The sequence below is a fragment of the Urocampus carinirostris genome, chromosome 2 (genome assembly GCF_059441175.1).
Source record: "Urocampus carinirostris isolate Australia breed hairy pipefish chromosome 2, RoL_Ucar_1.0, whole genome shotgun sequence".
NCBI lineage: Eukaryota > Metazoa > Chordata > Actinopteri > Syngnathiformes > Syngnathidae > Urocampus > Urocampus carinirostris.
Genome location: NC_142350.1, coordinates 62,244,707 through 62,388,885, shown reverse-complemented (window position 1 = coordinate 62,388,885; position 144,179 = coordinate 62,244,707). Strand labels below are relative to the sequence as shown.

The 144,179-nt window shown below is 38.7% G+C and overlaps 2 protein-coding genes, 1 long non-coding RNA gene and 1 pseudogene across 6 annotated transcripts in view; 2 read left to right on the top strand and 2 right to left on the bottom strand.

Moving 5' to 3' along the window:
• flad1 (flavin adenine dinucleotide synthetase 1) overlaps positions 1 to 11,831 on the top strand; it is a 14,782-nt gene extending 2,951 nt beyond the window's left edge. For all 3 annotated transcript variants that reach the window (XM_088327437.1, XM_088327439.1, XM_088327438.1), the window contains 8 exons: positions 574 to 951; positions 2,979 to 3,092; positions 3,158 to 3,425; positions 4,962 to 5,109; positions 5,307 to 5,405; positions 7,625 to 7,814; positions 10,096 to 10,169; positions 11,528 to 11,831. In XM_088327437.1, the coding sequence (XP_088183563.1) occupies positions 574 to 951; positions 2,979 to 3,092; positions 3,158 to 3,425; positions 4,962 to 5,109; positions 5,307 to 5,405; positions 7,625 to 7,814; positions 10,096 to 10,169; positions 11,528 to 11,663 (1,407 nt within the window). In that variant the 3' untranslated portion in view covers positions 11,664 to 11,831. The remainder of the gene's footprint in view (positions 1 to 573; positions 952 to 2,978; positions 3,093 to 3,157; positions 3,426 to 4,961; positions 5,110 to 5,306; positions 5,406 to 7,624; positions 7,815 to 10,095; positions 10,170 to 11,527) is intronic.
• A 17,243-nt stretch (positions 11,832 to 29,074) lies between these two features.
• Positions 29,075 to 29,241, bottom strand: LOC148372879 (U2 spliceosomal RNA; annotated as a pseudogene).
• A 5,936-nt stretch (positions 29,242 to 35,177) lies between these two features.
• On the bottom strand, positions 35,178 to 119,122 carry efna4 (ephrin A4). Of its 2 annotated transcripts, XM_088327434.1 has the most exons (5): positions 118,706 to 119,122; positions 73,429 to 73,727; positions 62,901 to 62,969; positions 41,502 to 41,528; positions 35,178 to 38,441 (listed from the first exon to the last, which is right to left on the bottom strand). In XM_088327434.1, exons 1-5 carry the CDS (start codon positions 118,819 to 118,821, stop codon positions 38,344 to 38,346), a joined length of 609 nt encoding a protein of 202 aa, XP_088183560.1. In that variant the 5' UTR covers positions 118,822 to 119,122; the 3' UTR covers positions 35,178 to 38,343. The 2 variants fall into 2 exon arrangements, with proteins under 2 accessions (XP_088183560.1, XP_088183561.1); XM_088327435.1 differs by lacking the exon at positions 41,502 to 41,528.
• Positions 38,126 to 75,260, top strand: LOC148372878 (uncharacterized). The gene is made up of 3 exons (XR_015849574.1): positions 38,126 to 38,205; positions 38,333 to 38,432; positions 74,747 to 75,260. It is a non-coding gene; the product is annotated as an uncharacterized LOC148372878 (long non-coding RNA).
• Positions 119,123 to 144,179: the final 25,057 nt, after the last annotated feature.

The following is a 144,179-nucleotide window of genomic DNA, read 5'->3' as shown; positions in this document are numbered from 1 at the left end:
TGAAGCCATGTCTCAGGTCCAGGTGTTGGTTGGCTGACTAATCCTGATTTTTCCTTTTCCCTCTCTGCACTACCAGCCAGGCAGCAGGAATTGATAGGAAATCAGTAGTTTGAGGTCAAAATCGGTCATAAACTATAGAATAAAAGTGTCTCATAAGTCTAGATTTAAATACTTCCACGGAGGTTGCATCTTATCTCAGGGGGAAGAGCATTCCACAGCATCAGGCCCCAAATAGAAAACACTCTGGGGCCTGCGGATTTCTTCTTGGCTCTTTGAGTCACACTAGACCAACATTTTATGAGCGGAGGTTCCGAGCAGGAACGTAAGGGCACGACTAAATCTGAAAGACAAAAGGGGGCAGGTCCATGCAAACATTTGGATGTTAGAAACAGAACCTTAAAGTTACATCTTCAACGGACAGGGACCCAGTGCAAGTCAGCTAAAATTGGGGTGATAAAATAAAACCTTTTAGTCCTAGATAAAGACAGACCACAAATTGTACTATTACATTACGGTTTAAGCAGATGTGGTCAGGCAACTTCTAAATGTGACGGCTATCTTTCAATTGTTCAGGGCCACACAGTGGACACCAACAGCGCCTTTCTCACACGGGCATTGCGGAAGCTGGGCGTGTCCGTTCAGCGCATCACAGTCCTTCCAGACGTCCAGGAGGTGATCGCCAAAGAAGTGGCTCTCCTCTCTTCTCAGCACACCCACCTCATCACCTCGGGGGGTATCGGCCCGACCCATGATGACGTCACCTTTGAAAGTGTTGCCATGGCCTTCAAGGAGGAGGTTCATCTCCACCCCGAACTCTCGAAGCTGGTCGAAGAGTTCTTCGGGGCAGTGGATGAAAGTAATCCAGCCATGAAGTTAGCTATGGTGCCCAAATCGGCCAAGCTCAACTTCGGAACGGACTCTCAGACGGGAAAACCTCTCCGATATCCACTGGTGGGTGAGCCCAGGATATGTTTTAGCATATATCCTCCTTTTCGTTTAAAAAAACCCCATAAAAAAATAATCACTAATTTAATTGTCATATGAACAACTCTTTTCTTTCTTCACAGAATATTTTCTCCTGGCTTGCAATCACTGCACCAACATACATGTTTTCTACACTGACGGGATTTTGTTGTTACACATTTCAGACAGTTACTTGTACAACACTCACAGCCTCCCTGAAGAGCTCAATTCTAAATTTTCCAACAAATTTTGCAGGACGAACAGTTAGTTCTCTTTAATGTCAGTGTCACTGTGACATTTTCTCTACTTTGTAAAAGCTCTCCCTATGTGTTCCCTGGTATTAGACTTTTTTTAAGCCCAACTATTGACTGTTTAAAAAAAAAAAAAACATATTTTAAATGTCTTCATCTTAGGTGCGGTTAAATCAAGATTATTATTTAGCGTGTTTTATAAAGTGCTTTCCCATTGCTGGCTATCAGGATACCTTTTGCGATGACACCCACAATCTGAAATTGCAAGTTTTAGATATTGGCATTTACAACTGAAACAAGTGCAACTGGTGTAGTGTGCTGTTGGCTTTTGTGTACAAAATTCGTTAGTAACCTATTCTAAGTTTAACATTGAGAAGCATTCCATTGTGAGAACACCACTCTAGTGTTCAGTACAATTTGCAAAAAAAAAAGAAAAACCTACTCTTGAATGTAATCGTCTTTGTCTTTGATACCAACGTTGTCACACATTTGCGATGAGATTAGCTATGACACTCCAGGGAAAATATGTGATCAAAACTTAATTGAGAAAAGGCAGATGAAAGACTGTCAGGACAAATAGGTAAAAATAATTTAAAAAGTGGCAGATAATTTAGTTCATTGTGAATATTCTTTGAAAACTATATTCTTATAGTAACCCTTCCATCCATCCATTATCTGCACCACTTATCCTCAGTAGGGTCGCGGGGGTTCTGGAGCCCATCCCAGCTATCTTCAGGCATTGGGCAGAGGACACCCTGAACTGGTTGCCAACCAGTCGCAGGGCACACAGGGACAGACAATTCACTCGCTCATTCACACCTAGGGACAATTTGGAACGGGCAATTAACCTGACATGCATGTTCTTTGGAATGTGAGACGAAACCGGAGTGCCCGGAGGAAACCCACGCAAGCATGGGGAGAACATGCAAACTCCACACAGGACAGTTCGATCTCATGACCTCAGAACTGTGCTGCACATGCGCTAACCACTGCACCTCCATGCTGCCCACTTATAGTAATATCATGGGAAAAATAAACTAAAGTTACTGAAAATGAGCAAAATGAATTGCCATATATATTTTTCTCATTCAAAATATTATCATTTTTTTAATAAATGATTTAGAAAAAGTTATAGTACATTTTTTAAAGTAGATTAAGAAAAAAAAAATCACTTATGTATTTTTTTTTTAAACAATAAAAGTTAAACTATATTAAAAAAATTCTTATGATAAATTGTCCAATAATGGAAAATAAATACAATTCAAAATTAATTGTTTTTCTCATTTTATGTATTGGTTTTGTATTTTTCTAAAAATAAATAAGGAAAATAATCTAGATCCAAAATAACTACAAATACCTACCAAAGAGAACGAACATATTTGATTGGTTTTAATTTATTCTATCGTGTTTATTTGTTAATATTCCATGCAGACTCTTATTTAAATTTGATGAATCAAACACATGACCAGCTCAGTAGCCTAGATGGTAGTGTGCCCGCTTTGAGACTGGGAGGTCGCTGGTTCGCGCCTCGACCGAGACATACCTAATTGGTATAATGGCGGCGCCCTCTGGCTGCGGCTGCATCGACTCGCTACAACGGGTCAGATGTATCGACATTTCGTTCTGTGTACATTGTTACAAAGAATGACAATACAAAGGAAGTTATTATAAGTTATTAGTTATTATTAGATCACCCTGTTTGGATTTCAGTGTGATTTTTCTGTGAACAGCTAAATCAATTCTGTTTTAATACGTTTTTCACAGGTGAGTGTACATAATGTTTACATCTTCCCGGGAATACCGTCTCTATTGGAAAGAGCATTTAACGGGTTAGAACATATTTTTGCAAGCTCGGGAACCACTTTCCACACTCGTGAGGTAAGACCGATTATATTATTTTGATCCACTAATGTGTATGAACACACGTTGTGATTCATTGTTAGGTATTTGTAGCAGAGGACGAGACCACGATCGCTCCTGTGCTCACTAAACTGCAAGCCTCCTGGGGCCGCAAGGTGTCCCTGGGGTCTTACCCCGACTGGCTGAGCAACTATCACCGGGTCAAGCTGGTCCTGGACTCGGACAGCCCGGAGGAGGTGGACAAAGCTCGGGCGCAGCTGATTGATGAGCTGCCTGAGGGAAGCGTGGTGCCTTTAGTCAAGGACCCGGTGTCCATTGCCACCGCTGAGGTGTACATGCTAGCCAACAGCGGTAAGAGATCAAGTAGAGGGCCTACATTTGTATTGAGCCACGAATGGGATTTGAATACGGAAAAAACAGCATGCCTTTGAAGGGGTAATTTGTTATGTGAACATTAGCCGTCACTGTATTGTGTAGTGCAACCGAAAAGCAGTGCTACAAAGGACAAGGAAGAAAAATACAAATTTATTGAGGTTTTTGGAGGTACTCATAGCAGCAAGATGGCAGATAATCATGTCAGCCCATTCTCGATGAACCTCACGTTATGTAAAATAATAAAAAAAAAATGTTACCTACAAATATTTATTTAAAAAAACTATATTTACATGATGGCCTGGAGAGTGAGAGGCGCCACCAGGCCGTACTTTCTCAAGACACAGCACAGGAACTGGTGCCCCTATGACCCTTGTGGTTAGGGGATCCAAACTAGTCCTACGAGGCTGGACCAAGTTGTAATAATGGTGAAATGAAAAATACTGCATTGTAACAAAAGTGCAATGAAAATCAGTGTAATGGCATCTCATAGCAACAAAAAAATCCAATTAAGTCGCAAGATATATAGTTTTCATAATTTTGAGCAGGGTTGGGTAGGGTTACTTTAACTGGATTACTTTCAATTACTTTTGGATGACTCTAATACCAAATATGCTAATAAAAGACAAAATAAACTAAATATGAATAAAATGATGACTCACAACACGTGGTAAGCTTTCTCTCCTGGCTTTGATCTCTTTGATCTCCGGCAAAACTAACATAAAATGCCACAGAAACAAAATGAAAATAAATCCAAACAGCTTGCCAACATCCTTTTTGCCGTTCCATGTATTCAGTTACTCCCCAAGCCTGCACAAAATTTAGTCATTTTATTCATATTTAGTTTCTTTTGTCTTTTATTAGTATATTTGGTATTGGAGTAATCCAAAAGTAATTGAGAGTAATCAAGTTAAAGTAACCCTACCCAACCCTGGTTTTGAGTACATACTAGGCAGATAATGAAGTACCAGAAATAAATTATTGATCATTTTGAAAAAAAGATTTATAAACTACAATATAGTTTTTTTTTTTTTTTTTTAATCTATCCTCATCGGAATCATTCACACATTTAGTTCCCGAAACGGCCACAAGAGAGCGTTACTTGTATCAGCTGCTGTAGACTGATTCCCTAAATATTACACAAATGTAATTTTATTCAAAGGGCAATGTTTAGACTGCTTTCAATTGGTAATCAACATTGAGTTGCAGTTGCATCTCACCCAAATCCATATTGGAAAATGCACGGACTTTTTCAAATGTATCATTAAAATCAAAATGACAACATTTTTATTCCAAAACAGCAGTCCAAATTTTGCCATTTTACCTCTCACAACTCTGACTTCAGAGAGGACCCCTGACTGGTACCAAAACCTGGTCCTATAATAAAGAATTCATAACTGTCAAAGCAAATGAAAACCTTTGTTAAGATTGAAAGTGAATAGCGGGAATATTGGTATGTACAAAACGCACCGGCATCATTGAATTATCTCTCGCGGCGGGTGCGCTTCCCCGTAGGCACTCCGCTGGGCAAGAAAGTTGCGTCGGCTCTGAAAACGATGGAAGCGGCGCTGGATCAGTATTCAACGGAGGAACTCTGCGTCGGTTTCAATGGCGGCAAAGACTGCACGGCGCTGTTGCATCTCTACTACGCTGTACTGAAGAGGTAGGGGTGAGAAAAAGAAGCGCCCCACACTGTGCTGCACACAAGATAAATGATCCAGGCCTTAAGATGAAATGAGAATTTTTTTTTTTCAAAAGGAAAAACATGACGCCGGACACATTCTGGGAGATAGCCACAAGGAGTCTGTGTCATGTTATTTTTGTTGTTTATTTGTTTGTAAGTTTTGTTTCTGCTTCCAGGCGCTTCCCGGACAGTAAAGACAAGATGAAAGCGCTTTACATTCGCATTGTTTCTCCATTCTCAGAAATGGAGCGCTTCCTTCAGGACACTATAAAAAGGTGAAGTCATCTTTCTACTCTTAAGTGCTTACGCTGTAATGAAAGTGAATACAGTGGTGTGGTTGACCACTATACAGTATTGGTAAATGGTCTGCATTTATAAAGCGCTTTTCAAGTCATTGGGGCAAAGCGCTTTACAATGTGCTTCACACTCATTCATTCACACACACACACACCGATAGCGGCGTCGGTCATGCAAGGCTCCCACCTGCTTATCGGGAGCACCAACAGTGAATAAAATCAAGAACTCCAGATAAAAACATGTTTTTGGGTGCAAATTTTGTCCACATTGTCCGTCATATAAAATACTACAACAGAAATACTACAGAATGTCAGAGTTGCCATGGTGCCCAATTGGCCGCGCCCGTGTGTGTCACGGTTGCCGTGGTGCCCAATTGGCCCTGCCCGTGTGTGTCACGGTTGCCATGGTGCCCATTTGGCCCCGCCCGTGTGGTGCCAGCTGCGGCTTGTTGAGAGATTGATTTTCTGTTTGTATAAAGCTCAGCGCTCTCTTGCTTCGGTGTCAGCCCGTCAAAAGAACTTATGCCCCACAATACGTGGGTTCTGACTCGATCTCGTTTTCCTGTGATATTTCCAGTCCGGTATTGTTCTCGTTTATTTTTGTACTGTTTAATTTCGGGTTCCAGTTTTGTTTTCAGTCTATTTTTGTCCTAGTTTCTCCAGTTTTTGTTCCCATCTAGTTTCTCCTGTTTATTTTCTCTACCCTGATTCGTTATCGATCTCGTCGGTCTCTGGCTTCCTGTCCTTCCACGCCAGACCGGCTTCCTAACGTGCATGACTCACCATTTCCCGTAAAATAAAAGGCTTGTGTGAGAACGTCACGCGACTGGGTCCTGTATCTGTTCTGGTCCTGACACCGAATCCTACAAAATTACAACAAAACAAAATACTAAATTAAGTGTTTTAAAACAAGAACCAAATCCTTTAGCTTTTATTCTGAAAAAATACTATAGAAATACAACAATAAAACTCTTAAAGAAATAATACAATCACTTACTGTACCGTGGTTTACTTATCGCGGTTTTCCTACTTTGCAGATTTTCGTCTTGTATTGTGTTCTGCATTCTGATTAGCTAATCAGTCGCCCTGCCCCTTTTCTGCCAATGTCCCTGTGTGTCAATGACATTGCGGTAGCTTGAAAAAAAACCTACATCCACTTTGGTCCAATATGAAATGAAATGATCTGCATTTATATAGCACTTTTCAAGTCAATGACTTCCCAAAGCGCTTTACAATGTGCTCCACATTTCCCAATAGCGGCCTTGCAGCCATGTAAGGCGCTAACCTGCTTATTGGGGGTGTTAGGGGTTCAGTGTCTTACCCAAGGACACTTCGACATGTAACACGGACGAGCCGGGATTCGAACTGGGATCCCTTGATCCCAAGACGAGCGCTCTACCTCCTTAGCTACTGCCGCCCGTATGGCAATATAGATAGATAGATAGATACTTTATTCATCCCTGAAGGGAAATTCACATTTCCAGCAGCATCCCTGAGCTGAGAACAGTACAATAATAAAGCCAAAAGAATACAATATACAAATACCCAGTGAGACGTGAAAATGCCCACTGTAGCGTGTTATATAAAGTAACTAAATAGTGCTACACAGAATACATATTGCAGTAAGATTCGGTTATATCCAATGTAGGTGGTGTGGTTTAATGTGGGCCTTTACTCTGCCGGGTGGAGTTAAAGAGCCTCATGGCATGAGGAAGAAAAGATCTCTTCAGTCTGTCCGTAGTACAAGACAGTGACAGCAGTCTGTGCATAATATGGCTCTTTCGTCATTTTATTTTGCTGACCCCTGCCTAAGGAAAGTAAATGCAGTTTCCCATAATGTTCACATGATGGCAACAAAGTCTCATGTAAAGTAAAAGTGAAGTGTCCTGAAATTAAAAAATGTATATAATTTGACAGTACAGAAGCTATTTGTAAAAAAAAAAGAAAACAAACAAAAACCATTAAAAAGTACAGTACTTCTATTTGTTAAACAAAAACTTGAGCCTTTAAATTGTGTGTAGTTAGTTTTAATGCATATTTAATAAATATATAAAGGTTTCTACTTGGCAGAACCTTTTTGGAACGCAAAAAACGAGGAATAACTATTATCTAACCTCCTTAAACATCCCCAAAATGTTCGTCAGGATGTTCAGACATGAATTTCCAAGTCTCACTATCTGGCAACGCTCCTCCCTCAGATACGACTTGGATCTGTTCTCCGTGGAGGGCAGCATTCGGCAAGCGCTGAGCGAGGTGCAAGAACGGAAGCCCGAGTTGAAAGCCGTCCTAATGGGGACCAGGAGGAGCGACCCTTACTCTCACACATTGACGCCCATGTGTCCAACTGACCCCGGCTGGCCGTCTTATATGAGAGTCAACCCTTTATTGGTAAGTCACATAAGCAACACAAATATTTAATCGATTTTTATTCATTCTAGTATAGCGCGCAGAAATGTTTAATGCACACTCCTAATTCTCAATTAGGAATGGGTATACTGTACAATTATTTTTCATTTTTTTCAGCTCAAACTAAGCATAGGCAGAGACAAACGTTGAGGCAAGGCATATTCTAAACCTAGCTGCCAGGTATGCAATAGCAGGGATTTAAAGTAACCTGTGATCAAATAGCATACGTCATAGCAAATCCTAAAAATTATGATTGCGCAACTAATTTACAAATACATCTAAGTGTATCACTGAAGCCTTCATTTATAACACGCTCCCAAACTTTGATTTTTTTTCTTTAATACGAAAAAAAAAATCTACATGTAATACTCCAATAAATACAGTACACTTAAACAGGATGTGCCATTTAATATAAAGCAATTCCGGCAGATTAAATTTACCGGAAATTCATTTTTGAATAACAATGTAACTCCATTTACTGTTATAAAAATTGTCAGTGTGGATTTTTTGTTACAATCTTGGTGTAGGTCGTTTAGAACAATAAAGTAGTTGTAATTAAATCTACACTAAACGATTTTTCCATACTAGTTGGTTAGCATATACTGTTTTTTTTAAATAAACAATATACACTAAAATCTTTTTATTTTAATCATTGTTAAGTGAACTCTCATTCATCACAAAGAACCACTGATAGGCGAAATCCGTCAAGTAGAAACCTATTTATTGAAGTAGAGACCTGTTTAACCAATCAGAATGCAGAACACATTGCAAGATGCAAATCAGTGAAGTAGCGAGACCGTTAAAACTCAACCGCATAATAGTGAGGGTTCACCATATCTTAAAACAGAATAGTGCTATTTTAGAAAATATGGATGAATGAGAGAGGCACGGCGGCCACAGCACAGTTCTGTGGCCATGAGATCAAACCTTCCTGTGTGGAGTTTGCATGCTCTCTCCCTGCTTGCGTGGGTTTCCTCCCACATTCCAAAAACATGCATGTCAGGTTAATTGGCTGTTCCAAATTGTCCCTAGGTGTATGAGCTAGCGAATTGTCTGTCCCTGTGTACCCTGCGACTGGCTGGCAACCAGTTCAGGGTGTCCCCTGCCCACTGCCCGAAGATGGCGACGATGGGCTCCAGTACCCCGCGACCCCATTGAGTATAAGTGGTGCAGATAATGGATGTATGTATGGATGAATATGTTATAAGACTTTGTAAACATTTTGTAAAATAATCAGCATTCTTGCCTGAGAGAATCTACCTTTCAAATATTCACTTTAAATACAACTCCAAAAACGGGAGAAATTTTGTCAACAATTTTGAAAGAGTAACAATCAAATAAGTGGCTAAACTATATTTAGTATACATTCATTATCCGCACCACTTTCCTCAGTAGGGTCGCGGCGGTGCTGGAGACCATCCCAGCTATCCTCAGGCAGTGAGTAGGGGACACCCATTAACTGGTTTCCAGCCAGTCGCAGGGCACACGGTGAAAGACAATTCATTCGCCCATTCACACCTAAGCAGAATTTGAACCAGACAATTAACCTGACATACATGTTTTTGGAATATAAGAGGAAACCGGAATGCCTGGGGGAAACCCACGCAAGCATGGGGAGAACATGCAAACTCCGCACAGGAGGATTTGCATTTAGAATATTTTTTTTTTTAAAATATGAAAACCACCAGATTGTGAAAGACATAAGTGAAATATTCTTTATTTAACTCAAAGTTAATGATTATTTTTGAAAGCCGATAAAAACGGCTAATATTTACTGTTAAGGAGCTGGAATTCCTAGGATTCGTAGAATTTCATATCTAAAATAGTTTTCAAACAATTGACCTTGTATGAAATGAGTTCACGTTTAATTTGTGATTCAAATTGTTGCCAGTTAAACTATCAATCCATCCAGATATTAATTTTCTATCAGATGAGTTTTTGGCCAAGGGCTATGTAGAGGAAAATTGAAAAGCCACTTCTTTTTTTCAATTGCATTTTATCAAGAACCACTAAACCTGCGTTCTTTGTTTATTTTTCAACAGATAAAAATTATAGTTCTTTAAGGTTAGTTTTGGAAATTTGCATGAAATAGAAATTTTATTATGTTATTTTTGGGGATCTTTGGACATTTAAAAAAATGTACAGTGGATAAACACATTCTATATGCGCAAGAACTTGAAAATGTTCGTTTGGCCACAGAAGACCCCCAGGCAGTTGTTTGGACACCTCCTAATCCATTTCAATGTGACTTTATTCATCACAGGACTGGACCTACCATGACATTTGGTCCTTCTTGAGGACTTTATATGTTCCCTACTGCATTCTATATGATAAAGGGTAAGAACCTAGTTTTTCTAAATCATGTACTGTGTTTTCCAAACTACGGTATATGTCGCAGGACTTGAACTCCGTTAAATTATCTTTGAAATCTTTAACACATCATTACCAGCTTCATCATTTCACGTGTTATTTTCACACGAAACCACCAGAGGGCGCTCTACGCCTGTGTGGATAATTTCACCCTTGCCGTATTGTGCCGAAAAATGTCCCTTTTTTCTAACTAATCGGGACACGAATGTTCAGAAGATAAGGCGTCATTTCGCCAAATTAAATATTTTCAACCTGCTGGAAATTGATTTCTATACAAGGTGCAAGTACTCTGTGTTTTACTGTTATAATATATGATATTTCCCCCCAAATTTAGATTCAAAGTAATTTTTGTGACGTTTGCGCGAGTGTCGTGTGCTGGGTGTGGGCATTTCACGCTGAGGGACATTTTTCGCCACAACTAAACAAAATGGCACCGAAGAGACAATCATATTCTGCAGGATGCAAGCTGCAAATAGTGAAATATGCAGCTGAAAATCAGTAAGAAAGGTTAGGGTCTTGAAACTTGTAAAAGACTGGTGAAAAGCACAGGTGATGAGGACTCTGACGTAAGCGACGTAAAATCGAAAGGCGGAAGTGGAGGAGTTGTTTACCGGTAAAAGTGACACCTTGGATGAAAATTTTGTTGGATTTTGTGATTTGGAGTGGTAAGCATGATCTGTATGCAACGAGATAAGACTGGGCACTCCAGGGTAGATAGATAGATATATAGATACTTTATTCATCCCCGAAGGCAAATTCACACTTCCAGCAGTATCCTTGTGTTGAAAAAATAGAATAATAAAATAAAGATATAGAATACAAAAATACCCAATATACCGTTTTGCTATAGAATATTTAAATAGTGCTACGGAAAATACACACTGTAATAAAAATAGGGTTAGATGCAAATGTGGGGGTGGGGTTTAATGTGGGCTTTTACTGCCCCGGGTGGAGATAAAGAGCCTCATGGCATGAGGAAGAAATGATAAACACAAAGAAAAATACTTAAGACAAAAATAAAATTCGAGACTTCGTTTCTGATTAACTCTTAATATGTTACGTCGTTACAGACGAGCGTGTCTAAGACATGCACGTACGTGTAATGTTAGTATATCGTGTTCTTTGTTATTTTAATTTCAAATAGCCTTTTAAGGTGACATGTATGTTTTTAGTGTTAGATTTTACAAAATAAATTCCCCCAAAAATGAGGCTTATACTCTGAGTGCTACTTAAATGTTGTTTCCCTCTTAATTATGCCTTTTTATGGCTGGTGCGACTTATACTCCAGTCTTTTAACGGCGTGCATTTCTCCCACTTCGATGCAGGTACACGTCACTAGGCAGTATGGACAACACGTTTAGAAACACGGCGCTGCAGGTGGTCGACAGCAGGGGGATCAAGCGCTACAAGCCAGCATACCAACTTGAAAATGAAGAAGAGGAGCGGAAATCTCGTGTCTGACACTCTCCCGTCCATACAAAAACGTCTGTTTTTTTTTTACTCGTCCATGCAGTAGCAGAAATACTCATAAACAGCAAAGACTGTTGGCTAAAGCGAGAATCAGTTTGTTACTGGTCCATAAGCTTTTTTTGTGCTACTGAATAAAGCATCAAATCTTGTTGTGTTTACCTTTGGTATATTTCAAATTTTATTGATTTAGCATGAGCGTGAATTGAACTGTGTCACTATTCTATCCAATACATTGTTGAGCGAGGCAGCCGTTATTAATTTAGAACAAGTGATGACATTTAGTGGTTTCACATGCGTGCTCTCGGTTTTCTGTAATTGTAGAATGAAACTGGTGAAATTAAGAAAAGGACCGTTTCAAATACAGTCCAAATGCCAACTGAAACCCCCAAAAAGACAAAAAAGCAAGAGTTTTTTTGGAGCGTGTTTAATAAAGTCATGTACTTGCATGCAGAACAAAAGGAGCTTGACAGAGGCTGCAATGATTTCAGCCAGAAGAGGGCGTCAGCAAGTAGAACATTTTGAATTTACTGACATTACCTTTAATAGATTAATTCTTACTACAGGCTATTTGTCCAAAAAGTTTCCGTAGTGCAGTGGTTAGCACATTTGCAGGGTTGGGCAGGGTTACTTTAACTGGATTACTTTCAATTACTTTTGGATTCCTCAAATACCAAATATGCTAATAAAAGACAAAAGAAACTAAATATGAATAAAATGACTGAATTTTGTGCAGGCTTGGGGAGTAACTCAATACATGGAACGGCAAAACTGATGTTTGCAAGCTGGATTTATTTTCATTTTGTTTCTGTCGCATTTTATGTTAGTTTTGCCAGAGATCAAAGAGATCAAAGCCAGGAGAGAAAGCTTACCGCGTGTTGTGAGTCATCATTTTATTCATATTTAGTTTATTTTGTCTTTTATTAGATAGATAGATAGATAGATACTTTATTCATCCCCGGAGGGAAATTCACATATTAGCATATTTGGTATTGGAGTAATCCAAAAGTAATTGAAAGTAATCCAGTTAAAGTAACCCTACCCAACCCTGCACATTTGCCTAACATGCGAAAAGTCCCCGGTTCGAGAGAGATGGGTGCCACCAGGCTCTACTTGCCCAAGACACATCACAGGAAATGCTGTCCCAATAACCCTAGTGGTCAAGGAAAACTTACAACTTAATCCTTAGAAACTGTCCTAAATTGTAATAAAATCTGTCGGTAGTTGGTGCTTACTTGCTTTATATCTAGAGTTATTTAGTCTAGACTATTATATAAATCCTGATTTACGCACGTATGCGTTTGTGCCTTATAGGCTCCGAAACGACTGAACCGATTTTCATGAAATTTTAAACAGTAGTACTTTCGGCCCCCGGGGAGTGTCTTAAGCTATTTTCCATGTCAAGGCACCCCCAATAAATACCATAAAAATAGATAAACATCTGCTTTCATCTACGAGCAGCTCTGGAGCTGCATGCGGTCATATTGCTCTTTGGCACTCCCTAGTGGCTCCTTGGCGTTTATTTCAACAAACTACGGCCTAGACAACCTCGCCCAAGAAGAATGCCCTGCAACACTAAGCCATTATGCTTTTACTAATAATAGGGATTAAGGTTTCACTATATCTTCAAATTTTATATGTTAGATTCTATAGAATGTTAAAAATCAAAGATTTACAGTAGATGTATTAATTTTGTATGAGTATAATACAATAAAGTAGTACTTCCTTTATACCATTTTGTCAAATGTCATGCATTATCATAAGTGTTGTCCCCTGCTATTTGGCAATTTCGCTTTGCGATCGCCACCTCAGAACGGATTAACATCCTATCCCAGGGATGTCCTCTAATTTTTTTGACTAAAGGAAACAATTAAACCCCAGTTTTGATTTTTTTTTTTAAAGCAACCCAAATTATTCCTTAAAGCCCCAATGTGTAATATTTGACCACTAGATGACAGTGTTTTCTGGTACGAGCAAGGGGCGGTGATACACAGCAGTGCATGGCAGCAGGATGACAGACAAACATGGCGCCGACTGAAGTGGGGTTAAAGTAAAACAAATTTCTCGGCTTATGAGTTTTTGTAACTAGCATTGGTATAAAGGATAGTGGGATTTTTGGACGCGTTCTATGGGATGGGCAGGGCACCTGTATGATGCGGCAGGGGTAAATCAGTGAAAGTTTTCGGGCCCTGTTGTTGTGTCACTCTGACCCGAGTGACATGGCCGCTTTCTTGTTTTCCGTTCATCTGGAGGGACAAAAGCATGACCAACTTAGGTGCCGAGGTGCCTAACTTGTTTGGACATTTGGGTTGGCCATGGTCCAAAAATTTTAGTGTGTGTGTTTTTTTTTTTTGCTATTTTTTTTCCCCTTTTTATTTTCTTTGCTATTGTATGTGTTTGTCTTGCTGTCGGTCACCCCTCTTGAGGGATATGACCAAGGTAGATAGATAGGACAGAACATTGGTAATTATAGTTCATGTATTTTGGCCTAGTATTTGAATTAATATTGTTTTTATGAATTTTTACTGGATGAAGGTTTTTTCGTACAATTAGGAGGCTCTAAATATTATACACTGTCCCTTTAACAACTAATTCTTTGCAGTATAGATTGTAGTACAAAAACAGCATTTTATATAGGTTATATAAGTAGCAATATCCATATCTATAAACGGCCATTTTGAGAGTTTGTGATTACATGAAGGACAATTAGAGCTCTGCTAACAACCAATCATGGCTCCTTTTCAGAAAGATGGTGAAGCGTGATTGGTTATCAATGTCATCATTACTTGATACCAACTCTCAAAATGGATGTCCCTGGATAATGGATAAAACAGGTGGGTTTTACATCTAAAATTATATTCTATGAAAACGTTATTCATTTAAACCTTGTCTTAAGACTTGATGCCTCATACACTATGTTACATTATTAGTCAACTTTAAGGGCATTTGTTATATAATATCCACTTGGGTAACGTTCACTTCCGTATCATGAAGGTTGTAAGGTCAATCCCATAAATAGACTCGAAAAACAAACACTGCTTTGTAATTTTATGAAAATATATGCTTTAAATGTTAAATTGCTCCTCATAGTCTTCTGGCCACCACGCACACAAGAACACGCTACCGGCCACTTACTTGTAATTCACTTGGCGGCCCTCACGGGCGCGCTGTCCTCACGTTTTCCATTTAGCGTCAACAATGGCGATGAATTGGCTTGTCTTTTCTCTAGACATGATTGAATCCAGGCGTATCGACCCACTCTTCGTCGCGTGGCAGGTCGGGATCGATAACAGCCTGGGTTAAGGAACACAAAAGAGAGAGTGAGGAAGGAAGGCTAAGTGGGTTGGGGTCCCGATCATTTAAATTCCTCGTCACTTAATTAATTATAACGGTCATTATGTAAATCGATGCTATCAGCTGAAACTGGTGGTATGTATCAAGACAGGATGAAAAAAAGACTAAAAGACATGATAATAGGCGATTTCAGTACAAATACAGCTGGAAAAGTTTTACTTTAGTCAAGTCATGTTTATTTGTATACCACAAAGAGGCTCAAATGGCTGCACAGATCAGAGACTATTGCAAACTACAGACTATTATGACGCCATCCCCTGATCTAAAACCTACATGAGGGCAAATAATACACAGATATTGACAACATAAAATATAGGTTATTCATATGCTATAGAATAGAAGTGTGTTTTAAGCTTAGGTTTTAAGTCAAGTCATTTTTATTTGTATAGCCCTTAATCACAAAGAGTCTCAAAGGGCTGCACAGGTTATTGCACAGACTATTATTTCAGACTATTATTACACCATTCCCTGATCTGGAACCAACATGAGGGCAAGGAAAAACTCAAAAACCTCAACATGAGGAAAATGAAGAAACCTTGAGAAGGGACCACACATGTGGTATCCCCCTTTCATGATTACCAGAAAGCAAAGGATGTTGCAATTACAAATAATACAAAGATATTGTCCACAAAAAGTATAGGTTATTCATATGCTATAGAGTAAAAGTGTGTTTTAAGCTTAGATTTAAACATTTCCACTGAGGTTGCAGATCCAATCTCAGGGGGAAGAGCATTCTACAGCACCCGGGCCCGAATGGAGAACTCTCTCGAACCTGCGGATCTCTTCTTGGCTCTTGGGATCACTAGTAAACCAGCATTTTCAGAAAGAAGGCATCGGACCGGAACATAGCGGGAAATTAAATCTGAAAGATATGAGGGAGCAAGTCCATGCATGATTTTGTATACTACCAACAGAACCTTGAAATCACATCTTCGGCTAACAGGGAGCCAATGCAGGTTGGCTAAACATTCTGTTTACTATAGGGGTTTTATTAAATCATTGTAAACATGCTAAAGAAAGTAGAACAGCACTGAGGAATACATGGCAACCGTTTTTTAAATTAAAAAGTGATGGATTTATTGAGCACTTTATTTTTACACGACAAACACAATCTGTCTCCAGAATATTAACAAACAAACAACATGTAAATGTTCAGCATTTATACAGCGCTTTTCAAGTCAATAAAGACGTCCCAAAGTGCTTTACAATGTGCTTCACACTTTTCCCTTTTACACACACTAACTAACCGATAGCAGTGTCAGCCATGCAAGGCAACTACCGGCTTATCGGGGGCAATAGGGATTCAGTGTCTTGCCCAAGAACACTTCGACATACAACTCGGAATTGAACCTGCGACCACTTGATCCCAAGACGAGCGCTCTACCTTCTGAGCGACTGTGCTTGTTTAAAATCGCAAGTGGCTTTTACCAAAACGAAGACCTAATACGACAGTTGAAGCGGTTTATGTGCGCACAAAGACTTTGTCTCGCCGATGAAGCAGCTGTAGACTAAAATACTAGTCTTTTACTGTTGTTTAAATTTGAAAATAAAATAAGATAATACATTTTTTTTTCTTTCTTTTTTAAGTTGGTAAGCGTTTTTAAAGGAAGAAAAGCAGTAGTCTAACGCATAAAACTAGTCATTTTTATTATTCTATAGCCCTTAATCACAAGGAGTCCCAAAGGGAGACACAGACCACAGATTATTGCAATCGTCAGACTATTATTACACCATCCCCTGATCTAAAACTGAGATGAGGGCAAGGAAAAACTCAATAACCTCAACATGAGGAAAATGAAGACACCTTGAGAAGGAACCACACTTGAGGTACTCCCCCTTCTAGGATGACCAGGTTGCAATGGATGTTGTGATAACAAATAATACACATATATTGTCAACATGAAATGTAGTGTTGGTTAGTATGCTGAGGGCATTAAACTCCTTCACTTACCTACATTTTTGCAAACAGGGAATCTTGTTTTGGCTCCATTATTTTTGGCAAACATTCTTTCCAGGACTGCAAGGCGTTTGTTAAACTCGTCATTTCAATGACTTGATGACACCTTTGGACTCATTGCTCTATTCCTCAAGATACTCACTGGTTTTTTAAAATATAGATGTAATAGTTTTCTTTTTCTCTTTAGCTTCTCACTCTGCCATGTCTCCACTCATATTTTCTTATACAGTGGAACCTCGGTTTTCGAACGCCTCTCAGTTCGAACAAATCGGTTCTCAACCAAAAATTTAGAGAAATTCTTGCTTCGCTTTTCGTTCAGAAAATCGGGGTTCGAACGCCGGTACGCTAGGGGCGATGCTGAGCGGCGTACGAGTGTAGATTGCCCCCACCCCTCGTGAAGAACTGTTGTCAGGTGACCGCGCACTTCTTTTTGCTTTCGTTTTTAATATAGGTGAACGGAGTGTTTTAACCCCTAATTATGCCTCGGAAGAAGGTCGGTGCAAGCAGCAAAGTTGCTACAGGGGAAAAAAGAAGAGTAGTGCGTACAACTATTGCATTTAAGAAAGAAATAATAGCAAAATATGAAGAAGATGTGCGAGTTTCCCTTCTTTCGAGGGAATAGAGCATGGCTTCTGCAGACCACCACAAAGGTAAGAAATCCTATTCATAAATCTTTTCTTTATCCTTTAACCGCTCACCACTTGTTGTGGAGACCCCGGTGCTAAATGACGTCTAAACGACCTGATTTTTTTATTTTTACACATTCATGTTAGCGTAATCTTTCGTGCGGAAGATTACGTTAATGCGAACGTACGATTAGCCTGGGTTAGCTTCATGTTTACGTTCATGGTAAGCCTTCAAGGATTTGGAACTGATTAAAATTATTTTACATTACTTTTAATGGCAAAAACGATTTTCGGTGATCGACCAAATCGGTTTTCGAACAGGGTTCTGGAACGGATTATGGTCGAGAACTGAGGTATCACTATACCACAATGTGAATAAATATTCAGCGCTAGATATAATGGAACCAAACCATCGGAAGTTAAATTTTGCTTACGACCAAAAAAATGAAGTTTAGAGAAATAAAATAAATTTAAGTTAATTTAGGCAAAAAAATATATGATGAATGAAAATCATAATAATTTATGCATATGATTTTATTGAACTTCTTTCACAAAAACATTGTATAAAATACGTTAACAGGTATGAGTTTGACAGACCTGGAGCAGTTATTTAAAGTCATTTTGTGCAGTCAAATGATCAAATCTTTTGTACGTTTATAGGAGCAATGAGGGGTTCAACTATTTCTACATCAGGGAGGTTCCAGAAATCCCCATGTAAGTACATGAAACCATTGCTTTTTACACACTTTACATCTCACTTTGAATTTTGATCATTTTAAATACAACCGTCATGTTTTGGAGGGAATCAAGGTTGACACAGAGTCTGCAGTTACACTTTAGGCCAAAAGTGGCATTCTGGAGTAGACATAGTCACAAACCTCAGCTACATGGCTAGGGTTTTCTTTCAAAAGTCCATCCATCCATTATCGGTACCGCTTATCCTCAGTAGGGTCGCGGGGATGCTAGAGCCCATCCCAACTATCTTCGGGCAGTGGGCAGGGGACACCATGAACTGGTTGCCAGCCAGTTGCAGGGCACACAGGGACAGACAATTCGCTCACTCATTCGCACCTAGGGACAATTTGGACTGGCCAATTAACCTGACATGCATGTTTTTGGAATGTGGGAGGAAACCGGAGTGCGCGGAGGAAACCCACGCAAGCACAGGGAGAACATGCAAACTCCACACAGGAGGTTTGATCTCATGGCCTGATAACTGTGCTGCACACGCCCTAACCAATGCGCCGCCGTGCTGCTCTGTCAAAAGTTAACTGGCCTAATTCTGATTTTATTGACACTTTTAACAGCAAATAAACAATGTGAGGTTTGAACAATTTTTCTCGACACTTTTAACAGCAATTAAACACATTCACAATTTCATTATATCATATTCTAACAATATGAGGTTTTATCGACACTTTTAACAGCAATTAAATACATTCACAATTTCATTATATCATATTCTAACAATATGAGGTTTGAACAGTTTTATCGACACTTTTAACAGCAGTTAACCAATATGTAAAGGGCAATACTATTGTGCAGGGGCACAGCTCTGTCTTCTCAAGTGGCCAAACAGTGCTTTAATCACAAAATAATGTCAATATTTCAACTATGAAAGCTCTAAATAACGAGTGAGTATGTAAATACAAACACTACACATTGTAAAAGGTAGTTTCAATTACTAGTACTCTGTATTTGCAAACCTATATATTGCGATCACAAGCCCCAACCTTTCTTTTTACTGTTCAACATCAATGTAATAGTCATTTGTTCATTTATTTTTTATTTTTTGCAATCACAATTTCTTCCTTTCCTAGTTGTCAAGTACAATAAGTTTGTCCAGCTTTCTCACCTCCTAGGTGGACGGGCCTCATTAGTTCCTATGTACTTTAGCCCCATGCTGCCTTTCGCTTTAAAGTTATGTTAAGAGAGAAGCTAGAAAATTCTTTTTTCTATATATTTGTCCATCATTTATCTCAAAATAGTTTCCGCAGATTTAGTCATGAATGCAATAGCAGTACTAAAAAAATGATTCAATCTCCAATTTTTCCGATTCCCAGTTAGTCTCAATACTAATATTCATGGTAAGATTTGTTTTTAAGATATTTTTGATGAACATGTTAGTTATTCTTTTAAATGAGTGGGGTATTTTTTATCTGAAAGATAAGAAAACAAAACAAAAACAGAACTGAATAGCGTATTTAGCAAACTGCAATCCTTGATTTAATTTCCAAACTTCTTTTCAGGAATAAATATAAAATGAAGTCTAAAACCCATGTTTAATAACCATAAAATAAAGGTAAAGGACATTCTTTATATAATTCAAGACTTATAAAGTGAAAATGTAGTTGCAGTTTTTGCTATCTAAATCACATTTGATATAATTGTTTTTTGTTGTTGTTTTGTAGCAATTAGTACTTAGGTTTTTTTTTATTTGCCCATTATTTGAACTGCTTATCATGTTTGACTTTATTGACCTTGCTGGGAATTTGCACTATTTGATAATTTATGTTTTCGTGTGTGTATTAATGTAGTTGAATTGAAAACTTATTTACCAACGCTGCTTGGAAAAAAACACTTAATATTTCAAAGGCATGTAAATTTGTGGAAAGATTGAAAATGTGAATTAAAATTGTGTCCTTCCCTCAAAGATTTATGTATGTATTTATTTTTCATCCTGTGCGTTTAAATTATGTCATTTAAAGCTTGTATTCGGGTAGTATTTTTCACTAGCCCAAGATGTTGGCAAAGAAAAAAGTATAAAACCATATTGCGGTGTTAAACTTCACTGCTTTAAGCAGAACAGTGCTTAGATATATGCACTCACTTGTTTATTCTCTGCACAATGTTTATGAATCCATACATGCAGTAGCTCAGCAGACTTTTCTAGCTTCTCTCTTAACATATTTTTTCAACAGTGACTAATTTGACTTTATTCTACTTCGATTTTTAGTGACTTCGCCTTTTCTGTCACTTACAAAATTGTCTGTGCAGTAAACAACGGTTTTATGACGTTGACTGATTCAAGCCAGGACAAATTATCGACCTAACATTATTTCCCATGGGGGAACTTTGAATTGATTGTACGTTTTCTTTTTGCCAAATCTTGCTAACAAATGGCAATAAAAAATATTGCAATAATCCTTGTGCTTGGCTGAAGTAATAAGGGAGTCTAAGGAAGGTATTACTTTAACGACATGTGCGTTATTGTAGTGGAGGACTGCACTGCATCATAATGCTGGAGGTTTCCACCCACAGTTAGATAAATGTTATGAATTATATACAATAACTTCATTATAGTGATAAAAGAATAACCTATAGAATATTTTTCATCTCCATAGGACTGGGGAGAAAAACAGTAACTAAGATGAATTAGATCATCATTGAAATTCTTAATAAAGTCTCGGATCTTGAACTTCAAAGAGAAATTGGAAATTGTTTTCAATTCTTCTTAGCTTTGTCATTTTTGAAGTCTTTGTATCGATTTGAGGCTTGGATGAGGATTGCCTTGCTGTTTAAAATCAATGACTGTGTCATCAATAGTTATTTTTATTATTTGCAAATTGGCAAATAAACCGGATTTCGGAGAGGATGGTATTCAAGTTACACTAGTAGAGCGCATATCCCAACGTACATTTATAACTTATGTGGAATGAATGAGTACCAAATTTGTATGTTATGTCCATATCGCACTGCTATATCCTGGTATTAATATTGAAGGGGGCTGACACCAGCGTTGGTTGTTCTTTAGGGTTTTTTTAACAATCAGGAACTAGATTTATTGGAATATTAATTCGCTACTTGTTTCAATTAATTTCAAGAACACGTATGTTTAGATTTTAATGTATTTCTTTAACAATATAAGTTATTTACTTCAGTTTGTACTGACGATTGCTATCAATATGATGTGCATCGCTGCACTGCAAAATATATCATCTTTCTTTATTGTCCGAAGAAAATGTTTAATTTTAGTCACTTTTTTCAAGTTTCAAGCTGTTTTAATCAGATTTTCGGGTAAAATTAGAACATTTATACCTCAATGATCTCAGTCCTCAAAATATTTTATCTCACACTTGGTAAATTGTATTGCTGATTTGATGTACTTTTTTGACTGAGCGCAATAAGCAACGTATTGCTGGATATGACCATTTTAAAATATACTAAAAACTATCTTAAGTTTCAGCGGCCCGGTTAAAAGTGGTATCTGTATTCCTTTTAAAACAACAAAAGATTGCAAAAATATATTTCTACCATTGGCATATATTTTCGCTCATTTTAAGTAAAACTTTTTTCTTTTAGAATATTTACTCTGATTTCTTGACTAAGATAAGTTATTTTTCTTATCTTCTCTACAAGATCTAGATTTTTGGGTTTTCTTCTTGCTTGGTTACATTATAAACATTTCATAAATGCAAAAAAATCCATCTAGTCTAGAAATTCTATCTATCTCTCTATCCCTCTCTCTATCTCTATAAATACAGAATACAGTTATATAATATCTAAATCCCTATTAGGGTGTGTATATGTGTGTGTGTTTAGGTGGCTCATGAGCTCTGAAATGGTTGAACTGATTTTGTGAAGTTTACACAGTTTAGCTTGTTCCATATCAAGGCACCCCCAATAAAAGCTACCAAAATCTATAAAAATCTGCTTTCCTGTACAAGCGGCTATGGAGCTGCATGCGGTCATACTGCTCTTTGGCACTCCCTAGTGGCTCCCTGATGCTTTTTCTACAAACCACGGCCCCAACAACCCCGCTCAAGTAGAATGCCCGGAAACGCCAAGCCCAGCAACACTGGGCCATTATTCTTGTGGATAAAGAAATGAAGATACATACATCTTCTTCACATGAATGCAATTATATGGTGAATGCGTTTGCTCATTTTAAGAAATGTATTTCTCTAGATTGGGTAAAAAAATGAAATGAGGGAAACAAAATACCATATCTACTTGATTTGACAATTTTGCTTAATTAGTCTAAATCGTCTCATTGACCTAAAAACGAAGGTCAAAGATCTTGAAATGAGAAAATTATTTGAAATAAGCAGCATTTTGTGGCAATGGCATTTTGCAGTGCACAAATATACCTCTTTTAAGGCACTAGATGTGTACGTTCATGTATAATAATATTGACAGACCGTAAATCCCATCTACTCTTATGTTGCTCCAAATCCAATATGAACACGATGCCGACAAGTGTGTGATCGTGACTCAGCAAGTCCTCAGATCACACTGAAGCAGGTTTGTTTTGTGTGTGCTTTGGAAACATGTGGCAAGCTTTGATAATGGAGCCAAGTTAGCATATCACACGGTCAAATGCTCTTTTCTCCAAAAAGCGAGACACGTCGCGCGATCAAGCGGCTCGGCAGCTCCCGCAGCGTAAAATGACACTTGAAGGCGCGTGACGCGGCCGTTTGGGCGACGGGTCCTTGACGAGGGGGACGGGAGTCCTTTCAGGCCATGCAAATTGTAGAACCGGCAGGCCGAAACGTGGACAATGGCGGCGCTCGCTATCGGTAGCTCGAAGCTGTGGAAAAGGAGAAGGGGTTTGTCATGAAGGGCCTTGGCATGGCAGTCATGCAAGCTTACGCCATAGACCACATGTGTCAAACTCATGGCCTGCCACATCTTTTTATGTGGCCAAAAGAACTTAAAATGTCAACAGTGTCTAAAAATAAATGGGTCCAAAAAGTGTTTTGGCCAAAAACCACATTTCCCACAATGCCTGTCAATGTCAATACAGTATATGCAAACTGTCACCTCAGTGCCACTACATGCCAGTATATCCCTATCGATGAGTGGAATTGTTGTATTTGTATACAGTGATACCTTTGCATAGGAGAATAGTTTGTTCCCAGATCATGCTGTAGAATTGTTTGCATCCCGAGCAAATTGTTCTGATAAAAATACCTGGAAACCAATTAATATGTTCCTGGCCTCCCCAAAGCATTAAAGTTAACTTTAAATAATTATACAATACATGTCCCTGAGAATTAAAAACACATTCAAACAGTCATTGAACATATAAACACAGTCAAAAGATGACAAAGTGACCCTAAAACCCTGGTCTCTCGTGGTAAGGTCTGGAAATTCTTGCATAATGGATTTTCTCCTGTATGTCAGGCGATTTCAGACAAAATTTGTCTTTATTCGACATAACAGGAGGCTCCCCTAGAGGGAGTTGGTGTGATGATCTGCCATCTTGTTGCTCAAGTTACCCCAAAAATAAAAAAATAAAACATGTGAAATAAAAAAAGAAAAAAGGAAGTAAAATGTCTCTTTGTAATCTTCCTTGTTCTTTGAAACACTCATTTCTAGTTGCAAGACACAATACAGCAACATCTAGTGGTCAAGTATTACGCACTGTCCCTTTAACGGGCAAGCACTATTACCACACTTGGTCTCTGCACCAGGCCAATACCAGAAACTGCTACCCACAACGGCAGCTATATGTTATACTAAAAATTTGAATGATCAAAACTATGCATTTTAGTTCATTCATGCGTTAACAACCGTCTTTAATATGATACTCAAGTCGGGTAGTAATCAACACCCAATACCGAAACCACCTGTACAACCTACCCACAGATTATTTAGACACATGAATAATAGGATTGGTGTCGATACTAATTTCCTGAATTAATTTTGGCACACAAGGATTCAATACATTTTGTTTTAATGGAAAATTATTCATTCACGTCAAGTTCAATAATAGGAGTAAAAAAGGAAATACTCTTAAAATTGATATACAGTAGCCACAATAGCTAGTCAGATGACTTTGTTAAAAATATGGTGCGGCATTTGGAAACATAAGGATGCAATCATTACTGTAAACCAGGAGATGGTGACCCAATGGAAAAACAAGCTTAAAGGCTCATTGGCATTCTTAACACATAGTAGGAGAGACTATTTAACTTAGATTTATTAAGGACACCTCAAACTACGAACTCCACCTTTTAAATATTAAATTAATAATTGTAACTCAATACATGAAAATGAACAAAAATTGAAAACATTCAAAAAGGTCTGAGGACAATAATTAGAAATTTTATTGAAAAGGAAAGTTCAACAAAATAAAAAAAATACTACTCAAAAATTAAAAATAATTGAAATAAAAAAAACATTAAAATAATTGATTGATGATTTTTTTTCAGTTGTAAGTTTACCTGGTCAAATTCAAAGAATGACAATAGGCCACTAGAGCACCTTCTCTTGTACGGTTGGTAGGTATCAGCACCAATACTGATAATCGCCAATCCCTAACTAAAAAAATTGAAATGAGCTTTTTTTTTTTTCGTCTTTAGTCAAAAGTACTATGTGCACGTGGTGTAAATATCCTTAAATGGTAAAACTGATTTCTTGTCTGTCATCTAAAAATCCAACCTAAGATTAAGAGGCAAATAAATTAAAGGCTTCTAAAATGTGAGGAGATACTTTTCAACTTTTGTAGAGCAGCACTGGTTAATTATCCAAGGTTATTCCGCCCAAACGGAGGTTGCATTTAAGCTTAGACCACCAACAGGGATGAAGGAATCTCCCCGTTGGTAGAGGTAATAAACGGCCATTGGGGCATCATCATCGAGTGACTGTTGCCGTGGTAACCAATGCCCTGATGAGCTCACCAGAGTGTCGTTTCCTGTTTTGTCTTGATGCTCCTGGTTCCTCCAGTTGACGTTGGGAAAGCGCTAGCCTGCTGGGTGAAGTCGGCAAGCAGTTGTTTACACACCTTGTTGGCCACCTGATATCTTGCTCACCTGCTCTGTATTGAATGTGAATTGCAGGAAAAACAAATGTATATCTGTAGCGCTGTGTCTTTAAATGTAAATGGTCTGCATTTATATAGCGCTTTTCAAGTCAATGAAGACCTCCCAAAGCACTTTACAATTTGCTTTCACACTTACCCATTCACACACACACACTCACACACCAATAGGGCATTTGAGATTCAGTTAGGGATTAGGGATTCAGTGTCTTGCCCAAGGACACTTCGACATATAAGCCGGGAATCGAACCGGAGACCTCTTGATCCCAAGACGAGCGCTCTACCTCCTGAGCAAATGCCGCCCTAAAATAATCAACTGAATCAACTTTATGCAGAGTTGAGTAGAGTAGCCAAAAAAGGACTCAAGTAAAAGTACGGTTTCTTCTTCTGTGAGGCTACAGATATACACACTGCACATACAGTACAGTAAAAAGAAAACGTTCTGAACCCGGCTCACAAGGGCCACTTGGTGGTTGTCTGGGTCACTGTTCAAATTTAAATGAAGTAAACAAGGACTCTGTCAAAATCAATGCGCCTTAGTAGAGACAGACAAGTATTTAAGTAACGGGTTTAATGTAGCTTAATGTAAAAGTAACTTTCTTTTTCACAAATCTACTCAAGTAAAAAGTACAGCGAATCAAAAATAATCATAGGAGAAACTGAAAAAGAAACAACTTTTTGTGAAAGGATGGATTTCCAGCAGAACTTTCACTTTGGTGATTTTGTTTTGCGTTTGTGATATCTAATAGTCCTTCCCACAATCACAGGGACACTTTTTTTGCAAAGTAACATTTTATTGCAAGAACACTGGATTGCAATCGAGTACTTTCGGGTGACCGCGTGCACAAAACGTCATCCCTCTCTGACCAGACGATGATGTTGAGTTTGTGGCATCTTTTTTTTGAAAGGAATAAGCTCTGTTGAGTCTATTACTATTTCTCCATATCTTGCCACTCTCATCGCACTGCTTCACTATGCCTACTCACCATATGGGCCGTCTACACACTCTCACCCGCTGGATACACGAAGCAACATGAGGAAGTGGGGGCTCCTCAATGTTTGGACAGAAATCTCATCAACGCCAATTATGCCATCTAGCTGTTAACTTTCATACTGAAACCATTCCCAGAGGCTTGATACTTACTGATGAGCTGCACCTAAGACTTTATAATAGTTAAAAGAATAAAATTAAAAATATTACATTTTGGCATTCAGAGACAGTACTTCTGAAAACATATTTATACTGGATGGCACTGAAAGGGTTGACGTGCAACAATTGGTATGTTTCAAGTGGGCAATTTATCCGATTGGAAACAAACTAATCCCAGTATACAGATTATGTAGTGTTAATAAAATAATAAAAATGTGTCACTTTATTTACAGTATAGTAATAAGAGTTTTCCACAGTACCTACTATTTCATTATTTGTATCATTATTTTCATTTAGTTTTAATTGCTGCACCTTATATTTATGTGTATATTTGAATGAAGTATTTACTTCTTGTGTTCACTTGTTGTCTCAATTGTTTGTTAAACACTCTACATTGTTCCAAGTGATCTGGTTTGCTGAGGGGGAAAGCCCGAGTTTTGTCAGAGACCACCTGTAAATTTCCAGCAAAGCCAGTTTGAAGAGGACTTGGGTGAAAGTAAGGTCGTTGGTACTTTCCACTTATCTGAGACTTTTCAAACCACTCACATTACTTATATAAACAAAGGGTTAGCCATTCTGTCAATGTTTTTAAAAACAAATAGCCTCATGTGTATTGTTATTCGGAACAAACGAACATGCTGAGGAAACGGGCATTTCTCAACAGTATTCACGTTTTTCTTTCGGACATATCCAGTTTATTTTTTTCCCCCACATTAAAAATGCCGCAAGTCTATCCATCCATACACAGCATTATGTATGCTACAATTCTATCCATCCGTATACATTGTGAGTCTATGCTTGTGGCAAGCCACATACGAGCACATCTCGTAAACACACGGGACGGCAATGAATCTTACTTTTGGAGCAAAGGAAAACCAGCACAGTACTTTGTAAAATTTGGTGAGGGACATATATGAAATGATCCTTTATTCAATGTCAAAAGTCAAATGCGGAAACAACGTCTACTTGTGTAATAATGTTGCTCCCGCTTCACACTTGTCATCAGAATACTACCAAACGCCAGATTTATTGATATTTGCTTGTTCCTAGACATAAAAACTTTTCATTCAGATTGCTCTAAAAATCGGAGTCTGACTATTCCCAGCATGAAACCCAAGTCACTGTTTATTTTAAAAACAATAATAATCTCCCATATTTAAAGCAGTTTAAATCAGTCTTCTAGTAATATACAGAAGTCGATCCAATCGGAATCCAAGTGCAGTGAAACAGCTCAGAAAAGAAAAAGTTAATCCTGAATTTTGAACAATCCAAAGGCATTTGAATGGTGTCTATGTAGTTCTGAATGCTCACGCCGATTTAGTCTTTTACTCTTGACTGCTTAAAGGGTCACAGCTCACCATGTGTCTCGCTGAAACAAAGCATGCAATATCTGCAAGAAATGTCAAGTGAAGGAAAACTTTCACCGCTTATTGTGTATCACCAGGGCTCCTATTAGTAAATGTAATGTCAAACCGATACCTGACAACACTGCTTTTTTAAATCGTTGATAGTAAACATTTTTGCTAACTCTTGTGCAAAATAAATCGAGAAGGAAAAGAAACAAATTAATTTTGAAAAAGGCATAAAAAGGAAACCAGAAGAAAATGAAATGCAATGAAACCGACAAAAAAATATATATTTGTTCAACTTAATTCTGAGGAAAATGACACAAGAAAGGAAAAGGTCAAAGAATGAGGAAACAAAGGCAAAGAAGGAAAGCAAAATAAAATAAACTAAAATAAAATAAACTAAAATAAAACAAAGAAAAAAAGGTTGTAATTACATTTATTTTGCTAACTTTAGTGCAAAATGGCCAGAAAAGAAAAATTAAAATCGAGATAAAATAGGAAAATAAATCATTAAAGAAAGGCATAAAAGGGAAACCAAAAGAAAATGAAATACAGACAAAAAAATAACATTATTTTAATTCAGTTTTCATTTAAATAAAACAGTTTCATGACCACTATCTATCAGATTAATCTACTGTAGCTTATTACCAAACAGCTAAAGGTGTAACCGTAAGCTTGTGATTGAAATTATTAGCGCCTATACACTGCTACTTATTGAGTTAGCTTGGGATTGAAATTAATTAGCTACTTTAGGTAACCAAAACTAGTTAGCTTGAAACCAAAACGAATTAGCAACTGTTGTTTGGTTGGTTGGTTGGAACCTTTAACCACTTGGTTCGTAGGGGTACCATTTCCTGTGGTCATCCACACCGCTGTTTCTAAACTACAACACAGCACCCCGAGGCCATCCTGTTAATCTTTTAATAAACAACAAGAGGATACTGCTGGAAGTGTGAATTTTTCTACGGGGATGAATGAATGAATGAATGAATGAATCTATCTATACAACAAAATACTTAAAAGAAATATACAAGGGGGGGGGGGGTTTAGGGGTTTTAAGGGTTATTTAGCTTGTTCATAAATCATTATCCATTATCCGTTATCGGTCAGTTCATAATACGCTACAAAGCCTAGGAGCCGGGACACTTACTCTCAGCCAAAAGGCCAAGCTAAGGTCCTAGCCCTAAAGCCTTGCTGCGATCATTGCGAATGCACCGTTCCCGGAGGTACTGCAATACCGGGCCGATGCGTGGAGTGGACAGAGCAAGCTCCTATGCCATCTCCGAGTTGCAAAAATCAAAGATCATAGCTTTGTGACATCATAAGGTAAAGATAAGGTCCTAGCTTTACAGCAAAAGGCAAAGATAAGGTCCTAGCTTTACAGCCTTGCTATATGTACGTTATGTTTGTTTTAACAGACAGCCAAACAACTTGCAAATGCAAAATGGCATAAAAAAAGCTAAAAAAAGGCTAAAACAGATAGCTTAGCTGCAGAGAGAAGTTGATGCTGGTAGATAAATAATAAAACTATATATAACTTATAAAAAAATAGCAAAGACTACGAGGGATAGAAAAAAAACGAGAAATATGTTACCTTGGTTTTAGTTGAAGACACATGAAAGCTTTCCCTGTACAGACAAGATACATTAATGCGGACTGCTGGGATAACCCTTTAACAAAAGAGACAAAATCCTGTTAGAAGATTTTCTAAAGGAGTGTGTAATCCTTTTATTCATAGAAGGTCACTTCCTGCGGCACCTAAATCATGTTCACCTTTTTAAAAAATTCCGTCCGCGATGTAAGTACACACCATGCTCACAAAATCCTCAAATTTCATGGAATAGAAAAATGAACTCACTAATTATAGAACTAAACTTTACAATTACAAAAGTTCAACCGAGACGATGAAATCGACTTGATGGTGATGATACCACGAGTAAAAGTCTTTTTTTTTTCCCCTTTAATAGTCTCTAGTTGTGATTAACAGCAGCAATGTGCGCTGGTATATTCAACGGAGGCCCAATTAAAAGGAAAGCGAGAGGACCCGCTGTGTGGGAATTTAATGCGCTATAATTAGCAAGAAGCCTGCATAAGACTATCTGCCGTAAATCTGAATTGGAGCACAAACTTCTTAACTACTTTTGGATTGTTTTGTTATGTGGAATCATCCACATGGTGAGTTTTACTCTCAGCAAACATTTTATGAAGTAAATCTGTTAGACAATTGGGGTTAAAATTCAACACAGTTCAACCAATGTTAAACTGTTGTGTACTAAACAAAAGTAACACGCGTTTTGTGCACGTCCGTAGGAATGCGGTCACCCGAAAGTACTCAACACTAGCAAAAAATATATAATTAAAAGGGAAAAAACATGTATAAGTCGCATTTCGGGGGAAACTTGATAAAATCTAATACCATAAACATATAAGATTCAGATTCAGATATACTTTGTCATTCGTGTATACGTGTATACAGAACGAAATGTCGATACATCTGACCCGCACAGTTTCCTTGAGCGTCAGCCGGGATAGATAAGATTAACCATGTCTTCGTCAGAATTTTAGCGCAGCAGTTCGTCATCTCGCGGTTCGATGTTACTTCCAGTTGTAAATGGTCCAGTTTATTGTCCAGAGAGCGAACGTTGGATAGGAAAATGGATGGGAGAGGCGTTTTGAAGGGTTTAGCCTTTAGCCTAGCGGTTAGCCCGGCCCGACAACCTCGCTTTCTCCTCCGGTCACACCGCTCTCTTGCCACTCTGCTTCGCTGCTTTGTAGGGCGCTGGGTCTTGTTGACGTAGCAGTCCGTGGCTGAATAAACACTCCCGAGTGGTCGTAGCACCGAGCGATTGATGTCTGGATGATCGCATATCCAGCAAAAAAAACGCGATCGTATATTAATCTGCAGTTTGAGTTGACTTTGTGCACCGTCAAAACTGAGTCGAAGACTGGGTTTTATGGCCGAAGTGTAAAAAACTAGCGAGCCGATGTAGCCGAACAGGGGCGCCGCCATCTGCATTTTCAACTTAAAATAGAGAACACAGTATACTAATGTTACACGTACGTGCATATCTTAGACAGGTCGAATATGCCATTACCGATGTAAAATATTAAAAGTTATTCAGAAAACTAGCATAAGAGAACATGCTTACCAAACTATCAGCTTCACGCCATCCATCCATCCATCCATTACTTATCCTCAGTAGGGTCGCGGGGGTGCTGGAGCCCATCCCAGCTATCATCGGGCAGTGGGCAGGGGACACCCTGAACTGGTTGCCAGCCAGTCGCAGGGTACACAGGGACAGACAATTCGCTTGCTCATTCACACCTAGGGACAATTTGTACAGGCCAATAACATTTTATTGTCGACAGGGGTAGATTTTGAGAGTTGTTACGTAGCCTAGCCACAGTAGGCGGGACCTACGGCGCAGCCATTATCTTCTTTCCTGACGCTGGCTCCATGTCTACCAAGACCAGATAACAATTGACCGAGCACCCGCTGTTGATCACTTTGTACTCGTCTGACTTTCCTCAGAGTCCAATTCAATCGATCAATTTATTTTCAATGAACACACTGATAAAAGCTGGCTATCCCCGTGCTTTGCAGTTTGTTTTGGTGGCCACATTGACTTGTGTGCCCACCTCGCTGTTTGACTGACAGCTTATAACAGTGGCGCACACATGCAGTCACACCGTTCCAACACACACACACAAACAACCTGCCCCAGTAATAGCATTGCAGCTGCAGAACACAATGCGTGATACGTTGATGTCAATGACAATGAAAACAATTCAATTCTATTCAAAATCCCCAAAGCAGTGATACTCAAGATTGAAGTAGTGAGGGGTCTCTGTCCTACTGACGATCACCCGTCATCCTCGTTAGAAGTCTTACCCAAGGTGCTCAACCTTTATATTAATCATTTCTATTTGGTTAACAGGGACAAAAAGCTTGACTTTATTCAATGTGTTTTTCCGCGCAGGTATTATTGAGCATATTACATCTCCTTATGAGCTGAAATGTTTCCTGCCTCTCATTGTGTATTCCAAAAAAGGTGATAAACCCAATATGGGACTGAAGTACAAAATGAAAAAACTGAAGCTTCATAACTACAACTAAATAAATAAAGTTAAATAATTTATATAATAATGATTACATATGGACAGTAACATGCAGTATTTCAGCATTATAACTGTTGTATACCTATTGAGAGAATCCATTCGTAAGGCAAGTTTTTTCTTTCCGACACCAAAATCTCACACAATCAGAAAAAAACATGTATCATGGCCCGCTAAAACCCCGGACATTTTGCTTTGTCCCACAACAATTGATAAGGTATTATCGGAGAAAAACAAGGTCTGCTTTCTTGCCCTTGCACTGAACAAAATATTATATTTAGAACTGCGCCTGGGACGCGCTAACCACTAAGCTGCTGTGCCGCCGCATGTCAAGTCACCTTTGGACATTTCCTGTTGTTGCTAAAACATGTTATGAACTTTTGAGTCAGAAATAAGTTGCTTCTCCCAAACAATCGTAAGGATTATCAGGCACACACATATTAAGAAGTTAGCAAGCGAGCTAGCTTAGCGAAACACCTGAAAACTGATTCTGTAACAACGAGTGACTTAATCAACAACTGATCAATTGTTACGCTACAACCATTCCTACAATCGACTGTGTCCGGGTACATTTTGCTTTAATATCATACTATTGATATTAACTTCAACAGCAAATACTAGTTCTGATTATTGAAACGTACTACAACATTTGCTTACTTTGAAACATAATATGAACAACTTCAGGTTACGTCTCTGGGAGAATTCATTCAAAAGGGTTGCCGTCATCAAAACATACATTAAGAAAAAAATGTGTATATATATATATATATATACAGGCTTGCCGTTGTTTCTTCAGAAGGCCGAGACAGCATGCGGCCTAGACCTGAAAGCAGAAAGTTGGAGTCTTCTGGTCTTCCATCCTTCTCAACAAACACCTTTGGGTTCCTGTGAGGTGAACCAAGAAAATATGTCACAATGGACTGTTTTTGTGTAAGTGCAACTAAAATTTTATTTCGCACATTCTATAAAATTAATTCCCAATCATTTAAATAAGTTGAGTGTTTTAATATCGTTTTTGGATCAATGGGATTATTGCTACCAAATTTCTTTCCCCGTTCCTGTTTTCTAAGAATTTGAAGGCTTGTGTCAATAATGTCCTTTTATTGTTTTGTGTGACTCAATTTTCCTTTGTCGTGTAAGTAAATGTAGTTTGTTAGAATCACACACGTGCATTATTTTTTTGTGTGTCTCTATTAAAAACAAACTATTTACAAATTATTACATTGCACAACTTATCAATGGTACCATTGAAGCGTGTTTTCGAACCACAGTTGGTGTGACACAAAGCTGCATTCTCTGACTTTATTCAACATCTTCCTGCAGAGGAACATTTCTGAAGCTCTGGAGCAACTTGAAGAGTCTGTATTGGGGGACACAACATTACTAACCTCAGTTTTGTTGATGATATTGCCGGATTGGCAGAAGACGAATAGGATCTCAGAGAGCTTTTCAATCCCCTGGACAAAGCATCAACCCAGTATGGGATGGAAATAAGCACAGAAAAATAAACAAAGTAATGACCATCAATCCCCAAGGTATCATCACAAAAATCACCATCAACCATAGAGAGCTAGAACCTGTCACCAAATGTAAATATCTTGGAGCTGTCATATCAGAAGAGGAGTCAGAACCAGAAATCATGGCCAGGATAGCTCAAACCATAGCTGCACTTGCCTCAAACCCATCTGGAGGGACAAGAACATAGTAGTGAAATCAAAGATCAAACTTATGCTAGCGCTGGTTACTTCCTTCTTTCTCTACACTCGCGAGACATGGACTCTCACAGCGAAACATGAAAAGAAAATCCAGGCCATGGAGATGCGATGCGACAGGAAACTTCTAGGTATCAGCTACTGAGCCCATATGACAAAATGGTGCGCAACACCATCAGAGGGCACATTGGACCCTACCAAGTTGTCAACTGTGCGCAGACGAAAACTTCAGTGTTTTAGTCAGAGCACAAGATCATCAGGACTGACCAAGATAATCCTCCAGGGCACAGTCTAAGAGGAGAAGACTGAAAAAGAACTGGGCCGACAACCTTAAGGAATGGACATGCGCAAACTTTGCCATGACCCAAGAACAGGCCAGTGACCATCAACAGTGGAGAAGTCTGTCCAGAGTTGCGTGCCCCAATGTCCTATGCGGTAAGGGATACATCCTACCATTTTTCTTCTGGACTCATAAATTATCCTTGTCAATAAACTAAAAAGTCGCTAATTTAAAGGTAAAATAAAAATATGTTTAGAGTATAGCTTCCCTTTAAGATAAATGCAAGAGACAATATGAGGCTTTGTCGTCTTAATTCAGGTGGAAAACCATTAGTATTACTTGCTGGCCAAATTGGTAGCCATCGAATTAGATTCTGAATAAAATAAATATAATTTAAAGCAATGTATTTTACAAGTAAAAGATTAGTCGTGTTAATTGTGTGAAAATTGTAATTTACTGTAAAAGAGTTCAGAGTGCTATTAACATTTTATTTGAATTTTTAACATATACATTTTTTCCATTACTAAAATATTCTTACGCCAACTTTTAAGCATTAACAGCAAATAAATATTGGCTCCATAAATCAGTTATCGGCGTCCTTAATACTAATAATGTCTATCGACCCCTGAAAAACCCATATCAGTAGATACATAATCCCGTTCACCCGGCTTAAACTCAAATGAAATGACACCCTTCAGTTTCCAATACGAGCTCGTCTCCGACATCAAGTAAAATAAAAACACGTGCTCCGCACATCAAGGTCAAGGATCCGAAGCGACGGCGACAAAATCGTGTCATCACGATCCATCATCAAGCATGAAATAGCAGCATTAGCCCAGTTAGCCGAGAAATTGCATCCCTGGCCCTTACGTCAGGAGTGTCTATATAAATGGAAATGCATTTATAGCTTATTTGGAGACTCGCTTTTATATTTACAACAACATCGCCCGAGTGGAGTCCCGTGATAAATACAGTGACTCGTTTATTGGCAATAAAGTCGGAGGCTCCATTAATAAAGGCCATCTATTGGCTAGCCGGGGCTTATCAGGCCGGGGCCGGCCCGGGGATGAAAGACCCCGGGCTCAATACGCCAGCAGCTTACTCGCATTACAAGAGCTTTTTACACCGCAAGGTCACCTCGGGGCCTCCTTTCCAGGATCTTGGGTGTCCTACTTAGAAGATGCATGTGCCAGACAGGATTAACCACACAAATGTCTCCAGAATTTATTTTGTCGCCACATTTGAAATGAAAAATTGTACAAAAAAAAGGCTCAGGTCGCAGTTGTCTCTTCACAGAAGAAGCTACGGACTTCACTAAAATGTGAACGTGGGAGGGAACATGACACAAAAACTAAAATAATTACAGTCTATGTAACAGGAATTATTACAACAAAATATTCATAGGGATTTACAGTGTTTTTAAACTGAAGTGCCAACAATGTAGTAAAAAAAGACAATATTCCAAATATATACATCAAAAAATACAGTACATGATTTTTTTTCATTTAATTAGAAAAAATTGTATTATTGAATATGATTCAAACCAGAGGTCACCAACCTTTTTTGAAACCAAGAGCTACTCATTTGTTACCCAGTTACAAAACGGCAAATAAAGTTTCTCATTTTTTCTCCAACTTCTAATGAGAAAAACACAATCAAATTAATCTACATTTTAAAACAAGAATTGCATTTTTTTTCCTCCACATTGATGTAATTTAAAGGTACATTGTGTAATATTTCACCATTATATGGAAATGTATTGTTAAATGTGAATGAAAACTAGTGCCAAATGAGCACAGCGCAACAAATATGGCGACAATTACTAGGTAGGGATTGTATGATAATTCATGTATTTTTGCTTGTTATTGAAATCAAAGTTATTTTTTTTACCACCAAGAGTCACTAAGTATTACACACTGTCCCTTAAAAGTCCAAGACCAATCTTCAAAATATTCCCATTTTTTAAATCTTAATGTCACTCAGTTTTATACCATTAGGATGGATCTTAATTTTGTTGTGCATTTCACTTGTTACCATGACAATAAAGTCTATTAAAAAAAAGAACAGGTATAAAACAAAAAATACCTTTCTTGCGCTGTTCAAGGCATCTAGATTTATTCATTCCTGAAATAACTTAATGTTATTAGCAAGTTGTCACTATGTAGTTATTATGTTTTTCCTAGACTGTAATATTTTTGCAGCTAAACTAGTCAACCACTGAAACATTAGTCAAACAATCCATTTTTGATATGCTAATTCCCAAAAATATGTTTACACTTATGTTAATAATTTCTGATACTAATTACAAATCATATGCTACAAATATACAAAACTTTCTCTAAATCGTTTCCATTATATACTGATTATTTCCTAGAAAATCAAAATGAACGGTGAGGTATTTTCTGGACTGGTCCGCAGGGTACCCAGATGTCTTTGGGGGGGTCCCCCTGTGCCCGTGAGCACCGCGTTGGTGACCCCTGATTCAAACAAACGGCACTGAAGCTCAAAAACCCAAAACCAAGTACTTTTCTTTTAGACAATCAAAATGAATCAAAAACAAATCACAAGGCCAATTTGGCTTTAAAACTTACATTGCGGCAGAACACGTTTACTGTATACACAAAAGTAGTAAAAAAAAGACAGTTTAACATACTGTATCTACAATAGAAAACATTAATTGTGCGTTAAACTCCCCCCCGCCAAATATACAAAATACTATACAGTAAAGACATCATTGCGTTGAGTTTTCCCACAATCGTCATCCTTATCATTGTCATCTGGTGTGGTTCCAACCCATTACACACCCTTTGGGTCCCAGTACAGACCAGTTTGATCCCAGTAGGGGGCCAAGCAGCTTTGTCTCATGATTCCTTAATTGCTTTCGTATCCTCATGTAAACATTAATGGTCTTTATTAGTGTGAGGAAGTTCTCGTCATCAAACTCTTGTGTTCGGGGAACAAAAACGCGGTACTGAAAGAAATTTATAGGTTGATTAATTATTATTATTATTCACTTTTGAAAAAAAAAAAAAAAAAGGTTTTTACGTTTTTTTTTTCCCCCAAGGATTGTCTTTTACTTAGTGGGTCTAGAAATTTGTACTACAAAATTTGTTTGATTTTCTCTTAAAGTATTTACAGAAGAAAATGACATTTTGTTCTTGTTAGCGCAAGAAAGAGGCCGTGAACTGGGTGATGATCGAAACGACCCATGAACATTGAATTAATTCATCCCGAAAATATTCAGAAATTATTATGTATTTGTATATTTAACACCCTGCATACAATTGGGGATATTTTATTTTTTAACTTTTTTAGTTCAAGAATGTTCAATGACTGACAAAATAAAGTTGTCTATTAAAGCTAAGAAAAACACATATACATATCTATATTGATTTCAATTTTTTTTTCCAACTAGTAAAAAAGTATTATTTTGGCGAAAAGGGTCCCAAAATTTATTTTCTCTTTGTTGTATCAACTTATTTTGATAGAAAAATAAGAAAATATCTAAATTGAGCCAAATGATAAAATATGGAAAAACATATTTTACAGGTATTTTTTTTTAAAAAAATCTACATTTTAAAGCAAATAATGCATTTTTTCTTTTTACCTTGATATGTTTTGATGTCTGTAACACCAATCATCAAAATTATTTGAAAAATAATAAAAAGAGCAGGCACAAAACTATACTTTTGCTAGGTCTATCGAATGCCTCTATTTTACATGAAAATGACCCTTGATGAAACAGACAGTCAGAGAGGAGTGACAGAGGGTGTGGCCAAGGTGTGTTTTAAAGATTTTCTCGAGAAAACTCCCCTATTTTAGAGTTTCAACATATCAGTAACAATTTCTTAAACACCATCACGTACAGGTTAGTTTTGCACAGTAAGTACAGGGCGTGGCTGTGGTGGCCAGGGATCGGGAAAAAAATATGCTTGCAGTTATAAAGATGCTAAAGCCTGCATTATTTGTTAAGAAAATGATTTGACACATAATCGATTAAACTCCTTTTTTTGATTGAGTCGTGCCCTGTGTTCCTGCTCAGAGCCTCCGCTTGGAAAATGCTGGTCTACTTTTTACTCCAAGAGCCAAGAAGAAATCCAAAGGCTCAAATAATGCTGTGAGCGCCCTCTTGCTTAATAGCATATTTTTGTTCTCCTATATTGGCTGTGATATATCAACTGGAAGTGTAACATACCAGGGGATATTTAATGCTCTGAGTCCCTGAGGGTGCGTATGTGTGTGTTTGAATGTTGCACTTGTACAATTGTGCGTGCACAATGACAAACTTGGCACCCGCGGTCCTTTTCGCATGGCCGACGAGAGTGACCGAGTGTCCCTGTTTCCGTGGCAACAGGTGCCAGGAGGTCAGGTGGGCAGCAGGCCGAGGAAGAGGATGAAAAGGATGAAGAGGAGCCCGAGCGAAGGAGCTCTCGACGGACGACCTCCACTCAAAGGTGATGTCGCTGGGGGACACACACACACAATCCATCAAATGTCAAGAGTTGGAGAAGTTGCACTTCCTTTGTGAAACTCTTTCAGAAAATGAAATAAACATTGAAAAATAAAAACATTTATTTTTCAAACTAGATTCCAACAAGTTTTACAAAAGACATTCGGTGAAATGTACGTGATAGACTTAAATACATACGGTTTGTAATTGAAACCAAATTTAGATAGATACTTTATATTCATCCCTTTAGGGAAATTCACACTTAGTATAAAATTGGAAGACTAAACTATTCATGTTAAACCTGGGGGGGTCAAACTTAGAAAAAACGTTTTTATGGGGACCGGACTGGTACTTTATCGACATAAAAACTGTGCCTTAGCTACAGGGAAGGGGTTCTTTTCGGAGGCTCACAATTTAATTATGAAACGATTTGATTTTTTTTTTCCCCCAATATTTTTTCCTTCACTAAAATTAAACTTTTTGTAGTGTTTATCAACTGTGCATTCGTAGGTTTTTTTTTTTATTTAACTAAAGGAAACAGACTGGAAAGTGACAAAAAACACTTACAAACACTATAATAAATGATTTAAAATTATTTCAAATTCGTTTTTCTTTTTAATAAAAGTGTTTACTGGGAAATGGGAACTTTGTTGTTAGATTTAATATATATCATAGAAAGGAGCTAAAGCCTCTTTAAACTTCTGCAAAAACAGCCAGGTGCATTAAAAAAACATTGTATTTTATGTACTGCATTACTGTGACTGCTATTTTAAGTAAAACAACATTGGGGTTTCTTCAATGTTCTCTGGTTGATTAATGGCAGTCAAAAAAACAGCTACAGTGGGTGCTTTGCAAGTGGTGCCAGTGGACATGTACTCCCCCCTCTTGTGCTTCTTTCAGCATTGTCTCACGGGCCACATATGATGTGGTGGGCCGGATTTGGCTTGCAGGCCATGAGGTTGACACATGCGAGCATCAAAATAATCACACAGATTATATATTGCATTTTTTTGGTGAAAATGAGTTAGTCGGAAAAAAAGTTGGAAAAGTAAAGGAATATTATAATTTAAGGACACTTCAAGGGAAAAGTTAAAAAAGTCACTAAAAAGGGGAGAAAAAGCCTTATTTTAGCATTAATATTTTGAAAATTCAAAATGGAAGAAAATGAAATAGCTTAGTATTTGACCCATTGCAAACAATATTGTAATATTGACTAATACTGTAAAATTCTAACAGTATTTTTATTAAGAGATATTTTGTTTGCAGCATCAGAGGTATATTCTAATTTGGTTATTATGGTAAAGTATTATATTATTTTTATTGATGTAATCCAGGGATTCTATCTCGCATTTTTTTTGACCATGTTTTTACATTAGCTGTTAGAACTTTACTCTTAATTGTACAAATATTCTCACGTCAGTCTTTTTTTTTCAAACATTACTATGATATTACGTTTTCTTTTTTATTAAAACACCCAAAAGTTTCTGAACCAGGGGGTTGGGCAAACCACTGCCCGGAGGCCAGGCTCTTCAATCCAGCTGCCTGAAGTTGAAAACACAAAATAGTACTACTAATAAAAATGGTGTGTGTTTTGATGGGGCTCTGGTTTCCAGCGTCCGTTTGTGGCCGCCCTCTGACATGAAAACATATTTTTCAATACAAATTGTATATTGCATTGTGTACATTCAAATAATGTTAACATCATTCTTAATATCATATTTTAAGGATGCATTTTTTATGGATTCGCATTTTTTAATCATATTTTTTACTTTATCAATATAGTTATCAAAAGCCATGTGAAAGAAAACACAAGTTCTTAAAGTGGATATTATAGAATTTAGTGCTTAAACAGGACCTAATTTATTTTCTGATAGTTCTTAGTGTTACAAACCCAATTTCTCTTAACAATCATAAAATGCATTATAACATGTACTGTGTACTCTGCATGTATATTTATACATAAATACAAATTACAAAAATAGGATCTCTTCTTCTCCTCATGCATTGTATCGAGTCTGTATCAGCAGATATAAAGAAATCAAATCATTTTTTTCTTACTCAATCCGGCCTGCGATGCAAAACGTTTTTCCATCCTGTTCTAAATGATTTGAATACCTCAGGTTTCTGACTTAAATTCCTCTCTGATTTTTGTTTATGCACTAAAAAAATGAGTGCGATTTTTGTTGAAAATGTATCCACAGTGTCGTATTTTCTGGACTATAAAAGATCACCTTAAAAAACAAAAAGTCACCGGGAATTTGGAAGTGCACTTGACAATATGGTGGGCCTTTTAGACCCAAAATACGGGAAACTAAATAGAAAATTGCCTAATTGCAAAAAATGCTTCTACACACAGTGACCGATTGAGAAAATCATTTTCAGTTGAAAAATGAGATTTGCTAATGTTAATGTTAAACGATTTATTTATTTTTCTTTCTACATTTTCTGACCTTTTTTAAAGAAGAAAACCTTCCTTTTCTGTAGTTTTAATTTCATGCGCCTAACAGTCTGGTGTTTCTCATATATGAATACTCTTTCACAGGGGATTATTTCTGGACGTGCGCCTTATAGTCCAGAAAATCCGGAATAGTCATGCCTCCTTTATCACGGGGGTTACATTCCAAAAAGAACCTGCAAAATGCATCATTGCAAACATTACATAAAGTAACCATTATATTAATCTTATCCAACCAGATTTCTTAATATTTCTGAATGTTTATTTTTTGAACCTTGCTCTTGATTTAGATTTTATGCGCTTTTTAATCAGGTGCGCCTTATATATGAAAACATCTTTAACAGGGATTACTTTTTGGTGTTGCGCCTTATAATCATGTGCACATTATAGCTGAAAATACAGTGTATATGTCTTATTTCCTTCTAATGTAAGGAGTATTTTTCTCTAAAATGAGTTTATGTATTTTTTGAAACACTGGCACTTTAAAAAATAAAATAATTATTATAAGTGTATAACTGCAATCCTCCCCCAAATGAATAGTGAAAAATAATCATTCAGTCCAGTTTTTTTCCATTTTCTTACAAATCTATAAATGCTTAAAGAGGTGAATAATCTCACCTTGAGTTTGTTTGGAGCCCTTGGATGCTGCCAGTGCAGGAAAGAGAAAAAAGACAAAAAAAACAACTTTAGAAATAAGTTGCTGAGTCATCACTTTTTCTACCCTTGGAAAGAAAAGACAACTAGGAGTAAAAACTGCAAATAGCAGACAAATGAGAACAGGGAAACATTTATCTTTTGTTAAAACCTGAAACCATTCTCAGCACATTTCCCTTTAAAGGTCGTGAAGAAGGAAACTGGGAACAACAGGGAAAGGAGAAGTCTTATGGAAATTAGGAAGCATTACAGTGACGGGGGATTAAACTCTCACACACAGAGGATACAGGGGGAAAGGCAGGCCAAAATTCTAAACGACAGAGCGAAACCAAAAAGTGGACGCCGCTTGACGGCACAAGAAAAACTGTGAGGAAGGTCAGACGGAGAAAAAAAACGCAACCTTGGAAGGAGAGCGGGAAGGAATCCGGCGGACATTTTGCCAGCGGGGGTGCGCTGAAAGGAAATTATGGAAGGATGCGCTCGGGTGAAAGGAGGAGACGTTTAAAACAATTTTTATGTCGGCCTGAGAGGGCAAGCAGAGGCGGGAGATTAGCGCTTTCAAAGAGGGGCCCCACAATGCTTGTTCACAAAAAAAAAAAAAAAAAAACCTTTTTTCCGGACTATGAGGCACACCTAAAAACCCAAATTGTACAGAAATTTGAAAGAGAGCTCTATAATCCCCTGCGCCTTATATAAAGGATATACGGTTGATACAATTGGAAATGCATAGTTACAATTTAATGATACAGCACATGGCAACTGTTCTGCCTTTACGAAACAAAGTGGTCTTCTTGTGCCCTCTGTGCCTAACATGGTAATTGTTTGTTGCTGAAAAAGAAATAAAAGAGAAGTGCAGAACTCTACTGCAGCTCAGAGGCAAACCTTCAAATGCTCATTGCAAATCCTCTTTTGTTTTTGCTTTGGACAATAATTGTCCATAATTATGATACGTATTGTGATTACTTAAATCAAATCTTTTGTTGTATGGTACAAAATTAGGGCAGGACGGCGGCGCAGTGGGTAGCGCGTGTGCGGCACAATTCTGAGGTCATCAGATCGAACCTCCTGTGTGGAGTTTGCATGTTCTCCCCGTGCTTGTGTGGGTTTCCTCCGGGCACTCCGGTTTCTTCCCACTTTCCAAAAACATGCATGTCAGGTTAATTGGCCGGTCCAAATTGTTTCTACGTGTGAATAAGCGAGTGAGTTGTCTGTCTCTGTGTGCCCTGCGATTGGCTGGCAACCGGTTCAGGGTGTCCACTGCCCGAAGATAGCTGGGATGGGCTCCAACTCCCCCGCGACCCTACTGAGGATAAGCGGTGCAGACAATGGATGGATGGTACAAAATTAAGTGCCGTGTTTTCACGACCATAGGGATCACCGAGTTAAAAGGCGCAGTCTCTGTAGCTGGTTCTATTTCTGTATTTAACACATACACAGGGTGCACAGCTCGATAGGGCGTGGGTGCCCTCTGCTGCGGCTGCCTTACAACAACACAGGCGAGCAAACATGTGCAAATCTAAAAAAACACAGCGGGGGAAAAACTGACTTTGGTTGTGGTTTATTCAAGTATTGATTACAAAGTAAAACTTTACAGAGTTTTTTCTTCTGTCAGCTTCCTCCACTTGCAAACTTTCGATTCATTAAGCTTCATTCTCACGCGTCTGCTCAATTTCCATTTTCTTCCGCGTAGTGGAAAAATCAACACACAATGGCGAATGAAAACACGGAAAGCATTCTATGGGGGAAAGTGTTGGATTCAGTTAATATTCAGGAGGACGACTCCTATAGCACAAAAACTTAAAAATGGCTAGATAAGCTACGGCATTAGAATCCATGAGTACTTTCGCAAACAATAGAGGATTGCGTGTGACGGCGCATGTCCTCTTCTGTGCAAGTGAGACCTGGTAGCGTTCACCCAGGAGATACATAGAAGTCACAGGAGATCGCCTACAAGTTGCATTTAGTTGGAAATGTGAGTGAGCTCACAAAAACATCGCATTTCCCCCCAAAATCTAAATTGAGCATTAAGCTGTCGTGTGAGCCTAGCTTTATATACACGATCACACCTCACCATGCTTCATACGGTGACTGTTCTGCCTTTGAGAAACATGTAGAGTGGTCTTTGAGTGCCTTCTGGTATTAAACATGATACATGTTTGTTGCTAAAATGAATTTTAGTTATTAAACCAGATGTAATTATGTTAATCTATATTCTATTCAAGAAATTATCTTGATTTAAATGTCTTTTTAATGCAATCTGAACTTTTACTGTAGTACCGTGGTTTAAATTCCATGTACCTAATAGTCCGGTGCGCCTTGTATAAGTTAATACACAAGATGGCGGCTGCGCATGGATACATGCTCGCGGCTAGCTCTCCAGCTAATCTTCTATTTATTGCCGTTCTCTTGTCTTTTTTGCTTTCACTTTTGGACACATGTGTGGCCAAAAACACTTACAGTAGGGACGAACTTATTCGGTTGGGTGGGCGTCTAAATTTCGATTTTTCGGGCACTTTTTATACCGCCCATGATATACCGAGCGAACTTCAAAGAGACCCGGCATCCTTGTGGACAACTATTCCTCTTAATAAACGTCGCCGACGGCGCCGTAAAGAAAGGACAAAGAAGCGTGGTTGCCGTGCAGGTAGATGTGTGAAACGTGTGAAGTCCAAGCAGCAAGATGGACGCGAGGATGGACGCGAGGATGTAACTAATTCCACCATTTATTCCTCGCCGGACAACCGACGCTTTAAACTCAGCGCTCACGAACGGCCACAACGCCGGGAGCTTTTGAAGATCTCGACAAAGACTACAAAGAGTTCAGCTAAGTCAAATGATTCAGCAAAGCTGAAATTTGGTCTGTTAAATATTAGATCGCTTGCTCCAAAAGCTTTACTTGTTGATAACATTATTCGTGATTATAAACTTAACTGTATGGGTCTTTGTGAAACGTGGTTACGCCCGGATGAGCACTTAGCTCTAAATTATGCCTCTCCCCCAGACTACGAGAGTAGTCATATAGCACTCACGCTGAAAAGAGGTGGTGGTGTTGCGCTAATCTCTGAAAAATCGCTCAAATTTAATACACGTACCTCTAATAATTACAAAACGTTTGAGGCTCTTGTGATGCGGTCCCCTCAATTGTCAATTGATGTAATAACTATCGTGCACCTGGGCCATACACAACTTTCTTAGACGAATTTGCTGAACTTTTGTCTGAACTAGTAACCTATGCAGACAAAATTATAATTATGGGAGACTTTAACATTCATATGAACTCCCCACACAGTTCACTTACTATTGCATTTAGTTCTCTAATTGATGCATTTGGTTTTACCCAACTGGTTGACTTGCCAACCCATAAAAATGGGAACACGCTAGATTTGATTCTGACTCGAGGAGTTTTAACCTCAAACATTATGGTTCTACCGTGTACTACTGTTATCTCTGATCATTATTTAGTGACATTTGAGGTGCTAACTAAATGTAGACTTAATATAGCTGAGGGATTTAGCGGACGCAATATAAGCACTGGCACAGTTTCTGAGCTCTTTGAACTCCTTCCTGGAGCAGTTGCGTCCTTTCCTAAATACAATGGCTCGATTGACTCACTCATGAATGAGTTCAATACCACCCTGACTAGTGTGCTGGATTCAATAGCGCCCATAAAACTAAAATCACGTCCTAAAAGACGCACACCTTGGTTTACTGATGAAACTAGAGCCCTTAAAAAAGAATGCAGGAAATGGGAGAGAAAATGGCGCGCTACCAAGCTTGAGGTTTTCCATCAAACCTGGTGTGACAGCTTGTTAAAGTATAAAGCGGCCCTTGCCTCTGCAAAATCGGCCTACCTTTCGAAGGTGATTGCGTCTCAAAAGAACAACCCCAAAGCCCTTTTTGACACTGTAGCATCGCTTACAAGGCAACAGGCTATCGCAGACAGTTCGACACACTCTGCTCAGGACTTAATGGTCTTCTTCACTAAGAAGATTCAATGCATACAGGAAGAAATTGCAAAAGATATTGTTAGTACCACACGTATTAAAGGACTGAAATTTACAGATGCACGACAGGGTGGCTGCCCTGGGAAAATGGCCGGTTTTAGTGAACTGTCACTTGATGATCTCAAACAAGTGGTGAATGCGGCCAAACCGACAACTTGCCAGTTCGACCCTCTCCCAGGTTCACTTATTAAAAGTCTTTTTAGCGTCCTTGGGCCTTCAGTTCTAAATATTATAAATACATCACTCTCCTCAGGTGTAGTTCCAGCAGCTTTTAAGTCCGCCGTTATTAAACCCACACTGAAACGACCCAACCTTGATCCAGAAATATTAAGTAATTACAGACCTGTGTCAAACCTACCTTTCCTCTCTAAAGTACTCGAAAGAGTAGTGGCACAGCAGCTGAATGCTTTCATATCGGAGAATAACCTTTTTGAATCCATGCAATCTGGATTCAGGGCTAACCACTCTACTGAGACAGCTCTGATCAAGGTAACAAATGATCTCCTAATGTCAATGGATTCTGGCGCTTCATCACTTTTGCTGCTACTGGATCTTAGTGCTGCTTTTGACACAGTGCGCCACAATATCCTACTAGAACGGTTGGAAAAATGGATTGGTCTCTCAGGAGCCGTCCTCTCGTGGTTCAAATCTTACCTCTCAGATAGGACGCACTGTGTTAAATATGGTGAAACGACATCTGAGCCCTTTAATGTTACCTGCGGTGTTCCGCAGGGTTCAGTGCTCGGCCCCCTACTTTTCAACATTTACATGCTTCCATTAGGTGATATTATTCGCAAGTACAATATCAGCTTCCACTGCTACGCAGACGACACTCAACTATATCTTCCGTTGGAGGAATCTTCCACACTAAACTGTGGAAATTTGGAGGCCTGTCTCACTGAGATAAAAGAGTGGATGTCACTCAATTTCTTGCGTCTTAACTCTGAAAAGACCGAAATGTTAGTCATTGGTCCTTCTAAATGCCGGGACTTATTCGCAAAAACTGCTGTGAACATTGACAAATGTCACATCACACAGAGTGACTCAGTTAAAAATTTAGGTGTCATATTTGACCCTGATCTATCCTTTGAGATGCATGTAAAGCAAATTACTAGAACTGCCTTCTTCCATCTTCGCAACATTGCTAAAATCCGTTCAATACTGTCTCAGTCTGATGCGGAAACAATAATTCATGCATTTGTTACCTCCCGTCTCGATTACTGCAATGCACTACTCTCCGGTCTCCCGAAGTCCAGAATCAAGTCTCTTCAGCTAGTACAAAATGCCGCAGCGAGGCTTTTAACTAGGACAAAAAAGTACGATCACATAACACCGATTTTGGCTAACCTGCATTGGCTCCCAGTTAGCCAAAGATGTGACTTCAAAGTTCTCTTAGTATTGTACAAAATCATACATGGACTTGCTCCCTCTTATCTTTCAGATCTGATTTGCCCCTATGTCCCGGTCCGAAGCCTACGATCTGAGAGTGCTGGTCTTCTGGTGATCCCGAGAGCAAAGAAGTCTTCTGCTGGTTCGAGAGCGTTCTCCATCCGGGCACCGGTGCTGTGGAATGCTCTTCCCCCTGAGATTCGATCTGCAACCTCAGTGGAAATGTTTAAATCTAAACTTAAAACTCACTTCTACTCCATTGCATACGAAAACCCTACTCCTCTTGTCGGTTGAAAATAGTTTGTGTAATATAGTGTAACAATCTGTGAAGCCCTTTGAGACTCTTCGTGATTTAGGGCTATACAAATAAAAATGACTTGACTTGACTTGACAAAACAGTGTTTTTCAACCTTTTTTGAGCCAGGACATGTTTTTTTTACATTGGAAAAATTTTGCGGCACACCAACTAATCAAAAATGTTATAAAATGACACTGGTCAGTATGTTTAAAAAATTTTTACAATACAAATTAAGCCTACAACATTTCAATATTTTAATAGACAATTATTTGGTCGATTAATTGAATAAATTAAGCATTAGTGCAGAGATGGTTAGTTGGTTAACAACTAGGGTCATTGGGGCACCCTTTCCTGTGGTGTGTCTTGGGCAAGTACAGCCTGGTGGTGCCCATCTCTCTCCAGGCCAACATATGTTTTCACCCGGTCTCAAACCGGGGACCATTTGTTGTACAAAAAAATAAATTACCATATTTTCTAGCCTATAAGGCACACCTTCACAAATAGTTTTTTCATATGTAAAGTGCACTGCACTGTATGGTGCACAAAATAAAAACCAGTATTAGAGTGAGCATCTCATAAAAAATAAAACATCAACGAATTAAAAAAAAAAAAAAAACGTAAACATGAAATCTAGTTCCACCAATAAAACAAAAAATGTTTATTGTAGTGGCATTGCATTGTAATTATGCTTCTTTAATTTTATCAAGCCTCTTTTCTAGTGTATAAGGCGCACTTTCAAATTTGTTTTTATTTTTGATTTTTTTTTACTATTATCTTACTTAGGTGTTATTACAATTTTATTCGATTTTAAACAAAATAATAAACCTTGCCCTCTAAAGATTTAAAGACATTTTGATTAAAATATATTCATATATTACTTTATTTTTTTCTTATAACATCATTACTCCCCTTTGTGTATGCCAGTGTGTGTGTTTGTGTACTTTTCGGTGTACATCCTAAAAAACCTCTGGAAGTAGTCGGGAAACTAGCAGAGGTTAATGGCAGATGTAGTTGCCTTCAGTCTCTATCCCCACCAACTTTCATTTTATATCGGTTTTGTGATAAATATGCATTCACAGCCTGTGCAAGAAAATCAAATAATTGTAGCTTTTGCCAAACCAGCAAAGAATTAAGTAGTCATTATATTTTGTAAATATTATTTGTAAACCAAACCACAAGTCTTAAATCATTAGCAACAAAAAAAAAGCATTTTTTTATTAAATAAAACATTGATCATAATTATATTGCAATTATTATTATTATTACTATTAAACTGCAGGAAAGAGGTCCAAATCTAGTGGAAGCTAGAGCTCTTGTTAGTGATAGGAATGAGTGGAGAGGTTTTGTAAAAGGATAGTGAGATGTTTGGACGCGTTTTAAGGGATGGGCAGGGCACCCGTATGATGCGACAGGGGTAAACCAGTGAAAGCTGTCGGGCCCTGCTGTTGAACAAAAGAGTGTGTTGTGTCACCCTGACCCAGGTGACATGGCCGCTTTCTGGTGTCTTGTTTCATCTGGAGGACGAAAGCATGACCAACTTAGGTGCCGATGTGCCTAACTTGTCTGGGTGTTTGGGCATTTGGGTTGGCCATGGTCCAAAAATTTTTGTGTTTTGTTTTTTGCTACTTTTTGCCCTTTTTTATTTTCTTTGTTTTTGTATGCGTCGGTCACCCCTCTCGAGAGATATGACCAGGGTAGATAGATAGATAGATTACTATTAAAGCAAAAAAAAAACAAAACGTTTTTAATGGAAACTTTTGATGAATCTCTAAAACCTTTGTACACCTTAAACTTGTCAACTATCGTTAAAATAACACCCAAATGAAAAGGCCTGAACAATATTTTAGATTTCTGAAATAATACATATACTGTATACAATAACTGTTACCTCTGAAGATTTGTTACAACATGTATGTAACGTTTTATTTTAATCAAACAAAAATATAATTCATGTTTTATTTTAGAAAATCATATAAATTGGCTCATATTTACTAGCCCAATAACCAACTAACATTAATTATTCTTGAACCCAAAATGTATTTAAGGAATCTTTCCCTATTCCTTCACGTGGTTAGTCTGTGACTTGCCAAAATGTCATGCGTTTATATTTATTTTATTCCATTTGAACCATTGCAGAGCAGCAAAACATTCAGATAGAATATTCAGATTTCAATTTGTTTCGTAGTAGCATTTACGATAGTAACAAAGAAGGGATAATTAACTTTATCCTAAAAATTTGTTATGAACTTACAGTAACGGTATAATATTTGTACAATATTTGTTTCAACACAAATTAACATAGCTCAATTTTTTAATATTCGTAGTTTTCCTTGCGTACTTTAATTGCTATAAACTGGAAAAGTCGGAGTTCTTGGTAGTTCTGCCATTGCAAGTGTGTGTGTTTATTTGTAATTCTGTTGGGTGGGAAGAAATAGGGAAGGCGTTATTTTCTTATCGTACATTGAATGTTCACATACAGTGCGAAAAATTACTTGTCTGACATATGCTATTGAATTAAAATGATTTAAACAATTTGTATCCCGTTACAGTCAATTGATTTCAACATCAAATAATAATCCTCTGTTGCAATTTTAATGTGTCACATTTTTGCTTAATTTTAATAATATAGCTTAAAATTGATGGGTTTTTAAAAGCTAAATTCACACACAGGCACATACACACACACACACTAGAAACAAACCAAGAAAATGATGGCCATATTTTCATTGGGGAAATAACGGATAAAGTCATATATGTGATAAAAAAATATGATGGTTTGTGACACCATTGACAGAAAAAACGGATTGATGCTCACCAACATATGAAGACGAGACCACAACTGGAAGCGCGTCGTGTCATATTGACAATTTTCTTTACACAAAGGACAGCGCCACCTGTCAGCGACCGAGCCGACTAGCGTATTGCGTGTTGTTCTTGAACACGTCACGTATATAAGTCTATATTAACGCGAGCAACATCTTCAAGCGTCGTCCGTCGCTCAAAATGATTCGGCTGATTGTTTCCAACTAACGGCCATCTTGGGGTTAACCAGCCATTAAATAGCACGCTGGGATTTGCTCGGCCTGACGTGCGCATGCTGTGTGCTAGCGTGTGAGGCTAAATTATAGACTAGCGCTCCCCTCCTCGCCACAAAACCCTCAGAGTCACAAATGAAAACTTGCATTTAAAGCATTCTTGTAATGATTCAGTTTCATGTATTATTGCAGGGACAGTTTTGTAAACAAACTAAAATAAATGCAAAGGGAGTGAAGGTACACATTTTCGCAAGAATGAAGGAATTGGATTTTAGCGCAAATCACTGTCCAATTTTTCAAACAAAAAACGTAAGGTTATGATGTCCTGATTTAAATAAAAAAAAAAAAAGAGGTTAAAAGTCAAAATTTCTCCAAAACACAGACAAAACTAGTAATGTCATATAATCTTTGTTTGCCTTTGATGTACTTTTTTTATATAAAATTTGCCATTCTATTTTAAAACACAAATAATTAGGAAGGTAATTTGACATGTTTATCTATATATATATATATATATATATATATATATATATATATATATTAATACATATATTTCTCCTATGTGTATATATTTTCCTATTACTATAAATATTGTTGAATTATTATTGAACAATGCTTATTTTAATACATTGGAGACAAAACATATTTAGAATTCCTATTTAGGATATGTTTCTCCCAAATTATTGTTGAAATTACTACTACTACTATAATAATAATATTAATGTTATTAATTAACACTTGTCATTTCAATACAAATAAAACATAATATTTATGTATCTTTTTTAATATTTACAATTTATTCCAAATTATTACAGCTACTGCTAATAATGTTATTAAGAAAGACTTTTAATTTAATAACTATGAAAACAATAAAATGATCATGTGAACCATTATGTTTACAATTTATTCCAAATTATTACTGCTACGGCTACTACAAAACATAATAGTAGCAATATTTGATTAAAGATTAAAGATTTTATTTTCTGTTTATCATTTTAAATTCTAATTCTTTCAAATTTGATTATTAATACTACTACTAATAATGTGATGAAATCAATCAACACAATAAAGACAAAATATTAATGTTACTGTTATATGTACAATGTATCCCAAATTATTAAAGTTACTACTACAAATAATGGTAATGGTACTATTGTTATTAAATAATGACAAAGTAATTTATAATGTTTGTTATTGGATCAAAAATATATCTCAAATTATTATTACTTATACTATAACTGCTCATATAATAATAATGTAATCAAATAAAAGTTGTAATTTTAATAAAGACTACATACTTATAATGTTAACGATTATATTAACAATTTATTTAAAATATTACTGCTTTCACTACTATTAATAATAATGTTATTAAATAACACCGGTTATTTCAATACAATCATTTTATTTCACGTTGATTATTAGATTTAAAATACATTATTACTATTACTTCTAATACAACAATAATGACACTTGTGATTTTAATGCAATTAAGTCAAATATATGCTTGACTTTATTTACAATTTATTTCAAATTATCACTGCTTTGACTAACCGTACAAATAATAATATTGTTGTTGAATAACACTTGTAATGTTTATACAATAAAGACAAAATTGGAACAATGTTTACTATTACTATATTTAAAATAAACTTCACTCCATGAAAAAAATCTCAAATGGAGTATTCTATTGCAAATTTATCTTGTGAAAAAAAAAAAATCCGCTATTCTAAAATAATTCCGCCAAAACCATTAGTTCTAACAACCCTTTACTGGGAAAACAAAGCCCAAGATTTGGTGAGGCTCGCCACAAAATGGCGACGGTGGCATCCTTGCTCCTTTTTGCGCACTGCAGTCTTGAACATGTGTGTATTTGTCGTGCACGCATGTTTTTGCGCACACGTGCACGCACATGCGTGTTTGTGCCGCACCAGTGGACGCCGCCATTTTACAAACGCGGCAGCTAATGCTAACCGATGGCGCTTGGCGCCCCGTTCGAAATCAACTCCGAGGAAATCGAGCATTCCAAGTTAGTCAAGTTTAAGTGTGCGTTTTGGGCTCGTACATTTTTCCCCCGTGTTTCCAGTTCAACGAGTTCAAAGGTATTGGGGCATCATCGGAGGAGGTAGCTTTTATCCGGCGGGGTGAAAGGGAGGCAGCGATGTAAGACATTTCCCCCACCCCCAAAAAAAGTGAAAAAGACTGTGCTCGCAGCGGGGGGATGACAGGAAAAGAAGAGAGGCGATCGGGAAAGAGAAAAGGAATCAATTAGAGCGAAAGGAAAGTCGTTTCTTAATGGCTTCTCACAGTGGGACGGCGGCGGGAAAAAAACAGAGTTTTCACGGCGGAAGAGGGAAAAAACTGCGGAGGTTGTTGTCTGATGCAACCCAGACTCAAGCAAATCGGAATTTTTTTTTTTACTTCCTTGCCAGAAATTCTACCGAAAAGCTGCGACGTTTTCGACACGTGGTGGCGAAATGCGTGAAAGTGGATGTCTCCAGATCTGAATAGATTCTGTCGACGGGGTTAAAAATATGCAGGTGCGTGAAATCCGGATGAAAAACACGACGGCGAGGAAATCGAGACGACGGTACAGTCGGATTGCGCAAGATGAAGGCGAAGCATTAGGGAAATTGCTTCCTGTAAAGCAAGGGGAGACTCATGCTTTTTTAGAATGCGAGCTAGCTTATTTTTCCGAGTATTTTTCATAGTTTGTCCAGTGCTGCGCTTTATACTCTGGTGGGACTTACAGGATGAATTATTTACACAGGATTAAATCGTTGAGTCCTACATTTTTATTACCGGTCTATAATTGCATATATTATTTTCACACTAAACCACAAGAGGGCTCTCTAGGCCTGTGTTGATCATTTACATTTTGCTGTGCGGTGCTGAAAAATGTTCCCCTGCGTGACATGACCAAACGATGCCATCTTTTTGTTCAAAAGATAAGGCATCATTTCGACAAACTAAATATTTTGAACTTATACACATAACCACACTATAAAATACAGATTATAAAGGCGCGCCTGATTATAAGCTGCACCGAGTAGATTTTTAAAGGAAAAAAAATTATGTACATACATAAGCCGCGCCTGACTATAAGCCGCATGTGCCAACATTGAAACCTGATATGTTTAGAGTTTTAATAATATACGGCACCTAACCCCATGATGTTACGACAGCCTGCTGGTGGGCCGCCGGACTTTTGATAAACAAATTTGTGTCTGTACGATTTCACCAGTCACTGAAATACGTCATTGGAAAAAAACTCTTGGAATTCAAGATATGATGACCATTTCAAAATATACTCAGAATAACGCCACAATCATGTTGAAACAAAATACCCGAAAACTATAAACTCAGCATTACGTCCCCTGGCCGTCTTCACCTCCTTTGATTGTCCGCGGAAATTGCTTTGTTACATCAAAGACAATCCAGAGAATCCAACCGTGTAAACTATTTACTTCAAAACACACGATGCCGATGGATAAATAGAAATCTGGCTGAAAAATCTAGGCTTTATTGGACGTCGCTTCTTGTTATCCGTTCATTTCGCCAAATTATTTCAGTTTACAAATAAAAAGAATCGTAAAATATTCCCAATATGATAGTTAGCCCTCCCCCTTGGATTGACACCTTTTCCATGATGAGGGTCTGTTCATGCTAGTTTTATTTGAAGCTACATTAAAATTGCGTCTTCCTCGACTCATATAATCCACCTGTTTTGCTCTTACCTTCACTGCCTAGGCGCCCCCTGGCGGCCATTAAAAAATGCATAAATTAGCCACGTCATTGGATAAGCCGCAGGGGTTGAAAACTTGGGAAAAAAGTTGCGGCTTTGTAGTCTGAATTTTCAGTATTTATCTATTCAAGTCGACACATATGATATATATATATACACACACACCACTAATTTACACTTACTTTATACATATAAATACACAAGCGTACAGCATTTTCTGAACTGTTAGCTGCTCTAGAATAAAAATCGCCTGAAATCCATAATAAAATTGAGAACATTTTGGAAAACAAGTCATTTCGTCAAAGAAGGCGCAAGTTCTAGTTTTTGGTGTAGAGCAAAACTTGGGATCGTTACACCATTTTTTTTCCTTATTTTACAAGAAGAAAAAACACACACAATCAAAATATATTGAAAAGATTTTTTGAAAGACAAGAGATAACTGCATACAATTCAATAGTACCATTTAAAAAATACATCTTCTGCTAGTGCTTTCTTAAAATAAAAAATAAAACACATTGCAAACATAGAGAAATAAACTCTTCGTATATCCTAAAGCTAAAAAATATAACTATTTAAAACGTAACCATAAAATAGATTTTTTTTTGTTACGTTAAATAGTAAACGTTTTCATTCTGAACAAAACCTAATACATGTTTTTGTTTGTGCTTTGCTAAACAACAAAAAAACATGTTTAGAATATATTAAGAAAAATTAGTATTTTTGTAATATTCCAAAGATAAAAAAAATATTTAAAATGGAACAGTAACCGCTTTTTAACATAAAAGGTTTATTTTTTTTTTAAACAAAAAAAAAAACAATAGAAATGTTTAAATATATATAATTTATATTGAGAGAAATAAGCTTTTTCAAATATCCCAAAGCTAAAACTTGTTTATTTTTTTATTATTCAATTTTTTTGTACATTTTTTTTTCTTTTTCAACGGATCTAAAGTAATATTATAAAGAGCTATCTTTTTCAAAACAAAATACCCGTTTTTTGGTGTTACTTGCTAAAAAACGAAAACACGTTTGAAATATATTGAGAAATACGCTTTTTGAAAGATCCCGAAAATAAGAAATAATAGTTACATTTTTTTCTTTCATTAAATAGATTATTTATTGTCAAATGAATCTAAGGTTGTGAAAATCTTGTCTTTTCGTTCAAAACAAAACGCTTGTTTTTGGTTATGCTCTGCTTTAAAAAAATTAAAATAAAATTAAACTGGCCTTTGAATCCTAAAAATTCATATTTGTGGCCCTGAGAGGTAAAAAAAAAGTTTCTCTTTCCCCCCCTCAAAAACATTCCACCCTTTTCATGCACTTGCACATCATTCAGTGTGTTAAGTGTAACTCGGTGCTACAATTTAAGCACGCCTCACCAACGCAAGCAATTAACACCCCGAGCGCACAATTCCATGGAGGGCCCGCAGCCTCACTCCCACCCCAACATCTCCCGCGTTTCCGCTTTAAAATGAAGTCTTTAAACACGCAGGTGAGCGAAAAATAAGAGGGAAACTGCTGGGTGACCTTGAAGGAATCTCTCCGTGGCCGCCCTTCAAACCAGAAAATGTGTGAGAGAGAGATGATTGCCCACAACAGAGCATCCCGCCATGCAATTGTCTGTTAATCACGGCAAAAAATGCATTTCGGGGGACTTGGAGGACGAGTGCTTTGGTTACTATCGTGCGCACGCATACACACCGATAGGGGAATGTCACCACGGCGCCTAACGAACATCCCCGATCTCCTTCCTTAGACTTCACCGAGGTGGCAAACTACGGCTCGTGGGCCGCAGGCGACCTGTCGGGCTTTTTAAAATGAAGCCCGCCGAACAAAAATGTACTACTGAGAAAAACAATTCAGTTGTTTTTTTTGGTGCTAGCTTTGTCCACGTTGTCCTTGTCTGTCTTACTAAGTGGTACAAAATACTACAACGGAAATATTGGGAAAATACTACGGAAAACCTAAAAAATTACTACCACAGATATACTAGAAAAATACCACAGAAAAACTACAAAAATACTACTACAGATATATTATAACATACTATTACAGCAATACTACAAAATCACTACGATGGAAATACAACAAAAACAACTAAAAATACTACAGTACTACAGAATGACTTGTACATACTACTACAGCAATACTGGAACATACTACTAAATCAATACTACAGAGTCACTACTATAGAAATTCCACAAAATACTAAAACTTACTATTATAGAAATACTAGAACATACTACTACAGCAATTCTATAAAATCACTACCATGGAAATACTACAAAAACGACTACAGAAATACTAGAAAAAGACCACAAAAAAGACTACAAAAATACTACAACAGAAATACGACAAAAATACTACAGTACTACAGAATTACTTGTACATACTACAGCAATACTAGAACATACTACTACATCAATACTATAGAAATAACACAAATACTACTAAAGTAATGCTAAGGAAATAATAAAAACACTTCTACAGTAGTACTATAATACAAAATATTACCACAGATATAAGAAATACAACTAAAGAAATACTACATAAATATATTTACAGTAAGACCACAAAAATACTATGGAAATACTTCAACTACTACAGCAGTTATACTACTACAACAATACTACAAAAATGCAACTACAGTAATAATACAAGAATACTACAGAATTAGTACAAAATACTATACCAGAAATACTACTACAGACATAATACTACAGTAATGCAATCATGCAAAATACTACAACAGAAATACTACGATATGAATCAACAGTAATAGAACAAAAATACTACTACGGAAGTAATACAAATATACAACTACAGGATTACTACAAAAACACTACTTTGCACGTTATACAAATGTAGAACTATGCAACTACAGTAACAATACAAAAATGCTACAGAAATCCAACCAAAATACCACCACAGAAATACGACAGAAATACTACTACAGTAATGCTATCATGCAAAATACTACAACATACATCAACAGTAATAATGCTGGAAATGTGAATTTCCCTTCGGGGATGAATAAAGTATCTATCTATCTATCTATCTAATAGAACAAAAATACTCCTACGGAAGTAATACAAATATACAACTACAGCAATATTACAGGAATACTACAAATATACTACTGCACTAATACTATGATATAAAGTACTGCTACAGAAATACAACAATACAACTACAGTAACACTACAAAAACATTACTACGTATGTAATACAAATGTAGAACTATGCAACTATAGTAAAAATACAAAATGCTACAGAAATCCTACCAAAATACCACTGCAAAAATACTACAAAATTATTCGAAAAATAAATAGCAAATTTAGTGCCTAAAACAGGGACCTAATGCATTAATTTTGTTTAATTCAAAGTGTTTCAAACCCAATTTCATGAAATCAATCTATTTAAAGACAACTGTAAAAAGAAATGCAACATTTAACAACAGATAACTGCAAATCTATTTTTTCATAACTGCAAATGGAAAAACTGGAATGGTTGTCAGGCCCGGGCCCCTGGCCGAATTTTTTCAAACCCAATGCGGCCAGTGACTCCAAAATAATGCTTTCCGATATAGAATATTTTCACCGTCTCTACACTAAACCAATGGAAGTGGCTTAGTGAGCACCTACGAGGGCGGATTCGGGAGGGACCGGGCGCGCCCAGATCAGTTTTGCTCGGCCGGCGAAAGATCATAAAAAGGCGTGAGGGACGAGAGGGGAAGGGAGCGCAGGAGACGCTGAGAAAGGGGAAGATTAGTGCCGCTCCGGGGACGGGGGTAAAAAGAAAAGGAGATGGGAAGCGGCAAATTTAGTCGGGATTAGTTTTGGTTAGGGATGAGAGAGAGAGAGAGAGACGGGGTGAGAGAATCACTTCGAGTTTGTATGATCAGATGCACACTTTCAAACTGCTCGTGTACTCAAAGAATTGGAACACAAATGAATGTTTCTCGTGGAAATAAGTGAGGTCCTGGTGAGTGACAGTTTGGGGCAGGGGTCGGGAACCTCTGACTCAAAAACCCATAAAAGCAAAATTACTTTAGATTTTTTCTTTTCCCGAGAGTCCCACCAAATATTTTAAGACAAACTTCAACAAAACTGCTCTAGCGGCTCTCCAGACAAAAGCTAATTCTTCAACACCTTTTATTTTGATAAAATCCATAAAAAATAATAATGCCAGAGCCTGTGTGCCATATAAATAGACCACGTCTCCCTCTCGCAGTTACTTAAGAGCGTTGAGGCTCATTTTAACATTTTTGTCCTAAATAGTGGTTTCAAAACAAGGTGCGAGCAAAGTTCTTTTGTAAAAATGACAAAATACTGCAAACGAGGATACCGACGTATTGACCCTCAGTGCAGACGCAGTTGAGCGAAGGGGGAAAGGTGAACGTGCGCCCTGTGTAAAGCTCCGCCCATTCCTCCTGCTTATCCAATCAAATTGTGTGTTTGGCTGGTGTTTCTGGCTGTTTAAAGTTTGTTCTGTGGCTTCAAGTTCCTCAACAATGAACATAGATTGTATAATGAGCTTCCATATAACGGAATATTTAGCGTTTTACAGTCAAAACAGGGTCTGTTAGTGTAACACCATTACCGTAAGGGAATTTTTCTAATTGCTTGCAATGGCAGCGGAAAACACTGGCTGTGAGAACTCGTGTATATATATATAATGTTTGTTTTTTTTCTTAAACCAGTACAGATACCAGACACTGACATCGTTGGTACATAAATAAATATTTCTTAGAGTAAATGGAAAACCAATGAATTGACCTGAACTTGCCTTTTTTTCTATGTCTACATTTCTTTTTAAAAGGATATTGTGTATATAAAAAAAACTACGTTTATATGGGAGTTCATGTATTTTTGAAAAAATGAATTTAGAGTGTATTTTTTTAGCACTTCTTGTGGCAAAAAATAAAAATACTCTGTCCCTTTAAACCAGGGGTGTCAAACTCATTTTAACTCGGGGGCCCGCAAGATAGAACAAACCTTCTTTCGGGCCGGACTAATGAGGAAGGAAGAATGAAAAGGAGGGATGGACAGAAAGAAAGAAAGAAACTAGTAGATTGAGAAGAAAAAAAGAGGGAAAGAAAGAGAGGTTGGGAAAAAGAAACAGAGAAAGGGAGCAAGAAATAGAGATAAAAGAGAGCAAGAGAGAGAATGTAAGAAACAAAAGAGATAAAAAGAGTAATGGTGAGATGAGAAAAAAAAATTACAAAACAGAAATAGAGAGAAAGAGAAGGAGAGAAAGAAAGAGGGGGAGAGAGAGGAGGGGGATGCATGAGATAGATAAAAAGACAAAGAGGAACAAAGAAAGAAAAAGATAGACTGAGGGAGTGAAAGAGAGAAGGATAGAAAGTGAGAGAAAAAGGGAGAAAAAAAAATACAAGTACAGCGTTTGTGAGAGGCGCCTGGCTTTGGCAACATCAAGTGGACAATATTTCAACCTGCAGCTCGTTTTTCTCTTGTGCTACCCTTAGCGTTGTCTCGCGGGCCGGATTCAATTCCTCAGTGGGCCTGATATGGCCCGCGGGCCGCCTCATTCACACCCGTGCTTTCAACGATTATGCAAACACACAGCCACCAAAGTCAAACTGGCCCAGGCAGTGCAACAATGTTTTATTTATAATGCACACACTTGTGGCCTAGATACCCAACATTTATTTGCTCATTTTGATAAAGCAGGTATCCAAGGTAAACAACAACCCCAAGAATCTAATGAGCCGAGTGTTTATTTCTGCTCCACGGGGCACTCCGTGATAACGAATGAATGGCAAGTCCATTAGTTGAAATCATGTAATTTTTCGCTAATAAACCTTCATGACAACCATTAGGAAGCCATTCCTTCTTCATCCTACTTGGAAATGTCACCCCCCCTGTTTGGCAAATAATAGAGATTTGGTGAACTTTGGCCCCGGGCCTCCCCGATCCGGCCCGGGATGCCGAGCCCCCCTGCGGATCCGGCCGGGATGGGAACTGGGACAGACGTCTCGGACACGCTCACGCACTCCAAAATGATATGGGCAAACGACACGCAAAGGGATCCGTGCGCGAATCCCGCCTGGCGCTCCGACACACACACACACCCACGAGCGGGTTAGCGGCGCAGGGATTCCCACAGAAAGACCCGAGACCTGAAGGGGCAGCTCAGTGGACTGGAAGACTAACATTACTCCAGGCGGGCTCTGGATTAGATCAAGTCTGTGAACTTCACACGGGGAGAAGGAGAGAAGACGAATGATTGTGACGGATAGCCAATAAAGAAAGGGGGAGGGGGGTGATGGAAAAAAACCTCCAATTACAGGCCGGTGCACAATTTTGCAGATTTTGTGATCGTCATTTGAAGTTTTACCACAAAATACTGACTAACAATGAGGACTTCTGTATTTATTTGTGTTTAACGCGCACCCATCATTATTTTTTTTAAATTAAAAACCGGGAAAAAAAAAATATTCAACTTTTTCTCAGCTAAAATTAGGATTTGTCAGCAAAAATGTTGATTAAAATAATGAATTGACTATGTAAGCTATACACAGTAACAAAATAAAATGTATAACGTATTTATTTAGCTTTAGCGACAGACTGCTGTCACTGTCTTGTACCACGGACAGACTGAAGAGATCTTTTCTTCCTCATGCCATGAGGCTCTTTAACTCCACCCGGCGGAGTAAAGGCCCACCTTAAACCACACCCCCTACATTGCATATTACCGTACTTTTATTGCAGTGTGTATTTTATGTAGCACTATTTAAATACTCTATACAACACGCTACAGTGGGTATTAGCACATCACATTGGGTATTTGTATATTATATTACTTTTGCTTTATTATTGTATTGTTCTCAGCGAAGGGATGCTGCTGGAAATGTGAAATTCCCTGCGGGGATGAATAAAGTATCTATCTATCTAATTAGTGTCCTAAATTAATCATCAGATACACCAAAGGCTTTCCCTTCATCCTACTTTTTTCGTTTCTTTATATCTTTCAAGATGACCTTCTGTTCTCTCCTTTCTCTAATATTTGTCTCTGGTACTGTGAATAAAAAACATATGACAGTGAGATGAAATGGAATGCCTTTTTGAACGTCATCTACATAGTGGTTTGGATTTGGTGCTCTCAGAACTGCGGCCCTGGTTTAATTCCCGTTGGATCCAATGTTTTGTATTGCGGTCTGTGATATTTTATACAAATACGGTAATATACTACTGTAAAATCTCTTGCATAACGCGCACCGAAACTTCGATTTTTTTCTTTGGTAAAAATAAAGATGCGTTTTACATAAATAAATACGGTACATTAATTAATTTTTGACTTCCTATTAGAACATTTATATACCTTTTTTCGATGAATATACTCACAGAGTACTATTTCACACGATGTTCATTCAAAGTTTTACAGAAAAAAGTACTTGCTAGCAATAATGATTCGTGCATTTTGTTCAAATTCAAATTCAGGAATTTGCATCCCCGTATTTGCAGATTAATATTATACCTTTTTCCCAGATTGATACTATACTCACTTACCGAGTACTCATCATTACCCGTACTATTTGCTGATACAACTAGCTTATAGAATAAACAAGCAATAAAGACTACTTTTTTTTCATTGCCAATTAAGGAATTTGTATAATGTTTTTCCCACACTAATATTATTCTCCTAAAATGTAGATGTACTTGATTTATACAGCCCTTTACAAAATCATTTCGTGTATCAAAATGCAGCAATACGTAAAAATAAATAAAAATAAATACAACAGAAAAATTGGGGAAATTCACATAGTTAGTAGTATTACTGCACTTGTATTTTCTTTTGTATATTTGCAGTATTTCTGCTGTCTTTTTGTAGTATTCTTGTAGTAGAATTTTTATAGTACTTTCGTACTTGTTTTTGTAGTATATCTGTATTAGTTTTGTAGTATTGCTGTATTATTTCATTAGTGATATTTTTGTAGTATCTTGTCCTGGTATTTCTCTGTTATACTATTACTATTATTAGTATTCTTTGGTAGTGTTTCTTTAGTATTTTGTAATATTACTGTAGTTGTATTTTTGTAGTATATCCATCATATTTTTGTAGTAATATTGTTATTTGTAGTATTGCATTAGTGGTATTTTTGTAATATTTATGTAAAAGTATTTTGTACTATTACTGTGGTTGTATTTTTGTAGTATTTTCGTCATGTTTTTGTAGTAGTATTATTCTTTATAGTATTACTGTAGTGGCATTTTGGTGGTATTTCCAAAATAGTATTTTTTTTAGTATTTCTTTGTAATATTATTGTAGTAGTATTTTTGTACCATTTCCACAGTATTTTTTTCTTTTCAGAATGAATGAAAAATGATATGTTAGGTCCCCGTTTTCAAGCACTAAATTTGATATTTAGGTTTGTAGTATTTTTGTAGTATTTCTGTAGAAGTATTTTTGTTGCAGACATGCAAAAGAACGATATACAATCCCCCAAATTTTTAAAAATAATTGTCATTCCATTTTCACTTGGCGAGCCAGAAGGGCCGCATGTGGCCCACGGGTAGTAGTTTGCCAACCTCTGCTTTAACCTCCAGTACGGAAAGAAGTTTGTTTTTTTTAAAACTTCAACAAAGAATGGAAATAAACAGCCCGGAATTTCAGCTTTTGGCCAAACAACGTTTCGCAATCTCTCACATCAGATTCCTGTAATTCATTGAGAAAAAAAATAAAAGGCATGAGGAAATAAAACAGTCAGACTGGCAACGTGAAAACGAGGGCGAGGCGATAGTAGAAAAATGAAAGGCAGGGGTGACGGTAGAGGAAGGCGGGTAGGGAAGGAGGTTAGCAAGGAAGCAAGGAAGGATCAAAGGCGCTCGCTGATGAAAAGAGGCAAAAAAAAAAGAAGCGAGTACTCACCCGTCTCGCAGCACACGGTGACGCGAAGCTTCATACACGGTAGTGGCGGGCCTTCGTCTGCAGGTAGAGCTGAAACGCAACCAGGAAAGGAGAGAGAAGCCATTTTAGTGCCAGATGCTAACCAAAAACGTCAAAAGAGCCATATTGGACCAAAAAACATTTGTCTGGAGTGGCAAAAATTTTCAAGTTTATATAAACCTTTTATTCTATATTAGCTACCGTAAATTCCGGACTATAAGCCGCTACTTTTTCCCTAACTTTCAACCCTGCGGCTTATTCAGTGATGCGGCCAATTTATGTCATTTTTCTAACGGCCGCCAGCGGCGCTCGAGTGTTGCTACCATTAACTGCCCTGTCAAAGCTATATTATTATTATTAAAGCTTTGAAAACTCTCTCGGTGTACCGTCTTTCTTTGTAAATATGTGTAACCCATGTATAATATGTATTTGCAACTGTATATTTTTGTAATGTATTTATTTGTATTTATTATAGACACTTATTCTGATATGTTTTGCACGGGTGAACGAAAAATGAGGGGCGAAACAAACGCGGGGTACCGAGTTTAAGTGGGGACCGCTAAAGGTGAGGGACGGACAAGGAAAGAAGAGGGGGTAAATGAAATGAAATGATCTGCATTTATATAGCGCTTTTCAAGTCAATGACTTCCCAAAGTGCTTTACAAAAGTTGGTTAAAGAAAAAGGAGTTGCATGAGTAAATGTGTTCATCTGATATATTTTTCCCACCCTTACCTTTGGAAATATACACTTTTTTCCTTGGATTACTTTCAACGGGACCCGGACTCTGCAGGTCTGCATCAAACCTTAAGTACCGATATCATTTTCCGTTCATTTTGCCGGCTGTGATTTTTGGACTGTGGAATGAAGGACATTTAGTCTCAATCGCGGGACTTGAAGTCGGATTTGGGTCAATTTTGTGTTTGAGTTACATGTTTAAATGTGGGCGCATGCGGCTTATATACAGGCTTGTGTGTGTACAAAATCGGTTTTCCTCTTAAAATGTTGTGGGTGCGGCTAATAATCAGGTGCACTCTATAGTCCGGAATTTACGGTATATTATCCCTCTATCAACTTAACGTCATGATGTTAATGAATCGCCGTATGTTTCATTTCTTTGATAAAATTAAAGACATAATTTATGATGTTATTTTCACCCGACTGCCCATATGGTTAGCTGCTCCTCTTGCACTCTTTGCACTACTGTATAATACTATACATAGCTATAATTATTTAGTATATTATTAGTACTTCAATACTCCAACTCAATACAACATTTTATTTATATCTGTACACTCAAGGAAACTGTGCGGGTCAGATGTATCGACATTTCGTTCTGTATACACGTGTACAAGAATGACAATAAAGTATATCTGAATCTCTCTCTGATTTTGAGGATTCGGGGAAAAAAAAGTTGAAATGAGCAAAAAGATTGCAATAAAAGGTAGCATGCATTTGTGAAAATAAAACAGCTTTTTGATAAAGCCAAGTCACTAAAATCACATGAATGCAGTTTAAATTTGATTTCTGTGCAAATGTGTTTAGGTAAAACACAGCAGATGCATCTTCTCTCTCTCTTATGATACTAAAAGCAGATATCCTCGGGTCTGAGCAAAAAAAACAAATAATATCCCCAAGTCTCTTTCAAAATATATACAGTGGTAATACCTCTACTTACGAATGTCTCTACATTTACGAATGAGGAAACTATTGCCTCTCGTTAAAAAGTCGTTTTAACATAGAAAGTCAAAAAATACAGTACAAATTTCCTAAACGTAAAAAAAAACTGGCTATCGCTTAAAATCTGCCTGGCAACCCAGTGCGCATGTGTGCTCGCAGTATGCTCTTCACGTCGTCATAGTTAAGAGTTCAGGGAGGAGGAGGAGCTCCCGCACGATAACAGGGAGGAGGACGCAACCATCAATCAATCAGCCCAAATTAAAGACATTTTAACAAAACTTGACTGAAAAGTATTTGGTACAGTGGTACCTCTACTTACAAATGTCTCTACATACGAAAGTTGAATGGGAAAATATTGCCTCTCGTTACAAAGGCGTTTCTGGAGACAAAGTCAAAAATACAGTCAAGCACATGCTGTTATTATCCGCTCCGAGAGTTTCTCCAACGTAAACAAACGGGCTATTGCTTCAAATCTGCCTGGCAACCCATTGTGCATGCGTGCTTCCAGCATGCTCTTCGTTTGTCCGTCACAGTTCAGAGTTCAAAGACGACGGAACGACGAGGAGGGTTTCCAGCAAGATTGCAGCCATTATTCATTTGGCCCATATTAAAGACTTTTTAGCAGAATTCCATGAAGTTTTAGAATTTGAGGAAAGGAATCACTCGGGAAAAGTGTTGACAAGCTGGGCTATCGCTACCTCTGCTTGCGCATTTCTGACGAAATGTCAAAGCAGACGTCATTGGATCAGTTTCTCAAGAAACGTGAGGCAAAAAGCCAAAACTTTTTAAAATGATTTCCTTTTTTAATCATGTGCCTCTCATTTTATGTTCATCGTGTGGTAAGCTAATTTTAACATGTGTTTCGTTCATGTTCTGATAATCTTTTATAATTAAAAAAATATATTGTAATTTTGCGGGTCTTGGAACAGATTATCGCAGTAGCATTTAAAATGCGTCTCTTCCTACGAAGTTTTCAGGTTAAGAAGCTACTCCCAGAAAGAATTAAATTCGTAAGTAGAGGTATCACTGTACTGACAAAATATCAGAAATCACTTCATAAAAACAGCTACTTTGTAATTGAAATAGTGCTTATGACATCATTGTGCTCTTAATCGTTTAATATGACTTCTGTGTTAAAATTAAGAGGTAATTCCATCAGTCTTATTTGAGGCTGAACTTTTCCACAAGATAGCCGAGCGATGAGCCGGCCTCAGTTTGCGGGAGCTGGACCCATCTAAGCCGGGCTGGCATCAAACCCACTAATAGAATTAGCGCTCGTCGCTCTATTGTTTTCAAATGCCTTGATTGTCTGCTTATTGGCACACACTAAACACAAGAGATGCATATTTGGAGCAACTTTATCGCTCATGTTGACCAAACACAAACACTGGAAGCCCAAAGTGGACAAATTGGGCCAAGGTCTGGGGGAAATGGAAGCAGGGAGGAGGGCAGTGTCGCTCTTTCCCCATTGTTGCTCGTCTCTGAAGTGGTTCAACAAACACAATAGCAAACGATTGTACGCGAGTGTGTGTAAATAATATCCGCAAATGTGGAGCCTCGCTTTCATACTCGCAACAAAGCTCCATTGTTAAGTCTTTGACACTAATCACTCATGTAAAGATGCTTTATTTTCTTTTTCTTATAGTAACTGTCAAAAACCCCCGACTTAAATAGAATAAACTGTTAATTTACTGGACAATGTTACCGAGAAAAACAACTTTTGATCAGAAGTAATAGGCATAAAGTCATCTTTAAAGGGACAGTGTGTAATATTTAGTGCCTCCGAGTTGTACAACAAAACCTTTTGTCTCTCTTACTTGGGTTCTGACTCGGTCCTGTTTTCCTGTTGGTATCCCCAGTCCGGTATTGTTCCAGTTTATTTTTGTCCTGTTTAACTTAAGGTTCTGGTTTTGTTTCCGTCTGTTTTTGTCCTGTTTGTTATTTTCTCCAGTTTTTGTTCGCGTCTAGTTTCTCCTGTTTATTTTCGATATCTATCGATTATCTATCCTGTCTGTCCCGTCCTGTCTGGTATCGACCCCATCCATCCGGTATCAACTCGGGCAATTGGAAACGATCTCGTCGGTCTCTGGCTTCCTGTCTTTCCACGCCAGACCGGCTGCCCAACGTGCATGACTCCCCATTTTCCGTAAAATAAAGGGTTGTGTGAGAATGTCACGCGAATGGGACCTGATCCTGTTCTGGTTTCTGACACCATTCAGTTAAAAAAACAAAAACATTGATATAAATATTAGGAAAAAAATACCTGAACCATCATACCAATGTTAATCAAATAAAAATCATGGGTTGAGCAATTTATATGTCTATTACACCGTTGAAACCCAGCCTAAGGTCACTTGCTGCTACGCTGTGCTCTGTGGCAGTGGTTTTCCTTCTCATTTGACAAACAGTGGCATCTAGTGGTCTAATATTATACACCTGGGCATTAATCTTTAATCCCGTGACGTAGAGTTGGGGGAGGCAGGTTTGGCAGTGCCTCACCTGTCATCATAGAAATAAAAAAAAAAACAATAATATGGAATTGTCATTTTTACAGTAATCCCTCATTTATCACTGGGGTCACCTTCCCATAAAGCAGGGGTGTCAAAGTCAAATGGACGGAGGGCCAAATAAAACATTTGGCTACAAGCCGAGGGCCGGACTGTCCAATCTTTACTGAAACCAAGATTTAACCTACTGAAAACACAACAAATATATTACAATATGATTGGATAAATAAAGCAATATTTTCTTATGACTCTGTCAGTCATTTTTAATTTCAGCAGGCACAAAATACAAATGTCCTTTATATAAAAAACTCATAACGTATCTCATAACAACAACTCATAACCTTTTTCTATCATTCAATCATCTGAAATTATTAAAAAGAAATATTGCCTCGAAATACAATAAAATAAAGTGCAAAAATCTCTTGTTACTTAAACCCAATAGCAATCAACACACTGGACCTCATCTGTCCTGCTCAAATGTACATTGACTTTCCTTTCTGTGCTTTCTCTGGGTTAGTGTGAAAAAAAGGAATTACTGATTAACAAATAATAACAATCAAAAGTCATTTTCTCTGCTAAATAGGAGACAATTTTATCAAAAGACTGTTGTCCACATCAAGATCTATTTTCCATGAAAAGCCAAAAAACAAGAAACACTCCCAGGACAGAGTCGGCAGACAAAAACAACATAGTCAACATAGACAATAAAGCTTTAAAATTCCCGAGGGGAACAACAAAAAACAAGACCTTCTTTATGTGCATATTTAACTTTTAAACTTGAACGGAGTAAAAACTTCAAATGTGTAATTGCACAGGAAACATTACTGTATTATTACTCTATTTACATACATTTATATACAGTACTGTATTACTACAACTCTACATTACTTGTTTGAGGCTGACGCTGATACTTTTCCAGCTACCTCCGTGAACATGTACTCCAACTCCCACCTTGTTTGAAAGCCCCGGTTTTCAGTGTCCACCTTCCATTTAGCCATTGTTGATGGGTATCTGTGGGCTAATTTTTGCTGTTATGCTAATGACTGCTGCTGATCGACTGCTGAATAAATCAAACCGCCTCCCGCTTTGCTCCCGCTCGGCGCGTCCCCGTTGCATTGTGGGAAATGTAGTATTCATGCGTACTGCGGGCTGCTGGCTTGCAGCGGCCTGCGGGCCGGATCTAATAATATATTGATATCGTCATATATTGATATGTGGCCCGCGGGCCTTGACTCTGACATATGTGCCATAAAGAGTCCGTGATGGGCGAAATCCATGAAGTAGAAGCCTTTATCTTTTTACAATTATTATACAATTAAAGACTAATTCACTGGAACTTCTTCCCCAAACAAATGAACTGTAAACGTTTTATTTTCAATTTATTTTATGAATAACTATTGTCCTTCAAATTATAATTAGCGGGGAGGCTGTTTAACCAATTTGAATGCTTAACACAATGCAAATCTGTTAAGTACTGGAATCGTAAAAAGTAAATTGCGAAAAACAAGTAGTTATATTTATTCAATGTTTCCATTTTTTTCATCTAACTTTACAGTTTGGGGATTTTTGTTTTTCAAAAATATGTGATTTTTCACATTAAATGATGAATATTGTTAATGCAATGTATTACTGTGCTGAGCAGATTGAGGTATGCAATTCTCTTGGCTCATGGCAGAGGGCAACAATGAGACCATGGATAAATAGGCACAGCTTTAGCACGCTAACAGCAAGTCAAGCCATCCAGTATTGTTTTCTAGTCAAGTCAAGTCAAATCATTTTTATTTGTATAGCCCTTAATCACAAAGAGTCTCAAAGGGCTGCACAGGTTATTGCACAGACTATTATTACAGACTATCATGACATCATTCCCTGATCTGAAACCAACATAAGGGCAAGGAAAAACTCAAAAACCTCAACATGAGGAAAATGAAGAAACCTTGAGATGGGACCGCACATGTGGTAATCCCCCTTTCAGGATGACCAGGCTGCAATGGATGTTGCAATTACAAATACGCAGATATTTGATGCAGGATTACCTATTGATGTTTATTCAAATAGAGCAGCACATAGACGTCATTTAGAAGCTAATGTAAGACAATAAAACCACTATTTTCTCTGCTAAAGTTATTTTATTTATAATCTAACTGAGGGCAGCATGTAGGCAGAGTGGTTAGCGCGTCCGCGGCACAGTTCTGAGGTCAAGGGATCGAACCTTCCTGTGTGGAGTTTGCATGTTCTCCCTGTGCTTGCGTAGGTGTGAATAAGCGAGTGAGTTGTCTGTCTCTGTGTGCCCTGCGACTGGCTGGCAAAAGGTTCAGGGTGTCCCCTGCCCACTGCCCGAAGATAGCTGAGATGGGCTCCAGCACCCCCGCAACCCTACTGAGGATAAAGCGGTGCAGATAATGGATCTAACAGACACGAACCTCACCGTACGTCACTGCTTAAATTCCCACATGACCATTCGTAGGAGAAATTCACCGTGAAAATAAAATGTTATTTAAGAGTTTGGGGGGAAAAAAAGGATCAGAAAGCGCCCCTGCGACCGTAAAAATCCCAATTTTGCAGCGCCGTGACCTTTGCGGTTTGTTGGCTTGAGCAGTCTGCTTGTATTGATCTTGTAACTTGTTCCTGGCCACACTTTGCAGGCCCTCGGCGCGTGCTCCAGCGTGCCACTGTTGCACACCATGTATTCTTTTCACTCCTTTCATTCCCTGCCTCGTCTCGCGTCCACCCACTTCTGACACAAGTCATAAAGAGGAGGGAGCGTTGGGGGGTTGTTGGTTACAACTGCCAAGTTGTCTTGTGTCTGCCATTCTATTTGTTGAGGCTAGGTGGAAAAAAAACAGAAAGTGCACAATCTTCAAGGATTGTCAATGAGATGTTGGTTTCCAATTTGCTTTTTGACATCCTTTTGCATTTTTCACTGAAGGTCATCAGGGACAAAAACATGACATGAGCCTCTGTTGTATCAATATGGGTAAAAAAAACAAAGGGTAAAGTGAGGCCAAAAATGAGGTTTGCTCAAAGTTACAGTTGGTTATTTGGCTTTTTAATTTCCATCTATCTATCCATCTATCTACCTTGGTCATATCCCGTACGAGGGGTGACCGACAGCAAGACAAACACGTATACAAAAACAAAGAAAAGAAAAAAGGGTGACACAACACACTCCTGTTCAACAGCAGGGCCCGACAGCTTACACTGGTTTACCCCTGCCGCGTCATACAGGTGCCCATCCCTTAGAACGCGTCCAAACATCCCACTATCCTTTCAGAACAGCCCCCACTCATTCCTATCACCAACAAGAGCTCTAGCTTCCACCAAATTTAGACCTCTTTCCTGCAGTGCACTCATAACACCATCCATCCACGTAAATCACAGCTTTCCTCTTGGTCTCCTTCTGCAAATTTCAACCAAGTTAAATGATTCAAGTCATGTTTATTTGTGTCACCCTTAATCACAAGGACTCTCAAAGGGCTGCACAGCATTGTAACACCATTACAATTCAGATGAATGACCAGAGGGTTCAACAAATACAGTAAGCAAAAAACAAAAAAACTTAAGAGGTTCTCCAATTTAGGGTGTCCCAAATCCATTGGTATGTTCTAAAAGCACACGTTGATTCTCAAAGTTCAGTACTCCACAGTCAAGAACAAAGGAATAATCCAATTTTTACCGCAAAATTGATGTGGAGCTTTATGAAGAATCAGATCCTTGTAGGATTCCTGGTCTGGGTAGATCGCCACTCGAATCAATAGTCTAAGGAATCGAGGAATTTCCCAAAATGCAATGAGTCTTCCAAAAATCTCCAATGTCAAACATGTCGGGATTTTAAAAATGCTTACATTTTAATGTTGTGTTTTCAAGGATTGAAAAGTGCTCGTAAATGCTCGAAAGTATTGCCATGTTTCTCAAGAAGTTTACTTAAAAACAACACTGACACACCTGTCAGTTTCGTTTTGCCATTACATTTCTTCTTCCCATGTGATTAACAGGAGCTCGCATTAGTTTGTAAGGCATTGTCCTATTTTTGGAGAGATCGTCGTTGGGCGTCGCCCCAAAAAATACGCAGAGAGGAGATATGGCAAAAAGGGAACGCGCTGTATTGCATTCGGGACACGTTCAAAGTTCCAGGCGTTCAAGATTGGCTTTTATAGTGTTCTCAAATAAAGTAAATAAAATAAGGATATCTCTTGAAGGTCTTCCGCCTCAGCTCCTCAGCATATCAGTTTGTGACCTCTTGCAACAACGTCATCCCATGACCTTCATCAGATGCCTACATACTTATCATTAGTTATTATCCACATTCCACAACACTATGAAGCGTCACTGCCCCCTACTGGTTTGTCCCAAGAAGCCAGGTGCATGTTTATCATGAGGTTAACAATTGTCTGGTTGTCTGGACCATATAAAGCAGGGAATTGCCTCACATTAAGTTGACTTAATGTTTTTTTTTTAATTTACAAAATTGTGGATTAAAAAACTCTCAATTTTAAGGCAAGAAAGCAGTAGTGTAATGCAAAAAACACGCGCGTTGGTGAGGACTATATTTTCCGGAGTATAAGTCGCAGCTTTTTTCATAGTTTGCCAGGGGTGCAACTTATACTCTGGGGAGATTTATCTGGTCAAGTATTGATACATTAGCTCAGAAGGTAGAGCGGTCGTCTTGGGATCAAGAGGTCGCAGGTTCAATTTCCAGCTCCTCTGTGTTACATGTCGAAGTGTCCTTGGGCAAGACACTGAATCCCTAATGCCCCCAATAAGCAGGTCTGCGCCTTGCATGGCTGCATGGCCGCTATTGGTGTGTGAGCGTGTGTGTGAATGGGTAAGTGTGAAGCACATTGTAAAGTGCTTTGGGAGGTCTTCATTGACTTGAAAAGCGCTATATAAATGCAGACCATTTACATTTATTACCGGGTATAACATTTCACATGTTATTTTCACACTAAACAGCAAGAGGTCTGCTTTGAAAATTCAAACCTTGCCGTGCCGAAAAATGTATGATGTGCCTCACTTCCTCATGATCAACAGATAAAACGAAAAACGAATGTTCAGAAGATAAGGCGTCATTTTGCCAAAGTAAATATTTTGCACTTACTCAAGAGATTTTTATACAAGGTGCAAAAGTTCTGTGTTTTACTGTTCTAATACATTTCCCAAAAATGGTGTACAAAGTCGTTTTAGTAACCTTTGTGCGAGTGACATATGCTGCGGGGTATTTCACGCATGGGGGACATTTTTTAATATATTTTTTTTCTAAATTGACTTTCAAGTAGATGTATGTTTTTTGTATTTGATTGTATCAATAATATTTCCCCCCAACATGAAACTTATGCTCCAGGTGCGACTTAGGGTAGGTTCACATTGGAGGGAAATCTGATTTTTTTTGCATTTTTTTGACCTGTAAACCAACTTGTAAAGTCCGTCTGAACGGAACTGATCAGATTTCTCACAAAAGACCCGGGCCACTTTCATATGGGGTCCTAAATCAGATACAAATACGATCTTTTGGAATGCAACTTCTGTGTGGTCGAGACACATTCATGTCATCGATAGGCGGTAAACGTCACTATTCTGCCTTCAAACAGACGGGAGGAGCGGAAAAATCAACAACTACGGCGGACGAAAACACAGGTTCATTTATTCCCATATTCATAGAAGATGAACACTAGCTTATTTTGTAACTCCCGGATAAGCCAACAGCGCATCACGGATTCACGAGTCACTCAAGTTCATTCTTAAAGCGATAGTCTCCTGTAGTGGTAGTTACCAAAATTTACATTCAAATCCCACCACACAGACAGAATCAAATGGTTTTGGATTAAATTAACATTTGGGGTGACAACGCTCCACTGTTAACATCCATGAGTACTTACACAAACATTAACGCATTGCGTGTGACGTCCCGTGCCCTTTTGTGCGCATGCGTTACAGTTGTGGGGTTCGCACAGGAAGATTTGAGTCGCATTTGGTGATTGGAGTTGCAATCTCCCAAAAACATTGGATTTCGTCAAAAAAGATCGGGCATTGAGCTCTGCAGTGCGAGCCTAGCCTCATTCATGTTTTTTCCTTCATAATTATTATAATTATAATCCTTATTTAGCAGGAATCGCACCAACCAAATCGAATGTAGTTTTCATATTTCCTCAAAGAAAAAAAATGAGTAAGAACCTTCACAATAGTTAAACACAGTTACTGGTTAATCAAGCATGCGGTAATTTCATGAATGGATCGGCGAGTCTCAAAGTGAAACAATGGCGAGCTTTCATGCGTCTCTTGGACGAGCGCCCACACACACCGGCAAACAAGCACGCATCCTACTCACAGCTATAATAGTAGTGGCGTCCTGGCAGGAACTCAAACCCGAGCGAGAAGGGGGTGAATCTTTGGACCTTCTCCGAGAAGCGCACCGATCCGAACGGGGCAAAAGGGGTGTTGCATTCCCAGCGCTTGATGGCCGCGCTGGTCTCCACGCAGCCCCTGAAGGCGGCCTCTTCCGTCAGGTAGAGGGCGAGCGTCTCCGGCTGCCGGCCGCCCAGCACGTGCTTGCTGGGGTAGTAAGGGCAGTAAAAGTCCAGGTAGTCGTTCAGGTTCACCTGAATGGCCAGTTCGCCTGCTGTCAACCTGGAAAGCAGAAGGTGATAAAGGGATTGTTTAAAATGTAGTTGAACATCATCATCATCATCTTGGTTGATGCAGTATACTCATGTGCAGGCTTGGGGAGTGACGGAATACATGTAACGGCGTCATGTAATCAGAATACAATGAAAATATCATTATATTCGGTTACGGTTGCAGAAAAAAATAATCAAATTAAGGTAAAATCAAGGTACATTTAGTGCATCAATATGGGTACATTTATGTTGCACAATTCAGGGGACAAGATTGAAGTCGGGTGTGCAATAGTTACAGGGTTGGGTAAAGTTACTTTAACTGGATTACTTTCAATTACTTTTGGATTACTCCAATACCAAATATGCTAATCAAAGACAAAAGAAACTAAATATGAATAAAATGACTCAATTTTGTGCAGGCTTGGGGAGTAACGGAATACACGGAACGCCAAAAATGATGTTGGCAAGCTGTTTGGATTTATTTTCATTTTGTTTCTGTCGCATTTTATGTTCGTTTTGCCGGAGATCAAAGAGATCAAAGCCAGGAAAGAAAGCTTACCACGTGTTGTGAGTCATAATTGTATTCATATTTAGTTTGTTTTGTCTTTTATTAGCATATTTGGTATTGGAGTAATCCAAAAGTAATTGAAAGTAATCCAGTTAAAGTAACTTTACCCAACCCTGAATAGTTATAATTCTTTATTCACACACACAGTCACTGGTGCGTTCACTCTCAGGACCCCCGCAGCTGCCCCAGGTACATGAAACATGACTATATGACCATAATCTTCACAAAACAAACAGAATAGTGCTATGAAATAAAAGTGCAACTACTGAGACAACATCAACAAACAATAATGAATATGCATACGCTCCCCTACTTGCGACCATTCGCCTTACGAAAAACGGTGGATATAAACATTATTTTTCGGGACGTCGAAAAATACCCGGACATTTCTGTAAGTTAGTTTTGTATTGTGTGCACCTTTTTCCGAGTACAGTACATTACTGTAGTGCTTCTTTCCGCAGCTACCGGCATGTGGTGGCGCTGTGAGAGGTCACCAAGCATCCACCCCGAAGAAGAAATCCAGCTTCAACTTCCTACTTCGTGTGTAAACATTCAGTACTACATGTACTTACTCAAGTTTTGTTTTTGTCAAAGCCTGTTATGTTCCTCCGCATCAGCTATTATGAAAGCAGTTGTGAAACCAAACAGCCATGTTCTGTACTCACAAGCCCAAAACATAGGTGGGTAAGTAGGTAGATAGTTGGTTGGAAAAGTGGTAGGTAGGTAGGGTAAGTAAGTAAGTGTCCAACATTGGCGCAGAATCAAACACGCTGCATCTGCCTGAAAACGGCATTTCCACGAAATAAATAAATAATATATGAATTTGAAAAAAATAAATGAAAGAAAAATCCCATTTTTCTTAAGAACAAGTTTTAAAAGCAACAATGCTAAGGCTATTTAATTTAATATGCTTAGGCTCTAAAAATATAAAATTTTGGCTTAGCATGGCTGCTATTCTAAAGACTCCTCAATGTTGCTTATTATTTTCTTTTTTTTGCATAAATGGACTGTTTACAATGAAAAAACTGATCATCACATAATCATAAGAAAAGTAATGCTCACGATTAGAGATACTGTACGCCTTTTGGAAATAGCAGTGACGATAACATAGTATCAAGTAAATCTGTGTTTATTTACTTGAATTTTTGTCAACCATTTGGACCTTTTAAGCCGGGAGCATCAAACCGTTTCCTGTCCCGGGGCAACATAAATTTGTTTTGTTTTCCCAGAGGCCGTATTGGTGGCAGGCAGTCGTCATTTGCTTTGAAAAAGCCATGATAGCAACGTTAAACGTACAGTCTTCTCTAAGGTCCCTTACGTCTCCTAAGCACCCGCAACTTCTTAGAAATCAACCTAACGAGTGTTTGTGATTCCACTTATTATAACGTGACATTTGAAATCAGCAGGCATCTTATTTGGACAAGACGTATAATGCCGTACTTTTCGAGATCATGTTGCTTGCCCTGGGGAGCGTGTATCTATCAGAATCTTACCCTCCGAATGTGATGGAGCGGGCCGGGTGAAATTTAAAATCAATAGGGCTCTTGCTTTTGGCACACACCCATTACCTCTAAAAGTCTGATGGGAGACGAGTTGGAAATTGCGAGCGGTCAAGCGCTGGAAAGAAACGTGTAGCAATTTGAATCCTTGCTCTTGTGCCGCAGATCGCTTGGAATCAATAGGGATTTTTGGGGGGCTTTGACACAGAGGAATGATCCCTGGGGTCTGCAAAAGGTCGGTTAAGAACCGGCACAATAGACTGAGGCTTTGCTGAGACACTTACGCTGCGTAATAGGAAACTGAGTGGAAAGAGAAAGCAATTAAGCAGATAAAATGTATTCGAGGATTCTTAAATGATTCGTGGCGTGTTCCGGGGGATGGATTCTTTGGGCTGCTGCAAAGTCGTATTCAATCATCGCCAGGAAAGTGAAACTAAAACACACATCAATCCTAACTAAGACGAGTTCAAGTACAGAAAAGCAACATGACTGGCTTCCGCCTGTACAGAGCAGATAAAGAGCAGACGTGATCGACAGCGAAGAGCAAAACCTTACGCCGAGGTTGACTGGCTTTCGGAATAATAACAATCCGGGGACGAGACGGCATCATTACGACAGAAGAGGTGCATGATGTAGAGCGTCTATTCCGGGCTTCCTGTCAGCTACGGTGAATTAAAAAGAGACCTATGTTAAGACAAATATGGGCCAAGACTGAAGGAAGCCGAGGGAGTCCGAGAAGAATGAGAAAGGCCGGGCGTTGTTAGCGTCAAAACAAACAGGAAAAGACAAAGGGAGAAAAAGTGATGGCAGGATGGTGCAATGAGCTCTACAAAGCCAGGAATGGTGTTGAATGCTGAAGATCGGAGTACATAATCAGTGTTCATTTTACCTCTGAAAAGTGATGCGTTCCGGGGTCTCGCATGCTCAAAAATCTATGGGTCCCAACAGAGATGTATGGGTCCCCAAAATCTAGTGTTATCGAGGTTGAAATGGTAAATCGGCGACAAATATATCATATAAATCTATATATTCATTCAGTTTTAATCATCACAGTTTATTGGTAATACAAATCAGTTATCACTTCAAGATTTTGCAGTTCACAACAATATTGTACATTATACAAAATATTATTGCTGAAATAATATTAATCTATATTTTCATTCAGTTTTAATCATCACAGTTTATTGGTAATACAAAGCAGTTATCACTTCAGATTTTTCAGTTCACAAAAATATTGTACATAATACAAAATACTATTGCTGAACTATTAGTCTATATGTTCATGGAGTTTTAATCATCACAGTTAATTGGTAATACAAAGCAGTTATCCCTTCAGATTTTCTCCGTTCATATATTCTTCGTGGTTTGCTGTCCCGCCAATCCATTATCATCCACCTCATAGCGTCACCAGGAATATAATTGAGTCCATTTTGGCAGAAACGTTCTTTTCTTGCTAGGAGTATTCTTTTGTTTATTTTCTTTCGTCGAATCGTTCGCTTCAACACACGTGTTTTCCTTGTCTCCGCGATCTTCCGAAGAATTTCTCCGCCGTTTTTTCGTGCCGGATTTATTGCCGTTGTTATCACTTTCTGCATTATGTTTAGACTTATCACTGACATTGAAGAAATGACCAATTTTGTGTTGATTTTCACCTAATACTAACTGCTTTTTCGGACCTTCCTTCGACAACAAGCACCACAACAATGACGTAATCTCGAAGCAACGAGATCTCGTTTGCCGAGATCGGCGTGCAGACAAAAACTGGAACCGCGAGACCAAAACAACAATGGCGGATCTGCCTGACGAAAAGTTTGGAGTGCGGTATATCTTTGTTAAAAATCGTGTAATAATGACAATTTTGTGTCAAAAAAAGTTGCATCCCGGGGACGCACGTTGATTTGACACTATGCGTCCCCAGCAAAAATGATGCCTCTAGGACACAGGGACGGGGGCAAACAAGAACACTGCATAATCAGAAAAAAGATGCAAGATATGTCAAAATATGTAGGCTTCTTGGAGAGGGTGCCTAAAAAAATCACTCCTCAACCCAGAGCTAACAAAGTTCAAGTCAAGTCATGTTTATTTGTGACGTCCTTAATCACAAAGAGTCTCAAAGGGCTGCACAGATCACAGATTATTGGCATTGCGCATGGACGCAGCGGCTCACAGCTCTTCAGCTAATTTTCTATTACCGTTCGCTTGTCTTTTTTGCTTTCTTTTCTGGACACATGTGTGCCCAATAATACCTATAGTCGGGAAGAACTTGTACATTTGGGTCCGCGTCTAAATTTTGACTTTTTGGGCACTTTTTATACTACCTTTGATACAAAGAGAAATACAAAGAGTTGCGGGATCTCCGTGGGTGGCCAACCCACTTACGAAGCGGCGGGGATGGCGTAGAAATCGCAAACAAAAGCGGGGCTGACGCTCGGGCCATGGTGCTAAGCTAAGAGAGCTACATCGTCAAAACGGCAGAGAAGGACATGAAGATGGTGGAATTAAGCACAATTCCACCAATATTTCTTCATCTATCTTGCCTGTCCACACGCCCGAACGGCAACATCTTGTGACGATTCCTACAAAGACTTCAGCTAAGTTCAAAGTCAAGTCATTTTTATTTATATAGCCCTTAATCACAAAGGGTCTCAAAGGGCTGCACAGGTAATTGCACAGACTATTATTTTAGACTATTATTACACCATCCCCTGATCTGGAAACAAAAGATTCATCAAAGCTAAAATTTGGTCTTTTAAATATTAGTTCGCTTGCTCCTAAAGCTCTACTTTACTACTCTACTTATTCGTGATCACAAACTTAACCTGATTGGTCTGTGCGAAACTTGGATGAGTTTTTACCGTTAAATGAGGCTTCTCCTCAAGACTACGTACCGCTGTGGGACCTCTGCATTAATTGAAATTATTTGATACAATGGTACGTCTACTTACGAATGTCTCTACATACGAAAGTTGAATTGGAAAACATTGCTTCTAGTTACAAAGGCGTTTCTGAAGACAAAGTCAAAAATACAGTCAACTACGTGCTGTTATTATCCGCTCCGAGAGTTTCTCCAACGTAAACAAACGGGCTATCGCTTCAAAACTGCTCGGCAACCCACTGTGCATGTGTGGTCCCAGCATGCTCTTCGTGTGACCGTCAGAGTTCAAAATCGACGAAGACGAGGAGGGTTTTCGGCAAGATTGCAGCCATTATTCAATTAGCCAAAATGAAAGACATTTTAGCAGAATTCCACCAAGTCTCGGAATTTGTGGAACGGAATCACCCAGAAAAAGTCTTGTCAAGTCGGGCTATCGCTACTTCTGCCTTGTGCATTTTCTGACTATGCCTCACCAGACAGGAACCGTCGCACGTCACCAAAACCACTTTGTAGGAATAGTCCGATACTACTATGTTGATACTGGCCTGATATGTACTTTCAGCATTGTTGTGCAAAAAGTTATCACAATACTTAGTTACTCACTACTTCTTCCAAAAAATTACTGTCTTGGTAACTGAATTACTCTATAGTAAAATTAATTAGTTACCAGGTAACTATTTCTGTTACTCTTAAAAAGTTGTCCCTGAAAAAAGTTGGAATTTTCAGAGCAGCATTCGAGTCAATTGAATAGAGAAGAAAAAAGACATACCAGCAATAGATTTACCCTGCACTTCACTAAACATTATAACGTGAGTTGAATACATGAAATCTAACTACCATACCTTGAGAAAACTGGTCAAGTAGAAATAGGCAACTGCACTTCAAAAGGTTTGTTCACAACTAAAGTCAACAGTAAAACAATTTCAAGTGAGTAGTCTCTCTCTCTCTCTACAATACTTCTCTAAGTGAAGTGAGAGCAGCAGTTTGGGAACAATTAGTGTTAAAAGACACAAGAACCACTGAAAAACAATCCTACACTACTTTCCCCCAAGTGAGATGTTCTTGTGAATTCAATATCACTCTTACTCGTAATATTACGGTTGGACGTTCCCCATTGTCCGACTATAAAAATGAACACGACTTGACGTCATCACGCACGCACCGCAATTATTTTGTGTTATTGTAAATGGCTGCCATGTTCGGGTAAATGAGAGGCGTAATCACGTGTTGTCAGTTAATAAATATGCTAACAGGCTGACCGAGGATGTCCTGCTTTGTTCCTTACGCAGAAGACTGCACCCTCCGCGAGACAACCTGCTGATTTGTACTAGACAAAGTAACGCGACGCCTTTGACTAAGTAACGGTGGAAAAAATAATGAATTTGATTACTCGATTACTGAAAAAAATGTATAACTGCGTTATTCCCAACACTGACTTCCAGTATAACGATATTCAAGGTCAACGTGGAAACAACACTTTTCATTCCTTAGAACCCTCCCTAAATAGAAAATGGAACTTATCTCAGTAAACGCCAGCAAATGTACTTCATAACGATGAACTCTACTTTGTAGATTGAAATCGCAGCGGTGCCTGTTCCGGGCAAGGACAGAGTTTCTTATACCTGAATAAATTACGCTCTTTGTACCAGTTAAAAAAAAAATAATCAATGTGTGGGTGCCAAGCATAAAAAACACCCATCCATCTATTTTCTATTTCTGAACAGACCCCGAATTGATTCACATGTCAATCCGAGACAAACTCACATTCACGCGTCCGACCAATTTATATTCTAGACTTGACATCTTTGAGGTGGACCACATGCTCAAAAAGTCCGCATGAATGCCACCGTCTCCAATTAGGAAAGCAAAATAAAACCAACAGGTAAGAAAAAAAACTATATCAAAAGAAAGTTAAGCGTTTTAATTAGCGACCCGAGAGAGTCGACGGGTGCAGACTATCAGACGGAACAGGCGAGTGGAAGACTTTAATTAGTCTTCTGGAGGCTGCGAAGAAATAAATAAAACAGAGAGGGGGCCGGATGCGGCGTCTGAAGGGTCAGGTCTGTCAGTGGGAGCCTTTATGAAGGGGTGACGGAGCGAAGGAGAGCCGGGGCAAAGGGGGCGCCGGGGGTTAGCCGGGAGGAACGAGACCCTCCGATGGGAGGCGGAGGTCTCCAGGAAAGGAAAGCAAACAGAGCTTCCTGGCTATGCTAAACACACTTTTAGGTAGGGTTTGGTTCTTATTTTTGAATTCCCCTTCCTCCTGAAAATCAATCTAGAACAGGGGTGTCAAACATATTTTAACTCGGGGGCGACACGATAGAACAAACATTCTGTCGGGGGCTGGACTGGTAGATTAAAGAGAAAGAAAAAGAGAGATAAAGAAACAAGAGAAAGAGGGAGGGATAGGGACAGAGGGCGAGACAAAAGAGATAAAAAGAGAAGTCGTGAGAGAGGGGGAAAGAAAGGGAGCAGAAGAAAGAAATCCAAAGAGAAATCGAAAGACAGAAGGAGAGAAAAGAGAAAAGAAAGCCCGAAGGGTAGGAAGAGAGAAAGAGAAAAGAGAGAAAAGGATAAAAGGAAGTTAGAGCCAAAGAAGTTAAAAAGACACAGAGAGAGAAAGAGACACAGAGCAACAAAGGAAGAGAAAAAGAGAGACACAGAGAGTGGAAGAGAAAGAGTGGGAGAAAAGGGGTAGAAAAGAGGGAGAGAGAGAGAGAGAGAGAGAGAGAGAGAGAGAGAGAGTGTATCTTTGTTCAAGGCACCTTTCTTTGGCAACATCAAGTTGACATATTTCAACCTGCAGTTTGTTTTTCTCTTGCACTTCTCAGAGTGATGTCTCGCGGGCCGGATTCAATCCCTTAGCGGGCCTGATCTTTGACACCTGTGATCTAGAAATAGAAATTTGACTATCTAATTTTCACATTATCATTATTCATGGTACCAGAGAATAACTCTAGAATTTTCCGTCTCCCATTTTTGCCCCCTGCTTTCCAACAGCAAGCTAATACAACACCAACAATTCAAAAACACAGTCTGCAACGAGAACTGCTAATGCTAGCTTCTAAGACTTGATCTTAGCATTCACAACCGTAGAAGCTAAGACGAGCGACCGTAGCCGTTATTGCTAGCAGTAACTAGCCACTAATCTTCAGGTTGCCCTCAATAGCCTGCGAGGATGTTCCGAAAAGAGCTCATTGTAATTTTCTAGGTAGTTTGAAAATGTGAAAAACGAAAATGATTCATACAAAACATTTCATACAAGAAATGATAAACATGTTTAGTATCTTTCATAAATGATTATTTCTTGAAGTCCCAACACATCTTCTAAATCAATTACATGAGTCATCACATAGTGCCTTTTTTTAGGCATATTCCAAATAATATCAAAAAAGTAATAGAAAAATACAATAGTAACAACATAGTAATAGCATAACAGTTGCCCTTTTCAGAAATACATAGACAAATGGTAGCCTTAACACTAATCAATAATAAAGACGTAGCTTCAAGGTTGGTGACCCAAGGGCTAATGATAGCGGCTATTGATCATAATTGGTTCATTGAGAAATCAATCGTCATAACGCGTGACTATTTTTTCAATATGATTTTTTTTTCCAACAAATGTTTGTAATGTTGTTGCCGTTCGTAATAGATTATTTTCAGTTTTTCCTTTTGATATTGCCATTCATCATCCTCCTCAAATTATCCTCATACTTCAAATCCAGTAAAATTCATGGTGTGATAACCTTGTCTCGCGAGCTTTGGATATCATGACATCCCCACTTTGCCAACAAATCCTCGTTAGTGCTTAACTCTGCGATGCTAGTTGTAAATGCTGGCAGTTGTATCCGCAGACGTAACTGCTAATTCAAGTATCTGTTTTGGGTAAGCTGGAAACCAATACTTGTGTCCACAGCACAAGCAAGCTGGAAAATGCTAGTGCCTATTTTGGCAAAGTTAGCGGCTAGTGCAGGACACAGGAGTCTCACGGAGTTTAACCAGGTTTAACAAATGTTCCAGCAAGGCAAAGTACAAAGGAGCGCGCTTAAATACTCCAAGAGCAATCAGTCCAATGCGTCTCAGCTGGTGTCAAGGGGTGGGGCCAGCTGGGCGCCATGACAACCGTGCAGGACATGACAGAATCAGACTATGAAGGACATTAAAATACGTAGATACCAAATTTATTGTTCATAGTTTTACGTTTTCAATACACTATTTTAATCATGGCCGCAAAAATTCAACGTTTTACACCGATTTTTAATAAAAAATGAGGGGTGCCCGTTACAGGAATAAATACGGTAATCCAAACTTCACTGATATGATCTTGGGCACGTGTTCTTGCCACTATTGGCCCCTGTAAAATACATGCTAGCAATTACAGGAACAACATGCTCTACCAATGTCAACCTGTCAGCCATTTTCTCCCCTTTCTCCCCGCCCCTGTCGCCGGAAGGGGCCGGTAGGGGCCGGTAGGTTCCCTAACGCCCTCATTACAACTCGGCGGCTACGTGCCGGGGAGTGCTGACAGCAAGGCAATATCAAGTGCAGGACGGCCGGTTCGGTGCCACAGCTTCATCTTGTACATGTCCATGACATTGTTTTTATGTCCCGATGAAATTGTAACTCACCCCTGACATTTTAAAACCAGCCTTGGGATATCTGCACTGACCAAACAATTTTCTGGAAATATGATTTGAAAAAACAAAGAATAAAAACAAAGAAAGATGAAAAAGAATACTTTTTTTACTCTGGCGGTTTGGTAGATGACTGCAGTTCTATCTTAGCGAAACATTTAAAACGTCTTGACACAACACCGGAACAAACATATATTTCATTCATTGGTTTTACCGGTTATTAGTGGTGTCAGGACCAGAACGGAGACAGGACCCCTTTGCGTTGCGTTTCTCACAAGTTTTATTGGAAGAAAGAGAAAGGCTTGCGCGGGTGATTGCTGGACACGGGAAGCAGGACACTCTGAACGCGGAAGTTGATCTTCAGTGTCGAGCGATGGCCGTGTCGGGAACGGAAAAACGGGTCAGTAGCCAGGACAGGAGTGTAAAAACGGCTCGGAAGTGAGTCGGAAGCCAGGAAAGGAAAGTAGACATGGTCGGGGACAAAAGAGTCAGAATCCGGGACGGGAGAGTAGCCATGGTCAGGCTCAAAAACGGGCCGAAGCCGGGGGACAGACAGGAGCAAAAAACAGGTGGGAGTCAGGGTCGAAAAAGGCTTGCCCAGTGATAACTGAGGTTCGCAGATGGACTGACAAAAGGGGACAGATCGGAGGGGGGTTAAATAGGGACAGAGAGCCAATCAGAGTCTGAGGCAGTTGGCGCCAAAGGAGCGGGCACAGGTGATGCATATCGGTAATCATGACAAGTGGTATAAATGGTGTATGCATTGACTAGAAGTACTGTATCTTTGCAAATGTGTTAAGAATTCTGAAGGAGTAAAATGCCCATTTATCAACCTGTGAGTATTTTTAAAAAAAATGATAATATATGTATTTCTGCTTATTATTCAAATCAATATTACTGTATTTTTAATGACTTTTTTTACAACTACGAGGCACCAAATAATACACACTGTCTCTTTAAAATCAACAAAATATTCTGCAGAATAATTTTATCTGAGTGGGATTAGGCAACGAGCTGAGGACATGTTAAACACGCATTGTAATTGAAACAATCTATTAATCAAAAGCTAGTCAATAACAGGCAGCACGGTGGTGCAGTGGTTAGCGCATGTGCGGCACAGTTTTAGGGTCAAAAGATCGAACCTTCCTGTGTGGAGTTTGCATGTTCTCCCTGTGTTTGTGTGGGTTTCCTCCGGGCACTCCGGTTTCCTCTTACATTCCAAAAACATGCATGTCAGGTTAATTGGCCGGTCCAAAATGTCCCTAGGTGTGAATGAGCGAATGAGTTGCCTCAAGATAGCTGGGATAGGCTCCAGCAACCCCGCGACCCTACTGAGCATAAGCGGTGCAGATTTAAAACATTTTGAAACAAGGAACTCAAACCCGCTGCTTTTAAAATGGTGACGATACGGCAGACACTTTGAATTTTGAAATAATCTCTGTCATCGTTGCATCTTAATGAAAATTGCTCAGTCCCGATTTCCTGCAACCACCAAGATTTTCTTCTAGTTGAATTAAAAAAAAAAAGCAACTGGAGCCTCCCAGGTACCCACTCACCGCGCGTCAGAATTACACGGAGTGCTGCTACGCGCACTGTTCTAATGATGTGCAGAGGTTCTCTTGTGGCAGAGACCTTTGATCCGTTAATATGAGAGAATAATTAAAGGCGCAACAATCCCAAACGCTACATCAGGAATACAAAACAGTCGGGCGCATCATTCCCGTCACGCGCGCCGGGTGCCGGCCGACTGCCATAAACAGGCGGGCTGAAAATATTCCGGTGTGAGGAAAAAAAAAAAGGGGAGAATCCCCAGGCAAAGGCAGCTTTTCATGCATATGTGTTAAAGGTAAAGCTTGAGCGCTGACGGTGGGAGGCGTGCGAGACTCGGCGGCGCCTGCTGTTGGGACGTGGTCGAACGCAGTACGGGGTGCAGGGACTTAGCCTTTTGAAGGCTACAGTGGAGATGAGACTGAGTTACGATAACATATTAGACCAAAACTGCATGTCAAAAATTGTATACAATACGTACAAAGGCTCCCCTTTCGACCATTCGACTTACCAAAAACGGTAAACACGAACATTTTTTTTCAGGATGTCGAAAAACATCCGGACATTCATTAGATTTTGTATTGTGTGCACCTTTTTCTGTAGTGCTTAGTTCCTCCACTACCGCCGTGTGGCGCTGTGAGAGCTCACACAGCATCCACCCTGAAGAAAAAAATCCAACTTCTTCCTAGTTTGTGTGTAAACATACTATACTGTATCTCCAGCGCGCCAAGAACTTTGACATTTTTAACGAAAACCGTTGCCTCAGTAAGCAACAAGAAGTCACACATAGCGGCGATCTTAGGTAGAGATTCCACTATGTAAAAAATACAAAATTCTCGACCTATTATATTTAAAAAAAATAAAAAAGACATTAGCATGATAGTCCATTTATTTTAACCTACTATTAAGTTCGTGTTTTGAATCAAAGTTTTTTAACCACTGGGAGGCGCTAAATATTACACACTGTCCCTTTAATTCAAGTTACGAAAATCGGCTTTGGTACGTTTATTTTTAAATTGGCCCCAATAAGCAGGTAGGGGCCTTGCATGGCTGACTCCCTATTGGTGTGTGAGTGTGTGTGAATGGGTAAGGGTGAAGCACATTGTAAAGCGCTTTGGGAGGTCTTCATTGACTTGAAAAGCGCTATATAAATGCAGACCATTTCCCATTACCATTTATTTTTTAATATCTCGTGCATCCATTCGATTGTCGTTAGTGTAACGTGTAAAAAAGAGGCGAGCAGTTTCTTTTAAAATTAAAGTGGAATAAGGAAGCTTGATGGCGTTGAAAAAAAAATGGTTGGATCGCTTTTTTCCGTCCACTCTTAACCATGGAGAACCTCTTGAAGCACATCCTCCAAAAGTAAGTTCAACTCAACTTTATAGCAACTTACGAACAAATTAAACACTCGTTCGGAAGTCGGACTATAATGCAGGATGTGACATTATTACTGATTGTGATTTACAGTATATGACAGATTAGTGCGATATTGTACTTTAGTGAATGGAATAAACTATCATCTATGTTTAATCATTTGTCAATGTTCAGAGCCGTTTTTGAGAACAAGTCACAGCATTTAGGTGGACCAATAGCTAGCGTTTCGGTCATTTCAGAGTTAAGGCGCAAGAAGTTGAGTGACATCAATTCTTTTATCTCAGTGAGGCAGGCCTCCAAATTTCCACAGTTTAATGTGACAAATTTCTCCATCGGAAGATATAGTTGAGTGTGGAAACTGATATTATACTTGCGAATAATATCACCTAATGGAAGCATGTAAATGCTGAAAAGAAGGGGGGCCAAGTACTGAACCCTGCGGAACACCATAGGCTCAGATGTCATTTCACCATAATGCAGATTTTAGATCAGGTGATGGTGTCATAATAGTCTGTGGTTTGCAATAATCTGTGGTCTGTGCAGCCCTTTGAGACTCTTTGTGATTATGGGCGTCACAAATAAACATGACTTGACGATCTATTTTAGGATACAAATTTCTCAAAGAATGGAAAAAAAATGTGTCGGGTAAATCAAACCTCATATAAATCAAATATTAAAACAATTGTTTCAGCCCTTATTCTGTCTAGTGTCTTTCCCCTTGATCAGAATAAATGCCACAATGGGAATGTGCATAAAAACTGCATTTAAAACGTGTTGAAGGAAGGAAAATTGATCCATTACTTGTTAGGATTATTATCAACACAGTAAAGGTAGCTCATGACTGAGAACTTCTTCAGAAAGCAAAGACAGGACAATTTCCTTTGTACTCTTTTGCCTCACCAACAATAGATCGACAACATTCCGGGCAATCAAATATATTATCATCATCATTATCGTAAAAGTCCTTTCTCCTAATCAGTCCGGGACTGATTGGTAGAAACGGGGTCGTAAATTAAGGGCTCCCCTTGGTTACCAATTTTCTACATCTTCGTCCTTCATTAGCCGGATCAGAAATGACCTTGGTGACTTTGAAGAACAGACCACTTGAACTCAATTTATTTGGAATAAAGTCTTCAGAACATGAGCAAAGACAGCGTTATTGGGGACAATCAAATTAGAAGCTCTCTGAAGGGCTTTTGAAAGGCGTCAAGGTCAGAGTCAAAGTCAAAGCTCGTCTTTTCCTACCACTCAAACAGTTCTTCAAAACAAACAAGGTGGGAGGAATTAAGCAGGCTTCGAATTCATACTGTAATTAAGTTGGGTGTTGCCAGGAAATGATATAAAACTCTCGACATCGGACTTGTTTTTATTTCAAACGCAATGACACACTACAATAGCAACGATCGTTTACCCAAACAGCGGAAATGCTTTGCCCACAAAAATTGCCGTCCTTTGCCATAATGTCAAAGCCATTTGGGCTGGGTTTTTCAAGCAACCCCAAAAATGTCACTTTTAAATGCATTCTATGATTCAATGTTTGGAAAGTCAAAACAGATCCGGACTCAACGGCTTTCCTTCAAAAAAATAACTCTTGCTGGAGTACAGTAATCCCTCGCTGTATCGGGGTATACTTTCCACAGTTTTGCTATTTTGCTGATTTTCATTGTGCATTGTGTTCTGTATTCCGATTGATTGAACAGTTGTCCCACCCATTTTCTGCCTGTGTCTGTCTGTTTAAGCCAGTACTTCCCAAAGTGGGCGGTACCGATCTGGGAGGTCGGTGAGGAAGGTGGTGGTGGTAAGGGGGCGGCAGTCTGAAGTCGAAGTCAGGAGTTTGAACCTAGTGCCGTTGTGAAACCACAGTTGTGAGTGATGGAGTTCTGGCCAACCAGAATTGTTCGAGTTTTAAAAGCGCAGACCAATCAGAGACAACTTTAAATAATAGCACAAGCCAATAAACGCGAAGTTTGCAAGCACCACACTATGCCACACCCACCGTGTGAGCTCATTGAGTGTCATGGCGGACTCCGTAAACATAGTCCCAGAGTCAACAAACGAGAAGAAAACGAAACTTTCACCGAAGAAGGCCAGTAGTACACATCACTTGTTTGGACCTATTTTGGTTTTGACAAAGCTTTCCATTGTGCATTCAGATTGGCTAAACAGAGGAAGATGCTTTCCATCGCCAACAAAGATGAACTTCACTACCCACTAAACGTATTCAGTGCCACGTGCAGGTCTTTGGCACTACCTGGTGGCTCCCTGGCACTTTTTCAAAGATGTCTGTAGAACAGAACAGGAAGGTAAATGTAGTTTTCAATGATGACCACATGATAGCGGCAAAGTATCGTACAAAGTCAAGAGAAGTGGATTGGGTACTTAAATTCATAAAGCCGTGTAATAAAAGAGCAAAATTATTTTTAAAATTATAATTTGACAGCAGAGATTTTTTTTTTTTAAACTTTTATAAAGTACACGACTTTTATCGGTTAAATACTTGAGCCTGTAAATTGGGTTTGTTGTTGAGTAATACCAAATTAATAAATAAATAATGATTTTCACGTTTAGCACAGGGTTCTGCCCCTCATTAACCTCAGTAACCGAGGGATTACTTTATTTGTTCAAAATATGCTTGGGTTTGTTCTTTGGTTTCAAGTATTTAATAGATGAATAAACAAATCATTTTTTCGATTAAATTTCGGACAGTTAAAAAAAACCCAGACTACTCTAATAATAAAAATAATAAAAATTATAATAAAAAAATCCAAGTGTATCTCAAATAGCGAAGCAATCGACAAAAATACATACAAATGTATACAATACACCTGCAAATATGTAAGCTAACAAGTGCTTCTACAAGTTTGTCACGGAATCAAGAAGACAGGCAGCAAAATGTGATATCGAGTTGGCCCCCGCTGGATCATAGTGGTACTACAAGTGTCCCCTGAACAGCCCAACTACACTACAACGCCACAACGAAATTGAATTATTCAATCATTGAACTATTGTGCTGAGTGACACGTGAATCGCACGACACAACAAATTGATGATGAAATTTGCTACCAAGGCTTTAGAGGTAAAATCTTGTGCCCGGACTTGAACCCGGCCCAAATTTTAAAATGTCAACCATTAAGTCGGGCCGGGCTTTTCTCTCGGCATTTTATTTTTACTTTTACTCAAGTGATTATTTGGATGACCACTTTTTACTCCTACCTAAGTGATATTATTCTCAAGCTTGAGGGCTCCATGCCCTTACAAACTGTCATATTTTCCATTACAAAAAACAAAATAATAGTACACCATATTCTTTTTTTCAAACGTATATTTTATATATATATATATATATATATATATATATATATATACACACAACATTTTGTTGTGAGATACTGAGTTGCTCGACATGAATGAGGTTTATTATAAAAAAGTTCAAAAATGAAGTCGCTTGGACGTTCACTGTAGAAGGAAAAAATACATGCAAATATAATTAAGTAGAATACATTTTATTATTCAAACTATTAATTCATTTTCTGCATTAAATTATTGTATGTAATATACTGATTAAAGGGATAACCACAAACCTGTCTTTTTTCATTTTCCCCTTTTATACTTCCGTTTTTTTAAAACTTCTTTATACAACATAATAATTCGTAATATAATGCATCAAAGCAAGTGAGCTGTTTGAGAGCCGGCTCTCTTTCATGAGTTGAGCTTAAAAAGCCGGTTCTCTAAAAAGAGACGTACTTCCTTTCACTACATAACTACCACATGAAATCCGAGGCGGCAGATGCATGCGCACAGTAGCATCAAACGCTTGCTTCGTTTGCAATGAAAAAAAAAAAAACGATACCAAGATAGAGGCTACCGCAGCGAACTCGTTTGACCTGATTGATTTGCCGTTTTGTGATCGTCGGTGTATACCAGATGGTACCCATAATAGACAAATTTGCGGTTTTCCGTACCGATTTTTTGTACGTCGTACAGGTCTTAAAATGCATAATAAACATACTTTGTCCTGCAAAAAGGTACAGGTTGACAGGTATGTTATTCTGAAGTAAGTGTATTCTTTGCACCACGTGTAGTTTGGGGCCACGCCTACCTCTGCGCTAAAGTGCACACTTGATTTTAGGGACCGAGCCCAAAGTAAAACCGAAGCTGCACCTCGGCGCTGCATGCAGTTTTGGGTTTAATCTGGGCCCCTTCCCTCAAATCAAATTTATCGGTCGGGTTCGGGCTGGTTCGAGCGTTATACCGGCAGGTCGGGTCTGGCTAGATATTTTAAGCTCGGATCTTACCTCTACTTGGCTTTTAATAATCGAATCGTTGCAAAAATAATAGTTATTGCAGGACCTTTGCGAAAAACGAGGGATTACTCGAGTCGTTGCAAAAATAATAAAGTTATTGCAGGACCTTTGCGAAAAACGAGGGATTACTCGAGTCGTTGCAAAAATAATAAAGTTATTGCAGGACCTTTGCGAAAAACGAGGGATTACCGAACCCCGTTTTATTTCCTTTGGAGTGATTCCTTACAATCGGCATAAGAATTGGGTTGGGAGAAGAATCAGGTCAACCCCGCCTCAGCTCCCTCCCTTCACTGAGCCTTTCCAGAGCCCAAACAGCAGTGTTGTGTCTAACCTGCTGCTTACGCCCCTCGACGCGCACAAACAAGAAGCCGGCCTCCCGCCTCGGACCATCTGGGGACCCCCCGTCGCCCAACCGCCTGCAAAGCCGGACGGAAAATCTCTTGGTGCAAAGCGCTCGCCTATCCCCGACATCCCCCCGGTCCCCGACACCCCCGCAAACGCCTTCGTAAGATTCTTAGCTTCGTCGCCACAGACACGAGCGAGAAGTGCAGGAAATAAGGAACGCTTTCCTGTTCTTTAGCCTGACTCGATTCCGCCGAGGTTGGCGAGGAAGTGCGCTTGTGCCGCATTCCTGGAAACCAAAAAAGTGGGATATGCCGCTCGTATGACTGAGGAAATGGTAAAGTTGAAGGCCGAGGATCACGAAACTCACAAGTTCAGGAGGACGGAGGACACAAAAACAACAAAAATGAACAAAAAAACCCAAAACCTTTTTCTAATTGTATTTAATTCTTAATTTCTATGTCACTAGAAAATGTATTCATCAAGTCAAAAACAATTAAGGAAGGTGAAAATATGTAGAAGAAAAAGTAGGGAAAAAAATAAAAATGCTACTAAAATACAAAGTAAAAATCATGATTGAAACATTAAAAATAATTATTGTTTATATAAAATATTGTTTATTGTTTTGCGTTTAAAAAAAAACAATAATAACAGTAATAACAATAATACCAATTACAGTGTCCAAAACTCATGAGAAAAAGTTAGCAGACACCAGGGCAGACAACTCTGAACAGTTGCCCAGCCACAAAGTTTCCTGCCCCATTTTTCACAAATTGAATCACAATAAGACGACTCATCACAAAAAAACCCGTTGTTGCAAAGTATTAAGGATGGACAATCAGAATATATAACAGAACAACACTTTAAAATTAAGTTTATTATGAGTGGTTAGCGCTTGTGCGGCACAGTTCATGTCATGGGAACCTGTCGTGGGTTCAAATCCAGCTCCGGACTTCCTGTGCGGAGTTTGTATGTTCTCCCCGTGCTTGCGTGGGTTTCCTCCGGGCACTCCGGTTTCCTCCCACATTCCAAAAACATGCATTTCAGGTGAATTGGCCGGTCCAAATTGTCCCTAGGTGTGAATGAGCGAATGAGTTGTCTGTCCCTGTGTGCCCTGCGATTGGCTGGCAACCAGTTCAGGGTGTCCCCTGCCCACTGCCTGAAGATGGCTGGGATGGGCTCCAGCCCCCCCGCGACCCTAATGAGGATAAGCGGTACGGCTAATGAGATGAGATGAGATGAATCTACTTATAACATTCATTGCATCTATATGAAATCGCTGATTTTCATCTGCCATCAGCATGTACCTGTATTTACTCATCTTCATTCATGTTTGCGTTGCGTCGTCTGCTACAAGCCACGTGAACTCCTCTTTCCACGATGCTTTTGATGTACGTTTACGTTTTGTAGCGTTATACATTTGTTTAGCTTCTTTTGAATATTTCTTCTGGGGCTGAGGTTTTGGCTTGATTCCTAACCACTTCTCCATTTTCTTGTGTTCTCTGTGCGTTTACTTTGGAAAATGATATGCAAATGCACAAACTTATAACGCTCGGGAAAGTCCGGAAGCACGAAGTTATTCGATGCAGGCTTCTGATTGGCTGCAGAGTATGCAAATCGCCAAACAAACTGAAATTTCCAAACCGAACAAAGATTTCATGAATGAAGATGAGGCAATACAGGTACATACTGATGGCAGATGGAAAACAGTGATGTCATATGCAGGCAATGAATGTGATAAATAGATTTATAATAAACTTAATTTTAAAGTGTATTTCGGTTATATATTCTGATTATCAATCCTTAATACTTTGCAACAACTGATTTTTTTTGCGATTAGTAATCTTATTGTGTTTCAAGTTGTGAAAAATGGGGCAGGCAACTTTATGTCTGGGCAGGCAATTTTTCTGCCCTGATGTCCGGTAACTTTTTGTCATGAGTTTCAGAAACTGAATATACACTGTCCCTTTCAAAGAGGAAACATTCAATAGCATTCCAAAACATAAATTACTTTACATCAAGACGCTAATCATTATTTCAGAATGTAAAATATTTTAGAAAATATATTGAATATTGCAAAATTCTCTCTTTTTTAACAGTAGATTTGTAGAAGTTGGTACACCATGGACTAGAGGCCATTTGCAAAGTATGCTAAACTTCAATTAAATGAATAGAATTGGTTAACTGCCTTGGTAAGCAAGTTATCTTCAGTCACCAGCGGACCTGTTCCCACACATACATTGCAAAATGTCATTTGTGTAAAACGATTTTAACACCGGTAAGGTGCCAGACACTCGTTATTGCCCTTTCAAGGCAAAACCAAGATCCTATTTTCTGCTTGTTGTCCATTCCGTGCCACTCAGCAGCATATCACAAGTGAGGAAAATGTCATATTCCGACTCGCCATCAGTATCAAAACCGGCCCATCAGGAGCGTTTTGATACGGCTACAGGTGTCCGCTAAGCACAAAAGCTACTCATCACTGTGTGTTTGTCAGTCTTCAAGGTCTCTTTATTTTCTGTCCCAGTTTAAAGACGATTTTACCCAAACTGCGATTTAAATAAGCTCAACACCGGCGGTCTTCCAATTGTTTTCCATTTTCACAGTTTGACCCTAGCATTATGAGATGCGCCATGCCGCGTGACCTGCTTCAGTATTATGAACTGCTGCTTTATTTCCTTTTCTAATACTAGTATTTCCTTTAGCATACGAGTACTTCTAAACACGGAAATGTCAGGATTTTAGTTTTTTTTGCAACGAAAAGCTTGCTCGCAATACGAAGGAAAAATCCAGGTCGCGAGCAGTCCCAAAGGCTACCACTAGAGACAAATTAAGAATGCTCAACGTTTATGTTTGTTTACCGCCAGCATCAGCTCGCTGAGTTTGCGGAGTCAGATTTTTTGTCAGTTTTCACATCTAGGGTGACCTACCTGACTCCCTTTGAAAGATGGCGGTCAAATCTACTCTATCCCCCTTTTCTTTGGGGGGACAGACACACAAACAGACAAAAAAACAATACGTACTTAACGATAACATTATTACTACCCTCGTTTTGCTCACAGATTATGAATACATTTTTAAAAAATTGTGCTGTAAATTGTTTTTGAGTGTACGTTTGTTAAAAGCTACAGTTACTCTGATTTTAAGTGTAAAGTAAGTGCTTATGTATCATCAACAGTCTCTTGATCTCATTCCTGACAATTTTCGCCTTGTTGTTCCCCTTATTAATGATTACTAAGGGGTTATAAACCCTACAAACAACACGGCACCCGTTTACTCACAATAAGACAGACTATGTAGAATACCGCGACAGTATTATGAATCTACGATGACGTTGTCATCTGCTACCAGTGACCAAGAAAATGGGCAAGAAGATGCTTACTTACTATATGATTGAATACAATTTTAATGTGTTTTATTGATCAAAATGATGTAGTTTATACAGGATTCCTACAGCTTTTACATGGCCAAATTCAAGTATTTTATTGACTGTCATTGCCTTTCAATTTATCCAGAACCGTTATGACAGCAAATAAAAAATCTGGTGTGAATGATGTATTTTGCCGAGCCACAAATATATCCGCAATTTACACATCTGATTTTAAATTTTGCGTGTGAATTTATCAAGACATTTTATTTAAATCTTGAGTAAATCGTGATTATAAATTTTGGTGGGAGACAAATCCCTCCGATATAAGTGTTGGGTAAAAATGACTATGTAGCTTAAATTTTCAGTTGCAAGAAGTTTATCACATATCACACAATTTACCACTGGGAAATGCTACCTTCATTGTTTGCATGGCCCCTAATAAATGTTGATACCTAATCCTTGTACTAATTCACATTGCATAGTGCCCTGTAGCATACACCTGTCCTATTGGGGGCAATGACTCCTTATAGGACAATGCTGTACAAATTAAAGGTGCAGTTAATCACAAGGGGAAGAAGAAATGTAATGGCGGGGCAAAGTCACAAGAGGGCAGAGTCGGTGTCATTTTTAAACAGACTTGTTGATAAACAAGCATTTACAAGCACTTCACCCAAAAAGTCAAGCATCTTCAAACCTTGAAAACACAACATTAAAATTCAAGGTCTTAATTCAAGTCAAGTCATGTTTATTTGTGTAGCCCTTAATCACAAAGAGTCTCAAAGGGCTGCACAGATCAAAGAAACTACAGACCATTATGACACCATCCTCTCATCTAAAACCTAAACGAGGGCAAATAATACACATATTATCAACATAAAATATAGGTTATTCATATGCTATAGAGTAGAAATGTGTTTTAAGCTTAGATCTAAACATTTTTACTGAGGTTGCAGATCGAATCTCAGGGGGACGAGCATTCCACGGCACCGGGGCCCGAATGGAGAACGCTCTCCAACCTGCGGATCTCTTCTTGGCTCTCGGGATCACTGATTTCAGGCACCCGCACGAACCCTGCTCATAGCCATTTAGGATACACATAATTGCTTTAGGGAGGACAGGAAAAAAATCAATTAGTTTTTAATGCTTTCATATCCGGAAAATTCGCTCGATTTGCTTTAATTTCGAGTTCCTGGAACGTAGTAAGCTCGTATGAAGAGGTACCACTGTACACGAAAACAAAGTTCCAGACAAAGTAAAAAAAAGTGTTGGAAATATGTCCATGCAAGAGTTTGGCAGGAACGCTGGCGTTAGATAAGAATAGCTGTACCGTTACCAAGAACGACACCCAATCAAAAGCTAGGATGGGGGCCATGGTGAAGCCCCTCCCAAACAGCAGACACGTCATCCGTCTTGCCGCAACCTCGCCGTCAAGGAAGCCAAAACTCAAAGTAATAAGTACGTGCCTTAGCTAAGAACGTTTCATGCTCGCACATGCTGCCTCCGCAGACAAGCCGGGACAAACTCGACGGGTGTAAACACGGGCCGTTCGTTCTAATCATTTGATACGAGGGAAAAGACAATAAATCAATGACAATCACGACGGACGAGGTTCTGCTTTTGCGAGGCGACCATTTTGGCTCGAGTGCTTATAAATCCAATCTAAAATTGGACCTTCCTCAATGAAAATGTTGCAAATCCAGTTGATTGTGCCAACTCTTGAGGAGATGGCGCCCAAATAGAGTGTGGTCCAGCACGTCTTGGTGATTCATTATTACTTATCTACGCCAATTATAAATATAATATAAACCGTGGTAACTGCCCAGCTCTGACCCTACAGGCATCATGGAAATAAGAGATTTATCACATTTAAATGGAGAAAGAAGAACTAATTATGGATTCCTTTTCCTGACGAGTCTCAAGCGTTAAAATGTAGTTCAGTCGTAGAATTTTCTGTTCCAGAGACACAAAAAAAATGAAGATTTGACCCTTTTTACTTGTAGAACAGGTGATTGATGATAATATTAAAAACAATTTTATTGGAGGTCTAACGAGCCATTTCCTAAAATCAGTTATCAATATTAGCATTAGTCTATATCTATCTACCTTGGTCATATTCCTCAAGAGGGATGACCGAAAGCAAGACAAACACATACAATAACAAAGAAAATAAAAAGGGAAAAAAATAGTAAAAACACACGAAAAGTTTTGGACCAACCCAAATGCCCAAACAACCAAACAAGTTAGGCACCTCTGCACCTAAGTTGGTCATGCTTTCGTCCCTCCAGATGAAACGGGACACAAGGCGGCCATGTCACTCACACTCTTCTGTTCCGACAGCCCCTGGGCCAGACAGCTTTCACTGGTTTACCCCTGCTGCATCATACAGGTGCCCATCCCTTAGAACGCATCCAAACATCCCAGCATTAATAAAAAACATAATAAAAGAGCTGTCAAACACTGAAAGAATGGATAGGGAATTTTCTGATTTGGTTTTCGTACAAGTATTTAAAAGCACCATTTGTAAGTCGGAAGTGGTTCTTAGACAACGCTATCCATTAAAAAGGGACCTAGTGTTAATGCAAGTGTCCATAAATAACCGAGGAACAATCAACATTGTCAATAAAAAAATTAGGCGTTGCTCGATTTCTGTTCTTTCCTGAACTGTGTACTTAGTTATTTGCTAAGAACTTGGGAAGATTCATACAATTTGATGGCACAGTAATAATACATAATATAAAATAATTTCATGCATTTATGAACTAGATAAAAACCTAAAGTATATATTTTTTTCAGGGCCAATGCAATTTATAAGTCGTCAAAAAGACTAAGCAAAAATGTGGAGTCGCCATTTACTTTCAATAAAAAGGAAAATATAAGCATTCAATAAAAGTTAAATTCAAACATATGTTTTTTGTAAACAACTTCATAGTTGTTTCTCTTCACTAATATGAATGAATCTTTATTGTAAAGGGCCAGGAACAGGCGCACGTCCATTTAAATGAAAGTCTTTTGGTAATAAATAAGGTATTCTAAAGTCGAGAAATATGTCAAATAGTCTTCATTTCAAACACAAACAAAAACAAAAGGTACATACAAATTCAGGGTCAGCCATATCTCTCATAAAGCCCATTCAATTTTCAAATAAAGCGATACCCAGTTAATGAATGACTACTTTTCCTTCTTAATTTAATTCTAAAAAATGAATTAAAATTGGCAAACATTCTTAACATTTGTATTGTGTAATATATAGCGCCTTCAAGTGCTAAAAAAATCCCCACATTCATTCGTTGAGAAAAATAATATGTATTTAAATAATAAGCTAGAATAGGTTAACTACATAAATATGAATGTGTATTTTAAATAATACTTGTAGGCCAAGGACTTTTTTTTTTTTACATAACATGACCCTCATTTAAAGGGAATTAATATCCGTCTGCCATCTTGCTGCTACGAGTACCCAAAACCCTCAAAACAGTAAGTAAACCTGTGCATTTCAGTCACTTTGAGTCTCCGTAGTTTGTATTCTTATTGTATTCGTTCATTTGTTTGTACTACACAATACAGCGACATCTAGTGGTCAAATAATGCACACTGTCCCTTTTACGTTTCCCTTTTGCATTTTCGTCTTCATTTCGTTGAGTTTTGCATCCGCAGTTCCGCTAAAATTGACATAATTGTCCGTAGTGGTTGTGTTATGTCCAAAGAAAATACATTCATCTTATCTCATCTCATTAACTGCACCGCTTGTCCTCAGTAGGGTCGCAAAGGTGCTGGAGCCCATCCCAGCAATCATCGGGCAGTGGGCAGGGGACACCCTGAACTGGTTGCCAGCCAATCGCAGGGCACACAGGGACAGACAACCCGCTCGCTCATTCACAACTAGGGACAATTTGGACCGGCCAATCCACCTGAAATGCATGTCTTTGGAATGTGGGAGGAAACCGGAGTGCCCGGAGGAAACCCAGGCAAACACGAGGAGAACATACAAACTCCGCACAGTAAGTCCGGTAGCTGGATTTGAACCCACACAGGAGGTTCCCAAGACCTTAGAACTGTGCCTGCACACGCGCCGTGCTGCCCAGAAAATACATTAATAGTTCCAATTTAAAATGAACTTAGTTGCTGTGATTCTGTGTCATTTTTGAACGTTTCAGTTCAGGGACTTGTCTTTATTAAGTCATGTTTATTTGTGACGCCCTTGATCACAAAGAGTCTCAAAGGGCTGCACAGACCACAGATTATTGCAAACCACAGGCTATTATGACACCATCCCCTGATCTAAGACCTACATGAGGGCAAGGAAAAACTCAAAACCTCAACATGAGAAAAACAAAGAAACCTTGAGAAGGGGCTGCAACGGATGTTGAATTAACAAACAATACACAGATATTGTCAATTTACATGTTTATTTTTCTGATAAAAAAATGCAAACTTTGACCAGTGTATCAACCGACTCACTTCTTACTTAAGCGCGTAGAGAAAATATTAGCATCATCAATATAGCCATCCACACATTCGGGTGAAAAAGCAGCAGCTAATGCAAAGTCGGCAAACGGCTGATCCATCTGACTCGTCTTTGAAAATTCCTCTAAGTAGGTCACGCGTCTGATAACAGACATTCTTTAACATTCTTATGCCGCATTTTTGTTTTTATCTGCAGCACTGGAAGGTCAAAGCAGGAAACATAAAAACCAACACATCCTTCCCATCACCTTCCTTTCTTTGCGGTCACATAATGGGTGAGGCCCTAAAATATGAGGGTTGTAAAAAGGGCAAAATACAAATGAAAAATAAGAAATACATTTTGTTATCATTTCACGAGTGATTCGTCTCGTTAGGAAATCCATGTTGTGCAAGTGTGGCTCGGTCGACTTGAAAGAGTGCAAAACGGCAGGAAAATACCCAAACATGTTTTCACGCGACGTGGCCTCAAATTCCACAAATTCCACATCATCTATGTAGAAGCATCACTGCACTCCAGCTGTGCGACACATCCATCAGCTTGGGGAAAACTTGACGTTGGCATGAGAGTGCTGCGTCGGGGCACTATTTTAGTATTAACCGACACTTTGTCAAGGATCTATAGAGGATGGCATGAAAACAATTCTAATAAAATGAACAGATTATTTTGTTCGTTAGTTAGTAGTTAGTTGTGAAATGACGAGTCCAAACATGTGACAGAAATTTGCCCCAATAGAGGCAATCTCCATGAATTGTTTTGACTCAGGCAAGGAAAAAATGGAAGGTAGAGAGGCCTGTAGCCAATGTTCCCTGTAATTTTCCACAGGTCTGAGCGTTCACACAAAGTCGGTGAGCAATGCTTGAAACAACAGTGAGCAACCATAATCCCAAGTGTGGCAAGATAATTAATTATGAAACATGTCCAAAACTTGACATCAAGTTTAAAAGGTTTCCGGCAATGCAAAATTATTTTTCTCTTTCGAATGAATTGACTCGTGTACCATTGCAAGCGTTGTTTGTTCTTACAATTCTTTCACACGATATCCATTTCTTTTTATTTCCTGATATATTTTGTCACATAATATTAACATTTTTAGGGGCTTATTTAGTCGGTTGTAAGATACAGAACTGTACTTAATCACATTTTTGGTGGAAGTACAATGTTGGCAACAAGATTCACTTGATATCATTGGAAATTATTTGAATGCAACACAAACTTTTTCTTCTTTTTTCCGTGTTTTTTTTCTACTTTTTTGTTACTTTTTTCTTTTTGTTCTCTATTTACTTTTTTCCTACATTTCTTTCTTTTTTTCTGGCTTTTTTTCTAAATTTTTCCTTCTTTTTTCTCTTCCTTTTGTTTTTTTTCTCAGCTTTTCACTACTTTTTCATTTTGGTATTTTTTTTTCCTTTTTTGTTCTATTACCCCCTTCCTTTAAGTCATGCTGTGCATAATTTTACATAATATTTGGTCATGTTGGGATGAAAGAAGCAAAAACAACCTGAAGAGCCATTTAGGACCCGAAAGAGCCGGTTCTTTTTAGTGAGCCGAGCCGAAGAAGCCAGTTCTCTACCGACTTTACTCAACTTCGTTCTACTTCAACTCGACTTGAAAATACCGCATTTAGGACACAACGTCAGGGGAACCCGTGTATTTTTACCTTCATGCACTGTAACTTTGACTTAAGTCGCTTCTTAATTAGTAAAAATGAGCCCTCATTTTTGTGCGCTGGCTAGATTTTCTTGTGCGCTAGGAATGTGCGAGCAGTGCGCAATTGCGCACGCACGCAGCTTAGAGGGAACACTGCCTGTAGGCACATGAGTCAATAAATGAAATCATCAACACTTTCCAGTTCTCTTGACTTGCCCTGAACCACATTTGGCAAGATACTCGAGTAACTAAGCTAATTATATGCACCTAGTGGTGACAGTCATTTAAAACTCATCCGTTTAAAAGCGACAACAGAATTCCAAACTGTTGTCAGAATAAAAAGGACAGTAACGTGGATATTCAGACGAACAGCTTTTCAATTTATATTCAGAATAGAAAGTAATGGAACACAAGAATCCAACTTGCCTAAAACACCATGATGCTGGGGACAAAATAGCAAACGAATCTGGATTTTGAAGAGTTAAAAACGTCGCAAGCCCAATAGGTCATAAAGTTTGGAATCCCCAAAGAGAAAGTGATTCTGAACTTCATCATTTTGAAATCAATTTGCATGTTTATGATGGACTGTTATGGGGCAAAGCCATGCCGTTTTATATACAGCACATGAAATTGAGTCTGACTGTAAACTTCGAGGAGCAATGAACAGGCTTGATTGTTTTGCTTGTAACTGAAGCTTGTATAGTGGCATAAGTAACCTGCTTATCTAGCGAAGGACCGTTGGGCAGCATTCCTTAAATTCCTTCCTGCATCCTGACCACTCAGCAGTGCTGCTATTCACGCAATCATTGCCCAATGATGTATTGACAATTAAAGGTATTCCCAAACAGAGTTTGTTTTTCTATTAGACACAGAACATGTAGTGTTCTTCCCCACAATTATGCAAACTTGTTGCTCAATATTCCACACGCCGAGGCACTCGAGAAATGGGGTCTCAAAGTTGAAGCATTGTGCTCGTTTCTTGTACAGCTAAGACATCATTAAAAGAACGCACTCTTTCAAAATAGTGAAGGCCATTAACACAACATGTAGGCCAGCTACAAAACAGACATTGATTGTAGTGGACAGTGATTGCATACTCCTTATCTCTGCCTGGAGGTAGGGCATTGCGGCCTGTTGTTTGTGTTTTTTGCCGCATGTGTCGCAGTTTTTTTACAGCTCGCTCTTCGTTAGTGGCGAGGCTGCTGAGGGCTTTCCTGTTTGGCTCTTGTTGGCTGCGTGCCGTGTATTGTTTAACCAGCTAGCCTGGCGTTAGCTTTGGTTTTGTCGTGTCCACTGGTTTATTCCCAGCTGGGTTCGCATTTAATGCCGACATTTTTGACGCTTCATTGTTGGTTCCTGATTAGCCCACAAAGTGTTTTAAAATCGGTTGTTTTCCCGTTCCCCGCGACCCTACTGAGGATAAGCGGTGGAGATAATGGATGGATGTTTTCCCGCTGGGGCAGTCTTTCGTTGATTGGTTCTAGTTAGTACCACATGGTGGCTCTCCGTTTGTTTGTTTTTTGCCAGTTAGCTTCCTTTAGGTTGCTCACGCTTTGTTGAACCATTATTGGATCCACCTGCAACACAACACCTACCCACAAAAACTACCAAAACTTCGCTGAAAATGCTCGTAACCTCTTCGACTTATTAGCACGTAAAACAATATGGCGACTGGCTTGCATGCATGCTGGTGTTCCTCCGATGATGACACAGGGTGACGAAGACAGGACATGCCGTCTTCAAAATGCATCATCTCAAAAATGAATTGGAAAATATTAACGCAATATATATAGATTTTATGCAAAATCAATGTACTATTTTATTACATTATGCACGTTTAAGAATTTGGGAATACCTTTAAACCATCACTCCATTTTCTCTACACAGACCGTATAGCAGGGTAGCTGAAATCTACCTGACCGACTTCCTGCTCAAATTAGATCACACCGAGGACTGTTCACCTGTCAATCATTGATCACATCTTGAAACTGACCTTGAGTAGAGAGTGAGACCAGGCTGCAAGCAAGAAGTCCTGTGAGTAAGGCTACTACTGGACTTCACTGCACTGCAAACATGAATTTATTACTACAGTACTACAAAGTGTGCCCTCACCTTTCCCTTTCAGGGGCGTTACTTTCCCCTCTCGCTTTTCTCCATTGCATCTTCCACTTTTAACCCCCCTTCCCCCCAGCCCCCTACTCCTCAGTCTCAGTGTTTATTTAAGCACTTTCACGGTCACTGCTCTGGAATCCCAAGGGCCCAAACCGGCCCTTCAGCCCCCCGCATCCCCCCCCTTGCAGCCGCTGCACGCTCTTTTCTAGGTTTCCATCTTTCTCCGTCACAACTCTTAGCCGTCATAGTGGAGCGCGTGGTCCGGGTGCGGAAGGTCGCCCGGATCGGCCCCTTGAGGCACTCTGCTTTGTCCTGTTCTAGTCACGCACATCTGCCCACCGCGCCCTCATCGCTTTCCTCGACGACCCTACACGATAAGTAACGCTTTGCAGTCACAGATAAAGTTTGTTGGTCACAAATGGGATGGTTTAAAACAAATGGTAATATATATATATATATATATATATATATATATATATATATATATATATATTTTTTTTTTTTTTTTAAAACAGATTTTTTAATCTATTTCTTTTTATTTATACATTATCATATCTTACAATATTTTTCTTTTTTGCAAAAAATCATTAAAATAAAGTTGAGAAATTCACCAATGATGTATATTAATCCATCCATCTATCATCTGCACCGCTCATCATCACTAGGGTCGCGGGGGTGCTGGAGCCCTTCCCAGCCATCCTCGGGCAGTGGACACCCTGAACTGGTTGCCAGCCAGTCGCAGGGCACACAGGGACTGACAATTCGCTCGCTCATTCACACCTAGGGACAATTTGGACCGGCCAATTAACCTAACATACATGTTTTTTGGAATGTGGGAGGTAACCGGAGAACATGCAAACTCCACACAGGAGGTTTGATCTCATGACCTCAGAACTGTGCCGCACACGCCTTAACCACTGCGCTGCCGTGCTGCCCTGATATATTTTAATAATAGTAAAATAGAATTAAAAGAAAAAAAATTGACAATTATTTTGATACAATAAATAAAACATGGAAGTATTGAATAAATATGATCATATATTTGTGCTCTATAACTTCATTATTATAAAGTTCTGTGTGATATGTGATGTGAGTAAAATCTATATGACAAATATAATAAAATTTATACACCCAATTTATTCGTGTGTCATTTGTGCAATGATTGATCAGTCGAAATATATCGCTGACCATAATCGTGAAACATTGGATGCAACAGGAATCAAACCCAGGTTGCGGCAGTGAGAGCTCTTATTCCTAACCTCTAGACCAGTGATTTTCAAACACTGTGCCACAACACACTAGTGTGCCGTGAGAGATTGTCAGGTGTGCCGTGAGAAATTATCCAATGTCACTTTTTAAAATTTGATAAAACCTTTATGAATCATTTTCTGCAAATATGTCATTGTCAAGTGTCTGGGCTGTAAAAACTGAGGGTATTATAAATTGTATTGTAATTAAACATACTGTTCATTGTCATTTTATAACATTTTTGGTTAGAGGTGTGCCGCAAAGTTTTTTCAATGAAAAAAACGTGCCCTGGCTCAAAAAAGGTCGAAAAACACTGCTCTAGACCACAAGTTTTGTAGGCGACATTCGAAAAGGCATTCAAATTGATCACTTCATGTTGGTAGAGTATTGTTTTCAATTTGCTTCGTCAATAAAGGATTTTATCATGGCCACACATAATCAACAACCCTGGTCGTTTACAATGATTGGTTTGAGCTGAGAAAAAGTGAAACAAAATTTATACTGATTTCTAAATTGGAGGTGCGGGTTATACACGCGTCCGTGTTGTACGCAATTAGATAAATAAATGAAACACAAATATGGACTTGCCATACAACTATTACTATTAAGTTCTCTATGGTATTCCAGTACAAACTTTATGACTAGTAAAATCTTACAATACAAACGATATATATTGCTTTGCAACAGTATACAAATTGGTGCAAGTGAAAACCTATTTTAGTGTGTAATTAATCTAGTACGATTAGCATGTAGCACTCCATAATACTCCAAAGCAGGGATTTGCAAACTTTTTGATTGAGTTAAAAAAATTTGGCAGAAGTGGGGGAAAAAGATTGATTAGATTTATTGTTTTAATCTTCCAATTCTGTCTGAAATCTTGATACCTTGGCAACACATGAATTAAAGATAATGTAGGCATATGCATTTTTCTCATATTGTCGTTACCATTTCAAAAAGACATCTAATTCTCATTGCTAAAACAACCATTTTATATATCATTAGAATTTTACATTTTTTGGCGGGCCAGATGAAATAGCCTGTGGCCCACGGGCTGTAGTTTGCCCACCCCTGCTGTAACATGCGACACCACTACATAAGCCACTTGCTCCTTTTCGTTCAATCAAAGCAGTCATGGTTATGGACAGATTTTTGTTCTATTTATGCTACATCTTATTATTCACAATACAGTTTTTGTATCAGTATCAAAGTCAATACATTAAAGGAAACTAGTATAGTTTACAGGAAAAAAACCAGAATGATTGAGAAATGTACCCATCTGTTTTCCAAAATATTTGTTTTTAATCATAATACCATAATGAAAATGTGGGTTCGTAAAAAACAAATCTGTATTTGTAGACCAAAGCAAATTATTCAGAGAAAATGCCTGTTTGCTTTCAATCAAAACCAAACTGCAAAGCACGGTATGGATGGTCAGAAACGGAATAGAGCCTGGGCAAAGGCTAACTAACACCATAACAGCTTTGAAATGATGGTGAAATATTGCATTTGTGCGGCAAAATGTGGTCTCAGCTGGCTAACATAAAAGGTCCTGACTGGCGGGATCTGTAAAATAGGTGATTTGGTGTCACCATGGAAACAACAGGTATGCCGGCCGCCTCATTACGAGCCGGCGTACCTGCAGAAATGATGTTGGAGCTCATATTTTGAGGTCAAATACTACATTCTGTCGCTCAAGATGGAAACCAGTCTCTGCCCCTGAGCATCTAGGAAAGTGCGATACGCTTCCACAAATGAGGGACGGAATGGGGGCTAGGCGGGTTAGGGGGTGTCACCGAATAAGGAAGCGGTGTGGGTTCAGGGGAGCTGTGCAGACACCAGCCTCGTGTTGCGCCGGAGTGGGATTATGCGATTAATTTGGGATTAAAGATGACTGACTGGCTGCTTCTTTAAGTAATGAACCATGATGACCCAAAATTACAAGATTAAAACACAGACGGCTCACTATGCGTGCGTATGTATGTATGTATGTTTTGATTTATTTATGTTTCTAGCCACTGGCAATCCACTCCAAGGAGCAAAAACAGTAACTGCACAGAATCGAGAACCAAAACAGAGCATCATCAGGGATCTTGCGAAGTGAGAATTGTGTTCTTTGTCACTGAATGTATTTTTAGAGCGGCACACACTGGTTCTGCTTTTGTACGTTTGGAAGCGAGCGGTCGCGCAAGGAGTCCATTTCCAGTTGAATAGAAGAGAAATGAGATTCATGAGTTCTTTGGATGCTGCGTTGGGGACGAGGCCATTTCCCTTTTAAAAAATACCACCGGCGCACCAAACACTGTCAATTACAAACAGCGACGTTTGCTCCAACAACAAGCATGTTCTCGCTTTAGATAGAACCTCCTCGAATAAACGCCAAGAAATACACCGAAAAGGTGCTTTCTAACATTATGCAGACATTCAAAAAAAACACAATCCTTCCCTCACTGTGAAAATGGAGAAAGTTTCTTATAGTTTTGAGACGGATGGAACTTCACTAAGGGTAAATATGTGTGTTCGAATTGAACTGAATTTATCATTCAAATACAAAAGCTGCATTGAAAAGCCAACTTGAAAATGTAAGCGCAACATTCAGGAATTTCATTTTGAATTAATGACACAATAAATATGGCTGATAAATGGCTTATTTTAGTATACATGCAACTGGATTTTGAAACTCATTGCGGATTCTAATTTATTTATTTTTTTAAAAATCCAATTACTAGATATGTTCGTGAGCATCTTCCTTAGTTTATTCATTGCACACAATAAATCAAAAATTTGCTTATAACAAGGCGATAAAACATAAAAAACAAATATATGAATAAAAATAAGGATCAATGTCAATAACAAACCCCCAACAACAACAACAAAAACACTGATAATCATTCAATTTAAAACACTGGATATTCAAAAGAAAAAAAACATTAAAAAATATATCTGATTAAGTACAGTATGTAAAAATATTAGATAATACATTTCCATGCATAACCACTATGTTACTATGTTATTACCAGATTGTAATAGAAAATTAAATAGGTCCAGTCAACCACCAAACATGCCAGTTAGAAATGAGAATATCCTAAAAAAAATAAAAAAATAATAATCACAATGACCCATAATATATTTACCCAACCAGTCCGCAGGCACCTCAGGTGGTTTTAGAAGGGCACCATGTTGGAGACCCCAGCTGTACATACTTTATCAGATCCTCCTTGGAGTAAACATTTTTTTTTCCTAAACAAGGATTTAAGTGATGATTTTATTGACATTACATGAATGGCGCATTTTGCATGATATGCAAGTCATCTAGTTTTATTTTCTGCTAATATTTGTAATTGATTTTATCCATGTACTTCCTGTGAAGATCTGCCTCAATCTTGGCCAGTAATAACAGGAATGGAACATAATTTCAGGCAACATCAACACCCCAAAAAAATCTTGTCATAATGCTATTTTATACCCAAGGAATGTTTTTTTAATTGGGATTTAGGAGTCCTAACTACTGTTTAAAACTTGGTCACTAATTATTGTGAACTGATCACTGAATGCCACATGCCGCTACACCCAATATAAAAAACAAAGGTGTTACGCGATCTTACGCAGCTAACTCTTCCAGAAAAACATCGTCATACAAATACTAAGTCGTGTCACATACACCCTGACCTGATCTGACCGCCCTCCATTGTAAACGTGTGCAAGTGTGCGAAGGCAAGACAATAGTAGCATTGGCTAAGTGCATCATCTCAATGCCACACCTTTGGCCTAGCATTGTGTGCGTGTTGCAAAAGTAGAGTGGGACAAGATGAACGTTGGGGGGGGGGGGGGGGGATCTGCTCCCCACACCCGTTTCTGACAGTGATAATAATGGTAGCTGACATCCTTTCTTCCCTCTTTCGCTCTCACCTCATCCCCAAGCACCCCTCCACCCCCCAGGGGCCCTCTGGAGCCGTTTGGGGACACCAAATGTGTTGACTCTTTCCCCAATGTCTTTCCATTAACGTGTTGACCGGTTCTCAGATGTTTTTGCTGGCTGGCGGGGCCCAAACGTGCAGGGAACCAGGTATACCAGTGGCACTACTCTAAGGAGATAACATTTTGCTAATTATCTCCTGATACGATCACTCGACCCAGGTTTGATTATATCACATCAGTTGTATGACTCGTCTTGTGATATAAATCAGTGTTTTTTAACCAATGTGCGGGACACCCTGTCGATTGTGCCGCTGCAAATATCCTAAATTGTACCTTTGCCAAAAAAGGATGCTGTTGTTCAGTATCTATACTTTCTTCCAGTGATCAGCCAAGTTACTAACATTCATCCAAAACAGTAGACGGCAGCAGATTACTATTTTTTTCTTTTTATCTTCTAAATATCTGCTCATGAGGTTGTACAAGGAAATATATCAAATATATTATTCAGTTAGATTAGGTTTTTTAAAAGGTGTGGTGTTTCGTTTGAAGTGTCTAAAACTCATTCAATGTCACACGGGATGGGAAGTGCAGGTGCCGGTCAGTTTGACTCCTTTTCGAAGACCTAAAGAAAGTTTTGCTTTGAAACTACAGTATGTCACAAAATTAAGTACACCCCACACATTCCTGCAGAGATGTGATTATAGTGTTTAGTAAAACAACACTGCAGAAACATCGCTTTGACATAATGAAAAGTAGGCTGTGTAAAGCTATTTTTGCGATGTAAATTTATTTAAACCTTCAAAAAACTCAATAGCCGTCAATAACTAAACCCCTTAGTGACAAAAGATCTGATCAAGGCCATTCCTGCTCTCTACTTGTGATTTATAATACTGAAATCATTCCCAGAGTTTTTGTACTTTCTGGTCAGCAACGCAGAAGCTTTTAAAATACTTTATTTTAAAATATAAAACTAAAAATACTTATTTTTAGGGGACAATTCTTCTGAAAAAGCATTCATAGGTTATGGCACTGAATGAGTTAAACAGTTGAAGGTACCATATTTTCTCTTATATGTATTAACAATGCCCAACAGGTTTAAAGAGGAAGGGGGTTCGGTTGGGTTGTAGAGTGACGTTTTTCATTAGTGTAGCATGGGAACAGTGAAAGGCCTGTTACAGTCCTAACACCAGCCTCCAAAAAGATGACAAATAGAGTTTATTTGAGTGCGTCTATGCACTGCATGTAGTTGCGTACGCAACAATAAAGAGATTGACAGAGGTTGCAATGATGACATAAGCCATGAGATGGCATCAGCAAGTACAAACATTCCAAATTCTGCGCAGCACCTTTAAGATTGCACCGAAAAAAAAGAATAACAATGAAAAAATTTGGAAAACATGTAAAAAATGTAGTCAAGTCCTAATTTACAACAAAATGATTCACCAAAATTAATAACCCGTATTGCCTACATGCAAATTGTTGAAATGTTCACTATGTTGTTGTCAAGGAGAATAAAGCTAATACTTGTTCCCCAAAAACTTTAAACTGTTGATTTAGTCAACATTTAAGCTTTAAACATGAGACTGGTGCCGGGAATGGATATTTTTACTGAAAATAATGTTTTGGCACAGAAGAGGTTAATAAAAATAGATTTAAATGGTAGCAACCTATTCTTTAGTTCACCTGGTCAAGCTTTTCCTGGCAATATTTGCCGCGTATGAAAAAAATAAAAGGACACCAACGTTAAAGTTCCAATACAATCTGCTACGTAATAGGTACCAAACAATCTCCGTGCAGGTTGAAATCATATTGGTTCCAGCAGCAATTTCTGCGCCAATCCCAGTTGATACTAATTTAATATCAGTCTCGGAAAGTCCTGGGCTTGTGCACGACAGAACCTCCGAGCCCGGCAAACGAAGCGCGAGCGTGACGGAGTAAAAAAAGAATTTCAGAGCGCGCACACCCACAACGGCCTCAACACAGAGTGCATGGTTAGATCTAAACCGGACTTGATTATGTTTACAAATTCTAGCGCCAAACCCTAATTGCGCTTGTGTCCGTCGGAAAAGAATACGCATCCGGCGTAAAATAAATGAATTCTCACAAACGGGGACCTTTACCACAACCTCCTCTTTTGCACGCCCCGTTGCACACAAACAGCACAGCGGCCATTTTGTGCCAAAGAACTATGGAAGGTGCCAACCCACGCCAAGTTTAATGAATTCCACCTTTGTAATGTCATGCTTAGCTGATTTTTTTTTTAATTGTGTGACATATTAAATAGACCTTTGCTGATATTTACTCAATGTCATACGAATCTGACAGCTGACAGAAAATTAATGGATCTATTCCCTTGTGCCTTCCAAACAACTCCCTCAGTCACTCATCTTTTACATATGTTCTTTTGTTTTTGTTAATTTTTTTGAATTCAGCTCCTCCTTTTAGATTTTCTCCTTCTTCTGTGGATTATATACTTTGGTTTAGTTGTAGTCTTGACAATTGCTGTGTGATGTCATTTTTTACAGACTCATACTAGTACAACTCAACTGGAGTAGTCATTGATATGAAGTACCGATACAAGTGGATTTAATGTGGAAAAATTTTCAAAAATAATGATGGATAATCAAGAAAGTACAATATGTTCATCATATTTCCTTAAAGTTAGGATTTTATCATTTCTAATAAAATAAGTCTTATCTGCAGTCACAACTGTACTTAGCCATTAGCCATAGCAAATTCAGTCTGTGTTAGTTCGAATTTGATTTTGGTACTCTCAATCAATCAAATTCATGGTTACTCTATATGCAACCCATTCTTCCAATTTTGTTTAGAAAAAAAAAAAAAAAAGACATTTGAGTGCACAACTACAGTGGAACCTCGGTTCTCGACCATAATCCGTTCCATTTCTTTGTACGAAAACCGATTTTTACGATCTCCGAAGCCGTTTTTTCCCATTAAGAGTAATGTAAAATTGTTTTAATCCGTTCCAACACCCTGGATGTTTATCTTAAATATTTAACGTAAAGCTAACCCAGGCTAATCGTACGTTCGCGTTAGCGTAATCTTCCGTACGAAAGATTACGCTAACATGAACGTGTAAAAATAAAAAAATCAGGTCGTTTACACGTCATTTAGCACCCGGGTCTCCACAACAAGTGGTGAGCGGTTAAAGGATAAAGAAAAGAATTATGAATAGGATTTCTTACCGGTCGGCAGAAGCCACGCTGTATTCCTGAAAGAAGGGAAACTCGCACACCATCTTCATATTTTGCTATTATTTCTTTCTTAAATGCAATAGTTGTACGCACTACTCCTCTTTTTTCACCTGTAGCAACTTTGCTGCTTGCACCAAGCTTCTTCCGAGGCATAATTAGGGGTTAAAACACTCCCTTCACCGCTTTTGAAAAACGAAAACAAAAAAGGAGTGCGCGTTGCCGTGACAACAGTTCTTCATGAGGGGTGGGGGCAATCTACACCCGTACGCCGCTCAGCATCGCCCCTAGCGTACCGGCGTTCGAACTCCGATTTTTTGAACGAAAAGCGAAGCAAGAATTTCTCGAAATTTTTGGTCGAGAACTGATTTGTTCGAACTGAGAGGCGTGCGAAAACCGAGGTTCCACTGTACCTTGTATAACCACTCCCTTGCGATTTGGTCTTAAATGGTGCCAAACCATACAAAATACTGTCTATAGCTTGATATCTTGTAACTTACATCACACGTTAGTTAAAAACCTAAAAATGGTTAGAGACAAGTTAAAAAAAACAGATTAATGAGTCATTTGTGAGTATTATTTTAAGTGTCACAGGTACTATAAATGTTTATTTGCCAGACTACTGCACCCCTGCAAAACATCTAATACAGTACTCAAAATAAGCTACAAGGTATTCCTTTCAGCAATGCACTTTTACAACAATAACCTTCGCCTTTTAAACCCCACGAACAAGTCTCCTTTTCTGCTTTGCCTGACTCAAATATGTGCTGAATGCAATATGAATACCAAATAATTTTCTTGAGTAGAGGGAGGAGAGGGCAAAGAAGCGGTACAAGATGACATAGCGCAATTTGAAGGCCACCGCATCAACAGATCGCCAAGACTATTCGATTAATTCTTTAGTCACATCTTAACAAGCTAAAAGAAGAAACCTATGGAGGTGAACGGCTGGCACAACAGTTGGTTGATCTTGGATCATGTGTACAACATTGGCAAGGAGGGAAGGTTTGTATTTATTTCACCCTCAAATCCAGTATCACTACACAGATCCTTTGACAACAAGTCTAAAGACCGACATAGCAACTCAGTTGAGCACAGGACCTCTGCCGAGGCCAACGATTAGTGCCAGCTTATACACTGGGGTGCCCAGATATCATCTTTGCAAAGACATGGCCACTTTTTTAGCAGTAGGGCTTTCACTTAGTAGCTTAGGTTTGTATTCTTCTCCCGTTTTCCTGCATATTGCAGTCGTGTACAACTATGATTACCCTATTTTATTCATCATTCACAATAAATCAACTTGGGTCAAAGTAAATGTGGTTTTAAACCCGAAAGCTTACTTTTTTGAGATGTTCCTGTTGTTATTGGAAATGATGCTCCTCTCTTAGCCTTTATAGAGCTGTGGTCTGGGTTGTTGTTTTTTCAAAATGACCAAATGGTTTGAATATATCCAAACCAAAGAGCCACAGTTTTTTTGGGGGGGTTGTATGAAACCAACTTAACCAACTTATTTTCGGAAAGGATTTTATAAAATTATCTATTTTATTCATTTTTAACCCAATTGGATATTTTCTTTTGAAACGATTACTTTTTTAGGGGTTTCTTATGTGTTTGTGTGTTTTTTGAACACCAAGGCTGATGTTTGGATTGGGATTCAACGTAATCACTCATTTGTAACACTATTCTGGTCAATCTTTTTTGCTTTCAGAAATAATTTCCGTATTTTTGGCCTTGCTATGAATAAAAGGAGCCAATTTCGGTGTTTTTTTTTTAAACAAAACTACACAAGTATCTGAACTAAATCAACTTATTTTTTTCAAATTTGTTCCAAAACTTACCATGATTTTAGAGTAGTCTCGTAAACAACTAGATTTAGGGTGTTGTTCTTAACAAAAGAATTACTTTTGGGAGTATGTTTATTTATTTATGTTAAAAAACACAAAACAAAAAAACGCAAGTTGGGTCAACCCAAGTTATGGAAAAGCACACTCCTGACACAAAGCAAAGTATGTGTCCAACCCTGCTTCAAAATCTGGCCTTACCAGTCATCGAACAAACCCGATTGTCAGAGCAAAGCCATAAAAACCAACAACAACAATTTCCCTTCATTCCAAACTGCAATCACACTCTCATCTCCAGTCCAGTGGGTCACATGCAGAGGTGGCCTCAATTTGCAGAAGACAATGCAACACAACCACTACAATCACATGTCGTTTTTGTTTTCCCCAAAGCCACCCACGGTGTGTCAGAGAAGATAACACATTGAGTGCGCCCACCGCAAACACACAAAGCACTTCTAACCAAAAGACAGATAAGCCTCACCATGGGCTGCCTAAAACGCATCTCGAGGACAGAGCTCGGCATATAAGACGGGGACGCTAGCGTTAATGCAGCTACATGACATGCAAGACGAGAGACAGAGACCGGTTGTGTCTGTGTAGGTTTGTGTGTGGATGATATGCTCGGGAGCAAAGTGATAATTACCTCACTGTAGGTACCTTTAATATAGTTCATCCGGTTTCTGTTAATCATTTACCAGGGGAATACAGAGATTTACACTTGCACAGCCTGTGATGCAATAGCAGAAAAAGACTCATTTGCATGCACACACACGGCTGAGAGGAGGAGCGAGCAGGCAGACCCCTTGGGTGAAGAAATATGTACAGTGAATATGAAATGCCAGGTTTTTGTGATATTAAAAAAGGCGGCAAGGATAAATCATTGTGAAACTTTTTCCACTTTTAATATAGCCAATGACCTAGACCTTTGATGGGATTTCTTCTTTGCTGAAATTGAGGGGGGAGTCTAAATATAAAGTTTAACCTTGTATAACATTGTCAACTCAATAACGATGATAAAACAAATGCTTAAGTATTTGGAATGTTTGGTACAATCATAAAACATCTTCCCAGTATCTAAAAATCACAACGCCGACATAGCTATGAGCAGCAACATGCTTCTTTCAATAGGACATTGGGTTCTTATCAGGGTGGGGGAGATAATGAACAAAAACTCTAGTTTGCTTGTGAACAGTAGGTCAAATTATTAACGAGAGAAAATGCATGTTTGAATCCTTTTTTTTTTTCTTTTTTTTTTCAAAAAAATATATAACACGGGTGTATAAGACATTTTATCTTCTTTAACATGATGCAAAAGTCCTTAAGGGTCGCCAACATGGGGCCCAAGTGGGCTCCAAGGATAATTTCATTTATATAAAAACAATGCCACTTGCAACTTGATTTCTTTAAAACCTACGAATTTAATCAGTGTAAAAGACAAACAAATGTACATTTACTGTTAGCGCCGCTACTTTAATTGTATACAGCCCACCAAGAGTGAGACAAGCTATCTAGCTACTAATGTAGGGAAGCTTTAAACCGATTTGGTTAAAGAATATGGGATTTTTTAGCACTGTGTATGAAACTGTTAAACTTGACTATGAGCAATCCCCAAGGGCATATAACATTTCCTAATATGTAGTCCGTCTCGTGTTATTATATAAAAGAGCTAAAATATCTAAAACTCTTTAGTGTGACTCAAATTTCACGAGTATAACATTGCAGCTTTGAAATTCCAATTACAAAGTCATGGCATTCATATCTCTCGCTTTGGATTTCAGATGATATTGAACCACGCAAACCAAATAAACATTGCTAAATGAATCTCTGACAGTGTCCATCAATCATTACTGAATAGCAGGTGTACTTAATGTATATACATCTACATGGAAAAGGTCGACCGTTTCCCCTGATAATTGCCGAGAGAGTCTACTCCTGCGTGCGGGATGTGATTTAGTTTGGTATTTAAAGTGGCTCACTCACACAGGAAGGCAAATGATGCATGCATTTCCACATTAAATTAGACACTGAAAGGCTAATGAGGTGCACTTTCAATAAAGAAACAGGAGCGGCCTCCTTCACTGGGCGGCGGATCGGGACCTAGTTTGTTGTCAGGAGCGGGGACGAGGGAGGGTGAAAATGAGGTGTCGGGCTGTGCGGGATCCCTCGGAAGAAATGATAAAACACTTTTGTCTCCAATTAGGTTGCTGCTGATCCGGAGCTTTACGACCAGGACCCGGGCATAAGGGGATTGGAAGACGGGGGTAAGTCTAGGGGAAAACAAATTTGTTCATCACCTTGTTTGAACCAACAACTGCTACGTACGACTTCCGTACCACTTTGGTTATAATATTACACTAACCTTTAACTGCTCCAGGAAGTCAGAAAATAATCTCTCTTCTAATAAAGGAACAATCAGCGTGAGAGAAAAGTCGGCCGTAAAACCGACAACGCTCGTAAACTTCGTTCATTAAATCGTAAAAAAAAGGAAAAGGGTCGACGCGGAGTCTCACAGTTACTGAGCTCCAATTTTTCGATCTGGAGGGGCGCTCTCGACGCACGTCACTTTTAAAACGTCTGTGCTCAGCTGCCTGTGCTTCATTAAAAGCATAAATCCAGACAGTGACTGAAAGGTGACGGCCCAAGTCTTCCATCACGGGTTTAAAGAGACTGCAGTGGCTTGTGTGCTACAATACCGCTTCTATATTAAGTGTGTAAAGCATCTTTTTTTAATTGTTGCTTCAAGGCTTACCTAATATACTTTATAGAATGCATACTGCATTTAAAGTACCCGGTGGCAAACTCATTACCTTTCATGAACTCCAACTTCAACCCAACTTAACACTTGAAATCAAACCTTCCTAATGAATAAATAAGAGAAAATAAACATGGAATGATGCCAGTGGGAAGCTTAAGAATTATGCTAATGAAGGAATGCAGTGGTGGGCTCCAAACACATCATGTGATGTTTATTTTCAAGTCGATTGTTGACTAAACAAGCCTGAAATAATGACAGTGAATTATTACCAAAATTATTATTTTTTCCTTAGGATGAAAGTGGTCAAATTAAATTCAAACGCTATACATTGAACACATTTTTAAAATGTACCACATAAACTTCTAAAAAATAAGACTAATCAAAACAATTTTGGTCAAACACAAAAAGCTTTTAAAAGTACTGCAATAAGCTTGCAGTAAAATAAGAATCAATACTATGGTTAAAAGCTCTCAGTACTTTAAAACATACCGTACTATTTTTGTAAAACTTTTGTTATACAACAAAATCTATTTGCTTTCATTGAATATCGAGGGGCAGCCCTTTTGCCACATGTTTTGTATAAAAAATAATTAAAAATAAATAAATAAAACAATAATCTAAATAATAATGATAATAACAGTTGTGCATGTATCAACCAATCACTATGCAAGATTTTAAATGGCTTTTTCCTGAGACCAGAGCACGTTTTAGCTGACCTGGAAGATTTAACAGTGTGGACTTTACTTTCCAATTCATATTCAATAAATGCAATATTATGGAAAGAAAAAAACGATCATATTACAGTAAATCATTTATATGCAGTTTTAAAAATTATGATGTAAAATAATAAAGCTTTATGTTTTGTGAAAAAAACAACGCAATTGTTCCATTTCAAACTATTCAAATATGATTATTTTCCTGGTTAGAAAAGAGCTGTCGTTTCATTTTATCTTATTTTACATTAGCACAAGGTTGTTCTGTAAATATATTGAATCGTGCAAAGCATAGCACAACTCATCCTTCAAGGTGCTCAAACACTTCTTGTCCTCCCTCTGAGGACTGACAGACCACAAACCAACGCCTTGCTCAAGGACGCTTTGATATGGGCAACCTTCGAGGAGGATACAACTAGACCGACATTGCCCCGTGATGTCATTTTCAAAAGATAGCAAATAGCATTACAAGTCAAAAACAACACCTCATTAGATGGATATAAGCAGACAAATCCCGTATTATTCAGAACAATAAGATATTAATAAAAAAAAAAGTGTGACTGGACCTCCACTTCAAAATGTAATCGAAGTCTTGGAGATATAAGCACCAGTAGGGTTGGTTACTAGCCTTGTGTCCCCTCTGTAGTTCCCTGACACTCAAGATGAGACAGACCCAGACATTTTTTCAGCGGGCCCCAGAAGAACCCAGGCTTGGCTGGCAGTTTATTGAAAATAGGATATGGGAAAAATGATTGAAGTTCAACTAATCACAGCTCATACATCCATCAGTGGCCAGGAGGGAGCTGTGAAGGATGAAAATGGCGTATTGGAGGCGGGTGAAGATGGGCGGGGGGTTGTAAATAGGACGGTAATGAAGAGTGAAGAGGAGATGGCGAACCCCGCTTTTAACTCCGGCAGGGCAGGAGAGCTACTGGGAATGAGGCCCGAGCAACATGGGGGATTGTTGGCGATGATGGTACAGTAATTGTGTGGCACTGCCAGACTGTCTGCCAAAAACTGCCCCCCATTCATGTCAGAATCACGTGGCTTCTAGGGGGTCACAATTACTCTACAATCAACTACTATAGAAGCACAGAATTCCAGATCCCTACAACATCCAGTCTGGCTTCTTTGATTTTCCTTTTTTTCTACAGCCACAGCAGAGTGCCACCAAAATGAAATATGTCAAAGCTTTTTCTACCTTGAATCTGACTTCAAATGCACAACTTAATTGCAAAACAAACAGATATGGTACTGTGCACACCCTTATCCAAGATAGCACATTGGGATCTGGTTCTGTTTAGAAGTAACCCAAACGTCCATGCTCTAACAGACTGTTCCTTACTTTGCACGAATGTCTGAAGAGTTTCTCAAATGCACTCGAAGCATTTTAGAATTTCTTTCCCGTTGGAAAAGCTACAGTTCTTGCTCAAGAAAAAAAACAACATACATTCGTGAACTATGGTCACGCAGTCAAAACAATCCTCAGAACCTGCGACTAATCCAGAGTGCTCACCCTTCACTTAGCAGTTTACCCTAATGAAAAGAAGATGTGTATACACTCCTCTGACCCTGGCCACCACCTCTTTGACCTGCTACCCTTTGGTAGCGGCTTCAGGTCCCTTTAAACAAGGACTAATAGAGTCGGATACATTTTCTTCCCCTGGGCCATCCCCACACTAAACAAGCTCACAAGAAAGATGTATACTCTATGTAAAGAAAAAGGGTATTTTTATCTGTTTTATCAAGATTTTGAATTTTTGTTGCTGCATGATGTTATTGCACTATTGATACGATGCACTTTTTTTCACTGCAACATCATGAGAATGCTCTCCAAGCACTACCTTGTAAATATTTTTGCCCATTTATCTTGACAATCATCTCATATTCCTCTTTTCTGTCTTTATTACGAATTCCTCCTAGAGTGCCATATCTAATCTTGTTGTAAACAATGTTCATTATATTGTTACCAATACATAATCAACAATATATATCATAGACAATTGGATTTCTAATAGTAGTTTTGTCTTTGAACTTGCTGAAGAAAGAATAAAAAAAAACATGCTGTTCTTTCTTCCCCCAACCTTTATTAAGAATTTAGACAAAACCAAGGTTACACACCACAAATGAGAACTTATTTGCATGCAATAAAAACTATACCTTTGCCTAGTTAACATATGCAATGAAAGCTCAGTGCTATTTCGAAATAGCACCCCTATTTCAGCCTGCAGCTCTTCCACTTGCACCCTTCAATTACCTTTGCGAGGAGCACCTGGCTCAGCAGGTGAGCGAAGTTTGGAATTGCACCCCCTCTACTATTTTATGCACAATGTTGAGAAAGAAAGTGCATTTTACACTATTTAGCGAGGTTAAAAATAAGGGCAGCTGCACAGGTAAAAGTAAGGGGTGAGTCAGAGGTGCGCTGCATGGCAGGAATTCCTTCTAATGACTCATTTATTGATTTATCATGTAGGTAGTTGAGCAACAGTGCAAGCTGAGACCAGCCAGAGAAGATATGACGGATATTTACCCCTTAAAGGCATTATCAAAATCAAATAGTTTGAGTTACCTGGTGTTGGTGGAGTTCCAATAAACTGCGTGTCTTTTGCCCACGACGGCTGAGATGATATTTAAAAGTAAAAATGCAGATTTCCAAGCAGGTCTGTCCCCAATGAGAGAGCCCATCACGTTTACTTAGCAATTGGGAAGTATATAAAACAAACAAACAAACAAAAACAAAAAACAGGTGAGAAGACTCTTCAACTTGACAGCTAACTAGTAAACGTGCGCCATTCTGTGCAAGGTGACTGGGAGAGTCACTGAGTGTTGTTGAATTTCGCGCCTCTAAAAAGAGGATTTATTGCTGTTATTTTAAAAATCTTCATTTTTAGCCAAATACGAGTCCTTAATTCGGCTAAAAATATACCCAAAAAAAGTAAAGGCGTGAGGATGTGACAGAAGGTGGTTTGGGATTCAAGAGTGGTTGCACCGGAGTAGTAAGGAGGGTGGAGCCGTTAAGGTCAAGGGGGCGGGATTGTACAAACTTTGGACCAATTAGATTACAAGGGTGCGGTCAGCCTGGTTTTTGTGTTGCTAGGGTCTTGCGCCGACTGGTGTAGACTGGCAGAACCGAGTTAAAAAGTTGGGATAAAAATGCCCCAAGGTAAGACAAATAACATGAAATAAGTTCTAAACTTCTCATGCATACATGTAATTTATTCCTTAAATCTTTGAGATAAAGTTTTCATTCATCTATTCAAGGTAAGATTATAATTAATTTTGAGTGGGGTGATTCGTTTCAGGTGTTCTTATTTTAAGCACACAATATCTGTATAGGCGAATTTGTTTTGGCTTTTACTATTATTTTATTAGTAATAATGAGAAGTTTGAAATATTGACAACAGAATAATACAGAATTATCCTTACTGTCAAATACTACAACGTTGACTTCATTGTTTTCAACGAGAATTGAAATGGAATTGTCTTTTATTGTCATTGATAACAACGTTATCCAGGAAGTGAAACATAAGGAAAACATATTTACAAGGTATTGCTTGGAGAATGGCCTAAATTGTTGGTGAATTTTAACAATAGTTCAATGACAATAGTGCAATAACATTCAGCAGAAACAAAATTCCATAATAAGTCTATTCATAAGATGTGATTACTCATTTTTTTATGCATATGATGTACATTCGCTCTGGGGGTAGACTGCCTCTGAGCCTATTAGTCCTTGTTTTAAGGGACCTGTGGCACCTACCAGAGGGCACCAAGTCTTAGGATTGTTCATTATCTCCCCCACCCTGATAAGCTCGTCTTGGGATCAAGAGATCGCAGTTCGAATCCCGGCTCCTCCGTGTTACATGTCGAAGTGTCCTTGGGTAAGACACTGAACCCCTAATACCCCCAATATGCAGGTTAGCGCCTTACATGGCTGCACGGCCGGTACTGGGAAATGTAAAGGGCTTTGGGAAGTCTTGACTTGAAAAGCGCTATATAAATGGAGATCATTTCATTTCTACTGTGGCGAAAGCCGAAAATGTCCTCCAGACCGGGTAAATAGCACCCGATGAGATTCTGGGCTGTGTTGATGACTCTGTAAGGTCCTATTGTGTGCATCCGTGTACCGTGCATACTAAACTGTGATGCATTTATATATAACCATGAGTTCAACTCTGATTGGATGGACAAGACAGGTCGTCAGGTGACGATTTCAATGACGACAGGTTAGCTTGAAGTATTCGGGATGTGCTGACAATTTGTCAACGGAAATTTGATAAAAGTGCCCGAGGCGAGTAGATTGATTCAAATATTGATATCGCACACTGACATTGAGTGCCTGATATTTACCGATATATCTGTTTCACTACGAATATATTAAAACGCAATGAAAAGGACATGTTGGAAACAAAAACAAGAGAGAAAGGATCTCAGAATCAGATTCAGCTTTGCTATCAGTGTATTGCTACAACAAAATTGTGTTTGCATTCCAGTTAGCCAAAATATACAATTTTTAAAGACTAGGAGAAAAATATAAAGTATTTAAATCCCAAAAAACTATACACCACCTGGATATTGCACTTTGAACCAGGATATTGTACTTAAAACTAATATAGTTAACAATGACAACTGAAATACCTTCCATTTCCACAATATTATTAATTTAGTGTTAATAAAGTAAACAATACAGCATACAAACATTTAACACTATGAAAATAAATTGAAATACCTCTGCAACATCTGTTGGAACCGAAAGTCAACAAGATCTAAAATAAAAAACTGTACACAAGCAGAATATTGCTCTTTAAATCTGGGACATTGCACTTTAAAACAAGACTCCGGTTTAGTGTTGATAGCTTTGGGGGGAAAAGCTATCCCTCAGCCTGTTTGTCCCGAACCTAAGGGATCTGAACCGTCGGCCCAATGGTAACATTTCTAAAAGACAATTGCCAGGGTGTAATGAGTCATTCAAGACTTGTTTATCTCTTTTGAGGTATCGAGAGCTGGTAATGTCCTCCAGGCCGGCCAGGGGGCGGTCGGTGATCTTTTGGGTCCTCTGTTAGGCTTTCCAGTCCACTTCAGAGCATCCTGCGTACCCCACCGTGATGCAGTATGCTAGGATGCTCTTTGCGGTGGCGCTGTGGAATTTTACCAGCAACTTCTCATTCGGGTGGGTTTTCCTGAGCACTCTAAGGCAGTGGAGACGTTGAGCTGGACCTTCTTTAACACCACTGCAGTGTTGGCCGTTAAGAGAGATCCTCGGAGATCCACACGCCCAGGAATCAGATAGAGTGGACCCTTTTCACACTGTCCCCGTAGATGTGAAGCGGGGCTGGCTCTGGTGCCTTGTGCCAGGGACTGGTCGAAGATTTTTGTGAGTACTCTAGCTGTCAGTTGGTTGGCGCACGCTCTGAGCACCCTACCGGGCACTCCATCTGGGCTTGCTGCCTTCCTGGGGTTTACTAACTCCAGCACCCGTCTCACTTCATGAACCTGAAGTGTCAGGGTGCCCGTTATGGAGGCTGGTAATATAGGTGCAACTTCTGTGCGCTGTCTGCCTCAAACAGGCAGAGGCCTAAATAATCAATGAACTGAAACCGCAATTTCATGATGCAACCATCTCATCTCATCTCATCTCATTAGCTACACCGCTTATCCTCAGTAGGGTCGCGGGGGTGCTGGAGCCCATCCCAGCAATCATCGGGCAGTGGGCAGGGGACACCCTAAACTGGTTGCCGGCCAATCGCAGGGCACACGGGGACAGACAACTCACTCGCTCAATCACAACTAGGGACAATTTGGACTGGCCAATTCACCTGACATGCATGTTTTTGGAATGTGGGAGGAAACCGGAGTGCCCGGAGGAAACCCACGCAAGCACGGGGAGAACATACAAACTCCGCACAGGAAGTCTGGAGCTGGATTTGAACCCATGACAGGTTCCCATGACATGAACTGTGCCGCACAAGCGCTAACCACTGCGCCGCCGTGCACCATATTTATTAAAAATACCGGTTTCCCGTTTTGTTGTTGACAAGAACCAGTGACGTGCGATGAGGTTTGTGTCTGGTGAGCCACGGTCAGATTTACAAATGGATGCAACTACATTGTTTTTATCATTTGCTTGGCAGAGCAAGAAAGCTATATATACACACACTGTAAAATTAAAAAACAAAACGTTTATTGTCTTACCTTATCTTAGTCTATGTGCACCTCCCTTTTGAATAAAAACATCAATAAAAAAGTCATCCTCCATTCTAAAAAAAGTCGATTAAACGAGAACAAAATTAGTGGATTGCTTGACCTTTTGTTAGCTTTCTGATGCTATTAAAATCTATTCTGATTGGGCCTGAGGCGTGCACCGAATAAGAATCCTTGGTCCCACTATCGCCCTCTGCCACGAGGCAAGAAAATTGTGTGCCTCACTCAACATCTGCGGACGCTCTGCTGGAACACATTACCAAATCTATGCATACGACAAATACCTCTACCTACGAATGTCTCTACATATCAAAGTTTCAGGTTACTAAGTACCTGAGCGCAAATATATTGCCTCTAGTTACACAGACGTTTCAGGATACGAAGACAAAAATGCAATACAATACGCACTGCGATTTGCCGCTCCCAAGGTTCCACCTGGCAACCCCAAGAGTATGCGTGTATCCCTGCATACCTTCTATGTCCCCCTCCCAGAATGGTCTTCATGTCCCTTTCCCACTCTGTAAAGAGTCTACTGTATGGTACCGCTACAAAAAGCTATCGTTCACAATGGACCCCACAAAAAACATGCAGAAAAGTGGCCTTGCGCATTTCTGATGGATTGTCAAACACCAGCAAAAGCAGACGTTGTTGGATCATTTTTTTCAAGAAATGTGAGGCAAAAAAACACTGCTGAGGACCAGTAAACAAAGAGGCCAGTAAAAGGTAAATGAATATTTTTATTATTTGCTTATATTCTCTGTTTTTTTAATATATATGCCTGTGGTTTTTATGTTTTTTGTGAGGTAATCTATGTTTAACATGTATTTTTTTCATGTTCTGATGCCCTTTTATAATTCATTAAAAAAAAGTTCATACATTTGTTTGTAACAGATTAGTGCATTTACATTCAAAAGCTGTCCCTACTTACTAATGTTTCAAGTTCCAAAGCTACTCACAGAAAAAATTATATCTGTAAGTAGAGGTACCCCTGTAATTTGGAATAAATTTCAAAAGTGTTGAAGTTAAACACACTGAAATAACATTCAATATGATTTTGATTTCATATTTACATGATCACAGTTGAGGCACAGCTATCCCTGCATCCCCTTACTGCACATCACTGGTGGGAACCAGTCAAACATGTCATAGATGCTAAATCTTGGCGTTTTTCAGATATGTCCTCAAATCGTGTACATTTTTTATATTTGTTCACATAGTTTACTTGTAGCAAAGTGTTCGCAGTAAAATGTATTTTTTACTTTTTTTAATTAACACTTCCATTTCAAGAAGACCCGCTCTTTAACCCGAGTATAGGCCCATGAGCCATCTAAAACCCACTCAAAAAATTGACTCACTCTTCATATGAAATTCTAAAAACAGAACCTCAGATGAACTGTCGTAATAAATCCAATTATTATAGCTCTCTTAAGCACTTTTATCAAAAATCAAGCGGCCACTAATCCGAAAACTCCTCCCCACTCCTGTTCTATCCAACAAAATCTAAATAGATTTGCAAACGGTGCATTAAGGTACCCACCACACAAGCTGGTCAAACACAATTGAGCTACAGGGATCCATTTTTTTGTCCGTTATCTGCTTACCTCTCATTTGTTGTGTGTGTTTATGTGAGATAAGTGTTAATTCCTTGCTTGTCACACACCCCAGGAGAGAGTGTAGGGATTGTAATCACTCCACCTCCATGGGAGAAAGCCACTGGTGGTCCTCTCTAATTATTGGATTCTACCACTGTGTGTGCGAGCGTGTGTTATAACACCACTATCGCTCATCGATTGATAGCATTTTATTAGGCGCCTCTCCTTTTCCTTCTCCTGTTGCTTTATCTATATTCCATCATGATTGTGGGTGTATGTGTGTGCGGTCTCATTAGCTCACTTCCTGGAGATCATTAATTTCCCATGATGCCTCTGTGCTCCTATGTGGCTAATTTGTCCCACTGGTGAGCAAGCAATTCCTTAGCCAGTGCAGTGAAGACCACAGTGTAGAAAAAGGCTCCGCAAGGGGTCTTTTTCCACTGCGACCTATCTGTCGGACCGCACTGTTGTGGCGAATCCCGGGAGGATGCCAGGAGTTCGTATTTGCAAGTGCCGCATCGCATTAGTTTTAACTGCCGAACTTGCACATGCAGGTTATCGCTCGTTGGCTCGTTCTTCAAGATTATTATCTGTCGAATGAAAATATTAAATATTAATGTCATTGGAGCAAAGGAGTGTTTTTATGTTGTGTTCCAGAGCCCCTTTTCTAATTTGGAAAAGTTGACATTTAAATGTGCGTATGGGAGGGACTGAGAAGTGAGCTGAAAAAGGCAAGGCTTCCATCTGTCTATTTTCTGCCGCTTACCCTTTTCAGGGTCACTGGAAATATATATCCGAAAAAGAGACCGTAGATTAGTGAACTGAAAAGGTTTTAATATTTTCAGCAATGTGAGTAGTGCACAGTCAATGTAGGCAGGGGTGGCTGTGTCTCACCTGTCATAATGGAAATATAAAATGTCAATCATATTAAATGGTTAGATTTATTCAGTATTAAGGTTCGTTCTCATTTACCTGCAAAATTCTGGGATTTTCATTTTTAAAATCACCAAGTTTTACATTATATTTTGAATAATATGCATACAATGAGAATCTGTTTTACTGCTGAGCTCTGCAGATGCTGAGTGAGGCATGCGATTATTTTGCCTGAACTGAAAACGTTTTATATTTCGGACAAATTTAAAAGCCTAACTTGAACCTCCAGTAGCTTCAATTGCCATTTAAGTATAAAGCTAGTTAAGTAAAATCCTCAGCAAAGTGGCAATACACTCTGTCCTTTTTCACGGTTATTCACTTGAAGAATTTATAATTTTAACTCCTTAACATTCCAACACCCTGCGGGCGGACCGTCAGACTTTTGATTAAAAAAAAAAAAATGTGTCTTCACGATGTCACCGGTCACCAAAATACGTCATGTTGCACATCATTGGAAAGCGTTAAATTCATTTCAAAAAAATACTCATCACAGAAATATCACGATCAGTCTGAAACAAGATACTCAGAAACTGTAAAGCCGGAATAACTCTCCCAAAAATGCTTTAATATTACACCTATGAAATTATTATACACTAACATTGTCCGGTTGCATTCTCGAGAGAGAGTCCGGTGAATCCAAACGTGTAAAATATTAACACGTAAATACTCCCAAAAAGCACTATAATGCCGACAGATTAAAAAAAAAATCTGCCTAAAAGCATTCCTGCATCATTTGATGTTGTGTAATCAGTTAGTTTCGCTCCGCACATAACCTTTAAAAATATTCATATACTCATCTGATGATTTCCAATATGGCCATTAGCCTCTGACCTTTTGTTTGACACCGCAATTGGCCAATTGCGCGCTTTTTGTCATGGTCATTAGCCTGCCGTTGCCCATGAATGTCTGTATTGGGAAAATGGAAAATGGGTTCAAAAATATTGAGCCAATAGTGAAAGATTCAATTGTTGTTAGCCAATTAAATTACCAACAAAATATTGTGCAATTTTACGGGGTTTCAAATCACAGCTGAAAATAAACGTGCAGAATGCAACTCTGGGTCATTTTTTACGTGAGATTCAGTGATTTGCTTCTGGAAAGTGAAGTCAAACACTTCCAACTCTTTCACAATGTCTTAAAATTGCCCACAAAAAATACACAGTTGCAAAGGTCTAAGGGCTGTAAACTTGTCGTCACCAAATGTCGACTTTTGCAAACGCTTTTACGTACATTTTAGAAAAATGTATAAAATACAACTTATATTATTTTCAGACTGTGATCAAATTTAACATGGGACCACGTAAATTACACCATGATAATTCCGCCCTGCATGGCCCTCCTGCACTGATATAAAATGCCTGCTCAACTGAATTGTTTTTTCCAATTGCGTGGCTTTTCCTGGCCACATTCCATTTCATTAAATGCAGTGAATGAAGACTTTAGCTTTGTGAAAAAAAAAAGCAAAAACTGAGCCAAGACAGACTTAATTCCGTTGGGGGTCTTATAAGTAAACTGTCATATTGTTTTACAGTGTCTATGCTGCCCTTGTGTTTTGGCCGGGACTCCTGCTTCTACATTTCATATTATGACTCCTCAGTATTGATTTCTGGTATTGTTCCGTTGAGTTTAGCTGTGCCTAAATTGAATACTTTTGTTGTAATGAGTTAAATTAAGAGAGACTTGATTGCAAAACCATTTTCTTAACTTTTTCCTCATGGTGATAATCCCCATTCTGGTCACAGCTTTACTCTAAATGTGTTTCATCTACTTGTCTTCCCCTAACATTTACTTAAATTTTCTTTTAACTTGTCATGCCTCTGTACTGCTTCCAAAATATTTCTTTCATCCTCGATTCCTCCCATCCGTCATGTGACGTGTGATTTTGGCTTGCAGTGATCTTGCCTATGGTGAAATAAATATGCTTTCTATCACTTCCTGGCCAGGGATCATTCAGCGACCATGTTCTGTCTGAGTGACTCATTAGAATGGAAACTTTTCCTATTGTTTTGTTCTTGTTTTTCATAATCTGCCTCTGCTTCACATTTTCATTCCTGGATTATGAATGTGCATGAATTTTAAGCACTCAACAGGTTGCTATTCCAAAATAGACAAAGACAAGACAAATCAAGGGGATCTGTGAGCCAAAGATCTAGTGGTAGTGGGTTGCAGATTTTGTTGTCGACACTTTTCATATGGAATGAAATGAAATGATCTGCATTTATATAGCGCTTTTCAATTCAATGACTTCCCAAAGCGCTTTACAATGTGCTCCACATTTCCCAATAGTGGCCTTGCAGCCATGTAAGGCGCTAACCTGCTTATTGGGGGTATTAGGGGTTCAGTGTCTTACTTTTATTTTTTTATTTACTTTATTTTGTCTTTTATTAGCATATTTAGTATTGGAGTAATCCAAAAGTAATTGAAAGTAATCAAGTTAAAGTAACCCTACCCAACCCTGATTACTAAAGTACAAAAATTAGCACATAACAGTCCACTGTACTCCCAGTAAACAAGGTGACGGGATGTAAAACGCAGCCAAGAGCTGACATTAGCTAACGTCAGCCAACCATGAGCGATTTGAAAGTTAAAAGCAAATTTATATATCTCTCCTGCAAAATGACAATATGTTGCCTCGTACTTTATTGACTTAGACATCTTCTTAACGTTGTCCACATTGAGTTGGTGCTGTGAGCAGTGTTTTCCAACCCTTTTTTGAGCCAGGGCAGTTTTTTTTGCATTGGAAAAATTTCGCGGCACACCACTAACCAAAAATGTTATAAAATGACACTGAACAGTATGTTTAATTACAATATAATTTATAATACCCCCAGTTTTTACAGCACAGACACTTGACATAATATTTGCAGAAAATGATTCATAAATGTTTTAAAAATTTGAAATTTTTAAAAGTGACATTGGATAATTTCTCACGGCACACCTAACGATCTCTCACGCCACACTAGTGTGCCGCGGCACAGTGGTTGAAAATCACTGCTGTGGAGGACCACATACCTTCATCCAAAACAGACACTTGTCTCGATTTAAATGTGGCCTGGGAAAGTAAAAAATACATCCCGTTGCCCAGTCTCTCAGGATGCCTTATATCCGATTTGCATGTACCCCATTCACACGTTTTGTCCATTTTTAAGTTTGAAATGTAAGAAGAAAAAAAACCCAGAAAAACTAACTAAAACTGTCAAACTGCAATGCATTTCTATGGACGAGGGAACTCCTAATTTCCGAGTGTATTGGGTTTGCTATTGTGATTGGCTCATGGTGTTTGAGGGTGGGTCAATTGCGTGTACCACACCCATCCTATTTTCCACGATTAGCACCATCATGGAGGATGCACATCTTCTGTTGTTGATTAATGACAAAGCTTATTCTTCAGCTCGCCCTGAAACTGTAATCAATTCCCCCCTAGTCATTTTCTAGTTCCTGCATTTAGTTTCTCATGACTGTTATCTTTGAACATGACTTCTGCGTTAATCCCTTGAAAACACATTCGTCTGCAAATTTGGATGACAGGAGTCTGGGTTACACAACTTATAATGACTTAAATATGAAATATGAGGTGAGTTCACGACTCCAATATTTGAATCTTATCTCTGACTTGTATTGTCTTCATGGCCATTTACAAAAAGATTAGACGTGGCACTCCAAGATAAAAGTGTAATAAACGACTTAAAAGAGAAAAAAAGTTTGACATGGAATGTTAGGATAACTAGGCAAATATTTTCAAGTTAGTGCTGGGAGACTGGCCGAAGTTGTAAGTGCATTGGAACAATAAAACTATGAAAAAAAATACTTTGCATTGGTTTGGAATGCTGTTCAGCATGCAGCAATTGATATATTTGACATTATTTCAAACAATAATCCCAAACTTCAAAAAGTAAATGACACTAAAAGAGTATTGGGGCGGCATTGGCTCAGGAGGTAGAGCGCTCGTCTTGGGATCAAGAGTTCGAATCCCGGCTCCTCCGTGTTACATGTCGAAGTGTCCACACTGAACCCCTAATGCCCCAAATAAGCAGGTTGGCGCCTTGCATGGCTGCATGGCCGTTATTGGTGTGTGAGTGTGTGTGAATGGGTAAATGTGAAGCACATTTTAAAGCGCTTTGGTAAGTCTTCATTGACTTGAAAAGCGCTATATAAATGCATTTCATTTCATTTCATACTGTTTTCTAGTAATATTTTGAGTCACTGGCAGATGCTCTAACTATGTTCATTTTTTTCACATTCTATGACACGTTTTTAAGAATTTTTTTCGTGTAAAATAAGAAGTATACAAAAAATGGATTAAAAGTGCAACATGGAGTAGGATACAAAATAGATTTAAAAAAAGTTTTAATGTATTGTGTATATAAATATATATATATTTTTTTTTTTGGTAAAATAAAACAAGTACACCTAAAATAATTTTTCAAATTAATCTGGAAATAAATAAAAATGCTAAATAATTAGTAAAACATTAGTTATTTTAACTATGCTTTTCTGTTATTAAACAAAAAATATTAAGAGCAACCATAACATGATCGAATGTATACTAAGAATTCATCACAATGATCAATGAGCCGTCATATTTAGTCATTTTGCTCATTTTTAAAGTCATATATCCTTATTTTATTGTCCTAAAGGTAATAGGTGATCCGAAAGACTACTAAACACTTCTGAATTCACTTTTCTAACTTCTGATTGAAATATTTTTTCCTAATTTAGAACAAGAAACCTGCTACTTTCAATTTTTTTTTCACGTAATTTTAGTTTGTTAAATTTTTCAAACAGATTAAATATCAGAAAAAAACAGAAACATAACTATTGATTTACATTTTTATTTGTACCAGTATTACACATGCCCCCACCGTATCGCTTAAGTTAGAATTTTCAACCAAATATAGTATCGTATTTTACAAGCTCCCTTAATTTGGCCGAAATTTTGAAACTGCATTTTATAAACCAATGTGTCATAAAGAGGGGAAAATACGGGAAATTCAATTAAAAAATACACAACTACAACAAAATGCTACTACATATGGTCACCATTTATGAATGAATCAATACTTTTTAGTGGAGAAACACATTTTTAATAACATTTATGAAATGATTTTCTTTTAACTTTCTGTTTATTTTATGCAACCCCAGCTTCTACAACTGATTTAATTTAACGTGCCTTATATTCAGGCATGAAAAATATGTCATAGAAAATTATATTTTTGATCATCTGGTGCGCCTAACAGTCCGGAATATGCGATGCCAGCACATATAAACATTTGATTTTGTTTCACAAAATATATAAACAGCGATTCAGACTAATGAAAGACTGATCACTTTTGTATTTTAACCAACTTAAAATGTCTTTTCCACTGATTACACAGAAACCTTTCAGCATAATGTTTCCCTGTTGATGTGGCGCTTATCAGATTTTCCTCTACGCAAACACTTGATTGCCTTTCTATGGCTCACGCGATCCCCATTTTGTCGTCCGTCTGCGGACATTTTCGGACTTTCCGTCCTCTGCTAGCACTCAGATGAATCTTTACAAGATGAAGTGGACCATTTTTCCATCCTCCATTTTTTTTTCCTTTTCTTTATGACCCTTCTACCCTTCGTCACATCCACCCCTTTGCTCTTGTACAGCCGTGCTAGTACCCTCTTCATTCTCTCTTCTGCACTTAAAAGAGGCTGACACCAAGTCACTTGAGATGGGCGCTAATCAACAATACGCACACAAAGCCATGCAACAGTATATCTTTTGCAGTTGTGCTTTATCACTTTGTAGATGCCGTGCTATTTCTGGCCTCTTCTTTTCCTAATGGGTCCTATGCTCGCCTGTTCAAATCACACAATCGCTTCTCTTCACCCCAATCAAGATCTTCATGCATTCCTCTGACTTTTCTTCACTTCCACTTAAACTCTCCTGATAGTCCTTCACTTTGTCTTCTGGTCAGGTGGACTACCTTTAGTCATGTAATTTATTCCGATTGCCTTTTTTCCTGTAATTTTTTTGTGGCACTTTACCGGTCACTATCACTCCTTTTTTATCTATGATACAGTATATTACAGGAGTATCCAAACCTTTTCTTGTGAGAAAATCATAATTTTTCTCTTCTCTGATGAGGGGCTGGGGTCAGTTTCCATCCATCCATTATCTGTACCGCTTATCCTCAGTAGGGTCGCGGGGGTGCTGGAGCCCATCCCAGTCATCTTCGGGCAGTGGGCAGGGGAAACCCTGAACTGGTTGCCAGCCAGTCGCAGGGCACACAGGACAATTCACTCGCTCACTCACACCTAGGGACAATTTTTGACCGGCCAATTAACCTGACATGCATGTTTTTGGAATGTGGGAAGAAACCGGAGTGCCCGGAGGAAACCCACGCAAGCACGGGGAGAACATGCAAACTCCGCACAGAAAGGTTGGTAGCTGGATTTGAACCCATGAACTCAGAACTGTGCCGCACACGCGCTAACCACCGCGCAGCTGTGCTGCCAGGGTCAGTTTGTAACAGAAAAAGTGTGACGATTCCAGAAGTGTCTAAATGTAAAAAAAAATTGTTTTCTAGAAAACCACAATCAAATAACTCTTCTGGATTCTTAACTTGACAAAAGTCAGAAAATAAATAATAACACTGTTTATGGAATCATTGATAGCCAATTAACATTCTGTGGGTCTTTACAGGTCCTAGTCAAGCTTAGTGGTCAGAGCACTGGACCACCAGTAGTATAGATAACTAAAACTCTAGATTTAATCTCGTTATTGCGCAATTTTTCGTCATGGTACTAGACAAAAATGTTTATTTTGTTGTGCGTTTACATTTTACAATGACAATACATTTGTGACTTACAATGTTTAGAAAAGTATAATACAATATAATTTATTGTCATTGTAACATGTGAAAGGCGTGATAAAATTAACATTCGTCTCTGGTCTATACATAAATGATTTCAATGTAGAAGGTATCCAAAATAGTGAGTCTTTCACTGGACAAAGTGCCTTTGAGCTTGACTATGTCACAAAAGAAAAGGATACAAAGTAATCGCCACAAAGTTGGTTTTCCAACAAAAATATGAAAACTGTGTTGCAATGCAAGTGATCCGATGCGTTTTGTACGGTGTGATACTCAACATTTCCGAACAAAATTCCCCCCCCCCCCGGGATATAGGATCTGGTATCAGTATGGCCACACTGTTGAGGTCTGACTTTACACCGAAAATCAACAGCGAAGAGATGATGAAAGTGCTGTATCAGAGTCGTAACCATAAAACCAGTACTATCTGTTTTAAGTGGGGGAGTAAACCTTTACCCTAAAAACGGGCTGGAGAGGGATGGCCGCCGCCAGGCTGTACTTGCCCAAGACCCACTACAGGAAGTGGTGTCCTGTCGAGCCTGGTGGTTAAGGGATCTGTGAGCGTTGAATGTGACTTAAGATAGTTGGATTAGGGGATACAACACTATGTCTTTTCATATGTCATCTATATCATTGGTAGCCCAGTGGTAAGAGTTCGACACTCTCACTGCCGTGACCCGAAATCAAATCCTATTACAACCCAGCCTTTAAGTTCTTAAGGTCAGATCCCTTAACTACTAGGGTCTAAGGGGCACCATTTCCTTTGATGTGTCATGGGCAAGTACAGCCTGGCGGCGCCCATCCCTCTCTAGGCTAACAATGTAAAAAAAGGGGTCAAAATCCTCTATGGTTTTGTTTAGGGGGGCTGGACCAAATATTTAGGCAGGCAATGTCCGGTCCGCGGGCCATCGTTTCCCGACCAAGTGGTATATATAACATATTCTTTTTCTCTATTTCTCGTTCTCTCTTGCTCTCTCCCTCCCGTAATTACAGTTCTAGGCTCAAGCAGCGGTGGTAAACGCTTTTCTATTCCCCTCTCTCTGTCAGTCTCCCTCAATTTCCATCGCTCCCTCCCTTCCTCGCCAGGCAAATTACATCTGGGTTGCCATGGCGACGTGTTTATTGAATGCTTTTTGACACACTGTCTTACCTCCCCTCCTTGGACCCCAGCCGCCCTCCATGGCTTGCTTCTTGTGTCGCTCCTACTTTTTGAATTTTACAGTTTTATACAGTGCCTCCTATGACAAGGTTATTTTTCTGATGTTTTTTTTCTACATACCGGTATGTAAAAAAGGGGCATTTTAATAGTCTGGCTTTTGTTGTGGAAACATGCAAGTATATAAAGCAAATGAAGTGTCTTATCGATAGCGCGTGCTATCTATCACAGTTGACTGTGTAAGTAGCCACTGTGGAATACAAGTGAGCAATGCCATTGTGATGAACATATATTGTTTTTATTCTCGAGTGCCGATAAGAATCCACTGCGCTTCCTATTGTTCCTCTTTTCTAGCTTTTCTCCATCTTTGTTCTTATATCGTAGAGGTGAAACCATGCGAAAACGACATTCATTTAGGTGATTTATTTATTTTATGCAACAACATGCAAATCATGCTAGAAATACTTTGAATTTTGTGTTGTACTTTATTAGTTAAGACACACTATCCATGGTGTTATCCACGGATTGGACTGACCGAATAGTTGCATCGATTTCTGGGTCATTTTACAAAACGGCACGATCATTTGGGTTGTCCAAACAAAATGTTTGTTTTATTACAAATAAATATTTAAGTATGCCTGCCTTTCAATTTTCTTTGTTAAATTTTCTATCTAAGGATACTCTTGAATCATAAAATCCAGTTTTTGTGTGTTTCTTTTTCTTTTCCGTTTAAAATAAATAAATAAATCAATTTAATGATGCCCTTAGTAGGCTTGCGGGGGTGATGGAGCCAATCCCAGCTGTCTTCGGGCACACTCTGAACCAGTTGGTTTTATGATTTTATATATATTATGTATCCATCCATTATCTGCACCGCTTATTCTTAGTGTGGTCGCGGGCGTCCCGGAGCCCATCCCAGCTGTCTTTGGGCAGTGGGCAGGGGACACCCTGAACTGGTTGCCAGCCAGTCGCAGGACACACAGAGACAGACAACTCACTCGCTCATTTACACCTAGTGACAATTTGGACCGGCCAATTAAGCCGACATCTATGTTTTCGGAATATGGGAGGAAACGGGAGTGCCCAGAGGAAAGCACGGAGAGAACATGCAAACTCCACACAGGAAGGTTCGATCTCATGACTTCAGAACTGTGCCACTAGCGCGCTCTATGTTTGCACCAATGCATATGCTGACTATTTTTGCACTATGATGACTTTGCACCAAATGCAATATTGCACAACCGTTACGATACCAACGTTATCACGACAACCCTGTATGTAACATCCCACATGCCGACATTTCTTGTGTAAATACCATGTAAATTATAACTATAGCCTTATCCCCCTTGTCTTATAACATTATCTTCTCTGTTCCTTTATCTTCTTGCTCATACCTCACTATGAATGTGTAAAACTGGAGTGTCATGCCCAATTTCATTGTCACAATATGTTAGCCCATTTGTAGCAATGACAATAAAGGTATATTCTTCTTCTATTCTTCTTCTTCTTCTAACCGCTGTGCTGCCCATATGTCTGTCTCTATCTATAATATAGATGGATAGAGATAGATAGAATTGTGCCGTGGGTGCGCTAAAAACTCTATACGTATATATATATATATATATATATATATATATATATATGATTGTTTTTATAACAATCAAAACTTTTTTTTATTTCTTAGGAGTTTTACCTGAACTCACTGTGTGTTTTTAACTAACAGTTTTCCAAATTTTTTAGTTCTAGCTGACAATATTTTTGTCTTACTCTAAAACCTGGTCATTGTCGTATTAACCAACCCCTTCCAAAATCTCTAAAATCCCAAAACCTGTTCAATGTTTCACAATTACGATTAAAATTGTAATTCTGTTTGCTTCATTGCTAAATACTGAACAAGACAAGAACAGAAAAAAACTATTGTAATTTTTGATGAACACATAGTCCCAAAGCAGATTCTATGACTGTTAAAATTTTATCAGAAATGATGACATTTTAAGATTTACCAGTTATATTTGCATTAACTTTTATCTTTAAAGAATTGAGGCAGGGATTTGTGACTCAAAATGTTCGAAGAGCCATAAGGATCCAAAAAACATAAAAAGTCTTAAATAAACCTATTTTTAATAAAAAATGAAGAAGGTTTTCATACCAAAGTGTTATTTAATATTCCAAATGTTTAAAGCTTTGGAAAACTAATTCGGTTTTTTGTATGAGTTGTACAGAAAACCATAAAATGACAAATAATATACACATAATCCCTTTTACCTTTTCCATTTTCAACATTTTTAGAAAAACTCCAGGAATCCACAAGAGCAGCGCTAAAGAGCTATAGGTGTCTCTAGAGCTGCACGTTGCTGACCCCCATACTATGGAATCGATAAGCTTTCAATAGATAATAGTGTCCAACCTTTACCTGATACATTAAGTTTGAGATGAATCGGCAAGGTCGTGTGTTGACTTTTCAGTCGTGAAAAAAAAATCACAGAACTCCAAAAAGGGGATAAAAGATTAATTTACGAGCCGTTGCCTTTATTGTGAGTCATGCGTCCCGCAGGCGAACCCCTTGGCAGTCTCCTAAAATGTTAAGGAGTTCAAAACTTTCTACACTATTTGCTTCTTTGACCCTTAAAAGTGTTCTCATGTCTCCCTGGCCGCTTTTAAAAGAATTTGGACGCAAGCGTTGCTTCTTTTTCCAAGATAGCGGCGTGTGAAGAGTGAGGTGTGTTGTTGTGGTAAATAGAGATCAAGGCGCAACCTTCAATGACTCAATGCTGGCAGGATTCCACAGCCGGAGCCTCGTTCATCTCCAAGTGTCCATCTGGGACGGAGGGAGGGAGGAGAGGATAAATTGTTGAGGTGTTCAGGGTGGGGTGTTTAGAATGACTTTGCACAGAGAGGATACAGGGACGAGAAAAAAAGCACAGTGAGAACACAGAGTGATGCAGACAAGATGCTTCCGAGGATGCACACCCACTTCCCTAATCATTCGTAGATGGTGAGAGGTGAGGGCAAGGTTGCACGTAGGACACATTCAAAACCTTTTGACTTCGTTTTGATATTTTGGGAAAAAAATATGACTCTGTCCTAACAATAGCACTTTAGCCCACAATGATTACTGACGAAAAATCCATTGGCATTGTTAAAAAGAATTAACAGGAAAAGAAATATTAGTTTTTTATTTTTCAAAATGAATCCTCCCAAAGTATTCAAATACCGTATTTTAAGCACCATAAGGTACACCGATTATTGGCGCACTCACAAATAATTGTCCTTTGTGATAAATTTTCACATACAAGGCGCACTACACTATAAGGTGCATTGGATTAAAACTACAGTAAGAGCTAGGGTTGCATAACAAATAAAAACATTCAAATTCAGACGTTTAATTTCATAGATCATAAATTAACATTCTGACATCTGGACTCACTGGTTGGTTGGTTGGTTGGTTGGATCCTGAAGTCTAAAAAAAACAGTATTGTAAAAAACGATACTTGGATTTTAGTAAAGTGTAGATACATGATCCATGGTTCATGAATTGAATCAATAAGGTGAATGTCATGATTACTCATTGCACTCACCTGTGCCCGCTCGTTGACGCCAGCTGCTGCTGGTTACCTTATTGGTTTCCCCTCCTATTTAAGCTCAGTGCTCTCACACGCCCTTTGTCAGTCCTCTGTTTACACAGGGTAAGCATTTTGACTCTGACTCCCGTCAATCCCATTTTGTCACCCGTTTTCCACTCGTCTGTTCCTGATTTCCCCGTTTGTCTCTGGCTACGACGCGTCTTTTGACCCCGACCACGTTCTCATCTCCCGTCCCGGCTAACCACCTGTTTTTTTACCCCGACCAAGTTCTGATCTCCCATCCTGGCTAACGACCCGTTTTTACCATCTAACCACGCTACGATCTCCCTCTCCGGAAGATCCACTTCTGCATTCCAAACACGCTCCAATCCCGTGAGCGGCTTGCTTCCCTCATCCAGCGAGCACCGGATTACTGGCGCTTGTTGCTCTATATCTCAATAAACTTGTGAGTAACGTTACGCATATGGGTCCTCCTTCTGTTCTGGTTCTGACAGTAAATTGAATTGAAATGTATTTTTGTTTTATTATTGTAATACAGACTTTAAAATAAAAATAAAAGATCAAATACTTTCAAACTAAAAGCCATGAAAAATACAATGTAGTGCCTAGGGACTATAACACAGAAATATTTGTGAATGAGAAAGAATACTGCATCGTAACAATAGTGCATTAACATTAAGGGATTTTATACATTAGACTATAAAGGATTTTATATGGTTGACTACAAGATACATGTATTCAGTTTAATGTAATAAGGATATTTACTGACTGCTTTAATTCAATGTACAATAAAAGGTCAGGGCAGGCTGTGTGAAATGCATAAGTGGCAGATGTTTTGTCTAGGACAGGCCGCACTTCTGATAACACTTCTGTTGGATACACATATATCTGCGGTTAGGAATAAATCAAAAAATCCGCTACCGTCTGGAATTGCCGGCTTCCTGGTCATTTCTCTTTCAAAACGAGCGTGCACAATTGTTGGATGAATGTAGGTCGTGTTTGGTTAATGAAGTCGGATAACTAATTCGAACATTTTAGTAAACGATTGGTACATTCTTATAGTAAGATTCCAGCAACAAAAACCACAAAATAAAGTGGCAATACTTGACATGTTTTAAAACCATATTTTCAAATCCAGGTCAATCAAAGCACTCGAAACATGCACAACACACACAAATAACATGTTTGATGCATTCCCTTAAGTGAAAACAGTTACTTTTTTTCCATTGTAATTTAGGGCATGTTGAAATGTTTTCCGTCTTTTCGTCTGATCTCGGCTGAAATCAGATGGACATTTGGCAGCCTCGAAGCAAGATAATTGTTCCCTCGGGAGACATTCATGCATGCCAGAACGTTTCAAATTATAGGGTTAAAGGTACAAAAAAATGTCTCTACCCCCACCTCACATATCTATCACCACTCCCCCCGTCCTTGTTGTCAATAACTTTGCTTTAAGTTATCACTGCAGAGCAGCACCCAAACGGTTATGCATGCTTTTGTTCTCTCGTCACAACCCCTTGACAGCTTCACTAATGGAACACACAAACATTAAATCACCAAACGGCTGTCTTACAATAACGCAACTTCATTCGCTCCAATTAACTCCACGGACGCTTTCACTCGATTAGACGGCGAAAGACGGAAAGAACAAGAAGATTCCGAAAAATAATTAGCCTTGTCTTTAGTCGCCTCCGTCGAGACGGCAACAATATCAACTCCCGCATGTTGCCACACTGGTTTACGGTTTTGTGATTTGAATTATTAATCAGCAGTTCTGTTCTGGCTACTGGAGGAGGATGTGGACTTCCAGACTGTTATCTGACTGCCTCGCCTTCCCCTCATCAGGGGCCGGGCTGAAAGCGATATCGCTTAATGATTGCCCTCGCTCTCTTTCAGTAAATGAGCGAAAGTGATCCGGCTCTCTCTAATGACCGGCGTGAATAATTGCCTTCTAAATAAAGGCTCCGTTTGGTATTTGGAAAAAAAAGGGCTCTATTTTACTGGTTCTCAACCGGTCTGACTTCAGAAGCAACCTTTCCAACCTAGTGACAAACAGCGACCCAAATCAAGAAAAACAGTCCACCTCTAAAATAAGAGGATTGTGCAGTTTAAAGCGGAGAACAATCTTTCTATCTAGACATCTATCTAGACATTATATATCCAAACATCTATCCATCTAGATGTCTATCTAGACGTCTATCTAGAAATCTATTTATCTACATGTCTATCGAGACATCTATCTAGATATCGAGACATCTATCTAGACGTCTATCGAGACATCTATCTATCTAGACGTCTATCGAGACATCTATCTATCTAGACGTCTATCGAGAGCTGGACAGCCTAACAACAGTAGCTGAGAGACGAGCACTGAAAAAGCTGAGGTCAATCATGGACAATCCATCGCATCCACTACACAGCATTATCTCCAGACAGAAGAGCAGTTTCAGCGACAGACTGCTGTCACTGTCTTGTACTACGGACAGACTGAAGAGATCTTTTCTTCCTCATGCCATGAGGCTCTTTAACTCCACCCGGCAGAGTAAAGGCCCACATTAAACCACACCACCTACATTGGATATTACCGAATCTTACTGCAATATGTATTCTGTGTAGCACTATTTAGTTACTCTATATAACACGCTACAGTGGGCATTTGCACGTAACACTGGGTATTTGTATATTGTATTCTTTTGGCTTTATTATTGTACTGTTCTCAGCTCAGGGATGCTGCTGGAAATGGGAATTTCCCTTCGGGGATGAATAAAGTATCTCTCTCTCTCTCTCTCTCTCTCTCTCTCTCTTTCTCTTTCTCTTTCTCTTTCTCTTTCTCTTTCTCTTTCTCTTTCTCTTTCTCTTTCTCTCTCTCTCTCTCGACTTTATAAGGTGACCCCCTAAAACTGCTTTAAAATAGCCACATACTAAAATAAATTCAAAATGTCAATACAGTGTGTCTCCAAACAATTATAATTATTTACGTAACTATACTGGCAAAAAGACAAAGTTATACAATTTTTAAACCACTTACTGTACCTTCCAGCAGCACTTGAAGGGACTTTTTTAGGACCCATTGTTATAGGCTGAGCAAGGAATTAAAACCAACAAAATGACAATAAAATGAAATATGGTCTTAAACGCACCAATATACTGAACAGGCAGAAGGGATCAAGCAGGGTATTATTCCTGTTTAGGAGTGTAATTGACCCTTTTCTTCTCAGCATTATTTGGCCAAGGCTTGTGTTTTTTACGCTGGGATAAACTTACCCTGGACTTTAGAGCGCACCTATTATAAGCCTCACCCAGTACATTTTAAGGGGGAAAACATTTTGTACATATATAAGCTGCACCTGACTATAAGCCACATGTGCCCAGATTGAAACACTTGAAAGAAAAAATAACACGTAGAGAGTTTTACTAATATACCGATTTTAACCCCCCAGGCTGCCAGACTTTTGATAAACAAATATGTGTCTGTGTCATGAACCAGAACAGGAGTAGAACCCAAATGTGTGACGTTTCTCACACAAGATATTAATTTACAAGGAATGGGGCAGTCATGCACGTTAATACGAACGCCAGTGATTCGGTGATCGCTGGGCGGAAGAAGAAAGACCGGAGTCTGGCATGGAACAACAGGAAGCAAAAGACCAACAAGATCAATATCAGTTACAACGGTTGATACTTTTGATCCTGACCACGTCTGCTCTCGCCCTCTTTTTGTCCCCGACCATGTCTACTTTTCTTACGACTCGCTTACGACCCCGACCACGTTTTTTCCCTCCTCTCCCGGCTACTGACCCGTTTTTCCGTTGCCGACGTCGCCATCCCTCGCCACAAAAGACTCTCTTCCGCGTTCAGAGCGACCTGCTTCCCGTGTCCAGCAATCACAGGATTGTGGGTGCAACCCTTTCCCTTTCTTCAAATAAAACTTGTGAGAAACGCAACGGAAGTGGGTCCTGTCTCCATTCTGGTCCTGACACTTGTAATTTGTTCATTTCGCCACATAATCCTTACATTTACTGTTCAGGTAACCCAGGCGGCCGTTACAGAAAATGCATCGATTAGCCGCATCATTGCATTAGCCGCAGGGTAGAAAGCTTGAGAAAATAATTGCGTCTTATTGTCCGAATTTGACGGTAGTTGCTTTCCATGTGCTTTTATACTTTTAGTATCATGTGGACACAGTCAAATCCCCCCCGAGGCTCTGAAAACCAAATTTAAAATGATTTCCAACTCTGGTAAAAACTTGGTCTTTCAAACAGTAGGAGGTTTTCAATAACATTTATTTACCCAGGTGGAGCGAGTGTAAAATGTTTGAAGTTTTTGAGAGTTTAAATGTGTGTGTGGAGCCAGGTATGTTAATGGAAGAAGCACTTTTTTTCATTTTGATTACCTTGCAGTTGAGGATAAAGTCAATTTTCTCGAGGTTGTAAAATGCAGGTGAGAAGTATATACGAATATGATTACTCATTTTAATACAAGAATACATACATACAGTATAACTATATGGTGTATTATGATCAATTCCAAGAACAGATCAAGCAAAATCCATTCCAATACAATCGATTTCCTAAGGCAAAGGTTGAGCGGCTTGAGTAAGAATTCCACACGGATGATGAAGCTACGAGAGGGCAGGGATTTCAAACTCAATTGCACAAGGGAACAAAATTTAAAACACACTTAAGGTCGCGGGCCAACCAGGATAAACATTTATTGAACACACTTAAACTGAAGGTTTTTGGAACATAAATATGAATAAAAACAGACAGGAATATTAAATTTAAACCTTAAATCACTTATACAGTATTATTTTGCTCTAAATAAAAATTGTTAAATTATACAACTTAGAACTTAACTTAAACAACTTAACATTAAAATAACATTCAAATTCCTTTGCTCCAATATCAATGTATATACTAAAAAAAACTTAAATATCCCAAAAGATTTTGCTCTCCTTAATATATTTCCTGTCAAATGTAGAAATATGAAAATGCTACACAAATTATTTTGTAAAAACGTCTCAACATTCTGAGAACAGGGAGCCTGATGTGCTTACCTTTGACGCAGACGGAGTAGGGCGAGAGATGGGAGGGAGTGCTTGCACTTTTTGCATAGCTCCACCCATCCCTCCCACTCACCCAATCAAATAACTTTAAGTTATCTTCCGGTGTTTTGGCGTATTTACAATTTGTTCCGTGGATTCATCAAAAAGTATCTGAACACTGAACACAGATTATATAGTGATAGGATAGATAAAGGATTCTTTAGCATTGTACAGCCAAAGCGAGTTTTTTTTGTGTGACACCTTGACTGCAAATCGTAGTGAAAACGTGCCCTATATATTCTGAAAAGTACTGCAGTACTATTCAGTTTTGGTTTGGCTTTGCGTCAATCTGAACAGGATCAATGGCTCAAGTTTTGAACGAGATGGAGAAAATTTGCATGCATTCACATCTGTCTCTGAGCCATAGGTACTCATAGAAAGAGCCATATATGGCTCGCAAGCCATAGGTTCCCGACCCCTGGTATATAGTATAGTATACGTCATATATGAAGGAATAGGTACAGTGACTAAAACGTCAGAATATGATGTCAAGGGATGAGACGGCGTTGTTCATATTGACCGGCCATTGATAACAATAATGTAAAATGGTCTTGCGGGCCGGATATGATTACACGGCGGGCCGGACGTGGCCCGTGGGCCGGGAGTTTGACACATGTGCTCTAGGGTTTTGTAATTAATTGTCGCACTGGGCCGTGGGACATGATCACTGAGTGGTGGTGTCCTGTGGGATTTTTTCAATGAAATAAATGTGTTTAAGCTCAAAAAAGGTTAAAAACACTGCTCTAGTTATCTGGCATTGCCCTTTAATGTTTAAATTTGTAAGATATTTACAATAATCTTATTGATCACCCATTTTGGATACAAATGTTAATCACCTCAGTTTTTCCACAAGATAATTCCAAAAGCCATTGTTCTGTAAGTTGATTGTGCTCGGAATATTTTCTCCAATTTCCACTTTCCAGGAAGTGGCAGCCCTCAGAGTCAACTTTCCTTTTTTTTAAATTTTCATGCGCCATGTCGGAAATGGGATGGGCTAAACAGAAAGCCAGGGGCATTTGTCATTGTTGTTATGTTAAAAAACAAGTTTTTTTTTCAATATCAGTATTTTATTTAGAATCTTTGGATTCATTTGACTTGACAACCTGTACAAAATTTTGGTCATCATCACAATATCAGGCTGTATTTCTAAACTTTTATTCTGTCATAACATTTGGATAAATGCTAGAAATATTCGTATCAAAAATATACAGGTTAAAAATGTAAAAAATATATCAATGAATACAAATTCATAGACTAATTTAGCTTGTCTCATTTATCCAATTAATCTCAATTATGTATTTTAATTGAGAACCCTTTCCTGTGGTCAATTACGAAGTAAATCTCTTTTTCTGATATTTTGAAACATGAACATTCCACTTTAATAAAAAAAAGTATTTGTCTGTTTTTACAAGTTGCCCTCGAATGCATCATTAGCAGTACAGGTGCATATTATCAATCTTAGCAGGTCCACAAAGGTTACATTTGCTGCTTGCTGGTCATGGCAAAGCAAGTCATTTAATACAAAGGCCAGAAAACAAGCTGAGAAACATTGAAAATATGTAAGATTCATGACAGTCTGTTGTAAATTGTGTAGCAGTTATTGCTAATGTGGACCGGGCTGGTCATTACTCTAAATTATGCTCAAAACTAATCAATAATATCGATGAATGTTTTTTTACGAAGTGCTCTCCTACTTCACCTGTTTTCTGGGTTTGATTATGTTAGCAGTGTGAGTTATTTGTCTTCTTGTCATTTTCAATCGACTGAGAGTGGCAAAATGGCAGCCTTGTGGAGGGATAACTGGGGGATTTTGCTGCTTAAATGATACTGCCCTAACGGAATACTATTTGGAATTTTGTATTTAGACAAGCAGCATAGAACATATTATCGTAAATGAGACCCGCTTAATCCTCTGTAGCTCAATGGACAAACTACCCCAGATTTTCTCTATATTTTTTGGAGGAATATACTCTTCTGACAGTTTATTTGGGGCTACATAACACCCTGCTATTTTGCTATTTATCCCACTTAGAAATCATGGAGAGGTCTGAAATTGTCATTGTAGGTGCATGCCCACTGTGAGAGAGATAAACTAAAAAGAAAAATCCAGAAATCACAATGCATGATTTTTTTAACGATATATTTGTGTGATATAGCTGCAAATAAATATTTGAACACCTGAGAAAATGAATGATAATATTTGGTACAGTAGCCTTTGTTTGCTTAAACAGAGGTCAAATGTTTCCTGTAGTCTTTCACCAGGTTTGCACACACTGCAGGAGGGATCTTGGTCCACTGCTCCACACAGATTTTCTCTAGATCAGTCAGGTTTCTGGGCTGTCGCTGAGAAACACGGAGTTTGAGCTCCCTCCAAAGATTTTCGATTGGGTTCAGGTCTGGAGACTGGCTGAGCCATGCTAGAACCTTTATATGCTTCTTACGGAGCCACTCCTTGGTTTTCCTGTTTGTGTGCTTTGGGTCATTGTCGTGTTGGAAAACCCAGCTACGACCCATCTTCAATGCTCTGACTGAGGGAAGGAGTTTGTTTTCTAACAATACACGGCCCGCAGTCATCCTCTCTTTAATGCAGTGCACTTGTCCTGGGGCGGCAGTAGCTCAGGAGGTAGA

Bases quoted from the DNA above. Each gene is read 5' to 3' on its own strand.
- efna4 (XM_088327434.1), bottom strand. From the start codon at position 118,821: ATGGGCTCTCTCATTGGGGACAGACCTGCTTGGAAATCTGCATTTTTA. The intron at 73,728-118,705 runs GTAACTCAAACT...TCTGCTTTCCAG, and splicing joins TGGAACTCCACCAACACCAG to GTTGACAGCAGGCGAACTGG. The intron at 62,970-73,428 runs GTGAGTAGGATG...GTTGCGTTTCAG, and splicing joins ACGCCACTACTATTATAGCT to CTCTACCTGCAGACGAAGGC.